The 144,179-nt window shown below is 37.3% G+C and overlaps 1 pseudogene across 1 annotated transcript; it reads right to left on the bottom strand.

Moving 5' to 3' along the window:
• Positions 1 to 31,938: 31,938 nt before the first annotated feature.
• Positions 31,939 to 112,278, bottom strand: LOC307057447 (large ribosomal subunit protein eL8-like; annotated as a pseudogene). The gene is made up of 2 exons: positions 112,124 to 112,278; positions 31,939 to 32,609 (listed from the first exon to the last, which is right to left on the bottom strand). The product of its transcript is annotated as a large ribosomal subunit protein eL8-like (transcript).
• Between the last annotated feature and the right edge of the window lie 31,901 nt (positions 112,279 to 144,179).

Here is a 144,179-nt window from a genome sequence, read left to right as displayed (position 1 = left end):
TCTTCCCATTGTAAAGAGCCCACACCCTTGGCTGGCTGCCAGTGCCTGTGTAGTTGGCTACCCTATCGCCCTTTATAACTTTTCTCTGCCGCAAGCATGTAACTCCAGCTTCAGGTTTTCATCTTCGGTCTTCAGGAGGCAGGAATCAAGGGTGTTTCTCTTTCACTTACTAAGACTGCATAAGACATGACCTAAAACTTACATGTGCAAAATGACCACTTATGTTGCTCAAAGAGTCTATGAGTCAGAGTTCAGACAGTATAAGGAGACTATTCCATGATGTCTGGGTATCAGCAGCAAGACTCAAATGTTAGGGGTTAGGTTCTAAAGGCAGTTCACTGGTATGTCGGGTGACTAATATGGGCTTTTGGCTGGGGTCTCAGTTCCTCTCCAAGCAACTGTCTATGTGGGCTAAATAAGGCTTCTTCACAGCCTTAGGGCTGTATTCCCCCAGAACAAGTATCCCTACAAGAAGGATTCAGATGGAGGCTGGATCATAAAATAGAAGTCACACAGCATCATTCTGTTCTCTAATAGAGCAGGCACTTTCCACCCAGATTTAGTGGGAGGTCAAAGAGCCTCCTCCCTTTCCTGGCAACTGGTCAGGTTGTGGAAGAACATATTACTCTGGGCTTTTTAGGAAAAAACTATATGCTAAAAAGTCCTTACTTTCCAAAATCTATGGACAGATATCACATTCCAAAGCCCTTCTCACTTAGCCTGAGGTCAGGAAAAGCACCTTTATCCTCTCCTCCATGTGGGGAGTAGAAAGAGGAAAAAAAATGCCACAAATATCAACTACACACTCCAAAGGAATTCTCTTTTCAGCTTCCAACCTAGCCGTTTTTAACTTACAAGGTGGATGTTGGGCTAAGGACGCAAACAGGTCTTCACATCATTTGCAAATCCTGTATAAGTGGTCTGGCACCCGAGTTTGGAAACTTGAGGAGGATGCATATTTTTCCTACCCTTGCTCTTTAGAGACACTGCTGAAATGGAAACAGAGCCTCATATAAACATCTCATTAATTAGAAAGTAGAATCTGGCAGCACATAAAAGGAATACAGTCAAATTTAGTGGAGTTAATTTTAGAAATGCAAGGATGGGTCAATATTTAGAAATCTATCAACATAATATATTTGTCACCCATAAAATACTGAGTGCTTTTACAAAACGATAGAAAAAGCATAGAATCTCATGGGAAACAGGCTACAGACATAAAGTGGTAAGTCACATAGGCACACAAATACAAACAATCAGTGGATAAATGTACAACCACATTCAGTAAACAAAGATTATGCAAATTAAAGTAAGTACTATTTTTAACCTAACAAAATTATAGATAATATAGAATACTGCTACTCAGGGCTTTTTTTAATACTCTGTCAAGATTCAGCTAATAGTGCCATCACTTTACTAAAGCTTTCAATGATTCCTCTAAAGGGAAGGAATCCTGGTCCTTCTTCCCTCCCCACCCCCACCCCCATGCCCTTCACTGATAACACTTTTGTGGCATTTTCTACTAATCATCTTTGCTATTTGTGCATAGGTCTCATCTTTACCTCTAGATGGTATTTGCTTCAAAGGCAAGAACCAAGTCTTACTAATCTTTTGTATCCTTAATGGCACTTAGCTCAATACCTTATGCAGCATTTATTGAATAACAAAGACAAACACCATGTTGGTAATAAGCCTGATATTTATTGAGTTCACTGTGAACCCAGCATTGTACCAAGCACTTGATGCGAATCATTTAAGCCTCACAACCTTAGAGATAGATACTACTATTAGTCTAATTACAGACTAGGAATCAAAGACATAAAGAAGATAAGTAATTTGCCTATGCAAAAACAAATCTCTTCATTTCAACAGCTTTCTTTTCTCTAATGAGCCTATCAATGAATTCTGGAGGTCTTAGAGTATTTTTTTTTTTACTATACAATGATAGAGAAAAGGAGGAAAATGAGAAAATTTTCCGAAGAATAAAAATACAGGCAAAAGAATTGTATACATATTCAAAGAAGGAACCAAGGATTTTATTCTAAAGCTGTCTGAAATAAGAATTAGAGAAATGGAAGAATGTAAATGTAGTAAATGTATAGTTGCTGTTTAAAGAGGGTCATCTTAAGAAAAAAAAAACTGGGTATATCACTTTTAAAAATTTAAAACCATCTTTAAAATGATGGAAAAAAAGAAAAACACTAATTTACAGGTAGATCAAATGCGTGCCAGAATGCATTTTGTTTTCTTATTCTGCTTGAATGAGTGTTTAAATGAAATTTCTCTATTTTTATTGATTATAGCTTTTTGTAACTCAACCCATCTTCCTTTTAAAAGGAGTGTTAGTATGATAAGAACTAAAATTCTGTGTACTTTTTAAATTGACTCCCACAGCCCTATGCCTTTGAGGATATATAATTTGCATCATTCAGGGGGCAAAAGGACATGTTTTAAGAGGTTAGTTGTGGCCTTATCTACTTACTTACGGGATACAGTGCTTCTGTTCCAGAACAAAGGAAGAAACTGACTGTTTCTGCTTAAAAGTTCACAGGCTCAGAAGGCTCCAGACAATCTAGGCATTCACCAGGCTCATATTGTGTTGGATGAAATTAGAACTTTGAGCCACAATTGAATGTAAACCTAAACCTTTCTGAATATAAGCAGCTAGGAGTATGTAATTCATGGCAGAAACTTGAATTTGGAAAAGAGGAATATTAGAAGTAATAAAAACAGGAAGAAATGAAGTGAGAATCCCATAGCCTTCCTCACATGCCAGAATAAAGTAGACGTGTGTTATATTCTTTCCTTTTGTGGGTCCCTTCCACACCTGTTGTTGCTTTCCTGGGGAATTAGCCAAAGTGATCTTATTTCTAAGCCCTAGTGGGGAAAAATGATTCTGTCCCAGGAACAGGAAGCCAAGGTTCACGTTTTCCACCATTCTTCTTTTTAAAAAATATCTTTGATACAGGAATATGAAAAAATATCTTTGATATATGAATATGGCTCAGGGAAAACAAAAGGCCACTACCATATGCACGCAGCACAGGAAAGTTGGTTAATATGTTAATAGATGGAATTACTAAAGCATCACTGTGGCTCAGAGCTAGGTGGGTTTTTTTTCTGTTTTGTTTTGTTTTGGTTTGGTTTGGTTTGGTTTGGTTTGGTTGGTTGATTGATTATCGGTTGCTTGGTTTTTTGGGCATGTTTTGTTAGAGAAATGACCCCTAAGAGTTGAGCGGACTCTATCTCTTAATGATTTCATACATACTTAGTTGAAAATGGTTGTTCTTCTGGACACATGGTCCCCAAACAAAGTGCAGGCTCTGATTTTATTAAAGTAAAAAAATTCTTCTGCACAAATCATAGCCCATTTGTTAAGGTTTACAGGAAGAATATTTTATGCATGTACTCATTCTTCAATTCTGTTTTGCACACTTACATGACCAGCGCTGAGCTTTACCAAAAAATTGGAAACAGAAATTATCCCCAGAAAATCTAAAGGTAGCATGGGAGATAAAACAATGGTGGTCTACTTGAGATCATTATCACACATTCTTGATAAAATATTATACTGCCAACAAAATCACTGTCACATATAAGTGTGTTTGTATTCAAGCAGAGTTGATTGATTTTTTTTCCACTGTCACAATGATATTTGAAAGCACAATCATTCATCCATTCCCAGTTTATAACTCAATATTATCACCTTCACCAAGTTACTTAGCCTCACCAAGCCTCAGTTTTCTCATCTGTCTAATAATAATACTTCCTGGATTTGATATGAGAAGCAAATGGGATAATAAAATGCATCTTTTCAGGAATCAAATAGCATAGTTCTTTTCAACTCTGCAAGCATATCTCCATTACTAAATCATAGACATTGGCACAAAATAAAATATAATTCCAGCAGTCAGAGGCTTCCAAGACAGAATGGCACTGGACAGTTATGATTGCTGCAACTGGGAAGTTTTAATCTTATGATCCACTGGACGGAAGGCTGTAGGAGAGATCCAAGCATCAGATGGGTGTTTTGACTAATTGACTTTCAAGATCTCCTTCTCTAACTCTCTTATATCGGTCTGTTCATGTTTCATACCCTTCCCCTGGATGAAGTCTTTATTTCATTTTATCCTAGAATAAATAAAACCAAAAAACAGCAGCAATTTGTACTCTCAGCCCAAATGCACTAGAAAGGGCCATGAGCTGACCCTTCTGATATGCTCAGCCAGTAAATACAGATCATCCAAAAGAATGTGACTTTGGTCTCCTGCCAACCTGAATATATTCATCAGGATTGACAGTTTTATGTGGCTCTTTTACTTCTGAAAAGAAGATCCAAGTGCCAAATCTAGGTTTATCTGACTTCAGAGTCCTATTCCACACAACTTTCCAGGTGTATTTGTGCACTGCCATGCAAGACTGATTCAGCAGTGGAAGTACAATTTCTCAGCCTGTCATCTTAACACAGCAAATGGGTACTAACCAATATTTACCATAAAGTTTGAGATCTCTACCAAAAAATGACATTGTAAGGGTTGAGGAAGAGGAGAAACTGACACCATAGGAAGTTTGATTCAGCTTGAAGAAATTTAACTCAGCTTGAGAAATATCCTTCTTGAATTTGATTCAGCTGGTATAGAGTTAGACATTTACTGTAATTTATTTTTCTTAAGCAGTGCTTGCAGTGGGCAATTCTAGATTTCTCTGATATCTGATGTACTTCTACTTCCAGTTAAATGAAATATCTCTTACCCACTACTATCCCCACTTTCAGTAGTTAGGCAAGACTGTGAAACTAGCTTTGGGCAATGAAATAGTGAAAGCTCTATGTCTTTTTTCCAGGAAAACTTTGTAATAATTGCTAGAGCTTGACTTTTCAACCTCTCTCCCCCTGTCACAGGACACCTTGATGATGCATGTGAGTCTGGGGTACCACAAAATGATGTGGAATAAATAAACAGAGCAGAGCCTCCCACAGACCTGTAACTGACAGACACATAGCATGAGGGAGAAATTAACACTTGTGTTTCAAGCCACTGAAATCTGAGGTTTGTTTGTTCACAGCTAGGCTGGTCTATCCTGACAGATACAATGCCCATGTATCTGTAATTAAAAGGGTTACAACAAACAAACTGCAACAAACAGAAACTTTGTACTCACTTCTTTCTCCAAAGCTATTGCACAGGTTTTTATTTTTCTAGAAACCTTTATAAAGGAAGCAAAATACTAGTGGAGAAATCAAAGACCAGTTGATAATGTGCTTGGTTCTTTCATTTCACAATGTGAAATGAAAGCTATCTCTATTATAGCTCTTTGTAATTAAATAGGCACTAAACTATGAGTTTTTGTAGGACAGAGAGTGAGACATACTTCTTCACGGGTATCCCAGTGCCTACCACAGAACTTTCAGAACAACAAACGCTTACTGAATAATTACTATTAAAAAAGCTTGCTCTAGGCTTCTCCTTCAAGTGCAAATTTCCATCTGTTGATATTATCCTTACCTTAGCTTTCTAAGTTAATTTGACGTGATTCTTGGGTTAGTCAGTAGAAAGTTTTGTCTATAATACTCTCCCCATCTGAAATGCGCTCCTTACTTCCCTCTGATGAATTTAATTCCACCTCCTTCAGAATCACCTCCAACTGTAATCCAACTCAAGCAGTTCTCAAACCTTGTGGTCTCAGGATCACTTAACACTCTTAAAAATTACTGAGAATCCAAAGAGCTTTTGTTTACATGGAAGATAGTTATTCACATTTATTGTTTAAAAAATTAAAACCAAGAAGATTTAAAAATACATATTTATGTATCTCCTTAAAATAACAATAATAAACCCATTACATGTGAATGTAAACAACATATTTTTATGAAAAAAAACCCTTATATTTTCCAAATCAAAACATCTTTACTGAGAATGACAGTGTTTTACATTTTCACAAATCTCTTTAATATCTGGCTTAATAGAAGACAGCTGTATTCTCTTATCTGATTCTGCATTCAATTTGTTGCAATATCCCACATAATATATCTTCTGAAGATTTTCACCGTATACTTGTGAGGGTATGAGAGTAAAAATGGAAAATACCATCTTAGTGTGATTATGGAAATTGTTTTGAACTTGTGAAAGGATCTTGAGGACTCTTGGTGGTCCCTCTCTTTCTTCGGTGAAATGCTTTTGTATTAAGAAATCCTATGCAGAGTTTACTACTTGATTATTCTCCAAGTGTTTTATGTATATTAGACATGGTTCCCAACCTAAATTGTAAATACTCTGAAGGCAGGGATAATGAATGCTTACAAAATACAGAAAAGTGCAAATCCTGCTATAAATACAATCACAGAATTATGACACAGGATTAGCAGGTACTAAAGTTCCATTATTTTTAAAATAAATATACCATTAAAAATAATCTAAACTTTTAACTCTTATCTTATTCAACTTCTTACCCCCAGAGACAACCAGAATAATTAATGAGGTAGTCAATTTTACAATAAGTTCTTACCCTTTTACACAAATATATCTGTATATAATATTCAGTATTGACTTGTTTGAGTTTTCCTTATGTAAATATTGTTTTATGTATCTTACTTCTTTTTAGCTCAGAATCTTGTTTTTGAGATCTATCCACATTGCTACTTACAAACCTCATAATGCCATATCTTATTTTTTTCATTTCCTAGTGGTAGACATTAAAACTTCTTAAATGATCATACATAGCATAAATGATGCTAAAATTGAGTATCCTTGTTCATGTTTCCTCAGCTTTTTGTACAATAATTCCTCTAGATTAAACTCTTAAAAATGGAATATCCAGTCCTTTGTACATGTGCACTTTTCTGTCTTTCTAGATGTAATCATTCCAACTGTATGCACCACTTATTATATTTCTACCACTAGGGTATGAGAGTTCTGTTTGCCACATACTCTATATTGTCAGATTTTATTTATGTTTTATCATGCCCTTTTGAGGTTAGCACTGTTTTAGGACATAGTGTGCCTTCAGCAAATACTTGTTACCTGAAGAAGCTCTAGCCTGAGGTTTGGACATTTGGATGTGGACATGTGTTACAAGCATAGGTCCGCTGCCTCTTTCCTTATCCTTTGTGATCCATGAAATGGATGAGCAAGCTAGATCTCAGGTAGACTCAGCAGGGTACAGAACACACCCGGGAGCTTCTTCTGTTTTCTTCCATTCCAAGAAGAACTTCATGTTCCGTGCTTCATTTTTTTTAACACCTTTATTGGAGTATAACTGCTTTACAATGGTGTGTTAGTTTCTCTTTATAACAAAGTGCATCAGCTATACATGTACTTATATCCCCATATCTCCTCCCTCTTGCACCTCCCTCCCACCCTCCCTATACCATCCCTCTAGGTGGACACAAAGCACCAATTTGATCTCCCTACGCTATGGAGCTGCTTCCCACTAGCTATCTATTTTACCTTTGGTAGTGTATATATGTCCATGCTTCTTAAGTACAGTAGCTCTGCCCTCTTGCCCATATCCTTAGCCTCCAAAGCAGCTGTCCTGTTTTTGAGGTCACACTCACCAAAGCACCCAGACAAGTCCGGCTGAAGCACTTCATCCTGGACAGAAGCTGCCAGAATCCCCTTCTGCAAACCAAACTTTACTGGGGGATGCATAGTTGTGCAGTGAGAGGCTGCTGTCTGCATTAAATTACTCTACTGTGAGGCTAACATGATTGTTTCAAGACCATACAAATTACCAGATGTCGACAACCAACTCAAATGTGTTTCCCTGTCCCTATAAGCTGATGGAAAATGTAAAAATTGAGAAAGTGTTATCTCCTTGATGGTGGTTACTTCAAAATATATATGTATCTTCTCATTTGAGGGGAATAGTGGATGTGTGTATGAGAAAATGTGATGATAGTCCTGTTGTAACCCAGCTTGGCTTAAATACCTGTGACAGACTAAGCTTGCAACCATGTGCACATTCTACATCAAGAAATACATACTAGGGATATCAATGGGTGGTGTGAAATAACATACACTAGGTACTCCCATGAACTAGGTAAAACTAGAGTCCACATATCTTTGTGATTTTCGTATAAAATAAAACTCAAATTTGTAATGAAAAATTAAGTTACATAGCATGTAGGACATTTGAAAATACTATTATGATCATTTAAAAGATCAATAATGGTTATATTTGACAGAAGAGTTGAAAGAGAAGTGTGAAAGTCACTTGGCCAGACAGATCAGGATGAAGACCAGGACCCGGTGCCCCTGCACAAACATAATACCTGACTCTTCTCCCCACTTTCGTGTTTATGAACAGAAAGTTCTGGTGCTCATTTCTACTGAGTTTCCAGTCCCTCAATCATATCCAGGGAAAGCTCAAAGTTTACAGAACTTGCGATTTGACCCAACGATTTGCAAACAGTGAGTTGTTTCTGCTGTTATCAAATATCCCATAGCTACTTCCCCAGGGGATTTAGTGAATGAAGTGATCTCTGGACTTTACAAATTTCTAAATTGGAACTTCGTTTTTGGTTTTTTCAAATTTCATATTCTCTCTCTCTCATGCTAGAAGTTCATATGTTTATTCAGCCCTCTTTTCTCCAAACCTACTGAAAAATCTACTGGGTTTTAAATACTAGGAACGTCAATTTTAGCCCTATCAACAAAGACTTCCAAAGCTAAAGGGCTAATAATATTTGCTTTCAGTATTATCTTAGGATATTTACAACTAATTTACCATTCTTTCCCAAGAGAAAATAGTATCAGGAATAAGCAAACCTGGGGTAGCTCTACATTTAAATTTCTTACTGTTATTACATAAAAGTATTTTTTGCATCCCAAATATACATTAATAAAGAGTTTAAAAATACACATTTTCTTTCAGAGCAGGAATTAGAGAAGGTGTAAAGTTTTGGTTTGTGAACTTCATGAGTTCTTTGAATTTTGCAGTTGGCATTGGTAAGAACATACTTTCTCTCAGAGACTTATCACAAAGTCAGATAATCTGTGTACATAATTTAAAATCATTCCAAAAATGGTAAACTCATTAAAATACAATAAATAAATTTCACTTAATAAAATCAGGCAAGAAATTAAAAGGAACAAATATATCCTCAAGCTGGGAAAAATCATTTTAAACTCTCAAACATTTATTTGATATTATCTTTCCAAGAATAATGGAGCAAAAATAATCACATTCCTTTTCCTTTACATACTTTTGTTCAGAGAAACCAGATGCAGAATGAAGCTTTGCTTCCCTGCCAAACTGTCAACTTTGTTTAATATTTAAGTTTCATACAACATAAACAAAAGATGCAAAATTATTGCTAGTGGGGTAGGTTCTGATTTTGAATCATTTTTAACTGATCACTGTGTATTCTGAAAATAGACATATGTCTCCATATTCTCCAGATCTTTTGAGTGTTTCTCACTGTAATTCCAATGGTGATGAAAACTGGAGTGGTTTTATAAATGTGGGCATGCATACATACTTTATATAAATTTCAAGTGGTATAGTTTCCCACTATTGAAATTTCTCCATGTTCTTTTGAAGAAATATCTCTTTCAAAAAGAATTTAAAAGTTCCTCAAAGGACCCTCTTGATCATGTCCAATTTCATATGAATCATGGACTGAGTACTCTTTTTACCTACTTCACTCCCATGATCCACTAAATTGGTAGTAAAAGGCTGATTATTCACAATTATTTATCCCTGCCCCATTGTGACCATGCTTTGCTCTAGATGACATACATTTAACTGTCCTGTTGACTTTGGGTTTGCCCATGTGATTTTCTTTGGCCAATGGAACAGGGGTGGAAGTTTTAATGCCACATTCTAAGCAGAGACTTTAAGTGTGCCTGCATGGTTTGACAATCTCTCTCTTGTGTTCTTGTTCTCTGCTTATAAGAACAACATGCTCCAGATACAAGCTGTTCCTTCACCCTGGGTGCCACAAGGAGAAGACATGGGGAGCCCAGCCAAGCCATCATCATCAAAAAGAAACAGTGGCTGACCCAGAACCCTTATACAACACAAGTGGGAAATAAATCTACGTTGCAAGCCACTGAGTTAATGTGGTTGGTGGTTATAGCAGCAAAAGCTGACTGAAAAATAACAGTAGAAGATGAAAAAAGCTATAAAACCACAACAATAAAAAGCTCTAGAGAGAGGCCATCTGAGGATAAAAAGTCTCAAAAATGTCTTCAAGGTGGGCGGTTGCTGGAGGAGTGTTGACTGGAACAGTTTAGGTGAAACCACAACTTACAGCACTGCAGCCAGGTTGGAAAGGAACCTGCCTTGCAGAACCTGGGAAAAGCTTAGACCCAGAGATACTAGGGAACTCAAAGTCTATGAAGCCACTAATCTCACCTTCCAGTACTTACACAGCCTAAGCTCACTGGGTTAAGAAACACCACGTGGGCAACAATGCTCATGGTTAACTATTGCCCCATTCTTGGATACCAAGAGATATCCGTCATTTGAGTAAAACATGTGAGAGAGCCAAGAAAAAGACCATTATCATGGATAAAGCATATCCTTGAAGGAAAGAAAGATGATTCATGAAGAAAAGAAAAGTTTAAAATTACATGAATTAGTATTCTCAGAGAGATTTGAGAAGACACTACATTTATAAAAATAAAGAATAAAACAAAACAGTGTCAAGGAAAAAGAAAAATCAGACAATAATAAAGATGTTTTGGAAATACAAAATATTGTTTGCAATATTGGTGATGCTAAGTTTGATTATTTAATTAAGGTGGTGAATACTGGATATATCTATTGGAAAGATGTATCTTCCCTGATTAATGTAATTAAGAAATAATCCATGCATTAGTACATTAAGACTGTAAATATTCTCTTTCACAACCACTTTACATCCAAGCAATGGTTTTAGCCTCCATTAACAATCCTTGTCTGAATCAATTATTATATTGAAAATAGCAAAACATTCCTTTTACATTTATTGTCTGGTTCTGCCTTTCTCTCTCTCTTCACTAAGAAGAATATCACTAAGGACTCATGGGTCTTTATTAATTTTTATATTAATTTTTAGTCAATGCATTGTTATCCATTATTATCATTTTTACCTTAGATATTCAAGTTGTCACTAATTTGGCTCTAGGAGCCCCTGTAAGTTGGCTCCTATAAATTATGTACTTTTAGATTAATAGAACACATTAAATGGCTAAAAAAAGAAAAATACAGAAATGTTAGATACATTATTGGGAGATAGGGACAACAAAGAGTCTAAAAGTTTCCAGATTATAAAAGAAACAAGCAAATAAACGAACAAAACGATTTCCCATCAAGTAAAGGGAAACAGATATTTTATCAATAATATATGAGAAAATTTTCTAAAGGAAAAATAATTTCAATCTTGAATTCTTTATTTATCCAAAGTATGAATAAAGCATTAAGGAAAAGTAGAGATATATCCAGCATGCAATGACTCAGAAAATTTATCCTGAGAACACCCTTTTTCAGGAAGTTCTATCAGGATGTATGTCTGCAAAATTAAAGAGGAAACCAAAGTAAGGAAGGTGGGATCTGGGAAGTGATAACTGCAATGCAGGAGAGCGGAGACAGGACATCTCACCTTGTCCTTTGTGCCACAGGCAGGGAGGGCACTGTGCTCAGCGTGGAGCTCAGCATTGGAGGTTTCCCATGGGCAGAAATCTAGGGAAAGACAGTGTCTTGTTCAGCTAGGGCTGCCATAACAAAATACCACAGTCTTGGTTGCTTAAACAACAAAAATTCATTTTCCCATGCTTTTGGAGGCTAGGTGTCCAAGATCAAGCTGCCAGCAAACTCGGTTTCTGGTGAGGATGTGCCTTCTGGCTTGAAGACAGCCGCCTTCTTATTGAGTCCTCACATGGCCTTTTCTGTGTGTGTGTTTATGTGTGTGTGTGTGTGTGTGTGTGTGTGTGTGTAGAGAGAAAGGGAGATCTCTGGTATCTCTTCCTCTTAAGAGGAAAAAGTCGTATAAGATTACAGCCCCACCCTTATGACATAATTTAATCTCTATTTCCTCTTTATAGACCCTATCTCCAAACACAGTCACCTTGGGGTTAGAGCTTCAACATGTAAATTTTGGAGGACACAACTCAGTCCAGAATAGGGCAATTTTCGGAATTTGATACTTTCTTTGGAAAGTTGCAACAATAATACCAGCTAAAGCATGTTAAGAGTGTAGTGTGTTTCAAGTACAGCTCTAACAGCTGTGTAAGTAGTAACGCATTTAATCTTATAAAGTCAGTTAGTACTATCATCATTATACTCATTTTACAAATGAATAAATTGAGAAATGAAAGATTTAAATATAGCCCAAGGACACATAGCTAGTATTTGCTAAAGCTGGGATTTTAACTCAGGTACCTTGATCCTGGTATACTCGTTATGATGTTATACTGAAAGACCTCTAGAATGCACCAGAATGCAGTAAGGGCAGGTAATACAAATCAATTATGAAAACCAGGAAAAACAAAAAGGAAATGTAAACCTACTATATCACCTGGTTCTACAGTGGATAACATTTATATGGTCATAATAATGAAAATACTGTTTATGGAATTTCAAATTTTGGAGTGAAGCTATAGACATAACATGAAAGGCTTAAATATGTTTATAGAACAGGATATAAACTTGGTCACTCTGTCGAGTTAAAAGTAGAAGACAGATTGTGAGAGATGGAGGGTTTAGAAGAACTTAAGGGCCAGGATGTTAACAGTGTCATCTTACAAAGTGAAGTGTCTAAAGGGAATTTCTAATATTGATGGAAATGAGAATAAAGATATAATCATTATTATGGGATGAGCTGTGTCCCCCCAAAAAAGATGTGTTGGAGTCCTAACCCCCAGTACCTGTGAATGTGACCTTATTTGGAGATAAGGTCTTTACAGAGGTAATCAAATTAAATGATGCCATTAGGGTGGGTCCTAATCCAAAATGACCAGTGCCTTTATAAAAAGGGGAAATTTGGACAGAGAGATAGATATGCATAGAGGGAAGATTATGAGAAAAGGCATAGGGAGAAGAGGGCCATTTACAAGCCAAAAGAACATGCCTGGGACAGATTCTTCCCTCACAGCCCCCAGAAGGAACCAACCCTGCTGACACCTTGCTTTTGGATTTTTAGTCTCCAGAACTCTGAGAAAATAAAATTCTGTTGCTTTAGTCATCTAATTTGTTGTACATTATTATGGCAGCCATAGCAAATTAATAGAATGGTATAGGTTAAATTTATACATTTATCCAATAGAGAACCTGGGAATATTTGTATCCCTATATGGGGGAAAGGAAGGAAAGGAGAAAATGCTTTACATTCACTTCATCCTTTTCTATCAAAGCAAAAAGGCAAGAGAGAATATCTGAAATTGATGAATAAAAAAGTGTCATTAAACACATGTTTAGAGAGATTGGAGTAACTTTCTCAATTATTAGAAACAGACTCAATTAATTTCCTCTGGGGACAGGATGGGGGTGGGAAAGGATGGGACAGGGAATAGTTCCTTTTTATTAAAAGTTTTTCTGTAGGAATACATTTTAAACTATGGCATATATTAATTTAACTAATTTTTAAATGAATTAAAAATAATAGTCACTTCAAAGTTTTTTGGGGGTCAACATTTAAGATCAAATTCTATGTAACCAAGCGTCGGTCTTTGTAAAAGAGATCTCTACACTATATACAAGTATAAGTTACATCTTTCAATTTATGAAAGCTGAAACCTCTCAGAGAATCCAAAGAACATAATACAGTTTACCCCCAAATCAGGTGAAATCTCAAGCAAGTGAGGCTTTAAAGTCACAATGGTCTTTAAAATGAACAGTTAGTGTCATTGTTGAATGCTTAGATCTAGTGAATCATAGTAAGAACAGAAGTATTCTCAAGCCTGCAATATGCTGAAGCTATTCGGGAAGAATAGAATAAAACAGTCTTGGGGAACATGCACGGGGAATTAGATGCAGTATGGTAAAGTGATATGAGAAGCCAATTTCATTGTATCCCATTCTGTAATTTAATCATACATAATTCAACTTCCCACCCATAATAGGAATGCAGCCTGAAGGATTAATGGGATCAATGTTTAAAGATTAATGGAACCATGTCAAAAGGACATAGGAACTGGTTTGCAGGGGCTCCCATTGGCCAAACGGGGGAATATATGAGCATCAAACAGAATGACAATGATGGATTACAACACACATAATTTAAAAAAAAAAACCCATAAGTGCATTGTTATAAGCAGAAAGAGGGAGGGTAGAGAGGGAAATGGAGAAGAATGTTCTTTACAGAAGAATATGAAAAGATTTACCTTGTTTTTAAATAGAAGAATATAATAAGGCTTATCTTGCTCTTAAATAGGAAGACTCAACATTTATAAAGATGTCAGTTCTTCAAATCCTCATGATTTTAATCTATGAAGAGAATGCAATTTAATACAAATAGCTACGTGAATTCGTAAGGGATTTAACAACAAGATGTTGAGTTCTATCTTGAAAATTAAGCTGATAAGAATAACCTGAATAATTCTAAAAAGTCTGTGCATGTGGGGTGTGTGTGTGTGTGTGTGTGTGAGAGAGAGAGAGAGAGAGAGAGAATTTAGATATTTTTACAAGAATACACTGAGCAATGAATGAAACCGAATTAAGTGTAAAAGTACACCTGGGATTTTATATATATTTAAATTTGCACTTAAAATTAGTGGGGGAAAAATAGAATGTTTAGTAAGGGGAACTGAGACAACATCTAGCTATTTAGAGTTAAAAAAAAAAAGAAGCTGGATTTCCTCCCTTATTTCTGATTTTCAAATGAACTTTAAAAGTTTAAAAAGTAAGTAAATAAACCATAATAATGGAACAAACTAACAGTATATATCTTAAAAGACTGAGTAGACAACATACTGGCCAGTGTCCTTATTTGCAAGTAACAGGAAATAAGTGGTCGACTGAAGATACAAAAGGATGTATGAAAACTTAGAATCACTGGATGGGCTGGAGGAGCAAGCTTAGAAAATGAACAAGAACAAAGGAAGAGCAGGCAAAGCACAGCCTCATTCACTCTACAGAACCAGCCTGTGAGGTCTCCATTGCCACCACCCTGAGCATCACTGGGCTACAGGCACCTGACATGGCTTCTCCCACAAGCACCATTGCCACAATGACCCTGAGCTACAAATGTTGCCACAGCTTCTACTTCCCCAGATTTATGTGTTTACTTCACTGGCTTCTGATGTAAAGTCCTGGGCAAGAGACTCAAACCGAATGAACCTAGATTAAGGTGATGTCACCAAGATAGCAACAGAGGTCGTTCCCAACTTGTCTCCTTCATAAGAAGACCAACTTGCAACTCTCCATAGATAAGACACCATGTGAAAATCCCCAAACCTGTGGGTGAAACTGAAGTACCCCACTGGACCACAGGGACCAAGAAGGACCACATTAGAAGGGCGAGAGGAAAGATTTTGCTGACCTCATCGCCCCTCTTCCAGGCCAGAACAATTAGAGAAGATGCTACTTATATTTGATCTGAAAGGATAGTAGCAGATGACCAATACGGAAAAGTCATCCTTAGCAAGGAAATAGCATGTGCAAAACATAGAGAAGTATCACTGGAGAAATAGCAAACAGTTATATGGGACTCAAGGTGAGGAGATGAATGGAGTAAAAGAAAGTTGGCATGGCATCAAAGGAGACTGAAAAAACAATTTGGTGAAGTTGTCTAGGGAGCTATTTTAGCTTCTAAACCAGTGTACATCAGAATCATCTGGAGAACCTGTTGAACCACAGATTGTTGGGTCCCTGTATACAGATTCAGAGCAGATCTGGGTTAGGGCCTAAGAAGTTGTATTCCAAAGAGATACTGAGGCTGCTGGTCCAGAACCATATTTTAAGAACCACTGCCCTATATATTTGCAATGTTCTAAAAAATTTAAACAGGGGGCTAAGATAAGAAAACTTTTGGTTTTGAAAGATTGTTGTAGTGGCAGATTGGGTGAAGGACACCATAAGGGTAGTAAGCAAAGAAGTTAAATTGAAGGCTTTTGCCAATGGTCTAAATCAGAGATGATTAGGATGTGAACTTGATCTGTTTTTGAGGGGTGTATAATAGAGGATAAAGTTTTGGTACATATAGGAGTGAATAAAGATACACAGACCATGGTGATAATCTTGGCATGGGAATGAGAGAAAGGACACAGAGGAAAATAACCACAGATTTCTAGGCTTCTATAACTGGGTGAATTCTATTACCCTTAACCAGAAGATATAAAGCAGCAGATGATAGATAGATGATATACAGGTAGATACATAGGTCAATAGATATTGATTATGTATATAATATTGATATGTTTACATACATGCACACAAATATAATAGGACAGATGGACAGACAGATATACATAATTAGATGTTGTAGGAAAGAAGACTAAAATTTTGTCTCTGTGTATTTTTGGAATTTGAGCTTAGGGTACCTGTGGATTAACCCCCATTTGAGTGTGATATCCTTTGAATCAGTTTGTCAAAGGATCAAAGATTTGTAAATTATTAACTGTGGGTGCTCAATGAGGGGGACCTGGGGGGAGGGGGAAGTGGTAGTTACTAATTAATGGGCATATTCTCAATTGTGAAAGACTAATAAGACTAGAGATCTACTATATACCATTGGCCCTGGAGTCAACAGTATTATAGGGTACACTTGAAATTTGGTTAGGAGGGTAGAGCTTATGGTAAGTGTTCTTACCATGATAAAATAAAGCAAGCAAGCAAGAAAAAGAAAGAAGGAAAGAAATAGAAAGAAAGAAAGAAAGAAAGAAAGAAAGAAAGAAAGAAAGAAAGAAAGAAAGAAAGAAGGAAAGAAAGAAAGAAAGAGAAAGAAAGAAAGAAAGAAAGAAAGAAAGAAAGAAAGAAAGAAAGAAAGAAAGAAAGAAAGAAAGAGAAAGAAAGGCATAAACTGTACGTCTCCCAGGCAAATCAAACTGTAAGGTCACCCAACCACTGAACACCAAGAAATTACTATTGTAGCACAGTCATGTGAAATATCAGTGGAGGATTCCTTTTCTGGCTCCCTGTGTTTTAGGTTGGCCCTTTCTCCTCACCCCTCATTCTATCTCCCCACCCACCTCCACTCTAATTCTTGTAGACGAGCTGTATGTGCATAGATTTCTATGGAGACTGCTTAAACCTAAGAATGAATATTACTTAATGGAGATCTATCCAGCAATGTGAAATCAGCAAAAATGATTTCTCTCTCATCCCTGGAAATGCTGCTGTAAGAAGAAGGTGAGGGTGTGTGAAGGAGAGTGAAAACCACATGCCTGGCCTCCCCAACTTAGTGATGATGGGGGTCTGGGAGGGAAACTGGGAGACTCTCCCTTGACCTTTTGGGGGGATGCTGAACGCAAAACTCAGGTGGCTTCATATCTCAAGTTTGCAGAGTAGTGGGACATGCAGATATGATCTAGTCAGTGTTGCTTGGCTATAGGGGAAGATAGCAGAGCAGGGGAAGAGTAGCACAGCTAGGTGAGAGAGGGCCAAGTCAGGCCCCACTTCCCATAAATCTATGTTTGTCAAGCATCCCACGGATTTCAGAGCTTTCCATGGGTGAAGGGGGTGCCTCAGAAGTCGGCTAAAATCCTGAACCAGCCCACAGCTCTTCAGGAAACCATGGGAAGGACTCTGCTGGGGACGAGAAATAGAAACAGTTCTCTGTCCGTGGTAGCACACACCCAGGATGCTGATAGGTGCCTGGTTGAGTGCCAGGAGCTCTTTTAAAATCAGATGTTTTCTGAGCCACACAAGAGGGACTACAGTGGATACAAGCATCTGGACAACACAAGTACAGATCTGAGAGAGTTGGGAATTGAACAGTGGATGGAAGTAGACTCGAAAAAATAGGTACTTGAGATGGAAGTTACCCTAGATTATGTTCAAAAAGTGTGTCGTTGCTGAGCTAGAATAGGTGCTTCTAAAGAAATTGAGATCTATTAGCAAAATAAAACGTTTATCAATCTTCACTTCAGACTTGTGATGGTGCTGTGTCCTGTGACTTTTTCTCCCTTCCCATTTGGCCCTTTACAATATTGCTTCCTACTGGAGTCACTGTCAGCTCACCTCCGAAGAATAGGGAGATTCTTTACACCTTTTTCACCTCTTGTACTTATTGCTTATTTATAGTTTGTTCTCAAGATGTCTACTAAATGCATGCAATAAAGACTACATAACAAGGATAGAAAGCCTTCTGCAAGTACACGTTTGTACAAGAGTTAGTTCAAAGGCTAGGACTTGGGGGTCCATTCACTGCCAGGAGTCACTTGGCCAGTTGATCTGACTAGAGAGGATTTTGTCTTTTTTTTCCTCTACACTGTTTATATACTGAGAAAGCTGGTCTTCATAAAAAAAAAAAAAGCCTTTTCTCAATTAAAGAACTGTTCCTCAGTTGAGGATATGAATGGATTTATTTCCCCCACTACGATCTCTAAAAACCATTAGATTTTTAAAACAAGTATAATTTGAAGTTAGAGCAAGTCAAAGTTTGATGAAATCAACACCTTGTTAGTTGCTGCAAATTTTAACTTATCAGTGCTATCAGGAAATACCAAAAGTGTTAGTTAGTTATGATGACTATAAATGAATGCTTTCTCTGTAATCTGTTGAAACAAAAACATGTCCTCATGATTCACCACTCAGATGAGGCTTGCTGCAAGCCAAATAGTGTTTTGGTCTTAATAAAGGATAATTATAATTTAGTAAAAACATCGGATAATTTAAACAAGCTGAGCACCACCGGCAAACACATGAGACCCCAGTACACAGTCCTTTTTTTCCAAAACATCAGATTGAGAAAATGATAAATATGGAGCATAGAATATAAAATACTTCACCATGTAGCTTGCAGATGTGTATCACACAACCCACATTTACAAACAGCCCACAGAAAACATTTTCAGTGTCCTGCATTATTAAGAAAGATTTCAAAAAGTACTTTTAGAATACATTAGAAACAAAGGAATTCCAAACAGAGTCCAAATACCAATAGATTCCAGCTGCTTTTATGTTGATGGTCAATATAACAGTGGTAGTAAGTTCCAGGGGTTACAGCAGGATTCTAAATTCTGATTTCTGATTTGAGTTGTGTGCCAGGTCCTTCCTTTGACCTGGAGTGTCATCTGGGACAAGTCATTCACCTCTCATGAGTTTCCTTATTATTTAAGGATTTCTAAACTTTATTAGCATTTTGACAATGTTAGAACTACAAGGAAGACTTTCATAGCCCTGGAGATGAGCCCTTCTCCTGTCTTGTAAGTTGGCTCTTTCACATAAAATTTTTTTTGAACACTATGTTTAATGAATCTTGGACTCTTAGAACAGGAAGAGGGTTTGGAGATAAGGGAGTCTAGGACAAATGTGTCACAGAATTCTCCTACTCAAAGCACGAAGTAAACTGATAAGACCAAATATTCTAGAGGCAGAGAATAAAGAGGAAGCAAGGTGTCCTAATTCTTTCCAGTACAGTCTTGTGCATCTTTGAATTGGTGGAGGGTATATGTAACTTAATGCTGGAACAGGGATAGAAGCTTAGAGTCAACTGGTCAACTCAATCAAGGTGAAATAAAACCTGTATCTATTATTTACTAGTTCTGGAATCTTAGACAATCATTAAGCTCACTGAACCTCGGTGTCTTCCTTTATAAAGTAGTTATGACAGTTCTTAATTCACACAAATGTTGTGAAATGAATTAATGCATATCAAAAGTTTGAGTAAATTATGATTGATATGAGGTGAGACATAATTCATTCCCTGCATCAGATTATTATTAATTCCTCCCTCTCTCTCTCTCTGTGTCTCTCCCCAGCCATGATCTCTTCCCACCTCCAACACCTTTCCTTATTTTTACTAAAATCCTCTTGTCGATAAGGCTCCAAACCACTGTAATAATGCCATTAATGCTCATACTTCATATCCAATCAATCTCTAAGTCCCGCAAAACTGTTTTTCATGACTTCCTCCACTCCCTCCTCATTAGTTTGAGGGAGGTTTCCATTTAAAGGCAGCAGCTGAGTACAGAGGAAACAAAGTCAAAAATTGAGATATATAGGTCCAAAAAGATTATGAAGCAGATGTGAATCAGGAGCCAGAGTAAACCAAAGATGACAGGACAGGCAGAATGATGAACTCAAGAAGCAGCAGAACAAGAGGGTTAATGAGAGAGTCACCTGGCTGAATCCTAGAAAAAAGGCCTCATTGCAAGTGTGGATGACCTCCACTTACAGCGCCAAGACCAAAGCAGAGCAAACTGAAAGACCTTTGAAGGTCAGAACTCTGTGTATTTTATTTACCATATCTATAGTATGTATTCATGAAGGTGAGTTGAACTGACTCTGAGGACTACTTAACATACTGGATTCAGGAGAACTATATTTTCTAAACTCGGTTTTCTGTTTTCTTACTCCTTCAATCACTCATTCAATAAATATTCATTAGGATGTGCCAGTATATAATTTGAAAGACTAAAAATGATGAAAAAGAAACATGAGGCAACAGAGATCTCTTTCTTCCTAACCTTATTTTTAATGTATTTATTCCATTTTTGTTCCTAACCTTTTTATGCATGCCTTGAATTGTCAGAAAAGATGATCTTGTGGTTGCCTGTGGACGTGTCCTCCTAGCTTATGTACAGAGGTAAGATTCCAGATTGTGGGGTATGGTGAGAACCACAAAATCTAGGGATGGGGAAACTTCTGCAGTTATCCCAAGGCCTAGGATGATCTAGAGCAAATCCAGCCTGAGTCTTACCATTTCAGAGGTGTAGCTTCCTGGGGCCCCTGTTGATCTGGTGAAATATCTCGGGAATTGCCATGCTTTCTGAGGACAAACGGGTGGGGAAAAAATTGCATTCTTCCAGAAGTTAGTGTGTACCTAAGTAGTTGAAGACCTAGACATCTACAGTACTTGTCTTTTTCTTAAAGATCATTTGTTTACTCCAGCCCCTATGTCTTAGCTTTCAATTGAATGGAAGGACCTTGCCTCCTGCTAACTCCACTCCATGGGTCTTCCCCTCTTTAAAGTGCAGCTTAAGCTCCAATTCCTGAGAAAATCTTCCTGGGTCATTTCACTCTGCAGCGGCTTCATGCTCATCTAAACTCCTAGAGCATTTGCTTCATTTATATATCTAAATAACTATAGTTAATATTTATTGAGTACTGACTAATGAGGTGCTGCATTTTACATTCTATGTGCATTAACTTCTCTAATTCTCACAAAAATCCTATGAAATAGATACCATTTTTAGCCTCACTCTGCAGAGAAGGAAACTGACCCCAGAGCCCATGCTGCACTCCCTCTCACTAGAAGAGAAGTTAAGAAAAATCCTACTGACCTTCAGCACAAAAACTCATAGTATTAATAATACGGACACTTGCTTTCCAATTCGGGAATTTGTTTTGTTTTGTTTTCTCTTTATATGTAGGCAGGTCATAAATTCACTCCTGCTAGGCTTAGCTGTCCAAAGAAAATATAGCTTTATTTCATTTAACTATCCTGATATTTTTCACAAGTCCCCACTCCACTGCACAATAAAAAAGTTAGACCTGCCAGTGTGTACTATCTCAGTGTCTGCTGTGTAATCAGTCTCTCTGTGTCTTTTCAGTCTAAAGCAGTCTTTTGCGGTTCTCTCTCCTCCCCCTGACCTCCCCAGATGGTGTCTGGCTGTGTGTGGAAAGTAGGGCTGAGGTTCCATGTGGCAGAAAATGAAGGGTACAAACAAACCCTCCTCCCATTGGTCTTCCTTGGATCCTCTGTGGTGAGTACTGTGCAGCAGTTGGTCTGGTTTGCTCTCTGGAATGGTGAGCCCTGGGGGAACAGGTCAGTCCTGGCCTTTGAGATTATGAGGGGAGCCACTCAGTGCTGGATTCTGTGGTCCTGGCCAATTGATGGTCCACTTGCAAATGCTCACAAGTGGAGACTTCCTTGTCCTAAACCCAGACCCTTACTGGTCTGCCATCTCCCTGTAGCTCTCTGTACCTTCTCACCAGGCAGTCAGTAAATGTTAAATTCCATGATTTCCCAGAAGCCCTATCTCAGACTCCTAGTCAACCACTTCATCCCAGCAACCCTGAATTAATGTTCCCATGCCAGACTGCACGAAGCCATGGGGATGGGCGTGGGCTTCTCCGAAAGGCATTACTTTGTTAGTTATCATTTGACTTTTCTGCCCTACCTCTGTCCCTCTTCTTACATGATCTCCAAGAGAAAGAGTGAGCTTTGCCTGTTGTCTGACAGAAGCTTTTCTTCAGTCTTAATTGCAGACAAAGTGCAGAGAGAGAAAACAATATACCACTAGGGAAAATAAATTAGCAAGTATGGCAAATGCAAAATTGAAATCATACTACAACACATACCATCCCTAACACTCACTTGGCGTCTATTATAATAGATTACTCTATTTGGAATTCACTGAGCACATGAATTTATTAGATGGGATTTGTCAAATGACTCTATTATTCAGGATTCAAGATAAGGAGTGTTTGAGGCTTTTTATTTAGTTATTTCCTTTAATTTGATCACGAGAATTCATATCAGCAACATTAATCCTACATGAAAAAATGAAACACAAAACTTACCATGATGTTTAAACGTGATCCTTAATTTGAAACATAGGCTTGGATAGCTTTAAAAAAAAAAAAAAAAATAGAGTAGCATGGAAGGGATGAAAGAGCAAATATTCCCTGGCCAAAAAAAAAAGTAAAAATTTCAAACAATGTCCTTGAGGCAGTTATCTAGTCTAATCTGAGATAAGAATGGCCAAAAGGAAGATATGGGTGGAAGTAAGGGAATTGTGCTCTCTTATACAAGATTTGTGATGGAAAACACAAAGTACCCAATTACTATGATTTAAGGATATTGCTACAAATAGGCACAGACCAAGCATAAAAGTGCTGGTGGTGATGTATAACATCTGACCACCACCAATGAGATTCATTAAAAAATGAAAAGTTTCCAAGGAAGTTTTCCACAGCTGCAGGCCAATATAAACTTTTAACTCTGCTAAAGTCTTTTCTAAAAACAAAACAAAACATTAAAAAATAATCCCTCAGGGCCTCCCTGGTGGCGCAGTGGTTGAGAGTCCGCCTGCCGATGCAGGGGATACGGGTTCGTGCCCCGGTCTGGGAGGATCCCATATGCCGCGGAGCGGCTGGGCCCGTGAGCCATGGCTGCTGAGCCTGCGCATCCGGAGCCTGTGCTCCGCAACGGGAGAGGCCACAACAGTGAGAGGCCCGCGTACCACAAAAAAAAAAAAAAAAAAAAAAAAAAAATAATCCCTCAGTACATTCCATAAGTTTTAGTTAACTGTTAATTTCAAATATATTTTTTGCTCAAAATAACTATCTACCTCTCTGCCCTCACTTTTACGTCTAATAGTTCAACCTGTCATGTGTCAAGAACCCCTCAACCTTAAAAAACTCTGCCTTCTCTTTCAGGAAGCCTTCATATTTGGCCCGACTATCTGTTGAGAAAGCACATGTAGTAAGTTAATTTACTCATTGAGGAAACTGAATAATAACTATTGTAAATACTGCATTCAGCCACCAACTGGTTGCTAGCAGCAGTCTGCTATAAATGAAACTCATCTTCAGTTGGGCTTTCATCAGGAAAATTCACAAAAGCCTACTCTGCTTTAGAAACTGTCAGTTGAGGAAGTGGTTCAGAAAGTTAGAGGAACTCCTGTTCTCCCTCATATTGAAGCAAAAGAAAATTTAAAAAGGCCAAGTCAGTGCAGAGAGAAAGTAATCTAGGAATATGTTTCAAAGAGAATAAGGATTTCACTCAAAACTTGTCTATTGATTAATGCCTTATAGTTGTTATTCATTATTTCCTTACTTCATTTAAAATTATTGGATTAGTCCAAGACAGGAATAAAAGGTTAATTTCAGTTGGACAAGACTGAAAATTGATGTGGTTCATCCCACAATGTTTTTTCTTTTTTCCTTTTCAGAAAATCCCTCCTCTAACTAAGCATTCTTCTGACTTCTCCTTTTTTCCATGTATAAATGAATCACACAGTAAAGCAGGTGGAATAAATCTAACTTTGTTCTTTGTCCTCAAGATTTTATCTATCTAGATCCTTTGGAATTACATATATCTTAAAGTCAATATATCAATTTCTACAGAGTGCTGAGGTTTTTTATTAGAATTACATTGAATCAAATTGACACTGTAATGATATTGATTCTTCTAAATCATTTCTTTAGGCCTTCATTAATTTCTGTCAGTAATATTTTGTAGTTTCAGGGTAGAGATGTAACATTTCTCTCTATATTTTTCCTAGGATTTGACATTTTTCATGTTATAGTAAATGGTTTTATTTTCAAAAGTTCTTTCTCCAGTTGCTTAATGATAGTATATAGAAATGCATTCTTTCTATTGACCTTGTAGCACAGGATCTTATGAAATTCACTTCTGATAGTAGCTTGTTTGAGGATTATTTTGGATTTTTTACATATACAATTATGTGGTCTGCAAATAAATACAGTTTTACTTCATCCTTTTTCATCTCTATGCCTATTACTTCTTTCATTTTCTTTTTTATTGAAGTATAGTTGATTTATAATGTTGTGTTAGTTTCTGGGGTACAGCAAAGTGATTCAGATATATATATATATAATATATATGTTATAGGTTATTACAAGGTATTGAATATAGTTCCCTGTGCTATAGAGTACAACCTCATTGTTTATCTATTTTATATACAGTAGTGTGTATCTCTTAATACCAAACTCCTAATTTATGCCCCATCCTTTTCCCTTTGGTAACCATAAGCTTGTTTTCTATGTCTGTGAGTCTGTTTCTGTTTTGTGGAAAAACTCATTTGTATCATTTTGTTTCGATTCCACATGTAAGTGATTTCATATGATACTTGTCTTTCTCTGTCTGACTTACCTCATTTAGTATGATAATCCCTAGGTTCATCCATGTTGCTACAAATTGCATTATTTCATACTTTTTATGACTGAGTAATATTCCAGTGTGTGTGTGTGTGTGTGTGTGTGTGTGTGTGTGTATACCACAACTTCTTTACCCATTCATCTGTAGAGGGACACTTAGTTTTTTTACTTTCTTTATTGAACTAAGAACTCTAGCCCAAATTTAATTTAATTTAATTTTAGTTGTGACTGGTAGGAGTAGACATCCTTAACTTGCTCAAGATCTTAGGAAAAATATGTTCAGTATTCCCTCATTAAGCATGATAACAGTCATAGGTTTTGCATAGATATGCATTATCAGAGTAAGAGAATTCCTATGTATTTACATTTTACTGAGAGTTTTTCATCATAAATGGGTATTGAAATTTGTCAAGTAGATGTTTTGTTTTGTTTTTTGTGGTACACGGGCTTCTCACTGTTGTGGCCTCTCCCGTTGCGGAGCACAGGCTCCAGACGCGCAGGCTCAGCGGCCATGGCTCGCAGGCCCAGCCGCTCCGCGGCATGTGGGATCTTCCCAGACCGGGGCATGAACCCATTTCCCCTGCATCGGCAGGCAGACTCTCAAACACTGCGCCACCAGGGAAGCCCCAAGTAGATGTTTTTAATCTATTAAACTGAACATTATTCTCATTTATTCTGGTGTATGTGTGTGTTGTGATTAGAACCAATGGATTTTGGAATATTTGAAAAAAAAAAAAAAAAAAAAAAAAAACCTTGTGAAAAGCCAAAACAACACAAGATCTTTCATTGACGGAATAAATTTCACTTGGTCATTAAGATATTACACTTTTTATATGTTTCTGGACTCAATTTAACAATATTTTAAAGGGATTTTTTTCCATCTAAAATCATAAGGTTGTTGGCCTGTAATGTTTTTTTCTTGTAGTATTCTACTTAGTTTTTAGCGTCAGAGTTATGCTAGCCTCACGGCTGGAAAGTTTTTCTACTCTGTCTCTGAAAATGTTTACTGGTGATATATTTTCGTCTTTAACAAAGTCACCTGGGCCTGGAGTTTTCTTCAATGAATGATTTGGTTTTTGCAAACGTAATATCTTTACAACATATAAGAATATTCAGTCTTTCCATTTCCTTTTGTATTAGTTTTATAAAGTGGATCCAACGAATTTGCTCATTTCATCTAATCATTGAGTTTATTGGCAAGAAGTTAACAACAGCTCCTTATTTTCTTTTTAAAATCTGTGCAATCTGTAGTGAGGTCCATCTTTCATTATAGATAACTATTTTTGTGGTCACTCGCTCTTCCTTGAACACTCTCACTAAAGGTTTACCAATATAATTAATCTTTTCAAAGGATCAGCTTTTGGTCTTGTAGTTGTTTTTAATTTTCTGCAATGTCATCTTTATTTTAATTTAGTTGTTTTTTCCTCTTATTTTTATTCCCTTTCTACTTATTGGGTTTAATTTCCTCTTTTTATATCTCTATGATGTAGAAAATCAGATCACTGATTTTAGATTTGTGTACTTTACCAATGTATGCACTAAAAACTATAAACTTCCCACTAAACACAGATCTAACTGTACTCAGCAAACTTTAACAAGCTGTGTTTTCATTCTCATACGTTTAAAACCTTTTAAAATGTCTCTTAGGATTTCTTCTTTCACCCGTGGACTATTTAGAAGTGTGTTTTTAAGTTTCCAAATACTTGGGAATTTTCTAGTTATCTTTTGGATACTGCTTTCTAACTTAATTTCATTGGTCTTAGCATATATATCAGCATGTTTTCAATTCTTTGAAATTTGAAATCCTCTTTATGAGCTAGCATAAGTTTATTTTGGTGAACGTTCTGTGAGCAAGTAAAAAGACTGTGTATTCTGGATGTGAAGTGTTCTCCTAATGTCAGTTAGATCAATTTGGTTAAAAATGTTGTTCAAATTCTTACAGATATTTGCCTACCAGTTACTGAGATATGAATGCTTCAAGTAGAATTTTCATATTTTTCCTTTAGTTTTGTCAAGTACTGATTCATTTTTTATAAATATGTTATTTGATACAAATACATTTAGAATGTTTATATTTTCTTGCTGAAGTTCCCTTTTATAATTATGAGAGTTACCTTTTTTTATGATAGTGTTGCTTATCTTTAAGTCTATTTGCTTATATTAAAAATAACTTCACCAACTTTCTTATGATTAGTGTTTCCGTGATCTATAGACATTTTTCATAATTTTACATTCAATGTAAATGTCTTTATATTTAAAATGTTTCTGTTATAAAGAGCATATATTTGGGTAATTTCTAATCTATCCCTTAACTTTACGCCTTCTAATTGGAGTACTTGTTTATTTACATTTAATGTGCTTATAGGTGTAACTGAGTTTAAATCTACTGTCTTACTAATTTGCTCATTATCTTTCACATTTATTATCTGTTCCTTTCTTCTTTCCTCCTTTTTTTAGATTAATGGGTATTCTTTTCATTATTGGCTTTTTATGTTTACCATTTTGTGATAATTCTAATGATTTTTCTAGAGATTGCAATATACATCTCAGGTTATCACATTCTACCATAAAATTATAACACCTGTTTATAGTTTGAGAAGTAAGAACACTCTGCTGTCACTGTCATATATTTTACTTCTGTATTTTTTAAAAACTCCACAGCATTTTATTATTTTACCTTTAAATAATCAGTGGTCCATTTTAAATGTTAACTACTTACCAACATTCACCATTTCTGGTGCTCTTTGCTTCTTCCTGGAGATCCATGTTTTCCTCTGGTATGATTGACCTTCACTCTGATTATCTTCCTTTAGTATTTCTTGTAATACAGACATGTTGACAATAAATTTTCTTAGATTCTGTTAGCCTGAAAATGTTTCTATTTTATCTTCATGATGAATCCCTTTGTTAGATGTGGAATTATGGATTCATGATTTTTTATTTTGTACTGTCTTTTGACTTTTATTGTTTCTGTTGAGAAACCAGCTGCCATACTTATTTTGTTCATCTGAACATGGTTTCACTTCTTATTCTGGATGATTTTATGACTCTTTTTCTTTTTCCTTGGTTTTCAACAGTTTTGCTTTAATGTGTCTCTTTATATTTATTCTGAATTCCTATTCACCTCTCTCTGATGTCCTGGTCCTTTCTTCGGCTGTCCAAAATTGTATTAAATCTATCCAATAACTTCTTCATTTCATATGCTTTAATTTTCAGTTCTAGAATTTCCACTTGGTTTAATATTAGATTTTTGCTTCTCTGCTGAAATTCTCTATCTGTTCATCTGTGTTATCCATCTTTCCTCTAAATATTTTAACCATTTCATAATAATTACTTTTAAATTCCTTTTCTGTTTATTCCAAAATCAAGGATATCCATGAGTCTGCCTTTTGATTATGGGTCACATTTCTCTGTTTATTTGTAAATCTCATAATTTTTAAAATATATATCACATATTTTTTATAAAGGAACACTAGAGACTAAAGTATGTTTTTGTTTTGTTTTGTTTTTCCCTGAAAAAATTCATGCTTTTCTCTGCCAGTCAGCAAGTGTGAAGGCTGACCATTTAGGTATCATCACAGGCCAAAACTTTAATTAGTTTCAGTTCATATCTGGTTTCAAATGAGGTAACAGTCATCCCTCAGCTTCTGTGGGGGATTGGTTCCACGATCCCTGCATCTACCAAAATCCAGGAATGCTCAAGCCCTTTATATAAAATTTCATAGCACAGTAGGCCCTCTATATCCGTAGGTTCCACATCCGCAATAGGAGGGACTGACTGTACATAAATCTCCCTTTGCATTTCAGCCCAACTCTTGAATTTCCCTTATTGCCTTCTGAAGGGATCATTTCTTTAATCTTATTAGAATTTGAGCTGGGAGGAGATAGGTTAGTTTCAGTTCACCTCTAGATTAAATTTCAGTCTTGTGTGTGATGCAAGATCTTCTTTTGCTCTCCTGTTATTTCCCCACTGGGAAATCAGCAAGATTCCCAGAGCATGAGAATTTTCAGAATGAGGGATTTATTTTGGCACTCATACTTCTCCAGACTTCTATCTATCATGCCAGATCATTCTGTTAATTAAACTTTAACTCATTTCTGTTTGCCCAGAAAAGTGTCTCTGTTTAGGTATCTCCTTAGCTTCTGCCAGTACCAGGACTAAGGCAAAAGTGTCATATATGAGTGTGGCTACTATTCTTTACTCTTTTAGGAAAGGCTTAGCCCTGTCTGAAATTTAGCCCATTTAGACTTCTATTTATACACGGTACTTTGGTGGCTTTTTAAAAAGGTATAATTTTTAGTTTATCCATCGTTTTCTTACTATTGTAATGGAAGTGATGTTAATTCTATCTTAAATGGAAGTGGAATCCACTGTGTTGTTTCTATTATTGAAAGAGATAATATCTATACATTGAAGGAAATAACTTCTGTGAAGTAGCTATAAAACATAAAAAGAATGAGCTGCCTATGAGGAGATATATAGAGTAATATGCATATAATCTTAAAGAAGTGTCTGTATGAGTACAATGAAAAATGATCAGTGTTAACAAAATGGTGGAATGAGATTAGGAAAGAATTGAACAGAAGCATAAATAAAAACTGACAAACTTGTTGGGAGACTGTATCCACTACAAAAGAATAAGTAAAAGAATAGGTATCTGATAATTAATAGGGAAACATAGAGAATATTCAGTAATATTTTCACCAACTAACCTTTAGTGGAGTTGCCAATATTTTGTCAAAAAGGTCCAAAGTTGGTTTGTTTCAGTATCTCTTATGTGTCTTGAAAAATGAGCATTCCAACTCTTATGGGCTGAACTGTGTTCTCCAGAATTCATATATTGATGTCTCAACCTCTGATTGCTCAGAATGTGACTATATTTGAAGATAGTCTTTAAAGAGATGAATAAGCTGAAATGAGGTATTTAGAGAGGGCCTTCATCAATCGACTGGTGTCTTTATAAGAGGACATTTAGAGAGAGATACCAAGAGTGCACACACACAGAGGGATGACCATGTGAGGGTGCAATGAGAAGGTGGCCTTCTACTAGCCAAGGAGGGAAGCCTCAGAAGAAACTAAACCTGCTGACACCTTGATCATGGACTTCCAACATCCATAACTGTTAGAAAATAAATTTCTGTGGTTCAAGCCACCCAGCTTGTGGTATTTGTAATGGTATACCTAGATAACAAATATATCAACAAAGAGTAAAAACCATCACAACTCATTTCAATCTAAAACCATAGGGATTCTCTAATAAAAATTTCAAGGGTATTTAAATAAACAAACAGTGAAATCTCTAATTATCCTTTAGCTTAGTGGGGAGAGTGATTACCATTTTTCTCCTGAGAGCATAAAATCTGTTGGTTATGGTGAAATTAAAAAGAGAATGAGTATAAGCTTTGTCTCATGCTTATAGCCCAGACAAGGTGGCCCCAAGGCTGAGGGAAGGATAGCCAATATCATCTTTTAATCACAAGGAACATAATTTGTGCTGGCTTCAGAGCCAAGAATTTAAAAACATAACCCTCTTGCAAATGAAAATAGTAGTTACAAGACAACTGGGATCAAGTGTGGTTTTATGCTTTCTACAATTGTTTGCAAAAACTAAGGACAAAACATGTTTGTCCAGACAAGTCAGAACTGTCCTATGTTGTATAATTAACTCATTCAAGTAAAATTATACATTATCTAATGTATGGTCAGTCCTATTTCTTCATATCTGCTACAACCATGACTTCTTTTTAAAGTTTTTATTTTATCTATTTTAGAAACTATTTTCAAAGGCTGAAGGAGAAGAAGGCTATCTAGATTCTTCTCTAAGTACTCAGGCAAGACATAATACTCAAATATCTTAATTCTATTACAGTGTATCCAGAAAACGTCATCTAAAAAAAATTGTATCATTTATCTTAAGTAAACCAAGGATTTAAAAAAATACATATTTAGGGCTTCCCTGGTGGCACAATGGTTGAGAGTCCGCCTGCCAATGCAGGAGACACGGGTTCGTGCCCCGGTTCGGGAAGATCCCACATGCCGCGGAGCGGCTGGGCCCGTGAGTCATGGCCGCTGAGCCTGCGCATCCGGAGCCTGTGCTCCGCAACGGGAGAGGCCACAACAGTGAGAGGCCCGCGTACCGCAAAAATAATAATAATAATAGTAATTTAAATTTTTGTAACCTAGATAGAACTTTGAGATTTAATTTTGGTTTATATATCAAGGATTTCCTTTCATACTGGAGCTTGCATATCCTTTTTTTGTATGGTATTTTTATTTACATTGATATAGCTTATGTAGTTCAATATGTAGTTTTTATCAATATATGCTTTAGATATACATCTATCTTTTATATTTGTATCTTTCATTTTGAAGACATATTAAAAAGTAGAAATAATCTCCATTATATTACCTTTTACCCATATCAAATGCTCTGTAAATATTTATTAATTTATTCAACTAAATTAATACTTTTTCTTTTAATTGGTTAATTCTACTGTTTTCTCTTCAGTTTTAAAGGGTATGGGTTCAGTTACATATCAAAGAGTTCATTTTCACTGGTAGGGAACAAATCCCATTACCAGGCATTTTGTGGAATTTATACCACATAGTAAAATTTAATTTCCTTTAGTCTAGGACAATTTCAAGGTATAGTGGAAATAATGAACTGGAAACTCAACAAGCCTGGGTTTAAACCACCCCTTTTCATTTTACCAGCTAAAAGACCTTGAATAAGTTATGTAATTTCTCAGAGCCTGTTTCTCCACTTTTTAAATGGAGATAGTAATATTTTACAAGGTCATTTTGACATTATACATAGTGGTGAGCACATAGTTCTGGCTCAATAAATATATTTTTCTTCCTATTTCCACACATCCTGGGGATTAGCCAATTATCTGTTTATTTAGCCTTTTCAAATGATCTTTATTTATTCTTTCTTTTTTTTTTTTTGAAGGATTTTTTTTTTTTTTTTTTTTACTTTTATGTATAGGAAACTCAATAGTGTATACTTAGCTCAGTTTGATGGCCAGTTCTTTGATCTTTGCCTTTTCCAGCTTGGCAATGCAAGCCACCAACTTTGGACCCAGGATGTTGCCTCCTCAGTGGTGGCAGATTTCATCGTATCTGTCATTGTAATTGGTCCTAATAGCTTCTGCCAGCTTAGCCTGAGGTCCTTTGTCTGCTGAGTTAACTCGTGTGAAGGTGACAGTGGTACAATTCTTCCTGTGGAATGGATCTCCAGCCTGGCCTTCCCTTTCTAATGTGGTAGGGAACCCCCATCTTATGCCACAGGACAGGCAGGAAGACAACTAGCTCAATGGGATCCTCATCATTTGCAATCACCACCAGCTAAATCTTCTTCTCCACCAACATAGTGACAGTATTAACCCCTGCTGGAAGGATAGGTGGCCCCTTTGTGGGGACATCCCCTTTGCCAACAGTTTTCTCCTTAGCCTGAGCCAGCAACCTCTCCTTCTTCTTTTGCTTCATATCTGGTCTGCACTTGTGGGCCACCTTAAGCAGTTGAGTAACTCTTTGGTGGTCCAAGGCCTGGGTGAACTGGTTAATCAAGGGAGGCTCTTTCAGCCACTTATAGAGGATAGTTCTTTGCTGCTGCAACCAGATGTGGTCAGACCATTTGACAAAGTGGGTGAGGTCCCTTTTGGGCTGATGTCCTGTCCTGATGTGTAAAGGGTAACACTATGAGTGATGCTCAAGTTCCTTGTCAAGTTCATGTTTAGGACCACTCAGAAGGGTATAGTTGTATCAGTGATCTAGGTGGTTTAAGATGCCATCACAATTCTGAATTATTCTTAAATTTCTTAGATTGAAAAAATTCTGGTGGATCTTTGAAAACTATGTCAACACACACTTGCCAACTTACAGCTGCTCCTCAACGTACAGGCAGACCTCATTTTATTGGGCTTTGCTTATTTACACTTCGCAGACTGCGTGTTTTTTACAAATTGAAGATTTGTGGCAACCCTGCATGGAGAAAGTCTATCAGTGTCATTTATCCAATAACATTTGCTCATTTTTTATCTCTGTGTCACATGTTGGTAATTCTTGCCATATTTCAATCTTTTTCATTATTATTATATCCTATGATTTTCTAGAAAGAAAAGTAAAAAATATATATATTCCTACAAAGAATCAGGAACTCAAGTGACTTTAAACTCCTCAATAGCAACAAAAGAAACAACAAAACAATGAAATCATGACTCTACAATGCCAAAGAAAAGTTAATTCCAACTGTGTATTCTATATTCCAGCTATCTGTCATCTGCCAGGGTAGCATAAAGCATATTTTCTTAATGCAAGTTCCCAAAACATTTACTTCCATTACATTCTTGTTAAAGGGGCTGCTGGAAGATGATTTCCACCTTAAAAAAAAGCAGACCAAGAAAAAAAGATGATGAGGGATTCATAACAGAAAAGATACAACCCAGGAGGGAAGTGATGAAAGTCTTCAAGATAATGGTGGAGGGAGATCTCAGGGAGACAACTGTGCCCCAGACATAGACATTCCTGGAGCAGTGTGACACAGGGAACAGACATGTGGAGGGTTGTTCACTCCATGCCCTCTGTAGAGATGCCATCTTTATTTATTTATTTATTTATTTATTTATTTATTTATTTATTTTTTGTGGTACGCGGGCTTCTCACTGCTGTGACCTCTCCCATTGCGGAGCACAGGCTCCGGACGCGCAGGCTCAGCGGCCATGGCTCACAGGCCCAGCCGCTCCACGGCATGTGGGATCTTCCCAGACTGAGGCACGAACCCGTGTCCCCTGCATCGGCAGGCGGACTCTCAACCACTGCGCCACCAGGGAAGCCCGAGATGCCATCTTTAATCTGATCAAATTACTGGAGGATGTGCTCCACACTAAGATAGTAAATCAAGAAAGAGCAAGGCATAACATCCAGAAAACAGCATCAAATTCCAGATTAATAAATTTCAAGGACAATAGTTCAGATAAGATGTAACCTGATGATAGCACTCAGAAGACCTGGAGCAAAACCAACCCAGAGAGAACAAAGAAGTCTCCAGGAGAAGAAAAGTCTGGGTAGACCAACTGATCTCATTGACCTTACAGAGAACTGTCCTATGGAGCTATTAGGAGGTCAGAAGAATTAGCAAGAAGTGCAAAGATAACCTGATAAATGAAAAAAACAAAGCAACTACTTCAATCTCAAGAAAGACAGAAAGTAAAGCAGGAAAACATCATAATCCACTGGATGTTCGACCGTGAATAATATTTGCAAAGGCATCAAAGAAACACTGGATATTCATTTAACTAAAAATTATAATATAAATCTATTAGGAAGGGGGTAAAGAGAAGTGGGGGTGGGATGGCAATGCAAAAGAGCTAACATAAAAGGAAATCAATATGAGATTATATGCATATATGATCTAGATGGATATCTGTATGTTCCAATAGGGACTTGAGGAAGAGAGGAGAGAGAAAGAGAGGAGACCTGGGAGCTAGCGGTCATGATGTCCTCCCCTCAAACATAAACTTCACAGAGCATCAATATCAGACAAGGCCATTCTGTGCCTGTGATGGATCAAAACAAAAACAAAACCACTCCGTAATCACATCTGAACACAGACAGAACATGAGGATGGTTCAAGCCACAGAATGACTAAACTCCCCCTTCCTGCTTAATATGAGTGATCACTGCCTCTTTACTATTTAGCTCTAGCCTCACTCTAGTCTCCCCTTCTTCAAGATACAATTTATGATGATAGCCATAGAATTGCCCCTGCTTGCAGATAGCATCCAATCCAGAGCAAAGACCCACTTCCTTAAACCTTCCCTCAAATCACCTAATACCCCACAGATGGTGTGGGGTCTCCCTCATGACAATGAATAATAAACCAACTCTTTCAACCACAGGTGCATTCCTGGTGGTCTTTGGCGGGCGAGCCTTTACTTATAGGAAGTATGGGGAGGGAAAACACTGGGTTTTGTTAAAATTCTTTTAGTACTTTTGGGCATGTGAAAGTATATAGGCATGCTACTTTGATAAAATACAAATTAATTTTTAAAAAGCTTATCACACGCTACTTACCAAGGTGGGAAAGCATGTGCATATGCTGGCTGCATGGGGAGATTGTAATTGTTTTAAGAGGTGTCATCTTAAGAAGAAGGTCCAATAATTTCCAGTGAAGCTGAAAATAACTGGAACAATAACAATCCTCCCTGGTCCATAAAGAGCAACCATTTTAGACTCTGGGTCTGGTCAGCAGCAACAGGAAGGGGTTAACCTGTAGGAGAATTGAAACTGAATCCCTTTCACTTGCTTAAGGGAAGAGAAAAATGAGTATGGTTATTCCACAAAATTTGGATCACTGCTTAAAATAAGCTTGCAAGTATTTATTCATTAGTGATCCATGAAAATAAAGTACACACTTTAAAAGCCTAATTTAACATGTCAAGCATTGGGTGCACAAAGAAATGGATACAGTTTAAAAGTATCTGGTATGTAGCAATTTGGGTTGATCTCTAATTCACACTTTGTTTCTAAAAATCCATCTACTTCTGTGGCTAATGTTAGTGGTTTCTTTTAATTACAGATTCTGATTCCTGGAGGTAATTAGAATGGCCCGATATTTTTTTAGCTGACATTAAAGCCTCTCTTAAATAACAGAGGGAAAATGGAGCCACCCAGCAACATAATCATGATCTAAATAATCCCTAAAAGGCTTCATAGTATCGAGGCTCATGAGTCAGAGTCACAATGTTTAAATCTGCCAGGATGTCATAGACAGACTTTAAGGGGAAAATCCCAAACATTAATTTCAATCATCCAGTTTCAATAACTTTCAACACATTGTCAATCCTGTTTTATTTATTCCCCCCACCCATTTCCCCTATAGCCCCAGAATAATTAGAAGCAAACACAAGACACCATATCATTTCATCTATAAACATTTAAGAAAATACCTATAGAAAGATAAGAGCACTTCTTTTTTTTAAGCATAAACATGATATCGTTGTTGTACAAAATCACTGCCAATAAACTTGTAATATCCTCAAATACCCAGTCAGTGTTCAACTTTCCCCCAAATATCTCATAAATATTGTCACATAAATGTTTATACAGTTCATACTTTTGAATTGGGATAAAAATAATTCCACACATGGCATTTGGTTGGTATAGCTCATAAGTCTCTTCAATTCTATCAGTCTCTCCCTCTTTCGTTTTCCTGGTTGCAATTTATTATTTGAAGAAAGCAGGGTTTTAGTCTTGTAGAATTTCCAAACTCTGGATGTTATTTTTTGAACCAATGTAGTGTTTTTTTTTAAATGTTCTCTCCCCCAACACACCCCTCCAAGACTTTAAGACTTTTTAAATGTTAAGATTAATCAGTGGATTCGGGTGTTGTCAGCTTGATTTATCCATTATAAAGGTTTTCATCTAATGAATGCTGGAGAGGGTGTGGAGAAAAGGGAACCCTCTTGCACTGTTGGTGGGAATGTAGATTGATACAGCCACTATGGAGAACAGTATGGAGGTTCCTTAAAAAACTAAAAATAGGGTTACCATATGGCTCAACAATCCCACTACTGGACACATATCCAGAGAAAACTCTAATTTGAAAAGATACATGCACCCCAATATTCATAGCAGCACTATTTACAATAGCCAGGACATGGAAGCAACCTAATTGTCCATCGAGAGATGAATGGTTCAAGATGTGGTGTGTACACACACACACACACACACACTGGAATACTACTCAGCCATAAAAAAAGAATAAAATAATGCCATTTGCCATGCTATTCCCAGCTTATCTTGTCCATTTTATGTCCCAGACCTGGAATCAGTCACTCTCCATGGTGTTTCTGTTTCTTGTGGAGACAAATGACATTTAGAAATCACAATCTGGATTGAACAGGTGTTCCTTGCTACAGATTGACCATTGTTTCCATGCTTTTTTAGTGGACAAAGATAAGCAAAAATATCATAAAAATGTATCCTGAATTCATACTATTATTTCCAGTTCAGATTTAGGATCAACTAGTTTTTACTTCATTTTGATCTTATGTCTTTTTTCCCTTATACTGAAAATCTTGGTTCCTAATAGCATTAAAGTAATTACTTATTTGCTATATCGTGTGTGTGTGTGTGTGTGTGTGTGTGTGTGTGTTTCAGATTCTCTTTTAGAGTCATTTATATTTACATGTTTAAATATATTTAATGATATATGACAAACCAGCTAACTCAAAGATATATGTATATGTATAAAAATATGTGTGTATGTGTGTGTGTGTGTGTGTATATATATATATATATATATATATATACACATTACTCCTGAAGTCTAATTTTACAGAGATTCCAGATAAGGAGCAGAAACCTCATTTCACAGAGAGGCTATTGCATAGAAATTTTGTCATTTCTATGAAAAAAATTAAAAGTCTGAAACTAGATAATAGATACAGATGTGCTTGTCCAGATCCCAAGCTGGATGACCAGGACTGGTGATCTTTTTTCAGGTTAATGAGAGGGAAAAGAAGGTTAGGAAAATTCACAGTAATTTTTTTTTAACTGTCTTGAGAAAGATGTCAAGTGAGATGGTTATGGACTATTCTCAGTGATGTCTGAAAATTTCAGAATTAGGTGTAGTAGAATGAGCTAGCTGAATAGAGAGTAGTAGAAAGGGGATATTTGACATTGAGATTGAGTGGTGATGGTACAATATCTAGGATATAACACTTTTAGTGCAGGGCCATGGTATGGTGATTGGAAAGGTACTAGGGCTAAAGAAGTCAAGGAAATGGGAATCCAGGTTTGGGTGGATCATCTATGTAGGTATTGATATCTTTAAGCTGGGGTGTGATCAACTCAGGGAGTGATTCAATTGAGATGTGGGAATAAAGTATTAGAATTTCTACTTATAACTGACAATATCCTTTCAAGATTCCTTTCTAGTGCATGTTTTATGTTGTACACTATAGTACAATACACTTTGTAGAGGGACTGATTTACATGAACAAGCAGCCGATTAAAGATTGGAGCTGACTGGGCCCTGCAATCTCTTTATAGTGGGTAAATTATACTCCATGGTATGGCTATGCTACCATAAACGTAACTCATTCCTTCTTAAGAGAATATTTGGTTTGTTTCTAATAAAAATAAAAATAAACAAATGGGACCCAATTGAGCTTAAAAGCTTCTGCACAGCAAAGGAAACCATCAACAAAATGAAAAGACAACCCACAGAATGGAAGAAAATATTTGCAAATGATACAACCGACAAGGAATTAATGTCCAAAATATACAAGTAGCACATGCAGCTCTATGTCAAAAAGCAAACCACCCAATCAAAAAATGGGGGGAAGATCTAAATAGACAGTTCTCCAAAAAAGACATACACATGGCCAAAGAGCACATGAAAAGATGCTCAACATCACTAATTATTATAGAAATGCAAATCAAAACTGTAATGTAATCAAATCACACCAGTCAGAATGGCCATCATCAAAAAGTCTACAAACAATAAATGCTGGAGAGGGTGTGGAGAAAAGGGGACCCTCCTACACTGTTGGTGGGAATGTAAATTGGCAGAACCACTATGGAAAACAGTATGGAGGTTCTTTAAAAAACTAAAAGTAGAACTGTCATATGATCCAGCAATCCCACTCCTGGGCATATATCTGGAGAAAACCATAATTTGAAAGAATACATGCACCACAATGTTCATTGCAGCACTATTTACAATAGCCAAGACGTGGAAGCAATCTAAACGTCCAGAGTACAGAGTAATAGACAAAGAAGATGTAGTATATATACAATGGAATATTACTCAGCCATAAAAAAGAATGAAGCAATGCCATTTGTAGCAACATGGATGGACCTAGAGATTATCATACTGAGTGAAGTAAGTCAGACAGAGGAAGACAAATATCATATGATATCACTCATATGTGGAATCTAATTTTTAAAAAAGAGATACAAATGAACTTATTTACAAAACAGAAGCAGACTTATAGATATTAAAAACAAACTTAAGGTTATCAAAGGGGCAACGTGGAGGGGAGGGATAATCAGGAGCTTGGGATGAACAAACGCACACTACTTTATGAAAGATAGGTGACTGACAGGGTCCTAACGTATAGCACAGAGAACTCTACCCAATATTCTGTGATAACCTATATGAGAAAAAAACCTAAAAAGAATGAATATATGTATGTGTATAACTGAATCACTTTGCTGTAGACCTGAAACTGACACAACATTGTAAATTAATTATACTCCAATAAAATTAAAATATTAAAATTAAAAACAAATATTTGGTTTGTTTCCAATCTTCAGTATTATAAAAATGGTAAAATAAACACTTTTCTTACATATGTTTCTGCATAGCTATTCAATTAGGAAAAATTCTTAGAAACAGAATTAGTGGGTGGAAATTTATGGATTCCAAAGGTATATTATTAGCTAAATTTGTACATATAATTGGAAAAAAATAATACTTATTGCCAAAATATCACCAAAAATGCTAATTGACTTTGTATTTTATGAAAATTCTTATCAAGTCATAAATAAAAGAAAATTGATTAATATGAGAAGGGCAGAGAAAAAATTTCATCAACACAAACACTGATGTACCTGATTTTAGGAAACCTAGAGAAATAAATATTTTATGTCATTGATTCTACTTTTCATTTTTAATGATTCCCACTTTCCTAATATTTTTCTTTTATATATCTATTTTGTTACATAGACTTATTTGTGTGACTCAACTAAGTGGCCGATTTATGTCCCCAGAATTATGGAAATTTCACTAAGCAGAACAGAAACAAAAAACTGGCTTTCCCTTTGCCACTCTTTTTTCTCATAGTATCTGGGAAGAAAGTACCATAAAAGGTAACATGAGGTATACCTTCTCAAATTCAAGTTAGCTAACTATTCCTTAAACAACAAGAACAAACATCACCAAAAGCCCTCAGTCGATTTTTATTATTATTATTATTATTTTACTATTTTGCCATTTGATTTTTTACTTCTTGACACTGGTCAATGTTACTACATAATTTCAATTCATTGCTTCAGTTTTCAGATCTGGAAAACTCACATGAGATTTAGTTGGAAAATCAATGACATTCAACTTTAATATCAAGCTGACTGCTAACAAAATTGTCAGAAATGGTGTTTCCTATAGAGGAGGAACCATTCCACTCATCCATGTAATAGAATGAGAATTAGCTTCTGTTTATGTCTTTAATTAGGCATGTTCTCTTCTTCCAGACTGACAATGCACAAAGGAAAAAAAAGAAATCTGATCATGCAGATGAGAACAGAAGAGTGCTTCTTAAAACATATTAACCAAGCGATGGAATTTCTGTGGTTAAAGTCATAAGTGGTCCCCAGAGACACCATTGATAATCACTGTTTTGACTGAATGGAGTCCTTCAGTCAATGTATTCTGTTTTAGTTGTTGTCTTTTTTTTTTTTTAAATACCTGATTCACTGTTTTTGTTGTGGTCCCGTGAGGCTTTGCCTTCTCCTGTGGAATTTTCTTGAGGAGAGTCTCATGAGATGACATTTCTTCTAATTAGATTTCTTGGCTGTTAGAGATTATTATGCTAAAAAAAACCCCATTCTTTCCTCCCTCTTCCCTTCTCCATTACTACTATCCTGTTCTTGTGTTTTTATTTATGCAAGATGCAAGCCAGATGTTATATTAATAAGAGAGCTGATTTTCCTCAAGGAGCTATTCATTAGCATAGAATAGAATTGCAACTCTGCTGCAATTTCTGGGAATTCTTTAAATTCTTTCCATACACTTTTTTTCATTTTAAGTAGTAAATTTTGGAAGATACACTTGAATTACTTCTGTTTACTGTGAATGTTGATGGAGATTTGGAGTTTTCACAATTAAATTTTAAAATTGAAGAGAGAATTAAAATCAGGAATTGTATCTTATAAACATAGGTAGCATATCACATTTGATGTGTGTAAAATTTTAGAAACTTAATTAAATGGAACAAAGGTTCCATATCAGAGCAAGGGAGTATCTTACACAACGAAGTCCAGATCCTTTGTTATTTGAGATATATACATTAAAACACATAGAATTAGATGAGATTTTTATTTTTGTCACAAATGCTATTTTATTAAATGAATAATATTAAAACAAAAAATAAAGACCTTCTTATACTCTTCAGATGAATACATCTTCTAGGGCACAAAAATATATTTTTTAAAGACCACAGTTAAATTCATTATGATTCCAAAAATAATCTCTTAAAACAGACATGAGATCCTTAAACTCCCAAACAACCCAGGAACACTCAATAAAAGTTTTGGAAAACTTTTTTTCATCCTCAAAAGACTTATTTTGTGTCTTCTTTCCTTGCTGGTTTAGGTTCTGTAACTTAAACTAACTGACCAGACAAAAGAGGTCATCTGAAGTCCATGACCACAGGGGTAAGACTTGACCCTGGAGAGCAATGCAGTACTTCTCCCTTTCAACAGGTTTTCCAGGCACTCATAACCTGTGTGTATTATTCATAAGTTGAAGCACCACCTTGGCTTTTATGCACAGCATATTTTTAAATCAAAATGTATGGACAGCCCCAGCAAACACTGCTTGCTCCTCTAGCGCTATAGCAGGTAGGAGTCGATAAGACTCATCCCCGACTTAATTAAAGCCAACTCTAGTAGTAGTTATCTGTAACTAAAAATAAAGTCCTCACTGTCTCAAGAGCTATTAGACTCTTTATCTTATGTCTGGTTGTGCTAGCAACCACAGAGGTGGGGTGGACACTCTCTTTGCTCATCATGGGCCCTTCCATACCATTATCTCTTGGTCATCCTTAAAAACCTCAGCTTTTTTTTTTGATTTGATTTGATTTGATTTTTTAGCATCTTTATTGGAGTATAATTGCTTTACAATGGTGTGTTAGTTTCTGCTTTATAACAAAGTGAATCAGTTATACATATACATATGTTACCATATCTCTTAAAACCTCAGCTTTGACCTCCTGTCTGTCCTCCTTAAACACTTTTTGCTTTCCAGGACTCTAAACTCTGCTGTTCTTCCTACTTCACTGGCTGCTCCTTCTCAGTCTCCTTTGCTGATTTGTCTTCAGCTCTCTGACCTCTTATTATTAGAGTCCTCCAGCGTTCAGGCCTTGGACATCTTCCCTAACTACTACATTCCTTTGGTACTATCACCCTGGCCCATCTTTACATGCTGACTCCAAAATTTAGACCTTCACTCTGTACTTCTCCCCTGAACTCCAAACTTGCATATCCCATTGGCCACTCCACACTGCCACTCCGGTGTCTAGAGGCTTTGCAATAACATGCTTTAAACATCACCTGACTGCTCACACTTCTCACCTCCTCCACTGATGCCACCCAAGTTCAAGTTATGACTATCTCTCCCTTGGACAATTACAATAGACTCCAAACCAGTCTCCTTAAGGATCTATTTCTGTCCTGCAGTCTATTCTTGACACTAGAGCCAAAGTGATCATGATAAAAAATAAGATAAATCATGTCACTCATTTATTCATATCTTCCCATATCTTTCCAGCTCACTCAGAAAGAACCCCGATATATTTACACTGACCAAGAAGACCTGATCTCATCCACTGGGATTTTGCTGACCTGAGCTCATATCCTCTCGCCCCTCACCTGACTTCAGTCACATTGGCCTCCCTGATGTTATCCAGATGCCCCTTGCCAGGGACTCTCCCACCTCAAGTCTTTTGTACATGCTTCTTTCTCTGCCTGAAGTGTTTCTCTGCCAATGTCTATGTGGCTTGCTTCCTCATCACCATACCATCCTACTTCATTTCTCTTCAACACACTAGTTGCCATGTGGTGTATCAGATGTTTCATTTACTTATTTTACTTATTGCCTGCCACCCCCCCACACACAAAAATTTAAACTCTGTAAGGGCAGGAATTTTTGCCTTTGTTGTTCACTGATGTTTCCATATACCCGAATATAGTACCTGGCGATACAGTGCTTACTCAATAGATAAGTGTTGAATGAATGAATTTCAGATAGCCTTGAAATCATAGATATTACCAGTCAATCTGTTGGCAAACATAAAATGACAACCTAGAGCATTCCTTAGTTGTGTATTCAGTGCTATGTTGGACAAATATACAGAATAACTGCCTTCAAAAGAATTATAAGAAGTTATATTCTACTTTGGGGTTTTAGACACATCTGTAGAGAACACAAACAAGCCAATGTAAGGACAACACATAAAATAAGAATCACAATTGCTTCTATATCACTGCTATCTTTTGAGACAGGACATATATCAATAAATACATCATTCTAAAACCTATTTTTTTTAAAGAAAGTTCCAACTCTATTCATTTGTCAGGAACAAATTCACACATCAACATACAGGTTGACCACAAAATAAATATTTGTTCAAATTTCATTTATTCAAACAATTATTCAAAAAACAGATTCTGTGAGCCTCTCATGTACCAGACACTGCCCGAAAGACATAGGCTCTTATTGTGGATGAGAAGGGCCAGTAATTTGCACTTACAGAGCTTATCATGATTTACATGGACTTTGACCTAACAGATGAAGGAAAACTGGAAAGTTTTCTTTGTTCTTGTATGCCACAGAAGCATGCTTCCCCTTATACCTGGAATTCCTTCAACATCTATTTGCCAAATATTGGTAAGTTATATGAGAAAGAGGAATAAGGGCACAGGGGCAGTGAAAGACAGTTTGCCTATTTCATGAAAAGTTAAATATATCCTTATCATATAACCCAGGAGTTTCAGTCCAGTACACATGAAAGCAACCACAGAAAGACCTGTACATGGATGTTCAGAACAGCTAAACTAGTAATATCCAAACACTGGAAACAATCCAGTGTCCATCAAGAGCTCAATGAGTAAACAAACTGTGGTATATTCACACAATGGAATAATAATAAGTAATAAAAGGGCAAACTATTGATGCATGCAACAATTTAGGTGGATCTCAAAATTGTCATGATAAATGGAAAGAAAAAAGATACGAAGAGAATGGTATAATTTCATTTATATAAATTCTAAAAAATGCAAATGATTCCATAGGAACAGAAAGCAGATCATTGCCTAGAGACATGGATGAAAGAAAGTAAGGACTGCAAAAGGGCTCAAGGAACCTTTTAAGAGAGATGGAAATATTTGTTATCTTCATTGTGGTGGTGTTTTATGGGAGTATACACCTACCAATGTTCATCAAACTGTGCTCTTTAAATACGTACTTTTTCTTGTACAAAAGTTATACCTCTATAAAGTTACTTTTAAAACTAGACATACCATACAATTTATCAAAAAAGAATTTTGGAACATCTTCCTCCAAGAAAAAGCACTGGCTGAAGCACCTAGCAGTGTTTGGTACATAGTGGTGCTAAATGCTAAATGCAAAAAATAAATATTTATAAATAACTGTTAGCACTTACATAATGCTTCCTATCTATCAGTAACACTTGTCAATTTAATTAAGCTAATAACAAGTCTATAAGGCCATCTTTATTATTAAAAAAATTTTAAAGAAATACTTACAATTGTCCTCTATTTTAGGTTAGGACACTGAGAGCCTAGTCCTCAAGCTGGAGTCCTCAACTCCAGCTGGTGAGTTGCAGAACTGAGACTCCAATGCATGCAGTCTGTCTCTAGACGCATGTCTTTAGCTCCCTCAGCATACCACCATAGAAGAAAGGAAAGAAGGAATTAAAGAACTCAGAGAAAAGAGACTTCTCTGTGTGCTTGGCAGTCAGAGAAGTCTTTTTAAAAAGACAGGATGTTTGCTGAGCTTTGAAAGATAAGGAAGCTCTGGAAAAGGAAGAGAGTGGACGTGCATCTCAGACAATGTAGATGTTGCCAGACATGAAAGGGCCTGAGAAGGTATTTGTCCAGTTTCTGGTGACATTCTTTACAGGGTGAGTTAGATCAAATTCCACTGACATTTTATCTTATAAATATTGCATGCAGGCTAGAAATAGCCACATCAGTGGCAAAGAAGGACAAAGGGAGGTGATTTCTCCCCTGACAGAGGTCCCAGGGCAGGAAAGGAACAGAAGATGGAGATAGAGCTGACTGTTTAATGATGAATGCAGCAATCTTTTTCTTTAACATACAATATTATATGACTGAGAAAAGGGGAAATGATGAGGCTTGGCTTCTCATACTGACAGGGAAAAGGAAATATTGCTTTCACAGGGTCATGTGCCCACACCCAAATTGGTTGTCAGAATTAGGATTTAATAACAATAAAAATATTGCTCTTGTGATTTGACCATGGTGGTGAAGATGATGTTAACCAGACATCCAGGAGAACAAATACAGTGCATACATTTACAGCTAAAGAAACCAAGAGATGTCTTTCACACCAGAGAACAAACTATGAGGAAAGGGCAGGCAAAGGAAGGGAAGGTCACACAAGGTTACTGAAGAAGCAGAGAGGACCAGATGCAGATCTTGATAAAGCTCACAAAGCAAAACCAACAACTGAAGAATGGAAGGAGGAGAGCAGACTTGTTGTGGAGGTGGAAGCTGCCCTGAATCCATGTTGATACAAAGAGGATAAAAGAAAAGTGGACAGTAAAAGACATCACGCAGGTACACCCTATTTGTAGGAAGCAGTCTGCCAATGGAGAAGTGAGAGGAGACATACTCTGCATGATGAGCAATGCTGCTGCTACCAATCTGAGTGATTGGGAAGAATAGCACTAAGTTCACTCTCATATAAAATTATACATCATAAAAGAATTTCCGCTAGCCTAAAACATGGCTATTGCCCTTATTTCCATGAGCTTCCTGAAAATGGTAGGTCTAGGAGGAATTTAACTTATTCATATATGTGCAATGATCAAAAAAGTACCCACCTAAAAGTGTATTCAAAAGAATTCTCAACAGACCATTAGTGAAGGAAATTCGGCAGCACATTAAACGTACAATAATACAAAATAATCTAGTGACCTTTATTCTAGTAGTATAAGTATGGCTCACTGATAAGAATATATTAACATAATTCACTATAATAATTTGTTCAAAAGTAAAAATTTCAACACCCATTATTTATGAGAAAAAAATTTAAACCACGGTAAGAGAAAGATAAGCCTTTAATATGTCTTTATCAAGCTAAAGGTCTGAATTATATAAAATGAGAAGCAGTGGAAAATTTCCTCTTAAAAACTGAGATGACCACTACCAATGGAAAAAGAATTGAGGTATAAAAAGTGGAAAGGATATGGATATAAGTATCATTAGTTGCAGGTGATATAATCATTTACTCAGAAAACTCGAGAAACTCAAAAAATCATTAGAAGTAATCAAATCAGTAAAATCTATGTATTGGTAGCTATATCTATATCATATATTAAAACAAGAACCAGTCGTTATAATGAAAGCAACAGTTACAAAAAAGAAAGTAGATTGTCAAAGACCAAAGGTTATAAGAAATATGAAAACCCATATTAAGAAAACTTTAAAACACTATTTAGGGGGCTTCCCTGGTGGCGCAATGGTTGAGAGTCCGCCTGCCGATGCAGGGGACGTGGGTTCGTGCCCCGGTCTGGGAAGATCCCACATGCCGCAGAGCGGCTGGGCCCGTGAGCCATGGCCGCTGAGCCTGCGCTTCCGGAGCCTGTGCTCCACAACGGGAGAGGCCACGACAGTGAGAGGCCCGCATACCATTAAAAAAAAAAAAAAAAAAAACACTATTTAGGTACCCAAAGACTTAAAGAAAATATATATCATAATCTTAGATAAGAAAACTCAATGTCATTAAGCTACCAACTCTTTCTAATTTAACCTGTGAATTTATAACTCTCCCAAGAAAATGACTAGGCCTTAAAAAAATAGACAAGCAAATTCTAAAGTTGATATAGAAAAATCAACAAGGAAAAATATCCACATAATATCTGAGTGAGGTTAATGAATTGCATTATAAAGCCTAATTGATTACTATAGTGTCTTATTGTGAGTGGATAGATAGATCAAAGAAAGAATATATAAATAGAACCAAATACATGAAGGATTTTGTTTTAGGGTATTTCTATCAGTAGAAAAAATAGAAATTATTTAGTAAATGGTGATGAGGGAATTCGTTAGCCATCTAACCAACACTGAATCACTGTATCATTCTGCAATAAAATTCAGATGGACCAAAATTTTAAGTGTGAAAAGTAGAACCATGAAATTACAGTTTGTGTACTAGTAGAAAAGGCATTTCTAAATCAGATACAAAATCCAGGAAAGATAATTGGAAAAGCTGACTATTTGAAATATATAAACCCAAAAATGTCTACATGGTAAAAATTATCATAAAGATAAAGACAAAAATAAAATATAGAAAAGTATTAAACTATGGTCTTTAATGTTTAAAGCACATTATGCTAAGTGAAACAAGTCAGACAGAGAAAGACAAGTACCATATGATTTCAGTTATATGTGGAATCTAAAAGCACTAACAAACAAAAATCCCCTACTTCCTAGATACAGAGAACAGATTGGTGGTTGGTAGTTGCCAGAGGGGTGGGTGAAATGGGTGAAGGGAGTCAAAAGATACAAACTTCCAGTTATAAAATAAGTCATGGGATGTAACGTACAGCCTGGTGACTATAGTTAATATTACTGTATTGTATACTTGGAATTTGCTAAGAGAATAAATCTTTAAATTTCTCATCACAAGAAAAAATAATTTTGTAACTACATATGGTGGTGGATATTAACTAGACTCATTGTTGTGAACATTTCACAATATATACAAATATTGAACCATTATGTTGTACACCTGAAACGAATGTAATGTTATATGTCAGTTATACCTCAATAAAAAAAAATTTTTTAAACAATAAGGTATGGTCATTAACATTTAAAGAACATTAATACAAATCAATACAAAAATTTCAAAATGTCTAAGTGAATAAATAATTATATATAGTCTTTGGTTGAACCATATACTATTCTAAGTGCTCTACATTACATATACTATCTCACATAATTTCCCAACAATACTACTACTGTACAATACTTTACTATCCCATTTCACATATGAGACAAGACGTTAAGTAACATGCCCAAGACGACACATATATTGAGTGACAGGACTGGTATTTGAATCCAGGAGAATTGTATTCCAAGTTCAGAGTTTGACCACCATACTATGCTGCCTCACCATGATATAATAATTAGTCTTATAATGAGAATGAGGCAGCTCCCCAGGTAGCAGTTGGAACACTCCTCAGGATGTAAATTTAAATGGAAAGGGCCAAGTTCAGAATATGTATATAGATTCCACCATTAGTGTAAAAGAATTAATGGACTATAGACACACACATGTATCTACTTACTTCTGCATAAATTATTCTTGGAAATATACTGAAAAAAAGAAAAAGGCCTGGTACTTGGAGAGATAACTGGGTAGGTAAGGGTATACAGGAGTAAGGGGGACATTTTGCTGTATGCTGCTCTATGTTTTTGAAAGTTGTGCCATGTCATGTATTAACCATTGAAAAAAATTAAATATTTTTCTAAAATAACACATATTTAGTGTTTAGTGCACTGCATGGTTTATTGCAATCACACTCTTTGTAGTGAAAGTGCTTATAAAGAGTGAAATGGCCAAATGTTTACACATAGACAAAGAGAGAAGGCTTGAGCTAAACGGCTGTTAACAGCATTTTAGCTTTCCCCCAGTAGCACAAAGCCAGTTCAGAGCTGGGACTAGAGTAGACAGTGAATAAACACTACCCAGGTGCCAGAAAGCTCAGTGCCCAACTTAAAGCTGGTCACACTAACTCCCTTAACCCTTAAGTTGACTCACTTGAGTTTTCCTTTTTCCCTTAGTTCTCACATTCTGTGTCTACTATATTCATTTTACTGTTATTTCCTATGTTGTAAACTTCAAATCATTTTGGAGTGACAGATAGACTATTCATAGTTAGCATATACAAAAGCATGATTTTAAATGTTTGCTTACCAAAGCATTTCCATAAAATGGAACAAGAGAAATTGTTGCTCTCACCAGGCATGGCACTCAGACTTTCCATTTAACTTAGTGAAATCACTCACCTGTAACAGTCTGTAATTTGCTGTTTTTACCAAAGCATTTTGTTTCTTTCCAGTGTTTGTGAAGTAGTAAATAAATTCATCTCCCTGAACATGAACTCTAAACTAGATGATCAACCAGTGTGCTCCTTAAATCTTAACTTGGAAATGATCGTCACTTTCTAAAACCACCACAAAATAACAAGAACCTACCTGAATGAAAAGGCTGAAATGTAATGAAGGCTTCGTGGTGCTATTTATAAATTGCTTAAGCATCTGCCGCCAACCAGAGTTTCATGTATTCTACGGCTGCTGAATTACATCTTTGTACACGGTAAGAAAGCACGTCTAACATTTTTTACGTAGGGGAGATAAACCCTGTTTGTGAGCTCTGCAGTGAATGAGACTGAACTCAGTACTTGTTTATGGTCCCCCAAGATTGTTCACCAAGCCTGAAATGTATCAAATAATTACCCACAGCAGTAGAAGCTGGAGCTGTGCTTTGTGTGCTATTGGCTCAAGTCAATTATAACTTCTTTCAAACTGCTCCATCAACTTCTGCAAATTGTAGCATATATCTCCATGACAGAAAGGAGGCTCATCTTTCATTTACATCGCACTTTTTCCAAAGCCTAAAGATAGAAAATCCTGCCTTGACTGATTATAAATATCCCTCCCCTCAGGATATGACTGAGAGACCGAAGGATGTCTGCTTTTCTCCCTCTTCATTGAAAGGGAGTTGCCATTCAATTAAATTGAATTTTCCTTTCGTTTTTGATGGATGAGTTTACTTAGTATCTCTGCAGGCACATGGAGACATTCGGGTTGCTGCCTGTCTGGCTACTCAAGGCAGCACTGTCGTTTCACCAACCCAGTGGAAGCTGGGACTGAGTCATTGTAAGCAGAGCTTTATAATTTTCCCTGTTGTCCTCATTCTACTTCCTAAACACCAGGAAGCTTATTCCGGGACCCATTCAGACTTGGATCATCTAGCTTGTTCCTTACCCATTAAAAGTTACCAGTCTTGTTTCTCATTCTTTCAGATTTACTAGACATTAGTGACTTACTCCATTCTGGCCAAGGTTAAAGAAAAGAATTAACTGCTCGTCAGCTATACTAACAGAAAGTCTCTGAGTTGCTTTTTAACAACCAGGGCATGGAAACCGCTAAACCATTAGAATGACTGCACTCTGGAAATTGAAAAAAACATTAAAAGTTGTGTATTCTCCACATCCCATATATTAGGAAATTGATGCTCGAAGTAACCACCTACAGAGTTAGTTAGTTGAAGATCTGAAACCAAAACTCAGGTCTCTTTTTCTTTCCATACTGATTTGCTGACTGCAAATCTTCAATAGTTTTTGAGGCTTTGAATTGCAAGATAACCCAAAAGTGAATCATTGCTGTTTGAGTCTCTGGCATATGTCTATCATATAATAAAAGGTATAATATAAAAATAGACTATATATATATATATATTATATATATATATATATAAAGAGACTATATATCTGTATTTATATCTGTAATTTATGTGTATGTTTCTACAACAGAATAATAGAAGATATCTACTAGATAATAAAGAACATGGAGCATGAGATAAAAATTGTCATGTGTGTTCTTGTGGGTGAAGAGGACTCATGGGAAGCAGAGTTCTTTCTCTTCATTGGAGTGTACCATATGAAGATATTTACACTATGGATCATCCCCTTTTATTTTAACCAGATAAAATTGGTTTGAAATAACCAACGTTTATTTTTGAAAAGAGAATTTGTTGACTTCTCCAAGCATCAACACTAAGGCTGTCCACTCAACTCTGTGAAATCATTCACCTGTAATAGTCACAATTTGCATTTTCACAAGGACTGGAAGAGGAAATATCACAAAAGGCTTAGCTTCTTCTTAGGGAGGGCAGAAGAGTGACAATTTAAGAACATAGACTTTAGTGTTAAATAGACCTGGTTTTGAGCCACAGTTGTGCTATTTATTAACTAAGACATCTTGAAATTTTCTTCTTTAGGATTCCATTGTTGGTGAAAGAGCCATCATAAAGAAAACCAGTTTGTAGAAGTTTTCTAAAGATGAATGAGGTAACAAATGAAAGTGCTTAGCTCTTTGCCTGAGTCATAGTAAGCCCTGAATGAATATAGTATATTCTAACCAAAGGGGCTGTGGGAAAGGGAAGGAGCTGTTCCAGGTTTGTTTAGGTGGTAGGGAGTATTAGAGAAAGGAAGCTGTCTTGAATATATATAACAGGACAATAGCAGATGGGGCCCTAGAATGTCATGTCTAGTGTCAGTAATAGGTAAGTCATCTCCAAAATCACCCTGAATCCTTTCTAACTGATCTCTAGTCATTTTACATAGTTTCTCATCAGTGCCTTTTCCCATACAGTCCAGTCTACCTGAAGTGCTTTCCACTTCTCATTGCCACCCCAGCTATCGTGGTAAGGCTATTTTTTTTTTTTTTTGTCACACCAGGGCAGCTTGCGGGACCTTAGATCTCTGACAAGGGATCAAACCCATGCCCCCTGCATTGGGAGCATGAAGTCTTAAACCCTGGACCACCAGGGAAGTCCCTCATGGTAAGGATACATATTCTTCAGTCTCCGATTATCCTCCTGTTTCAAGTCCATCTCCTCAGTGAACTGAGCTCTTTAAGGGAACAGGCTATGGCAATAATAAAGGTTTTAATGTTATGCATATTTTTATTCCTAATACTTAGAAGAGTGTCTGATATATAATAGGTCTCCAAACATTATTTGACGAATAAATGTATGAATGCACTGCTCAGCCTACCTGGATTAGAACTCCTGGAAAAATTCTTCTGGCATCTTTCTTTCTAAAGTGAAGAGCTATCCCATTTGCTCTTGAGTGGTTGTGACCAAGCACTGGGTATTCTGAGTGTCTATTTTTCCAACAAGTATACCTCCCCAAAAACAACAACAAAAAAAAAAATAAAAGAAAAAACTTGATGGTCACCTTTTTCACTGAATGTGACAAAGTGGTGTATTCTAAGAAACAACCCTTTCTAATAACCCAATCAAAGTAGAAAAAGAAATCTAGTGCCTAACCAAGTTCAAGGACAAACTCTACTAAGTCTCCAAAGTTCACCCACTTATTTAGACGGACTGCGTGTTATATAATACTATTGTAGCACTGTCAAATTTCTTGGATCTAATAATGTTCTCCATCTTCTAATACATTTATATCTACAAGTCTATTCCTAGAGACTTCTTTACCATTTTGAGTAAATTCCTCATCTACGCCATGGCTCAATGTTCTCATCTATAAAATAGACATAATAAAAGAGCTTATTAGGTCTTCACAGGGAGGGTCTGAGGAAGAAATTAGTGATAAAAGTAAGACATTCAAAACAGCACAATGAACAATTAATAAAGGTTAAATATGATTATATTAAAATATTTTACATTAATTTAGGGGATTTTATGGTTATAGTTACATAATTAGAGGTGTGTAAATAAGTGATTATTGTAAACATTGGAAAATTCCTCCAAGAACTGAAGAAATTTACTTTAAAAATAAACATTGTATTTCTTACATTCCCTCATACGTTTTGGATGACTTATCAGAAAGTGCATTCTCTGGATTAAGGTGTGGGAGAGGAGGTCTTCCTTTTTGTGAATATTTCAGTCTACCAATGGCCCCTTAATAGCTTACTCTTTCTTTCTCTTATACTTCTTCCATTTTCTCTCTTCTTACATTTCTACCCCACATGCTAGTGTAGAATTAAAATTCTATGTGATCATCATTAGTGTATAGGAATGCAAGAGATTTCTGTTCATTAATTTTATATCCTGTAACTTTACCAAATTCATTGATTAGCTCTAGTAGTTTTCTGGTGTCACCTTTAGGATTCTCTATGTATAGTATAATGTCATCTACAAACAGTGACAGCTTTACTTCTTCTTTTCTGATTTGGATTCCTTTTATTTCTTTTTCTTCTCTGATTGCTGTGGCTAAAACTTCCAAAACTATGTTGAATAACAGTGGTGAGAGTGGACAACCTTGCCTTGTTCCTGGTCTTAGAGGAAATTGTTTCAGTTTTTCACCATTGAGAAGGATGTTGGCTGTGGGTTTGTCATATATGGCCTTTATTTTGTTGAAGTAAGTTCCCTCTATGCCTACTTTCTGCAGGGTTTTTATCATAAATGGGTGTTGAATTTTGTCAAAAGATTTTTCTGCATCTATTGAGATGATCATATGGTTTTTCTCCTTCAACTTGTTAATATGGTGTATCACATTGATTGATTTGCGTATATTGAAGGATCCTTGCATTCCTGGAATAAACCCCACTTGATCATGGTGTATGATCCTTTTAATGTGCTGTTGGATTCTGTTTGCTAGTATTTTGTTGAGGATTTTTGCATCTATGTTCATCAGTGATATTGGCTTGTAGTTTTCTTTCTTTGTCACATCTTTGTCTGGTTTTGGTATCAGGGTGATGGTGGCCTCGTAGAATGAGTTTGGGAGTGTTCCTCCCTCTGCTATATTTTGGAAGAGTTTGAGAAGGATAGGTGTTAGCTCTTCTCTAAATATTTGATAGAATTTTTCTGTGAAGCCGTCTGGTCCTGGGCTTTGGTTTGTTGGAAGATTTTTAATCACAGTCTCAATTTCAGTGCTTGTGATTGGTCTGTTTATATTTTCTGTTTCTTCCTGATTCAGTCTCAGAAGGTTGTGCATTTCTAAGAATTTGTCCACTTCTTCCAGGTTGCCCATTTTATTGGCATATAGTTGCTTGTAGTAATCTCTCATGATCTTTTGTATTTCTGCAGTGTCAATTGTTACTTCTCCTTTTCCATTTCTAATTCTGTTGATTTGAGTCTTCTCCCCCCCCCCCTTTTTCTTTCATGAGTCTGGCTAATGGTTTATCAATTTTGTTTATCTTCTCAAAGAACCAGCTTTTAGTTTTATTGATCTTTGCTATCGTTTCCTTCATTCCTTTTTTCCTTTATTTCTGATATTATCTTTATGATTTCTTCTCTTCTGCTAACTTTGAGGATTTTTGCTCTTCTTTTTCTAATTGCTTTAGGTGTAAGGTTAGGTTGTTTATTTGAGATGTTTCTTGTTTCTTCAGGTAGGATTGCCATTTATCATTGCAACAAAAAAATAAAATACCTAGGAATAAACCTACCTAAGGAGACAAAAGACCTGTATGCAGAAAACTATAAGACACTGATGAAAGAAATTAAAGATGATACACAGATAGAGAGATATACCATGTTTTTGGATTAGAAAAATCAACATTGTGAAATTGACTATGCTCCCCAGAGCAATCTACAGATTCAGCGCAATCCCTATCAAACTACCAATGGCATTTTTCACAGAACTAGAACAAAAAATTTCACAATTTGTATGGAAACACAAAAGACCCTGAATAGCCAAAGCAATCTTGAGAAAGAAAAATGGAGCTGGAGGAATCAGGCTCCCTGACTTCAGACTATACTACAAAGTTACAGTCATCAAGACAGTATGGCATTTGCACAAAAACAGAAATATAGATCAATGGAACAGGATAGAAAGCCCAGAGATAAACCCATGCACATATGATCACCTAATTTATGACAAAGAATGTAAGAACATACAATGGAGAAAATACAGCAACTTCAATAAATGGTGCTGGGAAAACTGGGCAGCTACATGAAAAAGAATGAAATTAGAACACTCCCTAACACAAAAATAAACTCAAAATGGATTAAAGACCTAAATGTAAGGCCAGACACTATCAAACTCTTAGAGGAAAACATAGGCAGAACACTCTATGACATAAATCACAGAAAGATCCTTTTTGACCCACCTCCTACAGAAATGGAAATAAAACCAAAAATAAACAAATGGGACCTAATGAAACTTAAAAGCTTTTGCACAGCAAAGGAAACCATAAACAAGCCAAAAAGCCAACCATCAGAATGGGATAAAATATTTGCAAATGAAGCAACTGACAAAGGATTAATCTCCAAAATTTACAAGTAGCTCATGTAGTTTAATACCCAAAAAACAAACAAACCAATCAAAAAATGGGCAGAAGACCTAAATACACATTTCTCCAAAGAAGGTATACAGATTGCCAACAAACACATGAAAGGTTGCTACTAATCATTAGAGAAATGCAAATCAAAATGACAATGAGGTATCACCTCACACAAGTCAGAATGAACATCATCAGAAATTCTACAAAGAATAAATGCTGGAGAGGGTGTGGAGAAAATGGAACCCTCTTGCACTGTTGGTGGGAATGTAAATTGATACAGCCACTATGGAGAACAGTATGGAGGTTTCTTAAGAAACTGAAAATAGTACTACCATACGACCCAGCGATCCCACTACTGGGCATTACCCTGAGAAAACCATAATTCAGAAAGAGTCATGCATCACAATGGTCATTGCAGCTGTATTTACAATAGCCAGGAAATGGAAGCACCAAAGTGTCCATCGACAGATGAATGGATAAGGAAGATGTGGCAAATATATACAGTAGAACATTACTCAGCCATTAAAAGAAACGAAATTGAGTTATTTGTAGTGAGGTGGATGGACATAGAGACTGTCATACAGAGTGAAGTAAGTCAGAAAGAGAAAAACAAATACCGTACGTTAACACATATATATATAGAATCTAAAAAAAAAAAAAAAAAAACAAGGTTCTGAAGAACCTAGGGGCAGGACAGGAATAAAGATGCAGACTTACAGAATAGACTTGAGGACACAGGGAACGGGAAGGGTAAGCTGGAACGAAGTGAGAGAGTGCCATGAACATATATACACTACCAAATGTAAAATAGATAGCTAGTGAGAAGCAGCCGCATAGCACAGGAAGATCAGCTCTGTGCTTTGTGACCACCTAGAGGGGTGGGATAGGGAGGGTGGGAGGGAGACACAAGAGGGAAGAGATAGGAAGATATATGTATACGTATAGCTGATGCACTTTCTTATAAAGCAGAAACTAACATGACATTGTAAAGCAATTATACTCCAATAAAGATGTTACCAAAAAAATCTATGTGATCAAGAACATAATAAATGGCTTAAGTCTGAAACTCTTACATGCTGCTTCTTGATAGAACATTCTTTCTCCCTCCACCCCTCCCGCCCGCAGGTAAATTGTTCCCTGATCTCCAGCTGCCACCTTGACAAAAACTGAACCCCAGAGCCTAGCATGTAGACCTATAATTTGCCATTTTATTTTTCAATCTCAGCATGGTGCTCCCTGGTGCCAAGCATTTCCCACTTTGAAGTGAAATAGACCCCTGCAGAATTCTCTTACAACTGGTCCCTCATCCTGGTGAAGAGACTGAATAGGACAGCGGAAAAGGCTTAAGGGATGATAAGGGAATAATATTCAGTGATAGGAGGAGCTCCTGAGGTGAATGCCAAGATGATTGTTTTGCTCAAACAGCGGTGAGTCATGTCCCCAGGGAAAGGAAGGAAAACTAGTTCTTAGAAGAAAAAAGATTTTACTTTTGGAGTCTCTTTTCATTTTATTTGGCCAGGCCAACTTTATTCCATTTTTTATATATTTAACTTGTTTTCTGAGAGATCCGGTTGATCTAGGATGACAACACATTCAACTATATAGTTTGAGGTTCGGGTTGGTGCAGAAGTGACAATTCAATTGCTCATGAGATCTAACCTCAGAATGAAATGCCAGGAGCAATCTACTTTCTCTTAGTGCTTCAATCCCTTTACAACCCAGTCACAACTGGTCTTTATTTTTGACATCAAATTCACAATCAAAGTAATAGAACACTTTTTCTTTTTATCATCAGGCAATGTTTCCAGGCTCAAACACAGGCAGAAGATGCACCAAATGATGTCAAAATAGAATATTATACCACAAGCAGAATGGAAGCAAATCATCCACCTATCAAGAAAGTTGCTATTACACTGTAGTTTTGCCTGACTTAAGGTATTGAAAAATGTGTCTCAAGGGAATGCTTTTGGGTCACGAGTAGCACCAGAGCTTCTCCTCAAAGACATTATGATACTCATTAACCTCACGTGCCACCATCCATGTCTTTTCGAATGCTTTCCTTTTTGGTTGTTTTTTTACACCTATTACAAAATATAAAAACCAAAGTAACCTGCTTTCACTCAGTTCAGAAGGGAAAGTAAAGAAGAAAGGACACCAGTATGGAAAAAAAAAAAAAAAAAAAGCTTTGCTTAAGTATACACTTTTACTTATTTATTCATGCAGTAAATATTTATGGAGGACTTACTATGCCAAGTGTGGTAGTAAGTACCGGTTTATATTGGGGAAAAAGACAGACAGGATTCCCACCTTATGAAATATTCATTTGTCAGCAGGGGGGGAAATGGACGATAAACAAATAAGTCCCCGTACATGTCAGATTTTAGATGATAGATTCTCATAGACAAAAATAAGCACCGTGAAGAAAATAAGACAGAGTGATGTGAAGTGGGGGGAAAGAGGAGGGAGAGGCACCTCCGATTAGGGTGACCAGTTCTCCCTGAGGGAATATTCAGCTGAGACTAAGTTTAAGAAGGAGCCAAACGCGCAGGATCCAGGCACACAGTGTTCCCAGTGGAAGGGACGGCAAGTGAAAAGCTCTGAGGAAGGAAAGCTCTTGGCCTTGGTGTCTGGAGCAGAGCCAGCTACGGGGGAAGCAGTGTGGGAAGAAATCTGAGACGTGGCCAGGGGCCGAACTGCACAGCCCAACGGAAGAATACAGCCATAACTTTCCCTGTTTGTGAAAGGGGAGGAGGGCAGAAAATTCAGCACGAATAGGAAGTGTAGCCTAAAGGTGTGTAAACATCATGCAAAGCAGAGGACAAGCGAGGTCATCAGACACTGCTCTCGCTTTGAACCTATCTCTAAAACTAGGACATCACCGCCTTGAGCAAAGTCACTTAGCAAATCTGTAACCCTCTTTTTCTTTTTTTTAAATTTTATTTTATTTTATTTTTTACATCTTTATTGGAGTATAATTGCTTTACAATGGTGTGTTAGTTTCTGCTTTATAACAAAGTGAATCAGTTATACATATACATATGTTCCCATATCTCTTCCCTCTTGCATCTCCCTCCCTCCCACCCTCCCTATCCCACCTCACTACGTGTTCACAAAGCACTGACCTGATCTCCCTGTGCTATGTGGCTGCTTCCCACTAGCTATCTACCTTAAGTTTGGTAGTGTTTATATGTCCATCCTTCTCTCTCGCTTTGTCACAGCTTACCCTTCCCCCTCCCCATATCCTCAAGTCCATTCTCTAGTAGGTCTGTCTCTTTATTCCTGTCTTACCCCTAGGTTCTTCATGACGTTTTTTTTTTTCTTATCAGATGAATGGATAAAGCAGATGTGGAACATATATACAATGGAATATTACTCAGCCATAAAAAGAAATGAAATTGAGCTATTTGTAATGAGGTGGATAGACCTAGAGTGTGTCATACAGAGTAAAGTAAGTCAGAAAGAGAAAGACAAATACTGTATGGAACCCTCTTAACCATGTAGATATCAGGCTCTCCTTGCGCCAGTGTACTGGAAAGACAATATCCTAAAACGCTGTTTGAAAATAATATGTTCACTGTGGTTATAATGAGTAAAATATACAGGTATGAAGCAAAGAGTGGAGGAGCATGTGCCAAAGGAAAGGAAACTTTCATCAGACGGTACCATAAGGAAATGCTTAGTTGTCTCTGGAATGTTATAATAACATTTTTAGAGTAAAGAAAACCCATTGTGGGCTTTTAGGGTATCAAAGCATACATTTGCAACTAGGAAGAAAAGCTTTCAATACTTGAAAAATAGAAAGCAACTTTGGTTTTTATTCAAAGTATTTCATTTGGTCTAGGTAACATAAAGCACCATGAGATATAATGCTGGTAATTTGAGTTAATAGATTATCACTTTACAGAAGTCTAAGAGATTTTGAGAGAAGGGACAGGATTAAATGAGCATCCAGCTGTTCATCAGTTAATTAAGTCCTTTAAAATATTCAGTAAGTGTTAGATACTGTTATAAAGAGTCTCAGTATGAACCAGTCACAGGCAAATAAGACACAAGATGCCTGCTTTATGAATTTTGAGCTCAGCATGTTTTCCAACTGGCTTATATTCCTTAGGAGATAAGTTGTTCCCCAAATAATTAAGCATCTTTAATGTGTTTTTGCAATCTGGCCTAATGATGTGACAGAGGAAATGGTCAAAGTGTCATACGGCCTATGGATATGAAAATGTCCCAAGTGGCCAGCTGTCCTTCTGTCAAAACTTCTTTAAATTGTTTATCAACTTGTGTGTTTAGTATATAAGTTTTTGGAACTCTGAATTATTTTAGATATATTTTTTAATGTTTCTATCCAAGAGTAGGAGTTCTCAATTGGTGTAAGATTTTGAACAATAGTTTCTTAGATATGACATCAAAAGGACAAGCAACAAAAGGAAAAATAAATAAAACTTCATCAAAATTAAACATTTTTGTTATTCCAAGTACATCATTACCAAAGTGAAAAGACAATCTTCAGTCTAAGAGAAAATATTTTCAAATTATACATCTGATAAGGGGCTTGTACATCGAATATATAAAGAACACTTACAACTCAATAATAAAAAGACAACCCCGTTTGAAAATGAATAAAGAATCTGAATAGACATTTCTCTAAAGAAGATATACAAATGTCTAATAACCACATGAAAATATTCTCAATATTATTTGCATTTGCATTAGGGAAATACAAATCAAAACCACAATGAAATGTCACTTTACACTCACTAGGATGACTATTGTCAAAAAGTCAGACAATAACAAGTGTTGTCAAGGAAGTGGAGAATTTGGAGGCCCTCCACACTGCTGGTAGGAATGCAAAATGCGTCAGCCTCTTTGGAAATAGTCTAGTAATTCCTCAAAATATTAACCATAAAGGGGACTTCCCTGGTGGTCTGCTGGTTATTACTCCGCACTTCCAATGCAGGGGCACGGATTCAGGGTTCAATCCCTGGTCGGGGAACTAAGATCCCACATGCCATGTGGCATGGCCAAAAAAAAAAGGTTAAACATAGAGTTATGACATGACCTATCAGTTTCACTCCTAGGTATCTAAGAGAAATCAAAACATGTCCATAAAAACACAGGTATGTATGTTCATAACAGAATTATTCATAATAACCAGAAATGAAAATAATCCTAATGAGCATCAATGGATAAATGAAATGTGGTACACCCATATAATTGAATATTATTTGGCAATAAAAAGAAATAAAGTACTGATTCATGCTATAATATGCATGAACCTTGAAAACATCATGCTAAATGAAATCAGCCAGTCACAAAGACCACCTGTTGTATGATGCCATTTATATGAAATGTCTAGAATAGGCAAATCTAGGGACACAAAAGGAGATTAGTGGTTGCCTAAAGGTGGGGATGGGGTGATTTGAGGAGAAATGAGTGATTGTTAATGGGTATGCACTTTCTTCGTGAGATGATGATATGTTATAAAATTGAGTGTGGTAATGGTTACACAACTTTGTGAATATACTTAAAACCATTCAATTGTACACTTTACAAGGGTAAATTATAGGATTATATGGTATGTAAATTATATCTCAATAAAGCTGCCATTTTTTTAAGTAAATGTTCTTAACAGAGATTATTGCACTATATGATTCCTACCCAGCATATTTCTCCCCAAAACGGAAGACTTCTAACAGACTAAGAAAGAAATGGTCAAGTAATAAGACCAGAATTAACTGATCTCTCACTGAGCTACATATGCTGCTAATTAAGCCCTCAACGTGGATGTGGAATCTAAAGTGGACAAAAATTAAACAATTTTCCAAAATATACGATGGTAACAAAAGTAAAATTTACTTTTGCAGTATATTAACTCAATTACTATATTTACTAGGACTCTAGAATTATAGCTTCATAGGACACGTCAGCAATCACCTCATCAAACTTCCAACTTATAAAATAGGGAAACAGAGACCCAGAAAATTTAAATCTTTTGCCCTCAGGTCACAGAATACATGATAGATGGAGCAAGGAACAAAAGTCAGATCTTCTGAATTCCAATCCAGTAGAAGGTCAATTAGATTATCTATTTAATACATAAAGGTCTTAGATAACAGGTTCAGCCATTATTTTAAGAGGAAAAAGAATGTCTTTCTTAAAGTAGTGGTTTATCTTAAAGACAAACACTAGATTTAATGCATACAATATATTAAATTTAGTGTTCCATATTAAAAGAAAAGCTAGAATTTCTTTCTACCAGGAGTGATCAAGAGTGTTATCCTGACGAATTCCGGCACGTGGGATTAAAGCCAAGGACACAAATGTATGTCCCCAGACACAGGTAAGGGATAAGAAATGGGTTGTGAGTATCCCTAGAGAGGTTATTTTAGGTCTTGGGCAAATCACCATTTACAATCTGTTCATACTCTCTTGTCCCTTCCATCCCCTGGGTTTCCAGAAAACCTCAAATGAGGTAGGGCAAGAAAGCCACACAGAGAGTAAGAAGCTGATAAAAGACAAAAGCGTTCTTTTGCCTACTTTGTGATTGGGGTGAGAAAGAATGACTGTGGATGAGCCTCCATGTTCTCCTATTTCCTATGGTCTAGATTGTTTCTCAAGGTAGGGACCAGCATCACTTTGTTAGAAAAGCAGACTTCAACCCCATCTCATCCCAGACCAATCAGAATCTGCATTTTCACAAGATTCCCAGGTGATAGGGGTGCACATTAAAAATCAAGAAGACCTGGAGAGCCAGGGGGTCTCCATCAGTTGTTTCTCTGAAGCACTGCCCAGGTGTCTGCATCTTGGGGGTCCAGGTGCCCATAGAGGCTTAAACAATTGGTTAGCATCTCTACATCCTTGGGCAGTTCTAGCTTTTGGGTTTGCATGAAAGTCATCCACTGTGGCTCCAACCAGAAAAGAAGCTATGCTTGTAGTAAGAAGTGTTGTCAACTGGCTACTAACTCAACTTCTAGTCCCAAGTAATTTTCCAGTTTTCTCCCTCTCTCTGTTTAAAAGCTCCTAACAAGTTCCTGTAGCATCTCAGTGAATACATTTTCATTACATTTCTGTGCTTTCATCCATGCAAAATAAGGAAGTTCTCCTTTCTCAGAAATGAATGTCGTATCTCCTGTCAAACTCTTCATTTTCACAAGTTCAGAGTAATTATGGCTGCAGATGGTACCGCTAAATAAAGTTCTCTGTTGTGGACACTTAATCATATCAGTATTCCCAATAGAAATGTCTGTCTTGTGGTAAAACCTGTTGCTGTGGGTTAGTTGAGATTTTAAAGTTACGTTGAGTTCTTTATCCTAATTTTATTCCAAGCCAAAGGTTGCTATGGAAACTCATGTGCAGGCTTAGAAATATCTCTTTAGGATTTCTGTTGTCTAAATACTAAAGAAAATGCTGACATCCCATTAGCATTTAAACACTACATGGCTTGTGCAGAGGAGCAAACAGCAGAGTGTGTAAAATCACATCCAAGTTCAGCTGACCAGTCACTGTATGGATGCTCTTTTTTCCCCATCTACAGTTCATCTAGAACTCTTCTTCCAATCGCTAAACTGTCTTGTGACCATCTCATTATTCTCCAGCATCTCCACCAGAGGGTAAGTGGCTCAGAGGGGGAAAAAAAAAAAAAAAGGAAAAACAAACAACGGCAAAAAAAAGCAGTTAACGTTCTTTGTGAAAAACTGCCTTTCTGAGTAATGTTTTACTGTAGAAGGTTAAATCCAAGGGCTAAAATGTATCTTATGTGGTCACAGATTCTCCATTGTTCTTTCTTTCCTCTCATTGTTCACCTAGGCAATAAAGATCTGTCTTCTATGACTTAAAAAATCAGCATCAATTGCACTTAATTGTATCATATTTCAGGAAAAGATACTAAGAACTTGTTTTTTGTTTTTTTGGCCACGCACGTAGCTTGTGAGATCTTAGTTCCACTTCCGAGGATGGAACCCGTGCCCCCTGAAGTGAAAGAACAGAGTCCTGACCACTGGACTCCTGCGGAATTCTCAAGAATTTGGTTTTGATTTTATATTTTAGTGGCATGTGATGAACAAGTAGAGACTCGAACCTCTGTACCACCTGACAGCTCTGTACAAGAAAATGTCCAAGGTTTTCAACATAGCCAAACAAAGAATTTCCAGATTCAGAGTTACCTTCTCAGAAGTTTATTTTCAATGGGATGAATTTAGATTATGTGGGAGATAAGTGGTAATTTATAGCTTAGGTGGGACTCTAAGCCAATATGAAGATCCCCATTATGGGTCATGGTCAAGTGTGGGCTCTCTCATAAGTGGGTGACCACTTGCTTGCTGGCTACTCCATGTAACTAGCTACCTTTACAGTTTCTATCCCCAAGACAATGGAGCCCCAGATCAAATATTTTGTTGGGGTCTTCACCAGAGCCACATTGGTCCACTAAACTCTCCCAGCTGTTTCCAAACCTGTAGGGTGCCCTTAGACATTCTTACTCTCCAAAGGATGGCCGCAAGCCTGTAGAGATGTGAGTACATAAATCCAAGTAATGTTTAATTTATCACAATATATCTTGTTGCTGTTTTTTTTCCCTGGTAGCTAACAAAAATAGCAATGCTGAACATTGAGCAGTCTGTATTCTGTCTCATTCAGTGAGAATCAAGCTCCCTGGCTTCCATTTCATCTCTACCACTTCCTCATCAGTTGAATTTTTAAAAACCACTCATCTCTCTGGGCTTCAGTTTCCTGTTCTACAAAATGGAGCCAAGCATTGTAGAAGAAGCAGCTCTGCCTACCTGTAGAGACAGGGCCCCAGTCTGGTTCCTGGGCACATCTGCGCCCAAGTGTCAGCTCTGATCAAGTCATCAAAACACTATGCTTTTCAACTATAATATAAAATAATTATTACATTTATGGAAAATACTTGCTGTGTTCTTTCATGCAAAAAAAGTGGTTCCCAGCAGTTAAACCATTTATGTATATTTCCTTTTAAGTGAGCCCGAAATTTCTGTGCCCTCAGTAGGTTCTGTAAGTAGGTTGTCTTACACTGGGGACATAAGTTTGTGAAAAGAGATGGATTTGCCTTCTATAGGTTAATGGATAGGAATAAAATGTTTTCTCATACAACAAAATGTGTAACCCTACACAGAAATATCTATGAAATATCTATGTCCATCCCCATCCCTATCTCTAACCTTACCCCCACCTCCATCTCTATCTCTGTAACCTCTGTCTCCATCTACAGCTATACTTCCTTGAAGCATGCAGATCATGCTCCCCATCCAGAATTTTTCTTTTCTGATAAAGACTCTACCTGGGGGGAACTTCCCTGGTGGTCCAGTGGTTAAGAAACCACCTTCCAATGCAGGGGGCCTGGGTTGGATTGCTGGTCAGGGAACTAAGATCCCACATGCCACAGGGCAACTAAGCCCACGTACCACAACTACCGAGCCTGTGCACTCTGGAGCCCACGCTCCACAACTAGAGAGAAGCCTGCGTGCCCAACAAAGAGCCCAGCTGCCGCATAGCCAAATAAATAAAATAAATAAGTTGAAAAAAAAACTCAACCTGGAAAACTAAACTTTAAGAGTGCAGAAAACACTTACACAGAAGTGTTTGTCACTGCTGTTAAACTAGTTTCAAGATAAAACCTTGATAAGAAATATAAATAACAACTTTTCCCGTTTAACCTGAAATGCATTTCCTACTCGCTTAAATATAACAAAGTTGCTGATAATTTACAATTGAAATTAAAATGTTGAATTGTTCTGAAAATGTGGTTTTTGTTTATTCTGTTTGGCAGATTGACCTGATCCCTGAATGCTGAGTACCAGGATGGGATGATTAGGTTTAACATTTAACATACATGTCTATAAACATAGATCTGGACACAGACATATACAGCAAGGTTTCAACTTAGGAGAAGAACATAGAACAATATTAGAAAACTAATATTTTCATGAGTAGGCATTATGGACTGATTTATGTCCCCCTCTTCCAAATCCATATGTTGAAGCCTTAATGCCAATGTAATTATACTTGGGTCTTTAAAGAGATAATTAAGGTTAAACTAGGTCATTGGGTGGGCCCCTAATCTAATATGACCAGTGGTCTTATAGGAAGAGGAAGAGATATCATGGATGTGTATGCATTGAGGAAAGACCATGTGAGGAGACAGTGGGACCATTTACAAGCCAAAATTAGAAGTTGCAGGAGAAACCAACCCTACCACCACCTTGATCTTGGACTTTCAGCCTCCAAAACCGTGAGAAAATAAATTTGTTGTTTATGCTCCCCACTCTATGGTATTCTATTATGGCATCTCTAACAAACTAATACAGTAGGTTATCATCAACACAGAGTAGAGGGAAAAACTGGAAATAGAGAGTCCTTCTTTCCATTACAGACTCAGAGAATACCACTTTTGTGACCTTGAGCAAGTCTGATATGCTTATCAGTAAAATTAAAAACTTGGGCTAAGAGAGCTCGGATATTTATTCTTGCTCTTGTTTTGTTTTGTCCTATAATGATGATAATGATAATAATAAGAGTAACAATTGTTTGAAGCATTCTATGAGCATAGCGTTCTTCTCTCAGTGCCTTGACATACAAGGATGCTGAAACCATTGCCCCTTACAGCTCTCTTAGGCTGCAACTCTACAACATTTTTTACATTGTTAGCGTCTCTGCAGAAATAAAGAGACTTTATTTACATAATTTTATGTATGCCTTTCAACAGCTGTACAGTGTTTCTAATCATCTACCCTTCAAAGAACACCTAGAGTTAAAAGTCTGAATATTGTCATGCTATGATTTGAAATTTCCTATGTTCTCAACAGTACACACATACATACTCCCTCACATTGTAGAAACATGCTTTTGTGTGGTGTATTTTGAAAAAATCACCTAAACCTATTCATGAAAATGATAGCTAATATTTTATGTACTGGAAGCTTTATTAAGCAATTTATATGCATTAGCCGTTCTTTGAATCCTCCTAAATGGTGAGGTAGGGAATATCAATTTCATTTTACAAAAGAGAAACCAATACTAAAATGGAAATATTCAGGAGAAATTTAGCTAGCAAAAGGCAGAGCAAGGACCTGAACCAGAAGAATCTGCTTCCAAAGCATGCATGTTTAATACATTATGCAATTCTGCTTCTCTGGAAGACTTGTAATTTCTGGGATGGGCTGCTTTTGGTTAATATGTAGGAACAAACCTTCAACAACAATAAAACTCAATAAATTCCATTCCAAACATCACTTCTTCCAAAAGAATGTTTAAAAGATTTCCAATCTTTGACAGTTATCATTTAAGGATCTAAATAAGTTCACATACATTTCTTTCTATATCCTCTACATACAAAACCAAGCTCTCCTTGCTGTGATTTCCAACAAAACCTCAAGCTGACAGCTGCATTTAGCACTTAATCTCCATCTAAATAATGTTGGCCCTGCCAGATCCAGAATTTGCTATGGACAGAAGAAATCACCCTTCTCTCCCCAGCCCTATGAACAGCCAGCCAAGATCATGTTCGAGGTAAAACTGACACCCGACTTTTACCCCAAAGAGCTGCCTACTCTGGCCATGGCTTCACCAAAAGAAACTAACATCCTTGATATGCAATATGTACCAAGTTAGTATGTGGGCCATCAGAGGACATTATGTTTCTTCCAGGTCTGAGAATGACAAGTTTGGCCAAATACAGTAGTGCAGCCAGCCAGAATGCTCCATTTCTTTTGAAAGTTATAAAATTATTTTAAATCTACATAGGAATGTTTTAATCTGCACAGTAAAATTTTCTAATTTACCTGAAAAATGATATTCCTTTAACACTATTGCCTTAGATTTCTTTTTAAATTAAAGTAATATTTGCATATTCTTTAAAAAACCAAATGGTATTAATAGGCTTATAAGAGGAACAGCAGTATCTTCTCAGATTCCATTCTACCTCCATTTTGCACTCTATTAAGGAAATCATACACAGCATCCTGCTATCTCTTTCAAATAACATTTTCATATCCCAGCTATTTTTTTGTTTGTTTGTTTTTAGACATTATGCAGGATTTTTTGCTGTCAGCTCACACCACCACTACCATTCTCATTTAAGGTCAAGAGCTATGTTCTCCAAAGTCACATATCCTGTGTGGTCCAGGTTAGAGCTTGCCATCACACGACCCACAGACATAGAAAACAAACTTATGGTTACCAAAGGGGAAAGGGGGTGGGGGGATAAATTAGGAGTTTGAAATTAACATATGTACACTATTATATATAAAGTAGATAACCAACAAGGACCTACTGTATAGCACAGGGAACTATGCTCAATATATTGTAATAACCTATCAGGGAAAAGAATCTGAAAAAGAATGAATATGTGTATATGTATAATTGAATCACTTTGCTGTACACCTGAAATGAACACAACATTGTAAATTAATTATACTTAGATTTTAAAAATAAATAAATAAAAGTAAGAAATGTACCAGAATTGATTATTCTGGGAAGGTGGAATGGTCAGATGTGTGTGCAGACATGAGCTTTAGACTGGTTCCTGCCATGTGTATAAAAAGTGTCAGGTGTCACTCAGCTGCTTCAGACATATCTTAACTGCCACATCCCCACCCTTCTGCAGCTGCCCCCTGATTTTTTGTAGCAGTTTTACTGATGATCGCTCTCTCCCACCCGTTCCAGCTCTTCCTTCAGTACCACAACTTCCTGATTCTATACAAACATTTTACATCCAGAATTCAGAGAGAGGTTTCTGTTTTCCTGCCTGAACACTGACTGATATTGTTGTTGGTAATGGAGTTGATTCCAGGGAAATAGAGCCTTAAGGCTGAGAATCTGGATGTGGTTCTCTGATGGGACTAGATTCTAAAATAAAAGTAACAGTGACCTATGTCTTGTAGCAAATGGGAAGTCATATGATCTGCAGAGGGAAAATGACTGTTAAACTATCTCCTCTAGTCACCAGGAATGAAAAGCCAATTAGAAGGCTTTCATCCTTAAAAGATGAAATTGCTAACTTAATAGAACACTATAGTAGTAATTAGAGTGTAAAACTGTGAGGTTGGTTGATTGCTTCTGAGTGAGCCAGTAAATGGAGCATAAGAAAAAAAGATGAGCTCAGTATTGAAAATTTCTAGGTCATGGTTCAGATAAAGAACCAGCGTGATCCTATAACTTGCCTGAACAAATTCCTTATCTTCTGTAGCTATAGGGCCACAATTTCTGAAAAACAAATTCAAAATATGATTCTACTGGTGGACAAATTAAATTCAGAATTTTGTGGAGTCTCTTATGTTGAGGTTAAGGCTTTGATCAGAAAGGGATGAGATTCTGAATATTAAAATAAGATACATGAAAATTACAATGAGATTATATGAAGATATACCTTGAACACTCAAATCCACCATGCCACCCTTGATGGGAGGAGCAGCCCTTCCTTTCTTATCTGAGGACATTAGCCCCTCTTGTCTTAAAAACTCATATTAAACTGTCCTAATGTAGCTGACTTGCAGGGAGAGTAATGATCCTTAAGACTCACCCTCACCACCACTTGTTTCAAGACTTAAACCAGACGCATATCCCAGCAAGCTCCAATACGACAGGAATAATGTATGAGCTAGCTGGAGGTCACATAAACATGAAAACAATTTAACCGTTTTACAATTGATGTTGGAAGAAACCTGAATAATGTATATGAGAATGGATCCTAAAGATAAACTATGATGGAAGATTGAAAATATTGGATTGGGTTGAATGTGTTGATTTGGTACACAATCCAGATAGTCTAGATTCAATGAGATAGTTTGGCAGGGTGTGGCTCTAATAGTTTTCTTGAAGACAATCGTGGCCTATGTTAAATGAAGTTGCAATACCAAAAATTCCTTGGTATACTCAAGAAGAAAGGATCTAAGGATTTAGGAAGCTATCTAAAAGCTTAGGGAAATAAGAATGTTGAAGTAATATTATTATCATCACCTACTTATTTAAACTTTAACCATGGTCCCAGTATATTCCAGAAGTTACCCCACTTCACAGAGTTTTAAGAAATACATTTGTGAGGGGAGCACCAGAATCCACGAAAAGCTTTCTAGTGAATGATAGTTTTAAGCTAGGAACAAGAGTGAGATGTTGCTGTAAAAATGAGGTTTGTGAATTCCATGGGATTGATGGGATTCCAGAATGGCAGGAGCCAAGGGATGGGGCTTAACCTATAGAGACAAAGTGGGCATGGTCCCTGTAATGGGTACCAGGACTGAAGCTGTAATCAGAATGGTTTGACTTGCAAAGTTCTTGGTGATGTCCCTGGGACAGAAATATATGGGCAGTCTATGGAAGTCTTACTTGACTTCTACAAGTGATGAACTCTTAGCCTTGTGAACAGAAATCTGACTTGAATCACCACAAAAGAATCAAGATGCCTTAGCCAGTTTCTAGACATGACCCAGTTCACTAACTCAGAGTCCTCTGAATGGAAGCCTGGTTTCCCTTAAAGAAATCTCCTGATACAATGCCAAAACTTTGCATATATTTTCTTCTTAGTCTTCTCCAATGGGACCCAGAAAAACTTAACAGGGCAGTAAATTGAATAAAGGAAAATACTCATAAAATTGTGGAGTGGGGAGTAGATTACTAGACACTGACTTAACTGATTAGACTACACATAATTATGAGGCTTAACTGATGCTAATTCCAGGGGCTCAAATAAGATTAAGGTCAAATAAGATTAAGGTCTATTAAAGTCCAGAGTAGGGGCCTATGAAATCCAGGTGATGATGGAGTTTGCCTTTGATGCAGCTCACAATAGGTCTCTTGGGTTGCTAAACCCACCGCATAGTTATTTTTCTAGTCCTGGAAAGCATTATTGCAAAAGACATACTCAGCAACTGGCAGATTCCCCATATTGTTTTCCTGACAAACAAAGTGAGGGTTATTTTAGTAGGAAAAGCCAAGTGGAAGCCTCTAGAACTGCCTCTGCTTGTCAAAATAGTAAATCAAAATCAAAACTGCCTTTCTGGAAGATTGCAGAGATCCCAACCACATCCCCATTCAATTATCCTAGTTAGCCTATGTGTAAGAGGAATGAAGTGGATTATTGAAAATTTAATCAGGACTTCCCTGGTGGCGTAGTTGTTAAGGATCCGCCTGCCAATGCAGGGGACACGGGTTCAATCCCTGGTCCCGGAAGATCCCACATGCTGCGGAGCAACTAAGCCAATGTGCCACAACTACTGAGCCTGTGCCCTAGAGCCTGTGAACCGCAACTACTGAGCCCACACGCCACAACTACTGAAGCATGTGCACCTAGAGCCCTTGCTCCACAACAAGAGAAGCCACTGCAATGAGAAACATGTGCACCAAAACAAAGAGTAGCCAAAGACCCAACCAATAAAAAAAAATTAATCACATGGCAAACTTAAACTGAATATGATGTTCTGGATGTAGTTTCTTTGCTGGAGCAAATCAACCCAGTCTCTATTCCCAAGTATGCAGCTATTGGTCTAATGAGTGTTTTTCACCTCTATATTAATATATACTACAACAAGTAGTTTGTCTTCACCTGACAAAGACAGTAATACCCTTTCACTGTACTACTCTGGGGATACATCACATCTATAGTTCTATGTTATAATCCAGTCCAGAAACACTTTATCTTCTTACATTCCACAAGAGATGATGCTAATTCATCGTATTGATTATAGCATGCTGATTGAATGTGCCGAGGAGGAAGTACAAATATCCTGGCAAAATACATGCAAACCGGAGAGTAGGAAATAAATACAACAACATTTAAGCAGTCCGCCACCTCAGTGAAGCTTCTGGGGCTTGAGAGGTCTGAGGCAAGTTGAGATACATCCTCCAAAGTTGGGTACTAGACGCCAAGTTATTGCATCTAGTATCTTCTTCCACTAAGAAGGAGGCACAATGTCTAAAGGGCTGTTTGAATTCTGGAAGCAACATACTCTCATATATATTGAATAAGAAGCAAATCATTTACCAAGTACTCTGTAAGGTAGCTAGTTTAGAATGTTTCAGTGGGCCCCAGAGTAAGATAAGTTTTATGACAGGTCCACACTATTGTGCAAGCTGCCCAGCCATTTGCACTGTATGACCCAGCAGATGTAATAGAACTTGTAATGGATACAGCAGATCTGGATGCCATCCCAGTCTTTTTGGCCAGTGCAGTTAATACCTTTGGTTTCTTTACTCTCTTTATAGCAGACTTTTCAGGGGGGAAAAAGGTATGCATTCAATCCGTCCTATTTAAGTATAACTCCCTATCATAGCATTTTACAAGAGTTGATCTTATGGGAATTGAGGACTGAGTTAAATAATAAAATGCACTTTTTAATTTTTATAATCGTTACAACCGTCTAAAATACAATTCTAAGTCAGTCAATGAATTAGCCAGTGCTATAGTTCTTCCATGTACACTCTGCTTGTGACAAGTACACTACTTATACCTTTCTTAAATGGAACTCGACTGCCTCAACTCAAATTTTGTTAACATGATAACTAGGGAGTTGGCCTCAGACTTAGTGTATGAGGGCTGCTATTTCTTTATTATAGGACCCTCGATAAATCACTTGACCTTTCTGTGAACCTCATGTTTTTCTTATCGAAAGAGTAACTGAAGTACTTGTCTTTATAAAGCTGACTTGAGGATTAATATAAGATAATGCACATAAAACTTCCTATATATACAAGTCCCTCAAGTTGGTAGAATTTATGGAGCTTTTGGAATAAATAGGAAATGGCCAGCATCACCATTGAGATGGCACCAAGGAGAAGAAAATTTCTCTTTGTTGGTTAACTACACCTCCTGGAAAATACCTAGTAAATGACGAGGATGTGGAAAGCACTCTATCGTTACTATTAGTCCTTTGAATGAGGACAGCAGCAGCAACAAGAGATCCTCCAGTAATCCCCAGATGACACACAATGTGAATCCAAACAAAGGGGCCCAACCCTTCTTGGCTTAAAAATACTTTACAGCTAATAGTGGTGAATGCTGAAAAGGGAGCCAAAGGGTCAGTAGGCTGCCAGCAAATGGAAATTTTATTTTTTGAAAATAAAATATTAAATATTGACAAAAATTCTTTTAGTGCTGATACTGTACTTAGGGAGACTAAAAAGACCACTGCCAAATTTGATATTGCAGGATAAGTTGTGGGAAAGGCCCATGAATTTGTTTTTGGCAAATTTTTAAAAATTTTTAAAGTTTAAGAAATGAAAGACGACTGATGCATTAAAATCTATTGTTAGAAAAAACAGCTGCTGACAATTTGATAAATTATTCATCCAAGAGTTTCAATAATCTAAAACAACTTCTCCCACATATGTTGACAGGGGGAGAACTATCTAGCAAAAAAGATGAAACAGAATAATTTTAGGGTATTTCTAAAATGATTAGAAAATCCGTTTGTCTTTTAAGCCTTGTTCTTAATTTTAAACTAAAATTATTGAACATTTCTGACAAGGACTTGATGTAGCTTTAAAAAAATATTTGTTATACACAAAAATACTATTTTAGCAGCACAGCAGAATTTAACATATATTACAGTGATCTTTTATAACAAAAATAGAAAATCTAGACCACTTAGAAGAATATGATTATGCCATTGCCTTAACTAAGATTTGGGTAAGAAAAAATTGTAAAAACTCAATAAACACAGAGTTGCACAGCTCAGGTCCCCTACAATGAAGGATGTCCTGTCACCTCCTGCAGAAAGCCACTGGGCCCAGGCCATACCCTTCACATGCTGTCCCAGGTCCCATGACTGACTAATGGAAAGGAATTATAAAGGCTGGGCCATTTCAACCTAACATGGGACAACCCTGACACAGGCCATTTCAGCTTCAGAGCTCCCTGAAGGTTTGGCTAAAGTTATCACAGAGTATATAACACAGCTCAACTCTCCCTGGGCCTAATCCCACTTCCTTCTCCTCCCTTCCAAGGATACTCCCTAATAAACATCTGCAAAATAAATTCCGTCTCCTAATGTGCTTCCCAAGCAAATGATCTGCAACAAGGAGAAAATGGCAGAAGTGAAAAATCAACTTTTCCATCATTCATTCAGTAACTCTACAAGTACTAATTGAGTGCCAGTTATATAGTAAATTAGATTGCGATTGTTTGCAAGGAATGAAATAAAGTCCCTGCCCCAACGACTTCACAATCCAATGAGGATGACTGAATTGCAATGGAAACTGAATCACAATAAAATAAGTGCTATGAAATCTTTTTTTAATGTTTATATTTATTTTTCTTATTAGTCATCCATTTTATACACATCAGTGTATACATGTCAATCCCAATCTCCCAATTCATCCCACCACCAACCCCACCCCCCACTGCTTTCCCCCTTTGGTGCCCAAACGTTTATTCTCTACTTCTGTGTCTCAATTTCTGCTCTGCATACTGGTTCATTTGTACCATTTACTAGGTTCCAAATATATATGTTACACTATACTTGTTTTTCTCTTCCTGACTCACTTCACTCTGTATGACAGTCTCTAGATACATCGACATCTCTACAAATGACCCAATTTTGTTCCTTTTTATGGTATGTACCACTTCTTTTTTATCCATTCGTCTGTCGATGGGCATTTAGGTTGCTTCCATGACCTGGCTATTATAAATAGTGCTTCAGTGAACATTGTGGTGCATGTGTCTTTTTGAATTATGGTTTTCTCTGGGTATATGCCCAGTAGTGGGATTGCTGGGTCATATGGTAATTCTATTTTTAGTTTTTTAAGGAACCTCCATACTGCTCACCATAGTGGCTGTATCAATCTACATTCCCACCAACAGTGCAAGAGGTTTCCCTTTTATCCACACCCTCTCCAGCATTTGTTATTTGCAGATTTTCTGATGGTGCCCATTCTAACTGGTGTGAGGTGATACCTCATTGTAGTTTTGATTTGCATTTCTCTAATAATTAGTTATGTTGAGCAGCTTTTCATGTGCTTCTTGGCCATCTGTATCTCTTCTTTGGAGAAATGGCTATTTAGGTCTTCTGCCCGTTTTTGGATTGGGTTGTTTGTTTTTTTAAATATTGAGCTGCATGGGCTGTTTATATATTTTGGAGATTAATCTTTTGTCAGCTGCTTCATTTGCAAATATTTTCTCCAATTCTGAGGGTTGTCTTTTCATCTTATTTATGGTTTCCTTCACTGTGCAAAAGGTTTGAAGTTTCATTAGGTCCCATTTGCTTATTTTTGTTTTTATTTCCATTACTCTAGGAGATGGATCAAAAAATATCTTGCTGTGATTTATGTCAAAGAGTGTTCTTCCTATTTTTCCTCTAAGAGTTTTATAGTGCCTGGTCTTACATTTAGGTCATGAATCCATTTTGAATTTATTTTTGTGTATGGCATTAGGGAGTGTTCTAATTTCATTCTTTTACATGTAGCTGTCCACATTTCCCAGCACCACTTATTGAAGAGACTGTGTTTTCTCCATTGTAGATCCTTGCCTCCTTTATCATAGATTAGTTGACCATAGGTGCATGGGTTTATCTCTGGGCTTTCTATCCTGTTCCATTGATCTATATTTCTCTTTTTGTGCCAGTACCATATTGTCTTGATTACTGTAGCTTTGTAGTATCATCTGAAGTCAGGGAGTCTGATTCCTCCAACACCGTTTTTTTCCCTCAAGACTGCTTTGGCTATTCGGGCTCTTTTGTGTCTCCATTCAAATTTTAAGATTTTTTGTTCTAGTTCTGTAAAAAATGCCATTGGTAATTTGGTAGGGATTGCATTGAATCTGTAGATTGCTTTGGGTAGTATAGTCATTTTCACAATATTGATTCTTCCAATCCAAGAACATGGTATATCTCTCCATTTGTTGGTATCATCTTTAATTTGTTTCATCAGTGTCTTATAGTTTCTGCATACAGGTCTTCTGTCTCCTTAGGTAGGTTTATTCCTAGGTATTTCATTCTTTTTGTTGCAATGGTAAATGGGAACGTTTCTTTACTTTCTCTTTCAGATTTTTCATCATTAGTGTATAGGAATGCAAGAGATTTCTATGCATTGATTTTGTAGTCTGCAACTTTACCTAATTCATTGATTAGCTCTAGTAGTTTTCTGGTGGCATCTTTAGGATTCTCTATGTATAGTATCATGTCATCTGCAAACAGTGACAGTTTTACTTCTTCTTTTCCAATTTGTATTCCTTTTATTTATTTTTCTTCTCTGATTTCTGTGGCTAGGACTTCTAAAACTATGTTGAATAATAGTGGCAAGAGTGGACAACCTTGTCTTGTTCCTGATCTTAGAGGAAGTGCTTTCAGTTTTTCAACACTGAGAATGATGTTTGCTGTGGGTTTGTCATATATGGCCTTTATTATGTTGAAATAGGTTCCCTCTATGCCCACTTTCTGGAGAGTTTTTATCATAATTGGGTGTTGAATTTTGTCAAAAGATTTATATGCATCCATTGAGATGATCATATGGTTTTTATTCTTCAATTTGTTAAAATGAAGAAATGTATCAAATGTATCACATTGATTGATTTGTATATATTGAAGAATCCTTGCATCTTTGGGATAAATCCCACTTCATCATGGTGTATGATCCTTTTAATGTGCTGTTGGATTCTGTTTGCTAGTATTTTGTTGAGGATTTTTGCATCTATATTCATCAGTGATATTGGTCTGTAATTTTCTCTTTTTGTAGTATGTTTGTCTGGTTTTGGTATCAGAGTGATGGTGGCCTCATAGAATGAGTTTGGGAGTTTTCCTTCCTTTGCAATTTTTTGAAAGAGTTTGAGATGGATGGCTGTTAGGTCTTCTCTAAATATTTGATAGAATTCACCTGTGAAGCCATCTGGTCCTGGACTTTTGTTTGTTGGAAGATTTTTAATCACAGTTTCAATTTCCTTACTTGTGATTGGTCTGTTCATATTTTCTATTTCTTCCTGGTTCAGTCTTGGAAGGTTATACCTTTCTAAGAATTTGTCCATTTCTTCCAGGTTGTCCATTATATTCCATAGAGTTGCTTGTAGTAGTCTCTTAGGATGCTTTGTATTTCTGCAGTTTCTGTTGCAACTTCTCCTTTTTCATTTCTAAATTTATTGATTTGAGTCCTCTACCTCTTTTTCTTGATGAGTCTGGCTAATGGTTTATCAATTTTGTTTATCTTCTCAAAGAACCAGGTTTTAGTTTTATTGATCTTGGCTATTGTTTTCTTTGTTTCTATTTCATTTATTTTTGCTCTGATCTTTATGATTTCTTTCCTTCTGCTAACTTTGAGTTTTGTTTGTTCTTCTTTCTCTAGTTCCTTTAGGTGTAAAGTTAGCTTGTTTATTTGAGTTTTTCTTGTTTCTTGAGGTAGGCTTGTATAACTATAAACTTCCCTTTTAGAACTGCTTTTGCTGCATCCCATAGGTTTTGGATCATCATGTTTTCATTGTGATTTGTCTCTAGGTATTTTTTAATTTCCTCTTTGATTTCCTCTTCAGTGATCTCCTGGTTTTTTAGTAACGTATTGTTTAGCCTCCATGTGTTTGTGTTTTTTCCGTTTTTTTCCCTGTAATTTATTTCCAATCTCATAGCATTGTGGTCAGAAAAGATGCTTGATATGATTTCAATTTTCTTAAATTTACTGAGGCTTGATTTGTGACCCAAGATATGATCTATCCTGGAGAATATTCTGTGCGCACTTGAGAAGAAAGTGTAATATGCTGTTTTTGGATAGAATGTCCTATAAATATCAATTAAATCTATCTGATCTATTGTGTCATTTAAAGCTTGTGTTTCCTTATTAATTTTCTGTTTGGATGATTTGTCCAGTGGTGTAAGTGAGGTGTTAAAGTCCCCCACTATTATTGTGTTACTGTGGATTTCTTCTTTTAGAGCTGTTAGCAGTTGCCTTATGTATTGAGCTGTTCCTATGTTGGGTGCATATATATTTATAGTTGTTATGTCTTCTTCTTGGATTGACCCCTTGATCATTATGTAATGTCCTTCCTTGGCTCTTGTACATTCTTTATTTGAAAGTCTATTTTATCTGACATGAATATTGCTACTCCAGCTTTCTTTTCCTTTCCATTTGTATGGAATATCTTTTTCCATCCCCTCACTTTCAGTTTGTGTGTGTCCCTAGGTCTGAAGTGGGTCTCTTATAGACAGCATGTATATGGGTCTTGTTTTTATATCCATTCAGCAAGCCTGTGTCTTTTGGTTGGAGCATTTAATCCATTCATATTTAAGGTAATTATCTATATGTATGTTCCTATTACCATTTTCTTAATTGTTTTGGGTTTGTTTCTGTAGGTCCTTTTCTTATCTTGTGTTTCCCACTTAGATAAGTTCCTTTAGCATTTGTTTTAGAGCTGGCTTGGTGGTGCTGAATTCTCTTAACTTTTGCTTGTCTGTAAAGCTTTTGATTTCTCCATCTAATCTGAATGAGATCCTTGCTGGATAGAGTAATCTTGGTTGTAGGTTCTTCCCTTTCATCACTTTAAGTATATTATGCCACTCCCTTCTGGCTTGTAGAGTTTCTGCTGAGAAATCAGCTGTTAACCTTATTGGGAGTTCCCTTGTATGTTATTTGGCATTTTTCCCTTGCTGCTTTCAATAATTTTTCTTTGTCTTTAATTTTTGCCAATTTGATTACTATGTGTCTCGGTGTGTTTCTCCTTGGGTTTTTCCTAAATGGGACTCTCTGCACTTCCTGGACTTGGGTGGCTATTTCCTTTCCCATATTAGGGAAGTTTTCGACTATAATGTTTTCAAATATTTTCTCAGGTCCTTTCTCTCTCTCTTCTCCTTCTGGGACCCCTATAATGCGAATGTTGTTGCATTTGATGTTGTCCTAGAGGTCTCTTAAGCTGTCTTCATTTCTTTTAATTCCTTTTTCTTTATTCTGTTCTACAGCAGTGAATTCCACCATTCTGTCTTCCAGGTCACTTATCCATTCTTCTGCCTTGGTTATTCTGCTATTGATTCCTTCTTGTGTATTTTTCATTTCAGGTATAGTATTGTTCATCTCTTTTTGTTTGTTCTTTAATTCTTCTAGATCTTTGTTAAACATTTCTTGCATCTTCTCAATCTTTGCCTCCGTTCTTTTTCTGAGTTCCTGGATCATCTTCAGTATCATTATTCTGAATCCTTTTTCTGGAAGATTGCCTATCTCCATTTCATTTAGTTGTTTTTCTGGGGTTTTATCTTGTTCCTTCATCTGATACATAGCCCTCTGCTGTTTCATCTTGGCTTGTGCAAGTTTCTTGGTGGGAGGGACTGGTCAATAAGTGCTATGAAGTCTTTATGAAGAGACCTGTAAAGAATCTCAAGTATATGTGGAATGACCTCTAAAGAATGGATGAATCTCAAAAACATTATGCTAAGTGAAAGAAGCCTGACACAATAGCCTGCATAGTATATCATTCACTTATATGAAATGTCTAGAAAAGGCAATTTTGTAGAAAAAGCGAGTAGATTTAGTGGTTACCTGGGGTTGGGGCTGGGAATGGGGATTGACTGCAAATGGAACTGTGGTCTTTCTGGGATAACAAGTATTTGTGAAAATTGATTGTAATGATGGTTGCACAGCTCTATAAAATTACTAAAATTCTTTGTCTTCTACACTTAAAGTGGGTGAGTTTTATGGTATATAAATTATGCTTTAATGAAGTTGTTAAAAATAAAAGATATTTGACATTATTTTTCTTTAATGTCATGCAATAAGTCAGAAAACTTAAAAGTAATTTTTCAATTCCTTCATTCAATCCTCAAAATCACCAGAAGAAAAACTTATTTATTCCAAAGGATGATCTGATATAGTCAACGTCTGGAGCATCAAACAAGAAAAAGCGCAAGAATTATGAACTAAATGTGAAAAGTCCCTTTGCCTCAAAATTGAGCATGTAATTTACAGACAGCTCAATTAGCAGAAAAGAGAGCTTAACATGGTCCAAACATAAAAATGGTCATGCTGCCCTCCTAAATTAGTTCTTGAACAGTGACTTATTTGTTCATTCATCTTAGCTGCCATCTCCTTCAGCATCTCATTTAAGACCCACATGTACAAAGAATCTGTCCTTTCCATGAGGACGTTTTAAATGGAAAAATTAAACCTGAAGTATTAGTTCATTCCATTAGTAATTATTCAGGATCGCCTGGGTGCCCATAATTTAAATCTAATTTAAATCCAGTGATGGCTCAAAGAAGAGAGAACGTTCATATATACTTAGTTGTCAGGCATTTCGTTACTAGAGTTAGAAATAATTTCAGGGACATAAGGATACATTTCATCACATCAGAATAGAAGTGTTAATATTACTTAGGATGTGACTTTATCTCATAAATTCTCTCTCTCTTCCTCTCTTTCTTTCTCACTCTATCTGTATCTCTATCTCCATCTCTATCTCTATATCCATCTCTCTCTCTCTACCTCTACCACTATCTCTCTCCATCTCCCTCTCTCTCTCCCTCTCTCTCTCTCTCTCTCTATCTCCATCTCTATCTCTATCTATGTCTTGCTCCTCCTCTAATTTTCTCCCTCCCTCTCTCTCATAAGTAGTATTTGACAGACCAGCATTGCTATATTAATTACTCCAAAATATTTACTGCACTCCTCCTATATGTGAGGAGTTGTCATTTAATACTGAAAACGTAACAAGATAGCTCTGACTTCAAGGGCTTTTCAATTTAATGATTTAAGTTTTAACCCAAACATTGCTAGAAAATATTCCTAGAGAGTGTGTGTATACTAGATCAATTTAAAATGTGTGTTATTGGAAAGTGATAAATAATTTTTCTTGTTATTGTGTTTTCTGGAAAATTCCAAGCTATACATATCCATGGCTATTTTTTACTAAGAAAGTATTTTTATTATATTTTGTATAGATTTCTTCATTAATGATATTTGATGTCTGTATTGTAGTTTTAATTTTACAAGGGGATTTAATAGCTCTTATTTTACACAGGCATTATTATTTAACTGCATTTTTTGATGAAGAAACTGAGGCTCTAGGAATTAGCATCTAAAGCCCTGTCCTCATCCAAGGACTCTGTTTCTCTTCCGTATTACACATGTTCTCTGCCATCTTCACTCTTGGTTGATAACATCAAAAATTTAAGCAATTATTTAAGCAAGTAGGAAAGAATGTCGACAGATTCCACCACTACATCTGCAGGCTTTTCAGCATCTGTCCTCATGAACTCACCATCCCTTCTGTTGTTAGAGATGAACTACCCGTATGCCTACTTAAAGCAAATCCCCCCATTCATGCACTTGATTCCATCCCTTATTTCCATCCCAAGCATGTTGTTTCAGAAGTAATTCCCTTACTTTTCTGTGGTATCTATGTTTACTTCTCTACTGGATCATTCCATTAGTATACAAACATGCTACTGTTTTTTTTCATTATTAAAAAAGAAATCCTTCCCCTGGACTTCTCTTCCTAAATATTGCCCCATTTCTCTGCTCCAATTTGCAGTCACCCCAAAATGTTGTATATACTTAAATATCTACCTTTGCTATTCCCATTCCCTCTTTATTGTCCTCATAACTCCATTAAAACACCTATGGCCAAGGTCACCAATGACATATCACAAATTCAACTAATTCTTAGTTCACAGCCTACTGGATCTTTTACATTTTACACAGTTGATAAACAGCTCTTCTTGAAAGCATTTTATGTACTGGGATATCAAGAATGCACATACGTTTAGTTTTCCTCCTACCCCATTGATTGTTCCTTCTGTGATTCCTTTGCCCCATCCTCCCTAACCTCTCACGTGGAGTGTCCCAGGGCATGGGGTGCTCTCTACACTCACTCTTTGGTGACTGTTCTTGTTATTTAGTTCCTGAGTCTCACCTTCAGGCTATTCTTTTATACTGGGCTTTGTAATACTGAGCTTGGGATTCTACAAACCACATTCTCCTTTGCCAGCTGGTCCCATTTAGGTTCTGCCAATGGGGGCAAGAGATAAATTGGAAGATGAGAAGAGGGAGAAGAAACCTAAATGGTAGTGGAAGAGAGACAGACAGGCCCTGGAAGAGAGCTGATTCCAGTAGCAGCGATTTGTCCCAGTTTGTAGGGTTTCCCCCCACATATTGCTGGAATCAGTCCTCTCTGAAGCACTAAGCAAAAGATGCCACCTCCTCAGAGGTCTGAGTCCCATGGGCCTCTCTTCCAAGACTTTACATTTCATTAATCCCAACCTCTTCCCTTTGCTTCCCCAGCAAAGGATTCGTGACTGCTTCCTGAAGTTGTGTCTTCTTGCTGCCTTTTCAGTTTTCTAATACCTGGTTACCATCCTCTTTATGTTACATCCTCTAGTTAAGATCATTGATGTGGTTTCTGGTTCCCGATTGAACCCTGGCCTATACAGCAATCTAATCTAGTCACATAGCTTGAAATACTACCTTTATACAAATGATTTCCAGACCTTTATTCCAAACTCCAGACTTGTATCAGGTCAAATGATACAAAATTGCTATTTTTACAGTTATACAAGTTGAATATCAGCAATTACATATGGTTCAACCCTAATATAAAACTAATAGGCCCCTCAGTGTTAACAATTTCATAACAGAATTCCTCCCCATCATCTTTGAATGAATCCCCCACCTCAGGTTGATGGTGCATTCACACCTTTGGTTAATCAGGCCAAAACCCTCCAAGTTTCCTCACCTCTTCTCTTTGTCTATACCCTGACTTTAATTTGTAAGCAAATACCATTGGTCCTGCTCTCAAAATGTATGCAAAATCTTGTCATTTATCATTATCTGCAGCATTAGTCCAGACTGAGTCCTTATAGGGAATTCCCTGGTGGTCCAGAGGTAAGGACTCTGCACTTTGACTGCCAAGGGCACAGGTTCAATCCCTGGTCCGGGGAGCTAAGATCCCTCAAGCCACGCAGCATGGCCAAAAAAACCCAAGAGACCAAAAAAACAAAACAGACTGAATCCTTATCAACTCTCATCTAGTTTATTGTGATAGCCTCACAACTAGTCTCCTTATGTCTATCCTTACAGCTGTTCTCATCAGAACAGCCAGAATGATCCTTTCAAATCAATCTCACTCCTCTGCTCGTAACCCTACATTGGCTTTGATTTTACTTAGAATAAAAACTCTACCACCAGTGGTCTATCAGATATGACTTGAACATTCCCAGTACACTCCTGCTTAAAGCCATTATGCTGCAATTAGTGGAATGTTCTTCTTCGAGATGTCTACCTGAATAATTCCCTCACTACTTTCAAAACTGAAATATCACCTTCTCAATGAAGACTAGCCTAACCACGTTATTAAAATGGCAACAGCCCTACACTTCGGCATCCCATACCCATTATGCTTGTTCTGTTTTTCAGTTGGTTGGCTTATTTATTTTTCTCTTTGTAACTAATAATTTCAAACAAACTATATATTTATTTTACTCAGGACATACTGGACTGCAGCGTGTAAAGCCAAAAGTATCTATGCCAAAAGTATCTAAGAGCCAAACACAATAAATTTTGTGTCACACATGAAACAGACCAAAGCAGTATTCCTTATAAGAGGGAAGTTTTTTTTTTTTCAGTTGTGATTCAGTGATTGGCTCTTTCTATTCTGAGGCACATCATCCCCTAGGGGCCTGCAATTTATTTTATTTTTTATTTATTTATTTATTTTTTTGCAGTACGTCGGCCTTTCACTGTTGTGGCCTTTCCCGTTGCGGAGCACAGGCTCCGGACATGCAGGCTCAGTGGCCATGGCTCACGGGCCTAGCCACTCCGTGGCATGTGGGATCTTCCTGGGCCGGGGCACGAACCCGTGTCCCCTGCATCGGCAGGCAGACTCTCAACCACTGTGCCACCAGGGAATTCTGGGACCTGCAATTTTTATGTATCCAAACAATAGAAAACAAAATATAAAAGGATATGGAGGGCCATATCAGCCTTGACCAGGAAATGGCACACATCACTTCATATCATGTGGGCAAGAACTTAACCAAGTGAGCACACTTAATTGCAAGAGCACCTTGGTGCTCAGGAAAGACAGAAAATATTGCAATAGAGTTCTGGTGGACAGCTAGCAATTTCTGCCACAGCTAGCTAATTTCTTAGGTTTATTGTTCAATATTTGTTCCCCTTAATATCCATGAGGGCAAGAGATTTTGTAGATTTTGTTTATTCATTTACCCCATGAACCTGGATTGTGCCTGACACAGAGTAGTCACTCAAAAATATTTGTGTAATAAATGAATGAAGACAAGATGTTTTGTGAGACAGAAAAGGAGAAAGGATTATCCATAAAATTGGAGAATTTTTTTCTCTTTTTGCAGGGGACAAAGCATTCCTATAAATATAAAAGAAGAAAAACACAAGTTGACAAGTGGTAATGGGACACACTGTGTACATAAGGGTTGAGAGAATTCTTAGCCAAGGGAAAGGTCCAGCTTTGGCTTAGGTCAGAAAAGTGACGTGGGATTTGGTTTAGATTAGCTGAAAAATATAAATGCCACTCTGTGGTTTTCAAATTGCTCTGAAGAACTCCAGGGCTCTTAGAGATTTTATAGGTTCTTAAAATAATAAAATATTTCTATAAAATTTATTTAAAACCTTCTATTTCTGAGTAATTGTTAGGCAAGAAGCAGTGTTAAATAATTTTTATACATTACTTCATTTAATCCTTAAAACAATCCTATAAAATTAATATATTATTTCCTTCCTACCTAAGAATTTGAGAAAATAGAACTTCAATTTCAACAATAAAGTTCTATAATTCTCTCCATGAAGATTTGTAAGGATTAATTGCTAGATACTTCACTATTACTATTGTAACTTAGATCTTTTTGTACATTAGTTACATTTTTAATTTAGCTATGTAACAAAAGGCATGTATGTGTCCCACATATGTATACTGATCTTATATCCAGCAACTCTTTAAGCAAGTTTATGCATTATATTAATTTGGCAATATATCCTCTTAACATTTTTCATGCAAATGATCATGTATCATAAAAAAAACATTGTCTTTTTCTAGCCAATCCTTACATTTCATTTCAGGTTCTTTCCATTTCATTTCAGATATGTGATGAGAATACCCATTAAAATATTTAATACAAGTGAAAAGAATGGATTGGCGTTCTTGATTAGTTCCTGGATGTAAAGAAATACATTGTAAGATACTAAGAGTTTTGGAGGATTGACTTCATCATGTTAATTTCCTTTCCCCTTTCCATTTTTAAAAGTGGAATTCACTGTTGTTCCTTTTACTCAGGACTTAGTGTTGAATTTCATTCACCATTTTTGCTATAACTACTAAATTGATTTCATATTTTCCTCTTTATGTGTCAACACTGCAGGCTATACCCAAGCAATTATTCCAGGTCTACCTCACTAAAAGAAAATTGATTTTGTTCAGGTATAGGGAGCTTACGTAGTTCATGGTCTGGATGGCTCCCCAGCTCCTACAGTGAATTTTGATTAGTCTAAACAAGCTATAGTAATTCTATTATCTCTCTCGGTGGTTGGTTTAAACATGGTGGAGTGACGTGACTGTAGCCAATGACACATAAAATGTATTCTGCTTGGGGAACTGGCAAAAGGGTATGGCAGGGACTCATCCTTCTTTTGAATATTTTTAGTATTTCCACTACCATCTTGCAACTATGCAGAGAATCATCTACACATTGAACACTGCAGAGAGAAAAGATGAGTGGAACCTGGTTTCTTGATAACACAGTGGTGCTCCAGAATTAACCCTGAAACTGCCCAACCTCTGAGCCTCTTGTTTTGTGGAATAATACTTGCTACTTTTTTGTAGGTTTCTTTCTTACTTGAAGCCAAAGGCATCTCAACATGTGATTTACTTTTGTAGGTTTCCTAATGTTAAACCATTCTTGCATCTCAGAACACACCCTATCTGATCTTGATGTGTTTTATTTACTTTATATCATCCAAAATTAAGGTTGGTCAAAATTTATTTAGGCATTTGAATCTTACTCCATAGTAAGATTGCCCTATAATTTCTCTTTTTATACTGTCAATATTCCAAAGACATAATAGCACCATAAAAGGAGAAGGAAAAAACTCTCTCACTTGCTTTATTTTTTTGAAGAGTTTTTATCAAACTTGAATTGCTTATTCCTTGAACATCTGCTGTAACTTGGCTTACTGTCTGGGGCTGGTGTTTCTTTTGCTTGCTGTGTTAGTTAATGTGTGTATTTTTGTGCATACATTTTGCAGGAGGAGGAATAGGTTCTGCTTTGAATACTAGTTTGATTTTTTAAAGGGTTATGAGAAAATTAGATTTTCTATGTTATCCTGAATCACTCGTGGTAATATATGTTTTAATATTTTTTAAGAAAAATATTGATTTCTTCCAAATTCCAAATGTGTTGGCATAGAATGTTTTAGTGTATATTCATAATAGTAAAACATTTCCCCATTACCCCTTGTAATGTTCATTATATTCCTAATATTCTTATTTTCTTTTTATAGCTCAATCTTGTCATACATGTGTATATTTTATCCATATTTTAATGCACTCACTTTGAGCTTTGTTGATCTTCTCTTGTTTCTTTGTTTCTATTTCACTGATTTTTGTTCTTATTTTTATTATTACTTTTTTCTTTTCTTCAGAGTTTTGCTGTTATTTTTTGACTTAGATCCTTAAATTATTAACTGTTAATCTTCGTTTCTAATGCATACATTAGAAATTTCTGCCTGCATATCACTTCAGTTGCATCCTGCTCTATTTGATATGTGGTGTTTACATTTACATTCATTTCTATGTATAGTATGTTCCAACTTCCATTATGATATCTACTTTGACCAATAAATCATTGAAAGTTTGATTTGTTCTTGCTGTTAATGTCAGAGTGATCCAGTAAGTAGCAATCAGGATTTGAACCCAAGTTTTCTGGCTCAGAGTCTGTGTCCCTAACCATCAGACATACTTCCTCTCTATCACTCTGGCTTTGCTTTCTCTCCTAACCTGTGGAATATCGGCCTGGCCATTTCTTTCCTTGAGGTGATGTTTGAATATATTTTTTGTTATAATTTATCTAGTTTTTCTATATGTATGTAGTGGGAGATAGGTTCCTGTTAACCCATTCACTATGTGGCAGAAACTAGAACTTTCTCCCAGCTTATATTTTACACACCAATTTTTCTGTGGCTAGCAGAACTTACTACAATTCTAGATGATCAAATATTAACACTCTGTGTTGCTATTGTCTTGAAATAAATTAGATGAACTCAATGGAAATCTAGAGGAAAATGTGAAGACATTGATTCTAGTCTTCCCATTTTGTTTGGTTTCCCTGGAATCTAGGTGAGTTTTCTGTAAGCTGATGTTCATGCTCAGCTGAGTGTGGTTGAAAGTCAGTAAAGAAGGATGGCCCAGGTAAGTGTGTGGAGGCCCAATGCCAATTTTGCAGGTCAAATAGAATTTACTGGATCCACTAGCTTTTAAAAAGCATCCATAAAATCAATTTTAGATGAACATGATTTTCTTCCAGGAAATTAAAAACACATCTACAGACCATCTTATTTCCCTTCAGAATTTCTCTGTAAGCAGGCACTGTAAAGACTTTACTTTTCCCACTTTATTCAGGAAGAATCTGAAGCTCAGTATCTGAGGCCTATTCCCTGATGAAGAATCCAGGGTGTCATTTAAAATATAGCTTAATGTATGGGAAGTATCTCTCCAATATTGTTTTTTTTTTTTTTTTTCATGAAACAAGACATTCTTCAGAGATACACTTGTGAAGAGGCTGCGTATTTTTGGAGCAAAATTTGAGCCCTCCTTGTGTTTTATTCCTTTTTCAAATAAGATGCAGATTTATAACAGGGCTAGGAAAATGTTGTCACATCTTTTCATCCCACTCTGTACCATATCTTTACATAAGTAGCTTTAAATGACTTTGTTGGTAGCCACACAGACAGAATCTAGAGTGATGAATATATTTTTTCTCTTCTATTTTTACCATGAGGATGATATCTTCTTCAGTTACAAAGAGGAGCAATTACATAGTCTTAGAGAAAGTAGAACAATGGCTTAATGCCATTTTCAATATAGTAAAACCTCATTTATTTGGCCTATAAATAAAGAATTTGACAAATAGACAGTACTTTTCCTGGTGTTTCTCATTCCCTATGGGTCAGGAATCATTTTAATAAATAACTTTATGATGCAACCATATGTGGAAATAATATTTAAAATGTAAGAAAACACATTGTTTTCAAATGCTTCATGTATAAATAATTGATACTCTATTAATAAGTCAATCTATTCAAAATATACTGCTTTAGAACTATGGTAGTCTGTATTTGACTTAGTGGCTATATCTAGAGGCAAATAATTGGGAATGTCTTTTGAATTTCAACTGACTATAAGTTTGTGAGCTTATATTGTATTAATTGACATTTTCCTTTAAGAAGTGGCTATTCATTTTCCTTTAAGAAGTGACTACTTTCTCTTTGTAACTCAAGAGCTCATTGTGGGAAAGCTGAAGGAAGCTTAGACCCTCACCCATTATCTTCCTCTAGCTTCTCTCACTGTCTACTCTCTACACAGAGTTCAGAATCAATACCTGATTAGATATAGTCAAATCAGCAAAATAACAAACACATAATTTCCACCTTCCTGCATCAAAATGACTCTAAGTGGTCTGCAAGAAAATAAACCATCATCTTCTCCATTACTTTAAGGATCTTTTCCTCAAAAATCAATATCTATTGCTAAGGACTTTATACTCATGTATCTTTTAATTACTTCTGGAATGTGTAAATACTCTTAGAACAGAATTGAAATGCTCTGCTCATTATGTGTGTGTCTGCTACATCTCCTACTACTTCATTTTTGGCAAGGATCTTTGGATTTTCAATAGAATCTCACATAAAGAACAATTTTAAAATATGAACCATTCACAGACTTTGCAAAGAATGTTACAGACCACAGATCTGCTGGGATTTGGTAGCAGCGATATTTTATAGCATAAGAATATAGCAGAGCTTTTCATGCTAGTACAGTGGTTGGACACATGGCTTATGCCAGGTGGTGCCGAATAAATAAAACAAGATTGTTGACAAGAGAAAGACTATTGCAACTGAAATCTTACACCAGTGGAACTGCTGTACCACAGCACAGTAGATACAGTCTATTCTGTAGTATCAGTAATGTCCATATTTCAGTCAAAATGAGTAATATTTTTGTATCTTCAATTGCTCTTTCAGGGATTACAGAAGGAACAGTTAGTGGATATATTTATTGATCTGCTTAGCTGACTCATTAGGGGGCCATTTATTAAAAAACTGTAAGAAAAACCTCAGTCCCAGACATCAAAGAATATCAATATGCCACTTTGTGTTCTAATCATCTGCACAACTGTTTTATCTGTTTTAAGCTTTTTAAATGAAGTAAGTATACTCTTATCTTAATAAATCTCTCACTTTTTAAAATATTCTCTGTTCCCCTTTATCTAATGGATTTATTTTCTCATAACTTAAGGAAGAAGCTCAAGATGCATGCACACTCAATCAGTGGTACTGCAAAAAGAGAAACACCCCACTTGACTTCCCTAGCCAAAGTGTAGGCTGCAATTTTTTGGAAAATATGTATGTATCCCGATGTGTGGGTTGGGTTGATTTCATCTGACATTTTTAACCTGACAATAGTCATGGATAGATCAAGCGATATAACTGCAGGAGGGGGAGCAACAAGGGGAAAAAATCCTGTCTTTTGTTTGCTGTATCATAGCACAAAAAATTCATATATTTCATATCTATCCATGGAAGAGACATGAGAAGCAGCTCGGCATTATCACAGGAACTACTGTTGCCATCAAATGAGGTCATGGAGGGCAGAACTATTTTTTTTAGTGAACAATTCACTCTTGCATAAGCAAAAAAGGAAAAAAAGCCACAACAATGCATCTGCACGTAGCTTCCATCCTCAGCCACAAATTGATTTGGAAAGCCTGTTTAAAATCATAAAGCTGAAGAAGAATATAGAGGAGAAGTCATACAAAGCAACCTAATGGAAGAGATTGAGAAGCATTTAAATAAATTAGATGTCTTTGTTAATTGGTTGAAGAATTGAGGGGGAAAGGAAAGACTGCCCTGTCCTGCAGCATGGAGAGCCCTAAATGTCAAAGAAGTGAAATGCTTTTGAGCAGCAAAACGTCACAGAAGTTAAGAGCATAGACCCCAGAGGTGTGAGGCTCTATTTTCTAGCTGTGTGACCTTGGCTGACTTGGACAGCCTCTCTAATGATTGGTTTTCTAGACTGTAAAGTGGGGGTGACACTAGTACCGGGGACCTCCCCCGCTGTCACCCACACCTGAACATGCCAACCACCTCTGTCTCAAGGCTGTTGTGCTTTTATTCCCTACAGCATAGAATGTTCATCACCTAGAGAGCCTCATGCTTCACCCCCATATTTTCTTCAATTTATACCCAAATCTTTCTCTTTCCTGAATTCTGAATTAGTTTTCTCTATAGCATTATGCATTTATTTTCATTGCCTGTTTCCTCCACTAGAACATAAGGACCAATGGAACATGGACTTAATATAGTCACTGCTGGAGCATCACCTGTGTGCTTGGTACATATGTGCAGAATGAATGAATGAAAAGCTAATGGATGAATGAATGAAAGAAAGAAAAGAGTGTGTGGAAAAGGAGAGAGTAACTTCACTGAAGCCTGCAGAAATCAAACCACACAGGCTGTGTAGACTGAGTTGTGGAATTTATCCTTCATCCCCAAAAACAGAGGGATGCAATTTCCAAGGGATGTTTGAAGATTAAGTGACAGATGGAAAGCGATTCAGCCTGGAATCAAAAACATCTTTACTCAATTCATGTCAATTACCAATATATTATTAATGAATGGCCCAATTAATTTGTTGCACAGTGGGCTCACCACTCAAGTATTTATGGGAGTTGCCACCTTCCCTTCCAGAACCTTACAGTTTTCATAAGAAAATAGAGTATGAAATCCTCAGGTCAGTTGCCACCCAAAACTGTTACTCAGACCTTCTAGACCAGCTCACTGGAAAGACAGTTTGATAAAATCTGCCCTCCAGGGTGCCTAAAATCTCGTATATTATGGTCATTTAAAAGAAAAAAGTTTCTGCCAACATGAACAGACTGTCACCTTATTCACTTTCTTGCTAAAACAGAGTCTAGTAGGTTGAATATCTGGATTAGCTTCCAGGCATGGCTCATTTACTAAGTCTCAGGCACTGTGTTAAGCATTTATAAAGAGTATTGATTAATCAACATAATCCTCACAAAGACCCTATAAGATAAGCATTATTTTTATCTGAACATTACAGATGAGGAAACTTAAGGGCCAGGGAATCTCAATGAAACAATCTGCCCACAGTTGGCCACAGTACATGGCAGAGCTGTGGGTTCTAGCTCTAGTGATCATGAGTCCTCTATTATTCTGTCTCTAATGCAAGTAAAGTGAGGATCAGAGAAGTTAAGGAAGTTGTTGAAGTCACACAGCTGTGAAGAGATGGAGCCTGGAATCAAGTCCAAGTATGCAGCACCAAAATCTGTGTTGCCAAATCACCTCCTGACTAGTCTTGTGTGCTCTTCATTAATCTTTCATGATTTGAAGAGGGAAGAGATATGGGGATATATGTATATGTATAGCTGATTCACTTTGTTATAAAGCAGAAACTAACACACCACTGTAAAGCAATTATACTCCAATAAAGACATTTTTTAAAAAATCTTTCATGATTTGGATGAATTGGCAACCCCTCCCCCTTCAATGCAAGTCAGGATGTATCACCTTTCAGAGCTGCACAAAGTGCAAATCAGTGTACAGATGGGCTATGGGCTCAGAAGAGTTATGGATAAACTTTTGATTTGTATAATCTAGCAAGATTTCAAGTTTTCATTCCCTCTCACATGATATAATGCTTGCACATGCATCTGCAATGCAGCTTATAAACACTCATTAGTTCTTCATAAGGTGGCATTTCTGCCTTGAATATGATAATTGCAATTAATCCTCAGCACTTCTGTCTTACCTGGCACCAACAGAACATGAAAAAGGAAAGGAAAATGCCAGTGTTGAGTGACAGAAAGTACTAACTCAAGTAGCTCTTTTACTCCTGGAATGAGAAAATTTGAACCTTAGAGAGACTTATTTAAATGAGCTATATGATAACAGCACTTGAGGATCTGGGACGAGATGTTCACTTGGAACTTACCCAGTAAAATAGCAAGGATCCAGTTTCTTCAAGAAATTTCTTAATGCGAGAATTGGCTCAAAAACATGATAATTGTGGTTCTCTCTTTTCAAGCCAACAGAAATGGCTTATAATCTTAGTATCAGCTTCTCAAATACATGTGTTTTCAGCTTGCTTTACCAGCCCCAGCTCGTCTTTATTGGATAAGGTATATCCAGTCGCTACTGTTAAGACTCCTAGAGTTACAAAAAGTAAAAAGATGATAAACCCAAGGAGAAAGGATTCTGGTCTTTTTTTTTTTTTTTTTTTTTTTTGCGGTACGTGGGCCTCTCACTGTTGTGGCCTCTCCCGTTGCGGAGCACAGGCTCCGGACGCACAGGCTCAGCAGCCATGGCTCACGGGCCCAGCCGCTCCGCGGCATGTGGCATCTTCCCGGACCAGGGCACGAACCCATGTCCCCTGCATCGGCAGGCGGACTCTCAACCACTGTGCCACCAGGGAAGCCCCTGGTCATTTTTTTTTTAATGACACATTACTTCTCCTTTTGATATAACTTTCTAGGCTTCCATCAAGGATTATTAAACCATTATCAAAGCAAGCCAATGCCTCAGAACATTTCCCAGCCATACACTAACAGTTAAGAATGGGTCTTCTCATTGCAAACAACTGTCATTACCTCATCCTTGTCCTAAATAGAATGTCATCTCTTCCTTTGATGAGAATGAGTTATCTAACAGATAACTTATTCTTTTCACTCTATCAGTTGAGCTAATTCTCCATTAAAAAGAGTTTGATTCAAGTTCACAAAACTTTGATATATGCAGCCACCATTGAACCACACACCCAAGATGCCATTTTATATATTAAGCTAGAGAGACCCTCTGTCAACCTCTCAATGTCTCGGTTTTCCCCATTACAACCTGAATACCGTGGGAGGTTCGTGGTAACAGAAATGAAGAGAATATGGACGCATCCTGGTGAACATAAAGGCATTTTTTACTTTCTTGCAAAAAGGTCTTTCCACACTCTTAAAAAGAGGACTACAAGCAAGCGAGCTGAGCTCTAATTTTTCTTTTTGGGAAAATCTGGAATTTGGTACTGTTTTTTAAAAATGGGCATTCCATCAGCCCTAATTACTGTTGGAAATGATTCCGTTGGAACTACTTGGTAATTCAATACAGAGTTCCTCTCCAGACCACCAATTCAGAATTGGCTCCAATGAGAAAGAATTCTGAGTTATTATCAGATGGCGTCTGCCTGCTAGGATGAGAGAGATTAGGGGAATTGATCAGTCTCCATGCAAGGGTGCAGGGCCATGTGAGTCAAATGTCATTAGTTTCAACCCTTCATCACTCATCCCCTCCCATCCACCTCCCACAGCACCAAAGCCAAGAAATGGGTTGATATAAAGACTAAATCATTATTTTTGTTCCATGTGTGGTCCTATCTTTCAGAGATAACTTCAAGGCCAAGAGAACTAGTGTCAACAGTTATCATTGATATGTAAGTCCCAAGAACTTCTGCCAAGCCAGCGTGTTGGTACATGAAAGGTCAGATGATTGTATCTCTGGATCTTTTGAGAGTCTAAGGACTGAAAAATTTGACTGTGTCATGCACACACATATCAATTGAAATGAAAACAGATAAAACCATGAAAGTACAGGATACTTAACAAAATACAAAGCTGAAACATTTTAAAATTATCTATTTCCAAATATTTTTCTCATTTATGGAGGATTCCTGATTTGCTGCTGCCCCAAACATGCACATAGGCTGCATGATGGATATTACAACAAATGGTGGGAGACCCAGCGTGTTGAAAAAGTTCTAAATATGCAGTCCAGAGACCTATGTTCAAGGTTTGACTCTATGGGTCAAGAGGTAGGGACCTTGGGCAAGGCAATGAACTTCATGTTACCTCTATTTTCCAATCCCTAAACCAGTGATAATAATTATTAGGATGTTGGGAGTATGATGCAACTTGCCATAGGGCACGTGATTTGTAAATAGTAGAGTACCATACAAATGTTAGGTTTTAATATTTTAGTTACAATTTAGGTCTTTCTCTGTGTCTTATTTTGAAATAATTTTTAAAAGATTCTTTGTTTTTTTCCAGTTTGCTTAAGTATAAAATTACAAACAACGCTCAGCCATTCTGCCAGTAAACTTTTGTTAGATTCATTTTAATATACATTCAGTAATAAAATATTATTAATTAATGAATGTTAAGTTAGTATACTCTCTGACTAATGATAAATACTGAGAGCTGGCCATGTACCAGGCAGTATTCCCAGTTCGTTACTTATGATAACTCATGTGATTCTCATAACAACACTACAAGGTAGATATTATACCCGTTTTTTAAAAAATATGAGGAAATAAAAGTTCAAGGATGAATCTAAGGTGGTGTAACTAGTAAATGGCAGAGCTGGGATTTCAACTCAAGCTACTTGTTTCAGAATATAAATTACTCAATTATACGACTTCCCATAAAGTGTGATTTTTTTTTCTTTAAAACCAGGTGAAGGAGACAATGCTATATCATGTTTTCATTTTAATGTTTTCATTCATTTACTCGGTTTTGCATTATGCCAGCCACTGAGGATACACAATCATGTTATCTCTAGTGAGGGAGACAGACAAGAAATAAAAAAAAAAACAAATAAGCAAGAAAATAAAGAAGAGATATATGTTACCAGGAAAATGAACTGGAATTATACAGAGTGATTGTTTAGTTGAGGAAGACACCTTTAAGATAATGACATTTGATCCAAGATTGGAATGTCAAGAACAAGTCCACCATGTGAAGATATGAGTATTCTAGGCAGAAAGAACTGCAAGGGCAAAGACTTTGAGTTGAGAATGAGCTTGGGAAATAATTTCCAATGTAGGTAGAAGTGGTTAGGTGATACAGATTGAATGTTTGTGTCCTCCCACAATTCATGTGTTGAAAACAATCCCCAGTGTGATGACACTTCGAGGTGGAGACTTTGGGAGGTAAACAGGCCATGAATGGGATTGTGTCCTTATAAAAGAGGTATCAGAGAGCTCCCTCGCATCTTCCACCATGTAAGGTTAAGTGAAAAGACACTGTCAGTGATGAAGCTCAGCCTCACCAGGCACTGAACCTGCCAGCAACTTGGTCTTGGATTTCCCAACTTCCAGAACTATGAGAAATAAATTTCCATAACTTATAAACCACCTAGTTTGTGGCATTTTGTTATAGCAGCCTGAATGGACTAAGACAGTAAGGAAAGGAAGAAAGTGGAGGGAGATAAGGAATAAGAAGCTAGCCAGTGTGCCTAGAGAGTGAGGATGAGAAGAGGATTCAAGGGCAGGTGGAGGCAGACAAAGCAGGGCTTAGAAGGCCATGCTCAGCCTTGAAGAACAACGAACAACCAAAGTAGTGTTTGCAGTAGTTAGGTAATGTAATCAGATATCTTTGACATGTTTTGAAGACTTACTCTGACTGCCCAACAGATAAACAAATGGAAATCATAAGAATGAGAGAAGGGAGAGTAGTCTGGAGACTATTTCAAATAGCAAAGACAAGAGATGTTTTCCTGGTTTCCTTGACTCAGGTGCTGGTGATGGAGATAGTAAAACATGGACAGATTTGAGATATACTTTGGATGTAAAATTGACAAGTCTTGGCAGATGTGAGAAGGAGGTATTAAGGTTGACTTCTAAGTTTCTAGTTTTTATTATGGAATGAATATATCATTCTCTATGTGCACCAAATTGGGTTGAAAAAATTCTGAGTTTCACTGTGGACCTTTGAGGTCAAGAAAGGTATATTAGTGAAGGATAAAAACTAAAAAATCTAATGCGTTTGATTAATAGTTATTGAATGATTAAAGTAACTTTCTTTCCATTTTTCTGACCATGGATCATCACCAGTTATATACATGCACATACAAAATTTTGACACTGGAAATGTTATGGACTGAATGCTTGTGTTCCCCCAACCTGACAATTCATATGTTGAAGATTTAAGCCCCCATGTGATGGTATTTGGGGATGGGGATTTTAGGAGATAATAAGGGTTAGATGAACTCATGAGAATGGGGCCCTCATAATGGGATTAGTGCCCTTATATAAGAGACACCAGAGAGCTTGTTTCCTCTCTTTCTGCCCACACAAAAAGAAGAGGTCATGTGAGCACAGAAACATGATGATGGCTACCTACAGGCAAAGGGAAGAGGCCTCAAAGTGAAACCTATCTTTCTGGCACCTTGATCTTGGACTTTTGGCCCCCAGAACCATAACAATAAATTTTTGTTGTTTAAACTAACCATCCAATGGTATTCTGTTAAGGCAGCCCAAGCTGACTAAGATGAAATTAACTGGTGAAGTGGAATTTAATGAATTGACAAATTCCAGATGCCATTTCCATTCTGATTAATCCCCAGATGATTTTATTGAAGATATCATCTAAAACCCATTGGAAGTATCTCTACATCCTCTGCACGTGGCAATATTCAGAAAATGTCTACTCCCCATCCATTGGTCCCTACTTCTGGAAATGTCTCAGAACAGACTTCGTTTCTAAGATGAGAGAGGGAGAAAGAACAAATATTCACCTCAACGAATTAATCTCAGTTTACCCAGATGAATCTAAAGATAGATTTGCTGTAAGATATATTCCAGTATCAATTACCTCCGTTGACTCAGATGATTAAACTAATCAACTGCCTCTTCCTGGTCTTATTTACTAGTTAGAGATTACAATAAGTCCCTGACATACGAACAAGTTCCATTCCCAGCGTGTGTTGGTGAGTCCAATTTGTTCATAAGTCCAACAAAGTTAGACTAGGTACCCAATTAACACAATCGGCTATATAGTACTGTACTGTAATAGCTTTATAATACTTTTCACACAGATAATACATTAAAAAAACAAACACAAAAAGTAAACATTTTTAATCTTACAGTACAGTGCCTTGAAAAGTACAGTAATACAGTACAACAGCTGGCATACAGGAGCTGGCATCGAACTAACAGGCAAGAAGAGTTACTGACTGGAGGAGGGAGAGGAGGTGGTTGATGGTAGAGCTGAAGGATCATCAGCCATAGGAGATGGAGGGCAAGATGCAATTTCACTCATGCCTGACGTTGATGGCACAGGTTCTGGTTCCACTGATGGCTGGATTCAATTCTATCTACCTCCCTTAAAAAACGATCCAGTGATGCTCTTTTTTTCTCCTCATAGATGACACGGCAGCACTGGATCACATTCTAAACAGCTGATGCAAACTTCGTGTAATATTCTACGTTTGGGTTCTGTGCCTCAAAAACTAACAGTGCCTCCTCAAATAAAGAAAATCCCCTTGCTATTTCCAGTATCATGAATCTCTTCAGTTCTTCAGTTACTGCTTTCTCTTGTCTCTCTTCATCCTTTCTCCAATTCCATCAGGTCTTCATTAGTAAGCTCCTCGTGTTGCACAACAATAGTACTGTACAGTAAAGTACACAAAAGCACAACCACTAGAGGATGCATCCACGTGAAAATGTACACCAGACACGTGAACTAACTTACGTGACTGGACATATGAACACACGTTCACATCTTTGAAAGTTCTCAACTTGAAGGTTCGTATGTAGGGGATTTACTGTACTCAATTGAACAAGGAAATCTTTCTAATAGAAGAGCAGTCAGAAAACTTTTTCTGTAAAGGACAAGAGAGTAAATATTTTCAGCTTTGCAGACTAAGTGGTCTCTGTCACAACTATCCAATCTGTTGTAGAGTGAAAGCAGCCACAGACAATAAAGTAAAGGACATGGCTGTGTTCCAATATGACTTTGCTTACAAAAGCAGGCAGAGGTCAGATTTGGCCCATGAGCTATAGTTTGCCAATCCCTATAATAGAACATTGTTTTGGTCACATATTATGTTTTCAGATAATTTCACAATTACTTTAACATATTACACATACATCGGGCAAAAGCTGAAACCATAAGTGCCTTTGTAATTATTACAGGGCATAGCATATGTATATAAATATGTGGCTGTCTGTTAATATCATTCCCAGAGTGTCATTCACTATTTATCTGGTAAAAGTCCAATCTGCCCTTGGGAAACCACTTCTTCAAATTACATGGATTCTGGTGTGGCTCTCATAGTTTGCCTTCCAATAATCCATGAGCAGCCTACACAGGCCAGTTAAAGCATTCCATTCCGCTAGTCAAAGAAAAATTAGCTCAAAGATAAGAGCAAGTTACAAAACTTGGATTATGTATGCATAGAGGGAGAGATAATTTTGTTCCTCCTCTAAAATATGAGGCCATAAAGATGATGTAATGTGAGACTCATTAGAATCATCTTCCAAAGCTACATGAATGAAGTCATCTATAGTATCAGCAAATGAGATCAATGAAATAAAAGAACAGAACTATCCAGCATTGCAATGACAGAATCTGAGGCCCAGGATCAAGCCTTCCATTACAAAAACAATAAACTCCTCTTTTTAGTATCTACTGGAAAGTGGATTTCCAATGCTTGTAAACAAAGGGATTTGGAAAATAATATTTCACTACAGATATTACAAAATCACAATGAAATGAGGCAATTTCAAAGAGTAAGACACACCAGTATCATAACTGTATCAATGGTTGACTTGATTAGGGAAGAAATAAGTAGTAATTTGGGGGTATAGTCTTGTAAGAAAAATTACAGAATGCCAGGCTGCTAGGAAAAAGTTTTATGACATCACATCTGAATTAATATTTAAGAAGTGCAGAATACTTCATAGACACAATGGATCATAGATATATGGATCATTCCCTAGTGTAGTATAACTTTATGGACAGGCAGTGAATGAAAGCTTTTGAAGTATTAGTGAAGTACACAAAACAGAAAGAAAAATACAAGTGTAAATACACTTTAAGAATACAGAATAGTCCCCAGACATGAAAATCTTCAGTGTAGCCTGACTGATTTTATTGACATGTCTAAAAGAAGAATGTTTTAATCATTAGGGGAATATGATGAGTCTTGGAAGCAGAGTAAATGAAAGTTGCAGCTTCCACTCAAGCACAGCATAGAGAGAAGGAATATTTAACCTTGTAATTTCCATGTTCAAGTCCTTTTGGCAGGCATTGCCAATATTGAGACAATGACAATGAGCTATAGCCCAGAAGACAGTATAAAACCACCTCTATTATGAGATTATAAGATGAGATGAAGCCTGAAGTCACTGTGTATTCAGCCCATATAATTAATTCCAATCAACCATACACAGTTTTTTTTCCTGATTTCGGCATACTGAGACTTCAGATTATGCCCTATATTACTGTGGGAAAGACTTTGCCAATAGAGAGGGAATTTCCTGACCATTGTAGTCTTTAAATATTCAAATTCCAGTGAGTGATTTCTCACTATAAATCGATGAATCAGAATTCTAATTTTATGAATCAATAGAATGTGTTTGGCTAATGTTCTGTCTGCCCCTGGAAAATGAAACTATTCTCTGCAAGCCCACAGAGTCCAATTTGTGAGCCTCTGGAAAGGAGTAAGATCCAGACTCTGAAATGGTGAATCCTCTAAGCCAGTAAACATGTTCCTTCTGCAGTCCTAGGTCCTTCACAGCCACTGAAAAGGGAGCCTGCCAGGTCTATCAACTGGAAACTTCCTCAACAAGACCACTCATGGTTCTGTCTCTATTCCTGTGTCTCTTGGCTCTGTCCTCTAGGATCTTGGTTCCAGGCTGTGGATCATCCTGCTTTTGCCTTAAATAATAGCCTGTATTTGATGGAGTCATTATTTTTATAGTATTTCCTGCCTGTGGAATTAAAGATGTCAAGAACTTCTCATTTTGTACTGTCTCTATCCCTTTTAGCCCGCGTTAATGGTGTTTCTGCCAGTATAATTTCTTTAAAACGTTATGGGGTTTCTGTGAATTATCTTTTGTTGCTCAAGCCATTCAAAAAACTTAACATTCAATCATCTCTTTGAGATAGACTTTCTTCATCCATGGCCCCTTCTGAAGCTGCAGTGGGATAATTCCCTTAGATTGTTTACCAGAGAGTGTCTGCAAGGTATATCCTTTAGATGGTTAGGAGGCCTTTGCCATCAGAAAGGACCCCTGAGGCACTATCTTAAATCCTTTCTATAGTTTACAAAAGGTTTTACAGTCACACCATTAGCTTCACCCTTACTCCAAGACTATTTTCCTGATAGTGCTCTGAATTTGATCTTTGCCATGAGTTCTTTCCTTACTTTGAAAATCTTTTGCCATCTGGAGAGGCTTGGAATTAAACTCAATTAAATTTTCCAACCCAGAAAGTCACGGTTTTATTTATCTTTCTACTAAATTTTTCTTGAAAACTAAATATTTCCTTTTTTACCTTATCTCTCTCTTTTTCTACATCTTATGATGCATGACTAAGAGAAGCAAGTTGGTAGTTTGAATATTCTGCTTGGAAATTTCATTAGGAAACCCATGAATTTATTAGGCTTATTTTCTATTTTCTATATCACCACATGATAATTTGAATACTCAACTGTGTTGTCAGACTTTTTTCTAATTTCTCATCATAATTTTACTGACCTTCCAGCTTTTATTAATATATTCTTTGACGTCCTTCCAAATTTTCTTAACAGAAGCCTCAAAACTCTTTCGTTTTCCATTTGCAACCTAATCTCAAACACAGTAACAAGTTTTAAGTTTTTGTTATGGGAACACTCTGTTCTTGGGTGAATTCTGTTACAATTATCTATTGCTGCATTAAACGCACTCATAAAACATTGTGGTGTAAAGCAACAACCATTTGATATGCTCACAGATTCTGTGGTCATGAATTCAGGAAGGGCACAGAAGGGATGGCTCTTCACCTCTCATGATGTTTGGGCCACAGCTGAGAATATTGAATTGACTAGGCATGACTCTTGTACGGCCAGGTACAAGAATCATTTGAAGGTTACTTCAATTAGATGTCTGACACTATGCAGGGGTGACCAGCAACCTGCCCTCAGTTGGGATTGTTTACCAGAACTCCTATATATGTTCTCTCCATGTAGCTGGGCCTTCTTGAAACAGAAAAGCTAGGTTTCAAGAAGAAACATCAGGAGAGGAAACATTTCAAAAGACCCAAATGGAAGCCCTAAGACTTTTCTGACCTAGTCTTAAGAATCATACAGTCTTACTTCCACCATGTGCTATTGCTCATTGTAATCTTAGATCTCATATATTTTGTTGATATTTTTTCTGTAAATAGAATTTGAATTGAGTCTCTGAGGTCAGCCCAGTTTCAAGTGGAAAGGATTTAGAGTCCACTCATTAATGAGAAAGCAAGAAGCTCACATCACCAAAGAGGAGGTCAGATGGAGATATTATTAGACCTTCTTTGGAAATATGTCATAGACCATTGAATTAAACCACTGAATAAGAAGGAAAATATGAGAAAAGTAACTGTGAAGCCACAAGCTTATGAAGAGAAGAAATGCCGTAAGCTTATGAAGAGAAGACAAGTGACTACAGAAACTAAAATGAAGCTTAGTATTTTTGGAGAATCACAGCCCCTATATCTTGCCACAAAATTCCATCCTTAGAGAAAAAGGTAAAGTAACACACTAGGATAATACTAGGATAATGTTTGATACCTTACTCCCCACAGGACTAGACGTATTTTACCTTCATCAAGAGATAAGGAAATATAAGTTGAACTGGAGTGAGGCAACTCTGTTTTCTCTCCTACTGTTGGTATGATAAGAGGAGACTGGTTTACCTCCATTCAAAAGGCAGGTCACACCTCAAGAACCAAGTAAGACCAGGATGAAGTCCTTGGAAGAAAGAAAAATAAATTTGGTTGATCAAGCATGGGTCTGGTCAAGATGCTATGGAATAAAGACAAAACTATTCAGTGGTAGGGATTGGGGAAGTGCTGGAATTGATCGTCAATCATAGCAACACTCAAATCACAAAGTATGTGAACACATAGATATTTAGATTAAACATTGCTTATAATGTCTTCCTAGTTGGTGCTCTTAAAAGCTTTAAGGAAGCTATCCAGATGGCAAATGAGTACAGTGGAAAAAGCAAAAAATTCCCAGGATAGGAGAAGTTTGCCTCAATGTGACCTTTGTAACTGTAGTGCTTACTTAATTATTCAATTGTTTATTCAAAGTTTTCCAACTTGGTGTTTCCATTGGACACAAAGGATAAAAGCTGGATTACACCACTGAGGTGAGATGGTTCCTCTAAATCTAGACCCACATTATATCTGAGGAAGGAAGCTTGATGAGTCTTTCCTTCCTTGAGTTTTGTGCTTAATAACTCTACCATTCACTTTCATGCCCACTTGGTCAGTACTTCCCATCAGTAACTATTTCTCCACTGGTTATTCTGCAGTATAGCTCTTGCTCTACTGTTTACACTGAAGAGTTGATGGTGATAATCAGAGCAAGACCACAGGTGAATGAGGATTTAACGTGGAAATCTAAAATTGTATGTTTTTGTGGATATTTATTTATAAAACAAGAATTCCAAAGACATTGCTTGCCATAATACTCTGTTTCTTTTTCCATTACATCTCTGAGATACAACTGTGGGGGTTTTTTTTGTTTGTTTATTTTATTCTGATGCCAAAACTGAAATGCTTACAAAAGAGCCTAGCAAAGTATGCTAGATAGATAAATTAGCTGAGTTCACAGTTCAAGTAGCACTTAAGCATGATTATGCCAAAGAAGATGTTTAAAAAACTATACAGGACTCCCCAAAAAGCTATTATCCTCATAACTGTGTATAGAAGATGAAAGGTATCCTCACTAATAAACTAATTATACATAATCTTTTCTCAGTTATGAGGGAAAGACATGTTTTGTTCCTAATAGCATTAAAGAGTCATTAAGAATTTTATTAAGAAGATGGTGATTCAGATGGTAGTCATCACTATTTTTAGGATGCACGTGTTTCCATATAAACACCAATGTTCACTGGAGTAGGTTCATTTGCAAAAGCAAAAGGCAGTAGAAGAATGTACTGAAACCCGTAGCTGCTATCAGGACCACACCATCTGAGCACATGTGCTACTATGTCTGTAAGTCCATATAGGTAGAGGTACTGGTTAGTCAACAACAGCATTTTATTCTAAGTTCTAGTATTCATAGCCAGTTTATAAGTGCCGTCCTCCCCAACTCCATCTCCATTTTTGCCCTGACTAAAACATAGTCTCTAATGAATATTTTAGCTGTATCAATAAAATGCCTCACATCTAAGGTAAAAATGATGGTTCAAGGTTGTCAGTCTTGGTATGGTTTCAATGGAAATGAAAAATTCTTGTCAGTTACAAACCATCTTGTAGCCAAGTCACAGGTACAAAGAATCAAAGATACAAAAGAGAAACTTCCAGAAAATCTTTTTAAAATTATTATCAGGGTGCTTATGTGTTCTAGGCATGTCCTTAAATACTTTTGATAAGGCAGTCCAGAAACAACAATTTAAAAAGTGGACAAGCCCAAAGAGTGGCAAAGCTCCTGGCACATCACCTATGAAAATGAGGCAAAAGCAATGGTTATTCCACCCAGTCTCCATAATTATTGCCTTGTCTGTTCTGGGCCTGATTTTTCTCTCCATTCACTCATTAGTTTTATAAATATTTATTGAGTGCCTTCTATTTCTCAGACACTTTTCTAGGCACTTAGGATATAATCAATGATCAAAGCAAAGCTTCCTGCTCTTGCTGAGTATTCACAGTTGGATCAGAGTAAAGTGAGGAAGTCATACAATAAACATATATAATAGATAAATCATGTGATATTTAAGATGATGACAAAGGCTATGTAAAGAAGGTATTTGAAAATGTAGGGATTGGTGCCTAGTAGAAGTTTTTAACAGGGTGTTCATGATAGACCTCCTTGAGAAGGTGTAATTAGAACAAAGATTCCAAAGAGTCAGCAAGTGCGCATGAAAAGATGGTCAACATCAGTAGTCGTCAGGGAAATGTAAATCGAAACCAGGTAAGATACTCCTTCATACCTACTAGGATGGCTATAATGAAAAGACAGAAAATAACAAGTGTTGGTGAGTATGGAGAGAGATTGGAACCTTCATTCACTACTGGTGAAAATGTGAAGTGGTGCAGCTGCTTTGGAACACAGCTTGGCAGTTCCTTAAAAGTTAAACATAGATACCATATGCCTCATCAATTTTGCTCTTAGAGAAGTGAAAACCCAAGATAAATGAAAACATAGGTCCACAGAACAACTTGTACATGAGAGTTCATAGCCACATTGTCTATAATAGCCAATAAGTGGAAACAACACAAATGTTCATCAACTGATGAGTGGATGAATAAAGTATGGTGGCATATTATTCAGTAATGAAAAGTACTGATAAACATTATGCTGAGTGAAAGAAACCAGTCATAGAAAGCCACATATTACATGATTCTACTTGTATGAAATGCCCATAATAGGCAAATCCATAAATATATAAAGCAGATTGGTAGTTCCCTAGGGTTGGTGGTGGAAGGGAATAGGGAGTGACTACTAATGCTTATGAGAAGTCTTTTTTTGTGATGGTTGCACAACTTTGTGAATATAAAGCCATTGAAATGTACACAGTAGATGAGTGAATTGTATGGTATGTGAATTACATATCTCAATAAAGCTACTTTGTGTATACATATATGCACATATATCTATGCACACACGTGTATATGCACACATGTGTGCACACACACACTCACATAAAAGAATCAACTAGGTGGATATTTGAGATGACAAGAGTGTATTTTAGGCAGACTGGACTGCTAGAGCAAAGATCTAAGTTAGAGACAGAAAAACAAGGAGTGGCCAGCATGGCTGGTACAAAGGGAGTGAAAAAATAGAAGAGGCCAGAGAAGCGGCAGGGAGCTGGGCCACGTGGCCTGGTATGTTTTAGCAAAGGTGTGGCTTTTACTCTGGATAAAATCAGAGCATCATACATTTTTGAGAAGAGGTACACCATGATAAAAGTCATGCTTTTGAAAGGATATCCTTGATCTCCCATGGTCTTTCCTGAGGATAGTATAGCAGAGGTCTTTCCCTTGGATTTGGGAGGCCAAGGATAGAAGCAGAGAAACCTGCTGGGAGGTTATGATATAATCCAGGTGAGAAGGCAGAACCCATAGGATTTGCTGATGGATTTTATATGAGGCATGACAGAAAGAGAGAATTCAAGGATGACTCCAAAGCTTTTCGCCTTGGCAACTGGCAGGATGGAAGTACCAGCAACCATGTGAGGAAGGACATGGGTGGAGCAGGTGTGAGGGGCGCAGAAACCAGGAGGTTAGTTTAGGGCATGTTGAGCTCCATATGCTCTTTAGAGATCCACGTAGATATTGAGTAGGCTGATATTGAATAACATTGAGCCTTACCGAATTTTACCTTTTCACAGGAAAGGCAATGGGAAATCAAGGATATCCTTTCAAAAGCATGACTTGTATCATGGTGTGTCTCTTCTCAAAAATATATGATGCTCTGATTTTATCCAGAATAAAAGCCATACCTTTGTTAAAACATACCAGGCCACGTGGCCCAGCTCCCTGCCCCTTCTCTGGCCTCTTCTATTTTTTCACTCCCTTTGTACCAGACATGCTGGCCACTCTTTTTTTTTTCTGTCTCCAACTTTCTAACCAGAAGTCGTCGTTCAAAATATCTTTAACGATATTTAAACTTCCTCAGGAGCAAGGAAACAATTAACTTAGGTTGTACTCCTATTGTTAAACAAAAGCATTGAGTAACCCCAAGTGATGGGAAACATTATCCTAAAGCTAACATTGGTACTAACAATAAAAATAACCATGATTTTTAAAGCACATACTATGTGCATTCCATTGACATTATGTCTAATTCAACAGTTCCTCAGGAAAGTATTAAGATGCAGAAAATAAGGTACTAAACTTACCCAAATACACAAAACTAAATGAGTGGTCAAGCCACGATGTAACCACAAAGCTGTCGAACGTTGTCCAAGGCCCCCAGCAGGGGGCCTTGAAATACAATCTGAGAAATACAATTTGAGAGGCCTGAGTTCTAGGCCAGAATCTTGGTCACTCACTTGAGACACCTTGACCAAAAGTGACCTTTTAGGCGCTATAGCTAAACACTCTGAAATAGATATAAAAACACCTAGTTCGGGCTTCCCTGGTGGTGCAGTGGTTGAGAGTCCGCCTGCCGATGCAGGGGATGCGGGTTTGTGCCCCGGTCTGGGAAGATCCCACATGCCACGGAGCAGCTGGGCCCGTGAGCCATGGCCGCTGAGCCTGCGCGTCCGGAGCCTGTGCTCCGCAACGGGAGAGGCCACAACAGTGAGAGGCCCGCGTACCACAAAAAAAACAAAAACAAAAACAAAAAAAACACCTAGTTCATTGGTTTTTCTGGAGACTATATACGTTAAAATAAAAGAAAGTGATTTGAATTGCTTTTAGCACTACATTTGTCCAAACTACTTTAACTGAACTCATTGACGTAAACTGCATTGCCCTGGATGATGCCAACAGCAAAATACTTCTCTGATGAAACATCTGTCTCTGCTGCTACAGCAACTTTGTGTCGTAAAGAGAAAAAACTTGAGAACAGCCGGCTCCTTTTGCCTTATTGGTCAGAAAAGGGGATTTTATATATATATATATATATATATATATATATAGACAGAGAGAGAGAGAGAGAGAGAGAGAGAGAGAGAGAGGCAGAGAGACAGAGAGACAGAGAGAATGATGATGAATAAGAAATGGGTAGAAACCAGGACAAAGTTTAGGGGAAAGGGAAACAGCAGGAAGTCTGAAGACAACCGGCTGATTGAGGCATAAAATTAAGTATAAAGTAAAAACCTATTTCGGGAAATATACATTCATTGTCAGAAAAAGATTTAAACCACTTTAAAAATTAGCAAGAGAAATATTCATGCTACTGGAGATTCAAAAATTAAAGAAAACTGGAAATCAAGTGTTACAAAGTTAACAGACTTTGTTCTATCACTTACAGTAAAATACCTGAGAGCAACCTTAAACCCAGGGAACCAGCAAAGAAGAAGAAAATTAATAAAAGAAAAAGAGGTTCTTAGTTTTGAAAAGACTATACAGAAGTAGAAAAGACAAAGGTGTTAAGTCAAGAAAGCATAAAAAAAGACAAAATTGGAGCAGTAATTATGGGTATGCAAGTGACTACTTCCCAAAGTATATGTGGTAGGTTAAAATATTACTTTAAATAATGATTTAGAAATTTGCTTTTTAAAAAGCTCTTAGTGCTTATCTGGTGATTCTCTTTGAAAGCACTCCAAGCAGGTCCAGGGACCATGAAAGGCTTTTCCCACACACCTATAGCTGCCACACGCATCTCCAGTGGGCACTGGGTCTCTGGTTATCTTCCAAAGAAAAGCCAGCTGACATTTTGTTGTATGGTCTTAACATTTATTTTTTGCTAAGTAAAATGCAAACAAATCATCTCTTGAGTACGACAGGCCTCCTAGGATAAATTTGGCCTATTATACACTTAATTGATTCAATTTGCCTTTGATTATTTGGCTGGCATTTCCACAGAAAACAAGTCTAGTGCAGAGATGACCCAGTTCTAAAAAAATTCTTGCCACTTAATATAGAGTAAGCTGACAGAAGCAATGTTTACAAAGTGCCCACATTATGGTAAAGTGGTAGCAAATCTAGAAAATTTGTTATTGTTAGCTTTAAACTGTTATTTGGTAATGATTGTTATGATTTTGTTAATATCTGTTGTGATGAACCAACCACTTCCATCTTGCCTAATAATATAGCATGCAACTACTCTTTTCTATTTACTAATGGATCAAGCTAAATCTCAGTTATCTACAGGCATCTCCATGAAAGGTGACCTAAGTATAGCAGGCGATTATTTTTTTAGCAATTCTGTGGTAAAAAAAAAAACAGAAGTCAGCACTAGCTAACTTACACACAAAAATAAGTTATTGGAATGCTCTCGAAGTACTCATTTAGTTAAATAGGAAGTTGTACAACTAGTTCTGGGAAAGCCGGTGCTACCCAGGGTGGCCCAGAGGTCTTAGTTTCAAAGTCTGTAGGAAGAGGGTGTAAATGGCCAAAATTGGGTTATATGCTCAACCTTGGGGGGGGAGGAGCAGGGAGAGGAGAGAGTTCTGGAATGCTGGTAGGGAAAACAACAGACAATGATATCCACCACCTTTACTCTAGCTCTTATCAGTGACAAGTTCTATCCTACCTCAGTGCCTTTATAACTTGTTGGTCTCCCTGCCTGGAATGCAGATGTTAGCTTAACTGGTTCCATCACGTTATTAAGATTCAGCTAAATGTCCCCTGTACAGAAAGCTCTTCCCTAATTATCCCAATTGTAATTGTCACAAGTACCCCTTTTATTCATTGCACTTATCAACTCCTGACTTATTATATACTATACTGGGATACAAACTCCACAGGAGCAGAGATGGTCCTGAAAGTCCAGGGTGAATGAATGAATGAGTGAGTGAATGAATGAACACATAAGGAAGTGAACTCTCAAGGTCATTGGAATATGCCTGATTACAGCCTTGCTGACTTCTCTGCCTCCCTCTTGGTGCCCTTTCTCCTACCCCAATGGATATAAACAGTATTCAATATGGGCCAAGTTTGTCTCTGGGGCTTCTACTCCAGGAGTCGGTTTCAGGGGAAGTGGGGCTGATGCTGGACCACGGCCCTGAGCTGGGGGACCTGAGCTCTGGTTCTGCCTCCCGATGTGTCCTGGGGAAATGACTCCACACACACACACACACCCCCCAGTACAGTTGTCTCATCTCTAAAAGGAAGCATTGGGACTGGCCCAGTGGCTCTCAGCTGAGAAGCAGTACCGACCCCTAGGGAGCATTTTATAAAGCTGTGATAGTTTGTTCTTCTTCTTTTCTTTTTTATCATCAAGTATAGTCATTCCTAAGCAGTTATATGTTGAAATATATAATACTGTGAGTTAATTTCCAATTATGCCTACTTCAAAGTAGAGTTAGGGCATTAAAATGTTTGAAATTATGTTTGTGTGTAGGTAGGTTACACAATCTATTATTTTACTTCAAGAGAGTAAAGGAATTGTATAAAAACATGTGTTTTTAAAATAGGGAGCTTTAGAAGAGGAAAACAAATACCATATACTAACATGTATATATGGTATCTAAAAAAAAAAAAATGGTTCTGATGAACCTAGGGGCAAAACAGGAATAAAGACGCAGACGTAGAGAATGGACTTGAGGAGACGAGGAGGGGAAAGGGTAAGCTGGGACTAAGTGAGAGAGTAGCAATGACATATATACACTACCAAATGTAAAATAGATAGCTAGTGGGAAGCAGCCGCATAACACAGGGAGATCAGCTCGGTGCTTTGTGACCACCTAGAGGGGTGGGATAGGGAGGGTGGGAGGGAGGGAGACACAAGAGGGAAGAGATATGGGGACATATGTATATGTATAACTGATTCACTTTGTTATAAAGCAGAAACTAACACACCATTGTAAAGTAATTATACTCCAATAAAGATGTTAAAAAAAAAAATAAGGAGGTTTGGGACTAGTGCTGCATGGCCAGGTGACTCCTGCAATGAAAACACAGAATGCATGGCTTTCTCCTTCCTCCTCTTCAGAGTCACCTCAGCGTGGCATCATGGCCTTGTCTATTGCAAATCCTCAGACCAGACACACCCATGAGCAAAAACGAATGCAAGCAGGGGCTTCCCTCGTGGCGCAGTGGTTGAGAGTCCGCCTGCCGATGCAGGGGACATGGGTTCGTGCCCCGGTCCGGGAAGATCCCACATGCCGTGGAGTGGCTGGGCCCGTGAGTCACGGCCACTGAGCCTGCACGGCCGGAGCCTGTGCTCCGCAATGGGAGAGGCCACAACAGTGAGAGGCCCGTGTACTTCAAAACAAACAAACAAACAAACAAAAAAAACGAATGGAAAAAAACGAATGGAAGCACATCTTCCAAACATGGACATCAAGAGAACTGAAACTCTGGATGGTGGCCCCAGCCTTTGTGCAACTTCTGGGGCAGATCTGCTAAGACCCAGGGGCCATGGTCACAGGAGAAGGAGGGCGAGGATGGCAGGACAAGTCTGCACACTGATAATGAAATCCTGCATGCCATAATGACAGCCCTTCTCCAATCTAGACCTCCATCCACACTTTCCCCAGCTCTCCTGGTCTATCAATGAACTCTGAACTTTATCTACCATCAGGATGCTCACTGCCACTTTATATTTTCTACTTTCAGACCCCTGGCATGTACTCTGGATAGAGTAAAAGTTCTTGCTTTCCTCCAATGTATTCCTCATTTATTGCCAGAATGTTCTTTCTCAACTGAAAATCTCATTGAGTGCTGATAAATAGTGAAATCACCCAAATGAAGGACACTAAGGAAAAAGAAACAAAAACAAAGCATCTTAAGATCTGCCTCACACAGATTACCTGCCATCCGCTGATTACAAAGACAACCCATGCTCTGGGACACCTCTGAAATGGTGTTATTGAATATCACTTGAAACTGTGTGCTTGCAGCGGGGGCCTGGGCCTCTCTTGTCTGGAGAGATTTCCATTATCGTGGTATTGACTGTGCTATGATTTGATTTGTACTGTGTATGGACAGGATTCTTAGGTTATGGGAATTGCTTGATAAAGACTTGTTGGCTGTTGACTGATATGAAGCAAATAAAGTATCTCATGCAGGAAGATGATCTTGCCCCAAACCTTCCCCAAATGGTGGTATATCTGAAACATCTTCATTTACACCATTTATCACATATCCAATACCAAACTTTTTTATAGAAAGCAAAGACTAGGTGGTATAAGTCTCTTATCCTGCATAATTGCCAAATATAAGGCTCAAGTGTATTAGTGTATTAGTCTTTGCCTGGAATCTTTTCCTTTGGGGAATTTCCTTCTCCCCATGTCCCATGGTCAGGCTCTCATCACAGGGTAGGTCCATGACCAAGTTAGGTCTTTCTTATGACTTTCATTAGATCAACTGAGAAAGATCTGCTCATTTTAATCTGGAACTGTGTGTCAAAAGTCTGCCTGAGAATAAAGTCAACCAAGAGAAAACCAAAGAAGAGTAGGAGAAAGAGAAATGAGTGGCATTATTTGACCTTTGTATTCTGGCCTTACCTGAAGCCCATGGTCATTTTGAATTTTACTTGAGCAAGTTTGAGTTGAGCTTCTATCACTTGAAATTAGAAGTAAATATTAACTAATACATATGGAATAAATACTAATAATTACAGAGAAACAGCTTTTACTCTAAACCACTCTCATTTTCACTCTTTATTCTGTTGTGATATGAAAAGTTCAGTACACATGGATCTAAGCATTTAATATATAATTTAATCTTTAACATATGAAGAAAATTATTTTATTATGTCCTTTACAACTACACCATCTCAGACAGCTAGTCATTTTCAGAGCTGTGATTCCTTCTTGTTCTTCTCCGTCATACAAGTTTGTCTCCCTGAATGCTATCAAAACTTTGACCTCTTTCTAGAAGGTCAGGAGTCATTACCTCATTGCACAAGGGTGAGAATTTTCCAGCTATTCTACACCCGTGTTCCACAAACAAATTCCTATAATATTCACAGGAATGTACAGAAATGGCTTGATGGGCTCTCCAGCATTCATTAGATCAGCGTTGAAATTCTGATTTTGCCTTTTATTCATTGCATTACATGAACCTATGTATCATTTTCCTTTCCTGAAGAAAATGCCATACGACTACTACCTACCTCAAAGAGTGGTTGTGAGATCTAAGTGAGCTAAAGTGCAGGAGGCATGGTCCATATAGGTACAGGGCAAGTGCACAGCAAATGTCACCATCAGGACAAGACCATTTGTCACTCCAGCACAGCCCATCTCTTCAGTACAATCTACCACACCTGCCCCTATTTCTGATACTGTTAGTAATCACTCTGGGCCAGCGTAAAGCTACTCCTCCCTAAAGCCTCCAAGTCTATTTTTCTCATCTCAGTCAGTCATCACACAAAACTTGAGTCATTGTACTTGCTGGAAGAATGCTCCAGAAGCCTGCCCACCACAGTCCTCAGAGCCCGTCCATGAATCCTCAGAGCTGCTAAAACAAGGAGCTTGTCCCTGGAGAGCCCATGCGGTTCCTCTCCTCAGTGTTTATTATCTGAGAGTCTGTTTCCCTTTTGCCAATCGCCTCACATGTTCCCGCTTAAATAAGGACCATCTGACTATGAAACATGCAAGAAGAGGTCACAGAAACCAAGTTCTTGTAGGGAGCAGGATCTTTTTTTTTCCTTTCTTTTTTTTTTTGTTTGTTTGTTTGTTTGTGTTGGGTCTTCGTTGCTGCACGTGGGCTTTCTCTAGTTGCGGCGAGCAGGGGCAACTCTTTGTTGCGGTGAGCCGGCTTTTCATTGCAGTGACTTCTCTTGCTGTGGAGCACAGTCTCTAGGCACGCAGGCTTCAGTAGTTGTGGCACGTGGGCTCAGTAGTTGTGGCGCACAGGTTTAGTTGCTCCACAGCAAGTGGGATCTTCCTGGACCAGGGATCGAACCCATGTCCCCTGCATTGACAGGTGGATTCTTAACCACTGCTCCATCAGGGAAGTCCCGGGAGCGGGACCTCAATAGGATTTCTCAACCGTCATCTAGTTGCTAGCACCATGAAAGGCAGGTCAGACCAAACCTGATCAGTCCCTTCAAGTCTGGATCGTTAAAACTAGACAAGGCAATTTTCCTAAGGCCACATAATGCCCTAGTCTATGTTTTAAGTGCAGGACGTGAAAGGAAGAATTAAACTATTGAATAATTTACTCAGAATAAAGTGATGCAACCTCAGCTGGATCTGTAACAGCCTGGTAGACACAAAAGGAAGGAACATCATGTGCCAGCCTTCATCTTCTGGAGCTATATGTCATCCCTGCCAAAGCCTACAAATCCCTCTTCCACCCCTCCTGCCTGAGTTATCTACAGTTCACAGAGTCTTGCTCACTTAATTACTCTGTTTAATGCATCTTTGAAAAGGCATTAAATGAGTGCTTCTGAGAGCTTAGGGCATACCTGCTTTCATTGCTACAGCGCCCCCAACGCTGTGTTGCGCGAACCTTGCCCCACCCACCCCCAGTGCCTTCTGGGATTGATGGCCCTCCTCCCTTGGCTTCTGCTGTCTTCAATCGCTGGGACCATGCTGTGTGTCGAGGTTCAATAGACGGCATCTCTTCGTGACAGTTAATTAATACTTTTTCCAATTCATGATAATGCTTCTAGAATTTGAAGAATCTCATTTGCATGAAATCTGTGAAGAATTCAGACTAAAACTAAAGGGCTTGTGTTTCAAAAAATATGATATATCAATTTTACTATATTAAAACATTGTAATATATTGTTAAGTGTAATAAATAATTATATATTTGTATAATGCAATGTATAATAATCATTATATTTGAATATATTAAAAATTAAAATATGAAATTATTTTTATTACATAAAATATAATATTTATCAAAAAATAATTTTCTAAAACATGTATTTATTGATATTTCTGAAAATACCTTCAAATCTTTCATTCTCTCCTGTCTATTAATTTCTATAACTAATACCAATAACAGCGACATATTTAAGACTTTTATTTTTTTCCCCTGTACCACCAAGTGCTTTTAGTGTCGTCCAGCTATGGACTTGCACACTATTGACACTGACAATGAATTGTGTTAGTGCTCATTATGCTGACAAAGCATTTATGTACAGTATAGGTGCTAAAAGATTTATGGACATGAGTTAATGAGTAAACAAGTGAACCGATGATCAGCTGAATGGATAAACCAATGAATAGATAAACAAATGGATGGAGATGGTCCCCTCTCAATAGCAGCCCACACTAGGTGTCAGTCCCTGCATTAATAATGACATGGATATTATCTCAATCTCTTCTCACATCAACCTTAGGAGGAGGAAAAATTTAATTGTGTCTCAATTTACAAATAACTGAGCCCAGTTCATTTAAGTTACTTGTGTGAACTAAAAATGCCACCTGTCATATCATTAAACAAAGGATGTTGCAGCCATCAGCCACTACAGCTACCTTCCTCCCTCCCGGCACAGTGACCCCTGAGGGGACTCAGGATGGAAACATAATGCCCACCATCGAATCATCAGATTGCAGCCACCCCTGACGGTGCACGCTGAGGAAACTCAGGATGGGAAAGAACAGGATACTGGCTCTGGATGGCTAGGGTACATATCAAAGGAATGATTTCAGTGAGCCCAGACTCTTGCATCTTCCCATACATAGAAAAGCTCTAAATTCCTTAACTTGAGATGTCTGGTTTTCTTTAATTAGCAGTAATCTTTTGATGTTCTGTCTACCTGATCTTTGTTGCAAAAACTCCTATATATATCCTGGATTCCCCCTTGCCTCTTCAGAGCAGTCCCCCAGAGCTATCTGAGATGTTGTGTCCTGGGCTTAAGTCCTCAGTTTTGTCTGCCAAGTAAAACATAATTCTCAACTTGTAGGTTGTGCATTTTTTTCAGTTGACGCTTGCAGAATGTCACAGCTAGAAAATGGGCTTTGTCCAAAAGATTTATCTGACTCGAGAGTCCTTGTTTTTTCTACCACTTTAGCGTTTTTCCCAGCGTTGAACCATGATATATATACCCCCACCACCACACACACTCCATTTCACACTAACAGAGAGTGACTGTGTGTCCCTAAAGGCACTCGGAGAATAGCTTAAAGAAACCAACTTCAATTTCAATTTCCTTTAAAGCCTTGTTGTTTACTTAATAATCCATGTAAATTTTGCCCTATATTCTGAAATAGGAATGCATTTCATTACTATCAAGAGAATGTGGTTTTGCTGTTGCTGTTGTTATTTTTTCCCCAGATAGTCTAATAAAAACCATTGCCCCCACAGAAGGACCACATTTTCACTGTGCATGTACGGAACAATCTCACACCCACCATACCAACCAGAAGCACTCCAGGTGAGAAGCACAGGGGGCACCTCACTCGTGCGTTTTGATAAGGGATCAAGGAATATGGCAGCACTTTCCATGGATAACTGACATCTGTGGGGTGCCACACTCAGGGGCTCTGTATATGTAAGACACAGCCCAAGAGTCCCGAGATCCCGAAAAAAACAAAAAGCACAGAAATGGAAGATGAAAACAGCTAGTATGAAGTGCAGGGCGAAAAAGATTTTTTGTTGTTGTTTATTTGTTTCGCTGTTGGTGAGGGGTAAGTGTGGGGTGTGTGAATGAAAAATGTTGCCTGCCATATCAGCAAACAAACGATGATGCGATGCGGTCATCAAGCTATCAGCCACTGCTGCTGCCCCCAACAGTCAGCCCTGGGGGAACTCAGGATGGATACAAACAGGCTGCCCACTGCCAAGCCCTCAGCCCCTGCAGCCACCTGCAACGGTGCACCCTGAGGAGACTCAGGATGGGAAAGTACAGGATATGGTCCTAGATAGCTGCAGTGCATATCAAAGGAATGATTGCAATGAGCTCAGATTCTTGCATCTTCCCGGACATAGAAAAGTGCTAAATTTATTAACTTGAGTTATCTGGTTCTTTAACTATCATTAATCTTTTGATGCTCCAACTATTTGGTCTTTGTTACAAAAGTCCTATATATCCTGGGTCCTCCCTTACCTCTTCAGAGCAGACCCTCAGAGCTATCTGAGAGGCTGCCCCCTGGGCTTGAGGTCCTCAGAAATCCTGCTGAATAAAACATAATTCTCAGCTTTTACATTGTGCATCTTTTTACAGTTGACAGGTAATCGCCAGGATCTCTTTTTCCCAAGGTCTGACGTGTCCTTCCACGCAGAGAGGCTCTGTTACTGTAGCATTCCCACCTCCCTCCTTCCCTGGGAGAGGAAAGCTCTTACTGATGAGGTTCAGAGAGGAACGGGACATGTAGAGCCCTCCCACTTCCTTTCCCTTTGTTCTCCAGAGCCACTGTACCCAGGAAGTGTGGGTTCTGGTCTGTTCCACCATGCTGTGTTACAGTGACAGTCCCACTGTATGGGGATACCTATGATGGTCCAGCCCTCCTGCAACTGGTGGGTATATCTGGAAATTCTGTGGTTCAGTTTGACAAAGCTCATTTCCCCCCAGACATACGCCACATTCTCCAAAATCAGCATTATTGTAAATTAAGATAGTATTTTGGTCAACCATCTGCCTTATTTCCCAGTTGGTTCAGAACTTGGATAAGGAAGAGGGGTGCTATTCATTGGGTCCCTCTCAAGCTCCAGCTTTTTTGTGGAGGGCCAGAAACTTTCAGAAAGAAGGAATGGAATCTGTGGGTCCAAATAGCACATAGAGAGATGTAGATGAATTTGAGACACATGGCTTTGTTCCTTGAACTTCGGTATGTAATGCATGAATGGGATGTTTTGACTTTGCAGGTTGAGCTACTCATATTGGACCATTAAGTTGAAGGTAACCTGAGTTTGCAATTGACTTTTTACTCTTGAGACCTGATAGATAGTTGAAGTTTAGTCGTGTGTCACTTGGAATTCTCACCTTGGCAGATCACTGCAGTCGGATGGTGATTCTGTTCACAGGAATGTAGCTGTCTTGATAGAGTAAGGGCTATGCATGTTAAGTCTAAAGCAGGTGACTTTAAGACCTTACCTGTTTTGGGCAAATCCAAGCACTTCAGTAGAGGCTCAGGCCCCAGGGACCAAGCCAGATGTTGACAAGGAACTTGGCCTTTGCAAGAAGTAGGGCTATAGCTTGAGTTATAAAAATATGCAAGCCTTTTCTTAAGCTTTTCTGAAGACAATATAGCTAAGGCAAAGATCCATTATAGGGAAGAGCATTTTTCCATATACGAGCCTTTCAGACGTTAATGAACAGAAAAATATATGCCATTTTCAAAAGGGAAGGCCACCAAGTACTCTATGATCTATGAAGCATTAGTGAGAATCAAGATCAAACCTTTAACTCTAGACCTAGGAATCCCAAATTCCGTTCTGCTTATAGAGACAAGGTCGGAATTATGACAAGACCAATCTCAGATTCATGTGCCTTCTCCACAGGTTCAGGAGTTGGGAAACACTCCAAATTAAAAGAAGCATGTAAGGAAAAAAAGGTATTCATTCCAGCAAACAACATCTGTGTTGAAGAAGGGAGAAGGCTACCTAACCAGCAGGTAAAACTGTTACTGTTTCATCTGGATCATTCTGAAGATGTAGGGAATGGGCATCAGGAAATCAATCAAGACACCTCCCACTTCTGCACAAGAGGGGTGGAGACAGAACAGCAGCAAGACTTGGGGAGCACTGTCCACTTGGCTCTGAATTTTGGAATTATTAAGAGCAGTTTGAACTCAGGAATCAGGAAACAGCCAACCCTAGCTGAAACACAGATGAGGGTGAGGGGAACCTTCCCTGGGAGGCAGGTTTCACAGGCCTCTCTTATGTCATAGAAAGAGAAGACTAGGACTTAAGATGTTCACTAATGGGCTATACTGTGTTCCCCCAAAGTGTTTATACTGAAGTTCTAACCCCCAGTACCTCATAATGTGACCTTACCTGGAGATAGGGTCTTTACACAGATAATCAATTAAAATGAAGTCATTAGGAAGGGCCCTAAGACTGGCCATCATTGGATGAATGGGTAAAGAAGATGTGGCACATATATACAATGGAATATTACTCAGCCGTAAAAAGAAATGAAATTGAGCTATTTGTAATGAGGTGGATGGACCTAGAGTCTGTCATACAGAGTGAAGTAAGTCAGAAAGAGAAAGACAAATACTGTATGCTGACACATATATATGGAATTTAAGGAAAAAAAAATGTCATGAAGAACATAGGGGTAAGACAGGAATAAAGACACAGACCTACTAGAGAATAGACTTGAGGATATGGGGAGGGGGAGGGGTAAGCAGTGACTAAGTGAAAGAGCGGCATGGACATATATACACTACCAAACGTAAGGTAGATAGCTAGTGGGAAGCAGCCGCATAGCACAGGGAGATCAGCTCGTTGCTTTGTGACCGCCTGGAGGGGTGGGATAGGGAGGGTGGGAGGGAGACACAAAAGGGAGGGGATATGGGAACATATGTATATGTATAACTGATTAAATTTGTTATAAAGCAAAATAAATAAATAAATAAATAAATAAATAAAGACATTAACATTCAAAAAAAAAAAAAAAGAAGAAATTTAGACAGAAAAATACATAAGCAGAGCATACCATGTGAACATGAAGATGACCATTTAGAAGCCGAGGAGAGAGGCCTGGAACAGATCCTTCCTTCATAGCCCTCAGGAGGAACCAACCCAGCCAACATTTTGATTTTGGACTTGTAGCCTCCAGAACTGTGAGGCAATAGATTTCTGTTAAGTACCCAGTTTGTGGTACTTTGTTACAGCACCCCCGTCAAAATAATATGTCTTCACAAGGACGTATGGACATTAGGCCACTGGATCAAACCTTCACTCTATCTAGTCTTTGAGAGCTGAGAAATAAAAATTGAGACTTTTGATAAAGAAAAAAAAGAAATTCAAATTAAAACTTGTGAATGGTGCTTCTGCCATTGCAAATTTCTGAGCTTTGCAAGAAGGTAACATTTCTAATGTGCCCTGTCAGTACAGTTGTGTAATTTCCTGCTAAATAAGGTAAGCGCAGAGTATCTAGGTTTACCTCCTGCTGAGAAAGTTCTCCCAATTCAGCTTAAGTTCACAGGTCATGGAGACTGGCTGGTCACTGGCTTAGGCTGATAAACATCGTGGAGAAGCTAAAAACTAAGTTTTTGTCCTTTTACCCTCATTTTAGACTTCAATGATTATTAGTGTTATTACTTTTTACTCTACTTCCAAGGTGATTTAAGGATTCCGTAGGAAATTACCAAGAGAAGAGGACTTATTTTGACATTTGAGGCATCTAATATTGCCATTTTAAAATTGGAATATACTTATTGCACGAGCTCTTTGACAATCTCAGAGAGGTTGACTTGCAGTCGCCCAGACATATTTTGGGATCAGAAATATAATAGGAGTGAAATTTTAGCCTTGGGTAACAAATGGCCATAGGATTTGATCTGCATAATACACTGTTCTGACCCATCCCCAGAGGATCTAGGAGAGTAAACAAAGGCAGGAATTAGTATTGGGAAGGGGACTGGTGGACCAGCTCACTTTTCAGACCACACAGCCCTAGGAGTCAGCCAGCGTTTCTAGATTATTCAGAAGGCAATATTTTAAAAAACCGGAACGAATTCCATTAGAAAAGACTGTCTTAACAAGACTCTATTACTGGGAGACAATTAGATTAGACATGCTTCTCTAACCCTCTCCAGAAAACAATGGCAACACTCTTCCCAGGAAGCCAAGTTGACTGTCACCCTCCTGCACGTGCAGCAGCTGTTTAAATTCACAGCCAGTTTTTAAAGAAGAGTTATAAGATACTCAGAATTGCCTGTGATCAATAAAGTGGGAGATGAGCCACATCACTGGAATTGCTGGGCCCAAACTGAAGCACACCTCGAGAACCATATGAAACACCATTTAATGCAAAGTCGTGTGCCCACTACTCACTGAACCCATTTTCTTCTGGTTACAAGGGTTCATCTCAAGGAGACATGCTGAGGTCAGCTGGAGTTCTGCCTGCCGAATACAAAAAGTTCTGTTTGCACTGGCCGACCAAGGGGAAGGTGACAATCTACCTGAAGTGGAAAAAGACACAGAACAATCCCTGGATCCAAATTTGGCCAATACTGTTCAGCTGAGCTGCCAGGAACCCACACGACATGCTCATGAAAAGTGATCTGTCCCTGCACAGGCTCGCCCTCCATGGAAATGACCAAAGCTAAATAGATGTGCATTTCCACCAGTATTACTCCCAACACAGATCAGAACAGAACTTGTGTCTCAGAAACACCCAAAGTGTGGATGTTTTGTATCTGAACAGTGGGTGGGTTTGAACATAGATATAAGGAAAGATGGAAGAATACGAGGCCATCAGCTTCCAGTGTAGCCAATGAAAACCTTTTCCTTAGCAGAGTAAAGCAAACATGTGGGAATAAAAGTGGCAAAAAGTAATTGCATTTCAAAACTGAGGCAGCTAAAAGCTGTAAGTATGAGGAATTCAATTATAACAATGTAACAAAAAATAAATAGGGCAAGTAAACACATATTTGCCAGAAATTATGATGCTCACGCCAAGCTGATTCTGCAGTTGCAGTTCCAGTGCCGGTCTAATCACCCAAAAAGAAATAAAATAATGATTTCACTAACCCTGAATCCTGATCTGAATTTTCTTCCAATCACTTGGACCATCTCACAGAGAGAAATAATTTAAAAAAAAAAGATCTAACAAATTGTCCTCTTCTAAGTTTAATGAGAAAGGTTATGAAGCATTCAATCTGAACATCTAATTTTAAAAAAGAAATGCCTGTTTTTTTTTAATTCAAGAAAGATAAATTTATAAAATAGAAAAGTGAATAAAAGTAATGGATAAATAAATAACCTATTTCAATATTCAACAAAAATTAACATTGGTATAAACTTCCATTTTTTCATATGCATAGAAAATCTAGTATATATATTGTTAGTCATGTAACATACATTATCATTTGTGTGTTCGCCTTTTACTTAACATTATATCATTAGTGTTTTTAATGTTGTCTTCCTAGCCACAATTTTTAATAGCTGCACAGCATGCCTTTAATAGATGTGCTTAATTTCCCTCATATCATATTGAATAGTTATTTTTTCTTTCCTTGTTGTTTTCCCATTAGTATTAGCACTACTGATATTTAATAATAGCAAACACATATACAGTTAACCCTTGAGCAACATGAGTTAGAACTGCATGGGTCCACTTATACATAAATTTTTTTCACTAAATACGTACTATAGTACTATACAATCCATGGTTGGTTGAATCCACAGGGGGCCAACTGTGAAGTTATGTGTGAATTTTCAACTGCATGGAGGGTCATCACCCCTCACTCCTAAGTTTTTTGTTCAGGGTCAACTGCATACTGATCAGTATGTGAGATGCACTTTATATATTAATTCAATCCAAGGGAGGGGACCTTGTGAAATGGGTGCTTTTATCCCCATTTTACAGATGAAGAAACTGAAGCACAGAGCATTCACCCAGATACTATAGCAGAACAAGGTTTCTAACCAAGGCAATCTGGCCCTGAGTCCATGCTTCTGATCATTACACTATGTGTAGACATAATTTTTTTTCTCCTCTTACTTAGGATTGTTTTTCTTAACATAGATTTTCTGAGAAGTAGAATAAGTAGACAAGAATGGATGAACATTTCAAAGACTCTCAAAATATTATCACTGAATTGCTTCCCCAACTGTTACGAATATTGTACCATCATTTTCTCCTAAATCTACACATTCTGAAACCATGTATTCAGTTCTAAATATTCAAGACTATCCTTTCTTTATTGTGTTTTCCTTTGATCAATAGAAAATGACTCCCCAATTTTTCTATTAAATATTTTTCTAATAATTAACTATACTTGTCTAACTTTAATGTTATTAGGTTAAATTATTTTGTTTATTGGTTGTTATCTGTGTAGATTTTTTACATTCATCTAGTTTATACTTGTCCAGTCTTTTACTTTAACTTTCCAGTGTCTTTTTGTTTTTGATATACCTCTTATAAGTAGTAAATTATTGAATTTATTTTAAAGGTCCAATGAATTTATATTGTTTTTCCACCACTTTTATACTACTATACCTCTGGTATCACTCAGGATATCATATGTATGTTTATAATTAAAATTGATCTACAGATTGATTAACTTCCATCCAATCTTGTCATTTTGGATACCTGAATCCTATTTATTTCTTAGAATTAATTTGAAAATTTCTCAGATTTCCTATGTTGAAAAGTTTAAATGGCATGAGAGTAATCAACTCACTGACTATCTGAAAGAACTCAAAGTAAAACTTTCTGGACCCAGAAAAATTGAAGGAAGGGAGAACACTGTACTTTTTTTATAATGAGTTTCAGTGTATTTCATAGTTACGTGTCAATTCAGATTTTAAAAATTCTTCTTGAAGCAATTTTACAAATTTGTATTTTCAGTAAATTGCCTATTTAACCAAAATTTAAACATGTATTAACATAAATTTTAAACAGTATTCTTTCATAATTAGAAAAAGAACCTTTACATTTCTGGTTATATCTCCTTTCAAATTTATAGTGCAGTGTGTCTATGGTTACTCATTTTACCTCTCAGTTATTATCCCACTTTATTGGATTTTTCAGACCACTGGGACTTAAAATAGTTCACATATTTCAATATTTCTTGTCTTTTGTTTATTTATGTACTTCACTAATTTCTGCTTTGATCTACAGCAATGCTGTTTTTTTCTCCCTAGGAATGTGTTACAGCTGCTTTTCTTAGCCTCTTGAATTGAAAACATTCTTTCTTCCTTCATTCTTCTTCATTCTTTCTGATTAAATAACAAAACATCAGCTACATTCCACAAATATTGATGTTATGTGATTATAATCATTATATTTAAATCAGTTTAGTGTGGTGCTTTAAAATATGTTCACTATGGGACACTCTCTTCAAAAAGTGGAGCCTCATTTGCCTCCTGTTAGGTGTGGGCTGTTCTCAGTGAGTCACTTAGAATGAACAGAATAAGGTGGAAAGGACAGGGGGTAACTTCTGAGATAGGTCATAAAAGCTTGCCTCTCTCTCTCAGTTCACTCCTGCTGAGCTGCCATGTTGCAAGCAGCCCTATGGAGAAGCCCATGCGGCAAGGAACTAAGGCCTCCTGCCAAAGCTATGTGAGTGTGCCATCTTGAAAGTGGATCTTCTACGTCTAGTCAAGCCTCAGATGACAGCAACCTTGGTTCCCATCTTGACTGCTCATGAGACACCTTCAGTCAGAACCACCCAGGTAAGCTGCTTCTGAATTCTGACCCACAGAAACTGTGAAATAATAAATGTTTATTGTTTTAAGTCTCTAAGTTTGGGGGGTAATTTGTGATACAGTAGTAAGTAATACAACAAAAAATCAGTTTTTATTTTCTTTTTGACTTTAGATTTGAGGTTTTTTGACCATACCTCATTGGATATACTTGTGTCATGGTTCTTGTAAACCTTTATCTAAGGCCTTTTTGATAAGAAAGTAAATTTTATACAATTTCAGCTATTTATAAGTTATTATATATAATAATGGTTTAATATATAATCAAATTTTTTGGTTTAATATATAATCAAATTTTGTGAATACTGTGTGGGTGCTGAAAAAACTGATGTGTATCTATGTTTATGACACCAATCTGATAAATTAATCTGATAAAATATATTATTCAAACCCGATATAAACTCATTTATATTTTATTTACTTCAACAACTGAGAGTGCAATGATAAAATCTCTTGTAGGTATTGTATTTCAATCCATTTCATCTTGATTTTGAACAAATTTTTATCAGGTAATGTTTTTGTGAAAAAGTTTCTTAGTAATTATATACTCATTTTAAAATGAATTTGTTAAAATTATGAGAGAAACTTTTGAAAAATTAGTGTAATGAAAATTCCCCATTGATTTTTATTATATTTATTGCATTCCTAATATTAATACTGTAGTACTCTACTATTACATTTTCCTGATACAGCTTTCCTCATCTTTCACACCTAACTTTTTAGCCTTTGTTATAAAGTTGTCTCTTGTAAATAGCATTTAATTGCTATACTTTGATCTGAGAGCATTTGACTTTTAATTGGGGGATTTAATCAATTCACTTTTGTTTTTATAATCATTTAGTGCTAAGCTTTCCTCTTTTCCTTTAATTGTTCATGGATATATTTTTTTCTGTCTTTTAACATATGAATTTTTTTTGTTTTTCTTGCTAGTCGTTTTGTTTAAATTAAACAATGTTTTTAAGGATCTCTATGCTAGTAATAATTTGAAGAGTTCCCTTTAAATTTTTCATAAGTGCTCCTTAACTTACATTTATCTAAATATCAAAGACCAAAATGAAATGTTCACTTTTGGTTCTCTTTATGTGAAATCATTGGTTTAGTACACTTTCACTTTCCTTCATCTATTAATATATTTGAAGTTTTAGATCAAGAATATTATATTTGTTCCATGACATGGAACCAGACTGCTGCAACATAAGATGAAGTTTTCAAGAGTTTTTCTTCCTTATAATGAGTGTCACTTCTTTCTGTAGTCTAAGACTTTTAAAAGTTGCTCTTCTAATTTTCCCATCAGGGATATTCTAAGAGAAATTAGGAAAATCTGTATTAGAGAATGTAGTGAGAGCCCATTTCCCATTTTCCACTAGATATCTACTTAAGACCATTTTGAAACTCCTCTACTTTCCTCTATCACATCTCCATTCATTCTTAGCAGATTAATCCTTCTCTTATTTCACAAGTAGATGGAAAAATCATCAGACAGGAATGCTCGCTATTTCCTATGACCGCATTAATCTTTTTGATTTCATACAGTTCTTTTTTATTCTACCCTTGCAATAAAGTTATGTTTTGTTTTCATTTATCTTCTGCAAAAAAAAATTAGAAAGTGAATTCCTCTTGGTATACATATTATATGTATATATTATGTTTATATGTTTATATTATATGTATATATTACATTTTCAACATCCAGTCTCAAATAAAATAACTTTAATGTGTTTGGTACTTCTGACTTGGGTTTATATAATCTCATTGTAAAATGAAAAATAAAAGATTCTTCTCAAATGTGAACATGGTTTGAATTTTAGATAGAGTTAAGGAATTACATTTTTAGTGGGATTATCCTATTGTATTTATCTTTGGCTTAGAAGTCCTTATCTTTTAGATATGCATATTGAAATAGTATATTGTCTTGGGTTTGTTTCTAAATCATCTGGTGTTGGGGAGAGTGGGTTGGAATACAGAAAAAAACATACTGGGCTTGGGTTGATAACTGTTGAAGCTGAGTGATGGGTGTATGGGAGTTCATTATGCTATTTTCTCTTTTTTTTATATATACTTGAAATTTTCCATAATGATAAGTTAAAAATAATCACCTTAACAACATCATAAACTGTTATACCCCTACAAATATATAAACACATATGAAACTGATTTTAACAATCACTATCAGGTCCCTACTGCTACAAATTATTTTCTAAGTTTCTAATCATTTGGTGAACAAGTTCACCTCTTTGGAAAATCTTTTTCAGGAATTACTACAGATAGTCTGTTTTCAGACAGGCTGAATCTGAGCTATTTAGGAAAGCTTAATATGAAAATGTGTCTGTTGTCTTCATCAATTGACTTGGATATTCTTGAACCCAGGAAAATTTTACACTGGCATCTGGTTTACTTGTATAAAGTACTTGTGACTTGATAAAAATATCCTCTGCTTTAGAAGTAACAGGGACCAGTGCTTGACAATTGCTTCGAACAATTTTCCCACTCAGAACTGCTAAGTCAAGTCTTGTGAATCACAAAAGCATATTCACTGTGACCTAGAAGAGTTAGTCAAGTTATAAAACTGCATTTATTCCTGTTCATAACCTCTGCTTGCAGAGCTAAAGCAAGTTGACATTTTTTTCCTGTGATGCTACTAATACTTTGTTCTGTTGACCCACAGGTCTCAACACTTTAGTTGACTAGACCAACACAAAAAGTGGAACAGTTTTGTGAGAAGCAGCATTACCAAACTACACTTCTTCATTATCTTATTTGATAAAATCTGAGAAATTGTAAGGTTTTTATTTTTCTCACTGTCCTATGTTAGTTTTGATTTTCTAAAGGAAAGTTACAGAAGTTACAGATGTGTGTGTGTGTGTGTGTATTGTTGGTGGTGGCATTATAAATTTAATAGGAAAACATGTATTGGGTCATACTGCATCCATGCTCTCATTAATCCATTCCTTTAATCAAACAATTTTATTGAGTGTTTAGCTCACTGAGTGGTACCCTCCATCCCTGCTTTCATAGAATTTTTATCATAGTGCAAGTGGATCCTTTGAGGGAGGATAAGAGGATAAATACCTAGACTGAGAGGTCAAAGAAATTAGGATCTATCCCTCATAGGTCCAGAGAGAGAAACCCAAGCTCTTCCCTCGCCATGGTTCCCAGCTTACTATGGCAAATGACTTAGACCAATCAGTTTTGATAAGGAGTTCCTGGACCACTTATGGATCTTAGGAGGATTCATGTAACCAGTTAGTGCCTTGAGTATTCTTCTTGAGAGACGATCTATCTGGTTTAGTAAGACAAAGATTTATACTCAGTCCTTCCTTGGCATGGCTCACTTTCTTCTGAGATTTGCAGTTAATTATTAGAATTATTTATACTCATAGAACATGAGATTATGCTTATTTTAAAAAGCAAGAGAGTTTTTTTGTTTGAACTGTCGATAATCTTGAGTTTAGTGCAACAGTCCCAGGTGATAACAGTTTAGGGATTTTTCTCTTTTTATGTTTAATGCAGAATGTTTATTTGATGTTCATTAAACTTAGTTTCTTAAGCTATTGTTTGGCATCATACAGAGCATTCTTAATGTCATAGTAGAGATATAAAAGATCTTTACAAATTAAAATGCAATGCCCTTGTCCCCAAATATTTTAATGTCCACAAATGTGCTTTTAAAGTAAACATTAAATTCATGTTTGACACTCTAAATTTTGTGTAATCTCAATACTACCAATAAGTAAACTATATTATACAGATGTGGAAAAATCTAGTTAGTATATAAACAATACTTTGCACCATTAACAACTTTATGATGTGAAATTCACATATTGACTTAGGAAACTGTTTTGAGCCCCCAAAGGACCTTTGAAATATCATTGTATTACTACAAATAAAAATCACACTATATAATTGAAAAAGTTTTTGAAAATACCAACTGTCTAGTATTGGGCTATAACCCAAAGCATAAAACAAAATTCCAGAAGTCCATACAGATATAAATAAATGTTGCATAAATAAATAAATGAGGGAGAAGAGGTGAATCTCCCATACAGAAGAATTTCACATAATTTCTCTAGATACTATGCCATCATGGAGGCAAGCATAACTCCCCACTCTGGTGTGGGCTTTGCCTAGTGACTGGTGACTTCCTTCCAAAGAAGGCTGTATGGAAAGAAGGAAAATAAAAGAGGGACTTTACAGTAAAGCAACCTGACCCTCCGCAAAGCCCCATAGCTTCAGGCTAATCATGAGAATGATGTCAGACAAATCCCAACTGAGTCAAAATACCTGACCAGGGCTTCCCTGGTGACGCAGTGGTTGAGAGTCCGCCTGCCGATGCAGGGGACACGGGTTCGTGCCCCGGTCCGGGAAGATCCCACATGCCGCGAAGCGGCTGGGGCTGTGAGCCATGGCCACTGAGCCTGTGCGTCTGGAACCTGTGCTCCGCAACGGGAGAGGCCACAACAGTGTGAGGCCCGCGTACCCACCCCCACCCCCCCCAAAAAAAAACCTGACCAGGACACCTCAAAACTACAAAAGTCATCAAACTCAAGGAAAGTCTGAGTAACTCACAGCCAAGAGATGTCTAAGGAGACACAATGCCTAAATGTAATGTGGTCTCCTGAATGGGATCCCAGAACTGAAAAATGATGTTGCATAAAAACTAAGGAAATCTGAATAAAGTATAGATGAGTTAATAATAATGCATCAATTTTGGTTCATTCATTGTGAGAAATGTACCATACTAATTTAATACACTAATAGGACAGTAGGTGCAGGGAATATGATACATTTTCACTGTTTTCTGTAAATTTAACACTGTTCTAAAAAAAAAGTTTATTTTTTAAAATGTTACCTGATGAGGTAATTTTAATTTAAAAATGTAAAAAGAAAATTTGCCTTATATACAAAACAAAGACATCCTATTAGTCTCTGGAAGTGCTTTCTGCAGAATTAACAAGGGCTTTTAATTTGTCAGCAGTGTTACCTCCCCTCCAAATATCTTTCCAAATACCAAACCATTATTTACTGAATAACTTTAATTTCAATAAGGTACAATGTTTTTAATGACTATATAAACACTTTATCTTCCATATACATAATTTTCTAAAATCTTTCAAAACAGAACCTATATAGTGATTTCATAACTGTGGTTACCAACCCCACGTTGGATTTCAGGCTCTGTAGCCAGTCCAGCACACTCTGTTGGTAAGACCCTACCCTTCCACTTCCCAACCCCAGCACTGTTTATGTTTATGTCAATAATTTGGCAGGTGTGTGCATCAAGTCATGAAACAGGGATGCTTCTTGAACAGCAACAAAAACCCTACAGTACAAATAATCATGGCATTGATTTTAATTGCAGCATTTCCAAATAGATTTTTCCAGAAAGAACAAAGCAGGTAGAGAATTCCAATTGTTAAAATAAAAAAGAAAGCAATTGGGATTTTCCTGGACATCCAGTGGTTAAGACTTCACCTTCCACTGCAGGGAGTATGGGTCCAATCCCTGGTCGGGAAGTTAAGATCCCACATGCCTCACAGCCAAAAAACCAAAACATAAAACAGAAGCAATGTTGTAACAAATTCAATAAAGACTTTAAAAATGGTCCACATCAAAAAAATCTTTAAAAGGAAAAAAGCATTCAGAAACCCAAACTGAATACCATTATGAGACTCTCCAAGTGGGGCCTTCTCTATGCTCATTAAGAAGGTTTTGTTTTTTAAGAATGTCTTTTTTTTTTTTTTTTTTTTTTTTGCGGTACGCAGGCCTCTCACTGTTGTGGCCTCTCCCGTTGCGGAGCACAGGCTCCAGACGCGCAGGTTCAGCGGCCATGGCTCACGGGCCCAGCTGCTCTGCGGCATGTGGGATCTTCCCGGACCGGGGCATGAACCCGTGTCCCCTGCATCGGCAGGCAGACTCTCAACCACTGCGCCACCAGGGAAGCCCAAGAATGTCATTTTATGCTTAGCTGAGCAATGGTAGAAAGAGAGGGCAATGCTATCATTCCTGAAAGGCAAACTTATAGTGGAAAAAATCACTGCTATTTTAGGATGCTTACAGATTTATATGACCTAGTTTAAACCTAACTCTACTTCATAATTTCTAACCAAATCTCATGGAAAAGAGCACCTTTGTATACTCTTTCTGTTTGTTTGACTGGAGATAGCAAATTCTTTTTTTTTTTAATTTAACAAATTTAATCAGTTATACATATACATATGTTCCCATATCCCCTCCGTTTTGCGTCTCCCTCCTGCCCTCCCTATCCCACCCCTCCAGGCGGTCACAAAGCACCGAGCTGATCTCCCTGTGCTATGTGGCTGCTTCCCACTAGCTATCTACCTTACATTTGGAAGTGTATATATGTCCATGCCGCTCTTTTGCTTTGTCACAGCTTACCCTTCCCCCTCCCCATATCCTCAAGTCCATTCTCTAGTAGATCTGTGTCTTTATTCCTATCATACCCCTATGTTCTTCATGACATTTTTTTTCTTATATTCCATATATATGTGTCAGCATACAGTATTTGTCTTTCTCTTTCTGACTTACTTCACTCTGTATGACAGACTCTAGGTCCATCCACCTCATTACAAATAGCTCAATTTCGTTTCTTTTTATGGCTGAGTAATATTCCATTGTATATATGTGCCACGTCTTCTTTATCCATTCATCCAATGATGGACACTTAGGTTGTTTCCATCTCTGGGCTATTGTAAATAGGGCTACTATGAACATTTTGGTACATGACTCTTTTTGAATTATGGTTTTCTCAGGGTATATGCCCAGTAGTGGGATTGCTGGGTCATATGGTAGTTCTATTTGTAGTTTTTAAAGGAACCTCCATACCGTTCTCCATAGTGGCTGTACCAATTCACATTCTCACCAGCAGTGCAAGAGCGTTCCCTTTTTTCCACACCCTCTCCAGCATTTATTGTTTCTAGATTTTTTGATGATGGCCATTCTGACTGGTGTGAGATGATATCTCATTGTAGTTTTGATTTGCATTTCTCTAATGAGTAAAGATGTTGAGTATCCTTTCATGTGTTTGTTGGCAGTCTGTATATCTTCTGTGGAGAAATGTCTATTTAGGTCTTCTGCCCATTTTTGGATTGGGTTGTTTGTTTTTTTGTTATTGAGCTGCATGAGCTGCTTATAAATTTTGGAGATTAATCCTTTGTCAGTTGCTTCATTTGTAAATATTTTCTCCCATTCTGAGGGTTGTCTTTTGGTCTTGTTTATGGTTTCCTTTGCTGTGCAAAAGCTTTTAAGTTTCATTAGGTCCCATGTGTTTATTTTTGTCTCTATTTCCATTACTCTAGGAGGTGGGTCAAAAAGGATCTTGCTGTGATTGATGTCATAGAGTGTTCTGCCTATGTTTTCCTCTAAGAGTTTGATAGTGTCTGGCCTTACATTTAGGTCTTTAATCCATTTTGAGTTTATTTTTGTGTATGGTGTTAGGGAGTGATCTAATCTCATACTTCTACATGTCCCTGTCCAGTTTTCCCAGCACCACTTATTGAAGAGACTGTCCTTTCTCCACTGTACATTCCTGCCTCCTTTATCAAAGATAAGGTGACCATATGTGCGTGGGATTATCTCTGGGCTTTCTATCCTGTTCCATTGATCTATCTTTCTGTTTTTGTGCCAGTACCACACTGTCTTGATTACTGTAGCTTTGTAGTATAGTCTGAAGTCTGGGAGCCTGATTCCTCCAGCTCCATTTTTCGTTCTCAAGATTGCTTTGGCTATTCGGGGTCTTTTGTGTTTCCATAAAAATTGTGAAATTTTTTGTTCTAGTTCTGTGAAAAATGCCAGTGGTAGTTTGATAGGGATTGCATTGAATCTGTAGATTGCTCTGGGTAGTAGAGTCATTTTCACAATGTTGATTCTTCCAATCCAAGAACATGGTACACCTCTCCATCTATTTGTATCATCTTTAATTTCTTTCATCAGTGTCTTATAATTTTCTGCATACAGGTCTTTTGTCTCCTTAGGTAGGTTTATTCCTAGATATTTTCTTCTTTTTGTTGCAATGGTTAATGGGAGTGTTTCCTTGATTTCACTTTCAGATTTTTCATCATTAGCATATAGGAATGCCAGAGATTTCTGTGCATTAATTTTGTATCCTGCTACTTTACCAAATTCATTGATTAGCTCTAGTAGTTTTCTGGTAGCACCTTTAGGATTCTCTATGTATAGTATCATGCCATCTGCAAACAGTGACAGCTTTACTTCTTCTTTTCCAATTTGGATTCCTTTTATTTCCCTTTCTTCTCTGATTGCTGTGGCTAAAACTTCCAAAACTATGTTGAATAAGAGTGGTGAGAGTGGGCAGCCTTGTCTTGTTCCTGATCTTAGTAGAAATGGTTTCAGTTTTTCACCATTGAGGATGATGCTGGCTGTGGGTTTGTCATATATGGCCTTTATTATGTTGAGGAAAGTTCCCTCTATGCCTACTTTCTGCAGGGTTTTTATCATAAATGGGTGTTGAATTTTGTCGAAAGCTTTCTCTGCATCTATTGAGATGATCATATGGTTTTTCTCCTTCAATTTGTTGATATGGTGTATCACGTTGACTGATTTGCGTATATTGAAGAATCCTTGCATTCCTGGAATAAACCCCACTTGATCATGGTGTATGATCCTTTTAATGTGCTGTTGGATTCTGTTTGCTAGTATTTTGTTGAGGATTTTTGCATCTATGTTCATCAGTGATATTGGCCTGTAGTTTTCTTTCTTTGTGACATCCTTGTCTGGTTTTGGTATCAAGGTGATGGTGGCCTCGTAGAATGAGTTTGGGAGTGCTCCTCCCTCTGCTAAATTTTGGAAGTGTTTGAGAAGGATAGGTGTTAGCTCTTCTCTAAATGCTTGATAGAATTCGCCTGTGAAGCCAACTGGTCCTGGGCTTTTGTGTGTTGGAAGATTTTTTATCACAGTTTCAATTTCAGTGCTTGTGATTGGTCTGTTCATATTTTCTATTTCTTCCTGATTCAGTCTTTGTAGGTTGTGCATTTCTAAGAATTTGTCCATTTCTTCCACGTTGTCCATTTTATTGGCATAGAGTTGCTTGTAATAATCTCTCATGATCTTTTGTATTTCTGCAGTGTCAGTTGTTACTTTTCCTTTTTAATTTCTAAGTCTATTGATTTGAGTCTTCTCCCTTTTTTTCTTGATGAGTCTGGCTAATGGTTTATCAATTTTGTTTATCTTCTCCAAGAACCAGCTTTTAGTTTTATTGATCTTTGCTATCGTTTCCTTCATTTCTTTTTCATTTATTTCCTATCTGATCTTTATGATTTCTTTCCTTCTGCTAACTGGGATGTTTTTGTTCTTCTTTCTCTAATTGCTTTAGGTGCAAGGTTAGGTTGTTTATTCGAGATGTTTCCTGTTTCTTAAGGTGGGATTGTATTGCTATAAACTTCCCTCTTAGAACTGCGTTTGCTGCATCCCATAGGTTTTGGGTCATCGTGTCTCCATTGTCTTTGTTTCTAGGTATTTTTTAATTTCCTTTTTGATTTCTTCCATGATCACTTCGTTATTAAGTAGTGTATTGTTTATCCTCCATGTGTTTGTATTTTTTACAGCTCTTTTCATGTAATTGATGTCCAGTCTCATAGCATTGTTGTCGGAAACGATACTTGATACAATTTCAATTTTCTTAAATTTACCAAGGCTTGATTTGTGACCCAAGATATGATCTATCCTGGAGAATGTTCCATGAGCACTTGAGAAAAATGTGTATTCTGTTGTTTTTGGATGGAATGTCCTATAAATATCAATTAAGTCCATCTTGTTTAATGTATCATTTAAAGCTTGTGTTTCCTTATTTATTTTCATTTTGGATGATCTGTCCATTGGTGAAAGTGGGGTGTTAAATTCCCATACTATGATTGTGTTACTGTCGATTTCTCCTGTTATGGCTGTTAGTATTTGCCTTATGTATTGAGGTGCTCCTATGTTGGGTGCATAAATATTTACAATTGTTATATCTTCTTCTTGGATCGATCCTTTGATCATTATGTAGTGTCCTTCTTTGTCTCTTCTAATAGTCTTTATTTTAAAGTCTATTTTGTCTGATATGAGAATTGTTACTCCAGCTTTCTTTTGGTTTCCATTTGCATGGAATATCTTTTTCCATCCCCTTACTTTCAGTCTGTATGTGTCTCTAGGTCTGAAGTGGGTCTCTTGTAGACAGCATATATATGAGTCTTGTTTTTGTATCCATTTAGCCAATCTGTGTCTTTTGGTGGGAGCATCTAGTCCATTTATATTTAAGGTAATTATTGATATGTATGTTCCTATTCCCATTTTCTTAATTGTTTTGGGTTCGTTATTGTAGGTCTTTTCCTTTGTTGTGTTTCTTGCCTAGAGAAGTTCCTTTAGCAGTTTTTTTTTTTTTTTTTTTTTAATTAACCTAAGAATAAACATTAGTTGTTAGACTATTTCCCTGCCACTTTATTTATTTATTTATTTTTTTGCGATACACGGGCCTCTCACTGTTGTGGCCTCTTCCGTTGTGGAGCACAGGCTCTGGACGCGCAGGCTCAGTGCCCACGGCTCACGGACCTAGCCACTCACGCGGCATATGGGATCCTCCCGTACCGGGGCACGAACCCATGTCCCCTGCATCGGCAGGCGGAATCTCAACCACTGCGCCACCAGGGAAGCCCAGCAGTTGTTTTAAAGCTGGTTTGGTGATGCTGGACTCTCTCAGCTTTTGCTTGTCTGTAAACGTTTTAATTTCTCCATCAAATCTGAATGAGATCCTTGCTGGGTAGAGTAATCTTGGTTGCAGGTTTCTCTCCTTCATCACTTTAATTATGTCCTGCCACTCCCTTCTGGCTTGTAGAGTTTCTGCTGAGAGATCAGCTGTTAACCTGATGGGGATTCCCTTGTGTGTTATTTGTTGTTTTTCCCTTGCTGCTTTTAATATGATTTCTTTGTGTTTAATTTTTGACAGTTTGATTAGTATGTGTCTTGGTGTATTTCTCCTTGGATTTATTCTGTATGGGACTGTCTGTGCCTCCTGGACTTGATTAACTATTTCCTTTCCTATATTAGGGAAGTTTTCAACTATAATCTCTTCAAATACTTTCTCAGTCCCTTTCTTTTTCTCTTCTTCTTCTGGAACCCCTATAATTCGAATGTTGGTGCGTTTAATGTTGTCCCAGAGGTCTCTGAGACTGTCCTCTGTTCTTTTCATTCTTTTTTCTCTTTTTTGCTCTGCAGCAGTTATTTCCACTATTTTATCTTCCACCTCACTTATCCGTTCTTCTGCCTCATTTACTCTGCTATTGATCCCATCTAGAGTATTTTTCATTTCAATTATTGTGTTTTTAATTGATGCTTGATTCATCTTTAGTTCTTCTAGGTCCTTGTTAACTGCTTCTTGCATTTTGTCTATTCTATTTCCAAGATTTTGGATCTTGGAAATAGAATCTTGGATCATCTTTACTATCATTATTCTGAATTCTTTTTCAGGTAGACTGCCTATTGCCTCTTCATTTGTTAGGTCTGGTGGGTTTTTATCTTGCTCCTTCACCTGCTGTGTGTTTTTCTGTCTTCTCATTTTGCTTATGTTACTGTGTTTGGGGTCTCCTTTTTGCAGGCTGCAGGTTCGTAGTTCCTGTTGTTTTTGGTGTCTGTCCCCAGTGGCTAAGGTTGGTTTAGTGGGTTGTGTAGGCTTCCTGGTGGAGGGGGCTAGTGCCTGTGTTCTGGTGGATGAGGCTGGATCTTGTCTTTCTGGTGGGCAGGTCCACGTCTGGTGGTGTGTTTAGGGGTGTCTGCAGACTTTTTATGATTTTAGGCAGCCTCTCTGCTAATGGGTGGCGTTGTGTTCCTGTCTTGCTAGTTGCTTGTCATAGGGTGTCCAGCACTGTAGCTTGCTGGTCGTTGAGTGAAGCTGGGTGCTGGTGCTGAGATGGAGATCTCTGGAAGATTTTCGCCGTTTGATATTATGTGGAGCTGCGAGGTCTCTTATGGACCAGTATCCTGAAGTTGGCTCTCCCACCTCAGAGGCACAGCACTGATTCCTGGCTCCTCAATTTGGGATGATTTGTTGTCTATTCATATATTCCACAGATGCAGGGTACATCTAGTTGATTGTGGAGCTTTAATCCGCTGCTTCTGAGGCTGCTGGGAGAGATTTCCCTTTCTCTTCTTTGTTCTCACAGCTCCAGGGTCTCAGCTTTGGATTTGGCCCCACCTCTGCGTGTAGGTCACCGGAGGGCGTCTGCTCTTCGCTCAGACAGGACAGGGTTAAAGGAGCAGCCGCTTCGGGGACTCTGGCTCACTCAGGCCGGGGGGGGAGGGAGGCGCACGGAGTGCGGGGCGAGCCTGCAGTGGCAGAGGCCGGCGTGGTGTGCATTCTCCCAGGGAAGCCGTCTCTGGATCCCGGGACCCTGGCAGTGACGGGCTTCACAGGCTCCCGGAAGGGCGGCATGGACAGTGACCTGCGCTCGCACACAGGCTTCTTGGCGGCGGCAGCAGCAGCAGCCCCAGCGTCCCGCGCCCGTCTGTGGAGCTCCTTTAAGCAGCGCTCTTAATCCCCTCTCCTCGCGCACCAGGATACCAAGAGGGAAGAAAAAGTCTCTTGCCTCTTCGGCAGCTCCAGAGTTTTCCCGGACTCCTTCCCGGCTAGCTGTGGCGCATTAGCCTCCTTCAGGTTGAGTTCTCACCGCCAGCCCCAGTCCTCTCCCTGCGCTGTGACCAAAGCCCGAGCCTCAGCTTCCAGCACCGCCCACCCCGGCGGGCGAGCAGACAAGCCTCTCGGGCTGGTGAGTGCCGGTCGGCACCGATCCTCTGTGCGGGAATCTCTCCGCTTTGCCCTACCCAGGTATGTGGGGAGTTTCTTGCCTTTTGGGAGGTCTGGGGTCTTCTGCCAGCGTTCAGTAGGTGTTCTGTAGGAGTTGTTCCACGTGTAGCTGTATTTCTGGTGTATCTATGGGGAGGAAGGTGATCTCCGCGTCTTACTTTTCCGCCATCTTCCCCGGAAGTCTCTCCCAAATTCTTTTTTATGAACCATATGGGTCAATCTCATAAGATTTTGTAGGACTAGCATCCACTACTGACTATTAATAATTTACTTCCTGTTACTTGCAAGCTTGGCTATAAGGTCTAGAGTTCTAATCTGAGTTTCTCTATTAGCAAATGTTTTGAAAGTTCTGCTCATAAATATGATCAAATTGGCCTTTGTCACTATATATTTTAAGTCACTCAAAAGATAGTCATCTCACCCGTTATTTATTTTACAAAAGCAACCTTAGATGTGCAATATTATTTCCTACTGAGATAAAAATCGACTCTTCAACATATTGCTTCGTTAAGATGAAATGAAATCTTGTTTTCACAGGGAATGTGAGTTACAGGAGTCTATCAGGACATGAACTGCTCTGTTCCTCAACTTACTTGACTGAGTTTTATTTCAAATTTCTTACCATTAACCATGGAGAAAAAAAGAGAGAGAGGGAGAGAGAGAGAGAGGTGGATAGAGGATCAGGAAGTAAAGAAAGAAGAAAAGGAAATATAGAGGGAAAATAAAAAGTAAGGGAGGAAAAAGGAAGGTGATGTAGAGAGAGACAGGAAGGGAGAAGTGTAGAATACAGAAGGCTAGCTGAGAGGGAGCAGTCACTGTATAACCATGACAAAAAAAATTTCTTTGCAAGATATACAGATTGCCAACAAACACATGAAAGGATACTCAACATCACTAATCATTAGAGAATGCAAATCAAAACTACAATGAAGTATCACCTCACATTGGTCAGAATGGCCACCATCAAAAAATTTACAAACAATAAATGCTGGAGAGGGTGTGGAGAAAAGGGAACCCTCTTGCACTGTTGGTGGGAATGTAAATTGATACAGCCACTATGGAGAACAGTATGGAGGTTCCTTAAAAAACTAAAAACAGAACTACCATATGACCCAGCAATCCCTCTACTGGACATATATTCTGAAAAAACCATAATTCAAAAAGAGTCATGTACCACAAAGTTCATTGCAGCACCATTTACAATAGCCAGGACATGGAAGCAACTTAAGTGTGATCAACAGATGAATGGATGAAGAAGATGTGACACATATATACAATGGAATATTACTCAGTCATAAAAGGAAACGAACTTGAGTTATTTGTAGTGAGGTGGATGGGTCTAGAGTCTGTCATGCAGAGTGAAGTAAGTCAGAAAGAGAAAAACAAATAACGTATGCTAACACATATATATGGAATCTAAAAAAAAATGGTTCAGATGAACCTAGGGACAGGACAAGAATAAAGACTCAGATGTAGATAATGGACTTGAGGACACAGAGAGGGAAGAGTAAGCTGGGATGAAGTGAGAGAGTAGTACGCTACAAAATGTAAAATAGCTAGTGGGAAGCAGCTGCATCACATGGGGATATCAGCTCTGTGCTTTGTGACCACTTAGAGGGGTGGGATAGGGAGGGTGGGAGGGAGATTCAAGAGAAAGGGGATATGGAGATATATGTATACATATAGCTGATTCACTTTGTTATACAACAGAAACTAATACAACATTGTAAAGCGATTATACTCCAATAAAGATGTTAAAAAAACACTTCTTTGCAAAGTTATTCAAACCAAAAACTAATGTTCTTGCTCATAGAATTGATCTATTTCAGCTTCAGGAATCAACATGGTACTATTTACTCCTATGGCATAAATTTATTAAAGAAGGAACTTGCAATATTCCAGACAGACTTCAGATTCAAATACTTCAGATTTCAAGTACTCTAGCAGAGTCTGAAAGCTTATTTAGTTTCTATTTGCAAATATATGGCCACCATATATACAATCCTTTTTAGGGAGGATGTGGGAGGAGAATCCTTGTCTTTAAAAATTAGTATTATAATTTAGAGAGTTGACTAGGTAATAGATAATAGAATATCCAATAAAAAATCACCAGAGATCACATGAAATATTTTAACTCCCCTTTCTTGAGAATGTTCACTGATGAAATTGGTTGTAAAACCTGTCCTTAAACAAATTTACAAATTCAATGAAGTTAAATGTTGAGAACATGTGAGAATCTTCAGATGACAAGTTCTAGAAGTCTAAAATTCTAAGGTCTTCATATCACTCTACCCCTGTCTTTTAAATGAAAACACCAAATGAACTTTTCCTAAAAGGAACAATCTCTTGGCTATTCTTGCAAAAATGTTAAGGACTCAACTGAAAACTTTTAACAATGAACAATCTAGCTACTCTTGAATGGTGTTTTCACTTTATTAGTCATCCAAAGAAAGATAAATGTATTCATGCTTCTGTGCCCTTGTCTTTTTTGATAACCCAATTCCATGATATATCAGGCATACATTCTTCTTAAACCAGTTTTCTCAGCCACAAAATGACAATATCACAATAAAAAATTAAGAGAGCTTGCTCCAGTTAAAAAACTTCTTAGTAAGACTTTCCCTGTGGGCACATGTATGTTGTCTAAGCCCAAGCTGTATTCACCAAGAACATGCAGTTCCTTTCTTTCAAAACCTTTCCACTTGCGAGTGAAAGAAACACATTACAGAGTGGAAAGGAACAGAAGCTGAGGCTTCAAAACTCATAATTTCATATTAAAATGGGATCAGTGAAACACATAGCTTGGTTCAGAGTTGCAATTGGGATGCCCCATCTGGCAAACTGTACTCTCCTATCAAAGGTGGAATAAGACCAGTAATGTAAAAATGACTTCAACATAACAAATTATCACTAGGATGAAAATATGGTCACTTTTCTCTTGTTCTTCTCATAATTTCTTAAATAATCTGATGATTTTGATATCCTTTCTATAGCCAACTAATGCATCAGAATAAGTCCATGTGTGTACACACACAGACCCTCACCAACACCACACAAACAGGCAATTTCTAATTCTCCAGGCTCCTTGGAAGGTCTTCAGTGATTCTACTACAACAGTGAGTAAGCGAGGTGGTTTGACTGACAACAGACAGGTTAAATTTACAGGTGAGCATGTCAAATCAAAATGAAATGCTTTTCAAGTAAACATCATAGGTAAATGTTTAATTAGTGCCTTTTAAATGTTTCATTGCTCTACTACACTTGTACTCTCCCAGGTTTCTCATTTTTAATAATCTGAGTAAATTTTTAAGGTGTCTGCAGTGATTGGTTGACTTTTTTATGACTTATCTAGTCCAGCACTATAGTTTCAGAAGACACACACACATGTGTGCACACGCACACATGCATGCACCCCCATTTGAGCACATAAGCATCTCTCTTTGATTAGATGTTAGGGAGATTCCTGTGACTCTCTCTGCTCATTTGCAGTAGCTTTCTTTATTCTGATTAATGATTTCCCATCCCACCTCTGTTCCCCCTCTTTCATTAATTTTATCTCTTCTTTTTACTCTTCTTGCGTCAGTAGTTTTTGCTTTAATTTTACTTGCACTTTTTAAATTTAAGCCACTTAAAATCCTTTTAGAAATAGGCATGATATGTGTATGTACCTGTGTGCCTGAGCAAACTGACACAAAGAGGGAAGAACAAAGAATACATTTTGTTTTATTTATTTTTTTATTTTATCAATTTTTATTGAAGTGTAGTTGATTTACCATGTTGTATTAGTTTCAGATATACAGCAAAGTGATTCAGTTATACATACATATATATCTATTTTTTTCAGATTCTTTTCCCTTATAGGTTATTACAAAATACTGAGTAGAGTCCCCTGTGCTATACAATAGGTCCTAGTTGATCATCTATTTTATATATAGTAGTGTGTATATGTTAATCCCAAATTCCTAATTTATCCCTACCCACCTCTCCCCTTTGGTAACAATAAATTTGTTTTCTATGTCTGTGGGTTTATTTCTGTTTTGCATGTAAGTTCATTTGTATCTTTTAAAAATTTCCACATATAAGCGATATCTTATGAATACATCTTTTTTAAATAACCCTCATGCAGGTGAGTCTGGTCTCTCCTTTCATAATTTATTCTAATATTTAGTAATCTTCTATTAGCTGGAAATTCCTTTTTACACAGTTGTATTGTGAAAAAAATAAATTTTTGTAATCAGAATCATCTTTTAAGTGTATTGGGGACAGACTCACCAGGGTTAAAGGAGGCTCTAGAGAACATTGATCACATCTCAGTACAAAAACAGATTCCTAGTTTCAAATATTTACAGAGAGGGTTAACTTAAAGTTAACACAACTATAAGGTGATTGTACTATTTAGGGATTTTCAGTTGTAAACAACTGTTGTAAACAATAAAACCGTTTCCCAGCATTGTAACTATCCCCTAGGATGCATTTTTCCTTTCTCATTTTACCAATACAAGTGTTCCCTTTCCCAAATAGTATTAAGGCACAAAGAATCCCAGCTAAAGATTTTGTTTCCTACCCTCCCTTTTAGCTAAGAGTGGTCATGTGACTAAATTTTCAAAGATCAAATGCAAGAAAAAATTATCTGTTACTTCTATATCCTTCCTTAAAAAAAAAAATCACTTGCCCTCCACTACTGTCCTCCCCTTTCCACAGGGTGGAATGTGGATATGGTGCCGGTGATCCAGCTTCAAATACTAAGACTAGAACAACACTCTAGAGATGTGAACATCAAGACAGAATCTAATTCCCTGCAAGACGTTGGGGAGGTGAGTTGCCTGATAGTTCTGAGTTACATTCATCTCAACTCTTACATGACAGACAACATATTTGTGAGATTCTTCACTACAATAGCTTAGCTTGTATTATATACAATATTTTAATTTAATCAGACACTGGATTTATTGGAATTATATTAGGAAGTTCAGAAAATGAATAGAAATGTTCAAAACCAAGCTTGGAAAATAGTCAGGGACCAAGAGATATAGGACATGTCCCAAATCTTACCACAGGCTGCTGACATTATTCCTCTCTTCTGAATGCTTGAGTCTGTGGCAGCCAACCACAAGTGCTCCCTGAATATCCTCAGCTTTTAAATCATTCTTCTATGATTCAAAGTTTAGATGCTGGGCAGACAAAAATGACAATGTCCACCACAGTCTACCTTTGCCCATGGGAGAGTCCTACAAATCCTTTTTCTAATTCTTACGCTTAAAAAAAAAGTCTCCTACTGAAATTTAGCTAATATTCATATAGCTGCAAACATACCTTCTTTCCAAGACGAAGATCATGCATCCTGCTCAAAATCCAGCATCCTTTTCCAGTTCTGAGGTGAGACCCATTTCTCTTCTATGTATGAGGCAATTCCATGATGATATCATGCACTGTGAACAAAATAATAACATTATTCAAAAGCATATTTGGCATTAATAAGGGAGAAGGAGTCAAAATCAAAGGGAAACTAGTTAAGTGTATTAATATATATTTGACACAACAAGGAAGGAAATATAAGTTGATGTTTTACTCCACATATCTGTAATTATCATAAGGCCACAGTTGGTTATAAAGCTTTCCATCCTCCAATACCCATTCCATATTCCCATTGACTCAAAACACATTTCTGGTGGTTATGATGTTTACCTGGGACAACACTGAATGATTTATATAACCCTAAGAAAAGGTAGTCATTCACACTCTTGTCTCTAGAAGCTGCTCTTTATCAGCACACACACACACACAAAAATCAATAGCTATATGCCAGGTCCCAAGTGCTCTACTGATTTGTTCTAATAAGAAGACCACATATGGAGCAGCAGCTTTAATTGGTGTCATCCCCTGATTAAACTTACAATTACTAATGGGCTCTGCAAGACCAGTCAATCTTCCCCACTGGTCAAGCTGGAAAGTTGAATGGACACATGGTTGCAATTACCACCCATGCAGCTTTCAAGTCTTGCATTATGGGGTTTCCCTCAACATCTTTCTCCCATTGAAAATGGGAGAAAGACTTTTTTCCCATTGAAAATGTTCACTTATTTTTTCTTCTATTTTTGACATTATTTTGAACTTACATAAAAGTTGCAAGAATAGCACAAAAATCCTCTGATGCTCTTCACTCAGAATCATTTTATCCTTTCTTCTCTTTCCTGTCTTTCTCCATTATCTTCCTTTTTCTCTTTCTCATTGTTTTCTCTCTTTCATTCTTATTTTTTTCTTAACGATTTCAGAGCAAATTGCACACATGGTGCCCATTTACCCTTAATTACTATGGTGTATATTTTCTTAAAGCATAGAATTCTCTTAATTATCAAAATAAAGAAATCAAAATCAAGAAATTAATGTGGATGGTATATTATCTAATTCCACAGCCAATTCTACAATAATGTCCTTCATAGTAAAAACAACAACAACACAGTAGAACAGATCAGTTATTTCATAGACTGTCCCTCAATTTGTGGTTGTTTGATTGTTCTTTATTTTTAAATTCAAATTATGCCTTATTGGCAGGAATGCAATAGAAATGAGACTGTCTTCTTAGTGCCTGATGTCAGGAAGAACATGCTGCTGATTAACCCAACTACTGGTAATGTTAATTTTGACCCTGTGGTCATAACATATGATTTATCCTTGAGAATGTCCCATGTGTGCTTTGAAAGAATGTGTATTCTGCGGCTGTTGCATCAGTAAATGAGTGTGAGAATGCTCATTGTTGCTGAATATTTTTATATCTATTTGTATATTTAGCAATTAGAAAAATAACTTTAGGATGAGCTCAAAGGTGGACCTAATGTGAGACAGACTCGGGTCAAATTTTCATTGATCACTTGACCCTTCAAATTCCAATATGACTGAAGTTTATTTCTGGATCTCTCTGAAAGTGTGAAAAAGAACCCCAAACCTCTCAGTGCAATCTTGTTGAATGGCTGCAAATCCCTTTAAAGTAGACCAAGCAAAGATCCATAGTACATGCATGTGATGCTATTGTGAGGTCTTTCCTTATGGATCTCTAAGTATTTGCTTTACTAGGGCTTTGGATATGGAAACTGACTCAAATCTAGGAATTTAATAAGGTGCGGTGACTTTCAAGGAGATCTAAATTTTTTTTATTTTTTTAAATTTATTTTTAGCTGTGTTGGGTCTTCGTTGTTGCATGCCAGCTTTCTCTATTGGGGTGAGCACAGGCTACTCTCTTTGTTGCGGTGCACGGGCTTCTCATTGCGTGGCTTCCCTTGCTGTGGAGCATGTGCTCTAGGCATGCGGGCTTAGTAGTTGTGGTGTACTGGGTTCAGTAGTTGTGGCTCATGGGCTCGAGAGTGCAGGCTCAGTAGTTGTAGCGCAAGAGCTTAGTTGCTCCGTGGCATGTGGGATCTTCCCGGACCAGGGCTCGAATCCATGTATCTTGCATTGGCAGATGGATTCTTAACCACTGTGCCACCAGGGAAGCCCCCAATTTATTTCTTCATATTTTGTTTAAGTATATACAAATCAAACAGTGCTTAGTGAGTTATCCTTAATTTCAGTCCCTGGCATTCCATGATCAGAACATCATAATCAAAGCTCATTTTCTGACAGTTAACTTTTCAGGACAGTTAGAATGTATGAGTGCTGATCAGAATGTATGAGTGCTTTTTCCATTGTGCTTCTAGTTGTCAGATGCTATGTATTTGTGTCTGAAAATCTACTTACTTTCATAGCATTGAAATATATAAAACAGATTATTTTAGCAGTCATAGAAAGTTTTTGAGTTTATGCCTTGAGACAAGAATATAATAATTTGAGTTTATGGTTCTTTTCAAAAGTATCCAGTGCTGTTAGTGTGAACACCCCACCCTGCATTCTTTGGATAATGCATGTCTTGATACTAATCTACAGCAGTTGTCGCTTAGTGGCCTTCAATGGGTACTCAATTCCAGTTGAAAACAGGCAATGATTTAATAAATCATGTTACGATCATATATCATAGGCTGACAGATCCTTATCCTTTAATACTGGAAGACTCTAGATTTCCATTACTTTCAGCTCTATGAAAGCCAGAGAATAATCTGAGATTTCCCTAAACTCTATAAAGAAACAAAATTCACTTCCTTAATTATCTCTGCACTATAAATCTTCGCTTATATTTGTATATATATATATAACTTTTTTTTCTTTGTTTCAAAAAATAGAAATAAGCACTAGTTTAAACAAAAGACTTTGGCTGAAAGAATACTGAAAAAGCCATAGGTGGTCAATTGCTTTAATGTCCTCAATTCTTCACCCTTCCCTGTATACATAGCCTTAGCCTTTGCAGTATCCACTCTCTGTGACTTGGCAGTTCCTTCCACAAGCAGGAGTGTATATTTTTCCACCCCACAGATGTTGGGCTTAACCACATGACTTACACTGACCAATGAAATGTTAGCAGATATACTTGCAAAATGCTTGCTCAGTTGGGCCTGCTCTTCTGCATTCTTGCCTCTCACCATTAGAAGGACATTCATCCAGTAGCTGCTAGTCGAGGGAAAATGAGAAAAATGTGGAGTAGACATGAACTTAAGCACAGCTTGGAGTCAAGCCCCATTAAGTCCAGCCTAGAAGGGCCAACCTCCTATCAACCGACATTCATAGGAGTTTGAAACAAATATTCATGTTAAATGTCACTGAGCTTTTTTGGAGTGGGGAATTGTCATGCAAAATTATTATGGTTATAGCTTATAGATACATCATGGACTAATTAGAATAACTAGAGACCCAAGCTTGGGATAGAGACAAATGCCTAAGGAAACTAGGAATGGCCAAGATTCCACCACAAAAATAGTCTATTTAGGATTCTACTGTAGGTGCCGTTATCACTGGAGACTGGCTACTGTCACACCATATTTCACATTCCCCAGGCACACATGGGAGTCCACTATACTGTCAATCATACCACAGCTCCAGAAAATAATCTCTAGTTACCTCTGTTCTCATTCACCACTTTTCCATATTCAAAACCCAATCTGGAGCATTTAATCAGCCAACCAAGGTCACATATCTCCATTGCAACACCAAGAAGTTGGGAGAAGGCATATTTGCCTCCCTGTGGCTTGTACCAATCTTGTGATTCCTGCCAAATATAAAATGTATTTAAATTCTGGGTAGCCAAAAAAAGACAGATGTCCGTTACATGGCTTTTTTTTTTTTTTTTTTTTTTTGCCTAAAGGGGGATGGAAATGCAATGGAACCCACAAGCCTATTTTCAAGACAGACCATGTCTAAATACAACAGCAACAATAACAGCTAAGATATACTAGGCAGGTACCAAACACTGTGCTAAAAGCATGATCCACACTTTTGTTATGGATAATAT

This window comes from Hyperoodon ampullatus (assembly GCF_949752795.1).
Source record: "Hyperoodon ampullatus genome assembly, chromosome: 8".
NCBI lineage: Eukaryota > Metazoa > Chordata > Mammalia > Artiodactyla > Ziphiidae > Hyperoodon > Hyperoodon ampullatus.
Note: the sequence above shows the minus strand (reverse complement) of the source record. Positions and strands in the feature narration are given on the sequence as shown.